We start from the raw sequence: 144,179 nt of genomic DNA on the forward strand, positions 1-144,179 counted from the left end.
AAATATATAGATGAATTATCTGGTGTTTATGAAAAGAACTCAGGACCTGGTGGCCTCTCACCTGATCGGGTTGTGACTCCGTTCACAACTCCGTTTTCAGCAATATTAGGCTTCGTCAGAGTGAGAGTGGCAGCACGTCTCTATAACACTGGTCAAAAACCAGGAGGATGCACCAATGGAAGAACAAAAGGATGGCGCTCTCAGGTCCAAAGGAATTTATTCAAAAAGAAGATTGCACAACGCAAAAACAGTTGCCGCGTTTCGGGTCGGAACCCTTTATCAAGTGCGTAACTAGTTAAAAATACATCACCTGAGCTTAATTCAGAATTCATATAATATACCTTGGATTTGTTTATAGGTTCTGGGTTTATAGGTAAATGATTTTCTTGCCTAATAACGTCGTGGTCTGTTGTTTTTTTTTTTTTTTTCTTTGACAAGCTAATCTGTTTTTTAAATTATGTCTTTGTATATTCATGTTTTTTATACATATACTATATTTATTGTTTTTAACTAGTTACGCACTTGATAAAGGGTTCCGACCCGAAACGCGGCAACTGTTTTTGCGTTGTGCAATCTTCTTTTTGAATAAATTCCTTTGGACCTGAGAGCGCCGTCCTTTTGTTCTTCCATTTGTAAAAATTAAAAGGGCTCCTAAAGTTTGATGCCGACATAAAGCAGAGATCTGGTACATTAGATTTATGATATAATTTTGGCGGTCTGACTATCTGTATGTAATGCACATCATTTAAAACTTTATAAAATGCATATTTTTCAAAATTTCCACCAAATTTCCAATTTTTTCATAATTAAACACAAAACATATCAACCAAAATTTACCACTAACATGAAGTACAATGTGTTACGAAAAAACAATCTTAAAATTACTTTGGTAAGTTAAAGCGTTCCAAAGTTATTGCCACATAAAGTGACACATGTCAGTTTTGAAAAATCGAGCTTGGTCAGGAAGTCAAAAAGTGCCATCGGCGGGAAGGGGTTAAACCACTGGGCCTCAATGATGCAATATCATGTACTTCTTTTTTATTAAATATTGTTTTGGTCTGCTGCCGATGGCTCTCACTATGGCACAGTGGGGAGGAATAAAGGGTTAATCCCCTATTTCCCATTGCCTATATATCAACTATTTGGACATATTATATATATTTGTGGTATAGATGGGGGGTTTCATGATATGCGAGGATTTATCTAGTAAACAACCACATATTTAACTATCTGCTACTGTTGCCATATTAATCATCAACAAGACTCAGGGAGTGGACATCCTGTAACAATGTGTTGTTAGTAAGAAATGATCTGAGTCTTTGACCTAGAAAGCACAGGGTACTTTGGTAGGCGAATAAGGTGCTCTTATTTATTGCTCTGTTTGGGCATAACATTGTTTAAATATCAGGCCAATGTGCCCAGGTTTCCCCTCCCCCCGTCTTTGGTACGGTGTGACTTTTTTGAGCGAGACGGCTTTTGTCAGTGATAATATTACAACCCGTTCTGTGCATTAACACACACCACAACTTGGTCAAAACCAATCACTGGTCTCATCTGGATCGTGATTGAGGCAGAATAGCTGTGCCTGTTCCAGGTATGCGTAGCATATTCTGCTCTCCAGTGAATGTTCAGGGCATTTCGCCTATAGGACACTTCTTCGCTCGGTTTTGATCTGCGGCAACATTTAAGCCATCTTAGTAAACTAAGCTTCGTAGCCTCTATACACACCTTCCGTTGATGATTGGAGGACGCGCCACCTATCAATCAGCGACCTCCGTGTGGGTGTGTTCAATAGGGGCGGAGTGTACTTCTGCTCACACTCTATAAAAGAGCACAGACTCCAGACCGCGGTGTCGGCCTTTATGAAAGTTACGGGATCCACCATCAGGGTCCGGGGAACTGGTTTTGACCGCAATTCACTAGGAATTAGGGTGAATTGCCAGTATCCTGCCAGTAACTGTCTCCTGAGGATCTAGCAACTAACTAGTAAAACGCGTTGAGACAAGACTATACATGAGACACCATAGCACGATTATTTGACTCTTTGACTCTGCGATTTTACTAGCAGGCTGGATGTGTAGATTGCCATATTGACTCTGTCCGGGTCTCATTTATACAACTATGAGATCTGTGCTCACTAACATGCTTTGAGTAACATTGAGTCTTATCAGATCATATGTAGTGCCAGTGCAGTGATTGTTGTCAATTGCTAGACCTATTCTAAACATACTACCACTGCACCAATTAGCAGCAATTGGATGTATGGCGCCCCTGTAACATACGGGAGCCACACTCCACCACCTGCCATCATTAGGACGGTAGCTGTTGGGGTGTATGCAATCTGAATAGGGGAGTAGAGCACAATACTTACCTTATGATACTTACCTTGGCAGAGTAGAATACTCACCTTACTACACTTGCCATACTTACTCACTCACGCAACCCTTTTTGCTGGCGGTAGACACCAAACCTGCTTTTTACACGTCCTATTGGCATGATTATACCAGGGGCAGGTTACACTTGTCCGTTTATCACCCGCTGTTCTTCATTAGGTGGAGAGGAATGAGTCTGTAGAGTGTAAACCCAGGCGTCAACACGGTACAAATACAACTAACAATTAGATGTCGCAATACTATATCTTGCAACTAGTGGGGTAACCAACCATATATTGTTACTTACCTACTCCTCTTCTCCACTGTTTCACACTACACTCAGAGTCAGAATTGACAACAGGGTTAGTGTTATTTTAGAACACTGGGTTTTTGGAGTAATTTCTGTTCTTTTACTAGTATTATTAAAAGTTATGTTTTAGACATTTGTCTTAGTTTGGGGCACCGCTTGAGTATACCCATTATTTGTTGGTAGTCCTTTATCCATTGGATGTGTTAGTTAGTGTAATAAATGTGCCCCATTTAGTTTTATGGTTGTTACATACAGGTGAGCTGCATCGTAACTTGTGCTACTCTTTACTGCAATTAAAAAAACGCAGTTCTTCATCAAAAAAAGCGCCATGTGAACCCAGCCTCCGTGTGAATACTGATGAATAACTGTGATGTAAATCATTTTTGGCACAAGTTACACCGAAAAATGAATGACGTTGATTTCAGTAACTTAGAATGAATATTTTAGACTTTTTATTTTTAATCCTTGAACTACAATTTTCTGCAACCTCAGAATTTCATCCTAATGTTACAGACGTCTTTGGTAGCATTAATCATGACATATAAGACATAACACATGTTTTAGTCCTTTCACATGAAACGATGTCAGTGTGATTCAACATAGCTATGTTTTGTTTTAAAGTAAAATGTAATTAGTAAAACATTGGATGGGCTCCGCAGTTCTGGCTCCCTGCCCAGCTCTTCTAGCCAGAAAGGTTAATATTAGTTGGAGAATAAACCGCAGTTGGGGCAGACATGACTTTTCTGCTACAAATGAATGGAATAGGATTTTTTTTTTAATTGCTCTTTTCTGTTTTGCTACATTTTCTTAAATGGGTTATTCCATGAATCATTTTCATAGAAAAAGTCCTTAAAAACTGTTAACCCTCTAGTGCAAGAGTAATCTGTTTTCAGGGTGAGCTGTAGTTTTTATTGGTACCATTTCGGGATACTTACAGATTTTTTCATCACTTATTTTTCAAATCTGCAAGGCGACCAAATATCAGAAAATTTGGTATTACTTTTAACATTTTTAAATATAGCTTTTACCATGCCAAATCAGTAATGTATTAATGTTATAGTTTGGGATGTTATGGATGTGGCAATGCGACTTATGTCTGCTTTATTATTCAGTATTTTTAGTCCTAATAGGAGACTTAAATGTGAAATCCACTGATTCATATAATACACTGCAGAGGTCACTGCACATCTGGGGACAACACATTGCAGATTGTATTCAATGTGACTATACACCTGTCCGTTTCTTTGTTGGTACATTTTTCATGACAATGAAAAAAAAATGACATAGATAGTGGCATGTGAAGAGACCCATGGAAAATCATGGGTTCTATAATGGTCATTTGATGGCTGTTTCAAAAACAGCTGTTACATAGCCGCTATTCACTTCATGGAAATAATGGCTGTCCGTGCACTTGCATGAACACACACAGACATTTTTCACAGGCATTACATAATTTTCACACCACTGTCTTCTTAGAGCCTAGAGTAGTAGAGATCGGAGGATGGGTGAGGTGGTTAAACATAAAAAACTGTGTTATTCACCTCTCCTGGGCTCTACCGTAACTCCCTGCTGTCTATGTCGCTCTTTTTAAACATCACAGACGTGGATTATGCTGGCGACATTATACATTGTGATCTAGGTCGTGCCATTGTGATGTCACTGAAGAGACCAAAAGACAGCAGGGACTCGTACCAGAGCCCAGGAGAGGTGAATTATATTTTTTTATGTTTGATCACCTTCCCTGGGTCTCTGATCATTATACTCTGGGGTCCGGAGTATAATAATAGCCTTTTCAGTTCTGACATATTTGGTCTGAATGAAACCACCAGGTGAACAGCGCGAGATGAATCTCACAAGGTTGGCCCAACAAATACTCATGCTGTGGCCCGGTGCCCTTACTTACCGATACACACTCCTGCCCACGGCTGCCTCTGCTTCCCCTTCAGTCCTCCAGGGTGCTCCGTACATTCCATTTCACGTCCCAGTCATCGACGTGCTGACATGGTGAACAGCGAAGTGATATAGGATCTGGGGCTGAGTGGGCACCCTTAAGATTCTGATGCCTCGGCACTTGCCCAATTGAATGGGATTAAGTTTCAATACCAATCAAATCATCATGTAATGTATGGGGCTTGGAGTTGGATGCTGACATCTGAAATTGATGTTCTGTTCTGCATATAGGTCATCATTATAACTGTAATTGTCAGCACTGAACACGTATTATCATATAGTATGCAAATGTGTTCCCCGATGTCAATGAGAATACCTGGTAACAATTTATTATTTAAATTTCCAGGAGGGATAAAAATTAATGGAACAATGCAGTTTTCTGAGAATGTAAATACAGTATTTCCTACAACAAACATATCAGGAGATCTGTCAGATCCTCTTTATACAAGATCTACTATAAGATCTATAGTAATGTCTATTTACTGCCTTTTAAGATGTGAAAAATATAATCCAGTATATTATTCCTGTTTCAAATCATCAAGGATTACATTATGGGCATCATATGAGAATTGTTTGTTCTCATGATTTGACTTCCAAAATTCCCACAGAGCTTGCTCTAGTAATTTTCATTTTGGAAAATATTACACCAGGCGCTGTAAAATAATCTGATACAGGGAAAGCTGGCTGTCTCGCTGGATTATAGGAGCTCAGCTAAAGTGTTAAAGGGAACGCCTCATATGTTTTCTTCATAAAATAGATGTAATTCCGTAAAAAAGAGATAATGGGCAGATTTATTAAGACTGGAGTATCATACGCCAGTCTTGAAGGAGTTGCCCAGGATAAACTAATAACCCCTAAACTAAACTCCCTCCCCCCACCTAACTTCTAATTTACTTCAATTAAAAAAAATCTTTAATTACCCATATCCCTGTAGAGGTCATGTGACTGCCCCAGGGACACTTTCTTTTTTTAATTCCAAAGTTTATTGAGCAGAATATCAAACAAACAAACAGGTGAGCAGTAATCGACATAAGAGCATACATATGGTCACAAAGCAAAAACAGAACAGAACAATATATCTTGTGAATACGTAGTCAAATATCATAGACTTCGATAAAGCAAATCCTTAACTCAGGTAGGAAGGGAGGGAGGGGGGAGGTAGGGGAAAAAGGGGGGAAGGAAAAGCAGAAGAAAGGGTATTACAGGTGTGGGGGGGGGCATTCAGGGAGGGGGGTATGAGACACATAAAGGACATAAAGCAAAAAACAGGAGGAAGAATAGAGATAATAGGTGAAAGAGAAAGGACAGAAACCAGACAAAAAGAGCTGGACAGAAAAGCAGAGAAGAGACACATGGAAGAGAAAGACGAGAAAAGAGGAGAAGCAAAACCACAGACTCCACATAGTACAGCGGCGAGCACAATCTAAGGCGTCAAGTGTAAATGTCAGAGCAACCATGGAGACCAGATACGTCTATAGGCATCAGTAGACCTTTGCGCACAAGCCAAGAGTTCCTCGAACCGAGCAATTTGTGACACCTTGTCTTCCCAAACTGAGACTGGGGGGCAACTTTCTGTAGCCATTATAGAGGTATGATTAATTTCGCTGCTGACAGTAGGTGGTTAGCTAGTTTGTCTTTTTTAGGGTTATATCCCGGTGACGGCAAGTTCAAGAACACCATTTGTGGAGTAATCATGAAGGAGTTGTAATAAATGGATCTAAGACGTGTCTGTATAGCATCCCAAAATGGCCTGATCAAAGCCCCAGGGACACTTTCTGATAATCCAGTGAAGTTCAGTTTCATTGCTTCCAAAACGGAACGTCACCATTGCTCTACCCCCTCCCCTATCCCCATCAATACTTACCAAGTGTCAGCGCTCTTTTCCCAGAATGGGGGTTGGGGGTTTTGTCCTTACAATATGCATTTATCCTGGACAACCCCTTTAAGTTCATATTTTTTAGTAAAAAATTTTGTTATTACTATTTCATCTTTCAAAGGAGACTTTTTTTTATTTTGTTAAATGTTACTGCTCTTGATGTATTATTTTTCAATCTATTTCAAGAGATGAATACCTATAGCAGGCCTAAGAGCTTGTCCCCAGATGCCACAGAAATTCATTATATCGCATAAAGCCAATAGTTCCAAGCTCCTTTGAAGCCACTGACGTGATTCATCACAACATCTAGCCAAGATCAGAATTAGCAGGTTTGCAGTCTGTATGTTACTGCTGGTACTGGTTGCTGATGCTGCATTACAACTCTTTTGCTAGTGCCATCCACTGGACATACTATTGCGCTGCATCCTATTAGAACACTGCAATTGGAACATAACACTATACGCTCCTGCAGTTTATCAAGTCAAAGCATGTCCACTATTTCCAATAATGAGAGCAAAATGTAAATTCAGCTCTGGATTATAATGCAAGCTCTACTCCACCATCAGTACAAGGTAATAAAATATATTTACACATATTCTGACGTTTTTATAGGTCTCTTTTTAACAAACCGAGTCATAAACTATCAAGTTCAGCTCTATACAAGGCATTATCATTTTGATGACTCTTACTTTAATATATTTTAGTATAATAAAACTAGTCATTTTATTTAGTCTCACTATCAAACTCTATTTTCAACCATGTTCACCTTAAACCTCAAAGAGATATATTTCAAGCTCTGGAATCAGTTCCATCTGTTCTACCATTATACCGCAGGAACCTATTTCCCAGCCAACTCCTCATTGTATAGCCACAACTATAAACACTGTGAGCCTGTACATGTTAATAACACCTCTTACTTCGCTAGCAAAATAGAAGAAAAATAAATGTATGTTACAAATGAAACAAAGTTCTCACTTTGCTGGAACTCTGTGCTGCTCTATCAACATCTGTAGTGGTAAACTGTGTGCTGATCAAGCCAAGTTTCCCCCATTCGCTTATTATCTAGAGGACTAACCTTTGGCAAAACAACTTACTATGGTCTGGATCAAAAATGAAGTCCAAGCTACACAGCATAAATTGAAAATAATGACAAGTTAGAACTGAGGAGGTCTGTGTCCTTTCTGGGTGGTCCGTGAAAAAGAATAAAAGTTGTCTTGTTTAGACAAAATATTCTGAATCTGTTACATGTCCATGTGCAGAAACTTTAGGATATTTACAAAGAAAAAGTAATTGCTATTTAACGTATTAAACATATAGTTCATGTATAAGCTGTTTACATAAAACTTGTAGTATATGTAAAGTGGGTTTCAGGGAATATAAATTGACGGTCTATTCTTAGGTGAAGCTATTGGTGTGTGGGCAACACAACAGCAAGGAGAGAATGAGAGTAGTGGTCTTTTGGTACGGTTTGATCACAATGACTGTTGTATCTACCAGTACCGCTCTCACTCTTTAGGACTGGCGCAGTGAAGAAAAGGCCGGCAATGTGGTTATTGGTTGTGATGGTTCTTCCCTGGCCACACCTTGTGTTGAAGTCTCCAATCTGATGGTGGCTTGTGTAACCTTGATCATGGGGAGCACATTTAATAAGTTAAGTGACATTGGCAACTTTGCAAATAAGAGATGGTTTTCTGAGGGTCAACAGGTCTTTGCTGCTGTCTTTCAGAGTCTTTTCCAAATTGTACTTGTTTTACAAAGTCTCACAAACTATCTACAATGCCCAAGCTACAGGGTGCACACCAGGTGTAAACACGAGTGCCAAGTCCAGCCAGAAGTTCAGAAAGACCTAGCTGTAACTATTAGGTTCTGTAAAAATTAAAGGGGTTATTTGGACTGGTCCACTGGGGTACCAGTGAATCCTCTAGTGGGACCCGTGCCTTTTGGAGGTACAACTTAACCCCCAGTGCAATCTTAATAGGCAATGGAGGTTCGGTAACAGCCCCTATTAACTTTCTTATACCCGCACCTGCTCACTACAGTCCTTTAATTTTCACTTACCTATCCCTACTCTTGCTTGCGGCCTTTTTCCTTCTTCAGCCTCCAGGGGGGCCCTGTGCACTGCATATTATGTCACGCACATTATGTCAGGCTGAAAGTCGAAAGTTCAACACATTGTTACCATTTTGCTCTTCAGTGTAGGCCATAAAAAATAAGCTTGGGCAACCCCTTTAATACTCCCCCTTAATGCCTCATACACTTTAATATCCCCTTCCCACAGGATATTAGCCCCAAACACAATATCATGGCCAATCGCTGGTCCCCACACAGTATGGGAGAAAAGTGAAGAGGTCACTGTTTGGAGGGGACCAGTAAAATGGCCATAAAAATATTAAGCCCAGACAACCATTTAAAAAAAATTGTCCATAAATTGGTGCAACCCCTGTGGCAACCAGGGATATGTAAAAAAAATTTTTTTAAAAAAAAGTATACTCACCTGTGCCCAGAATCCCATCATCCCCCTTCAGTGACTGTTCAGTGTCATGGCGGCACCTCATTTCTGGAAATTCTGTACCTCCTTACCTAATTGGTCTCAGCGGTCTCATGAGGCACAGGACTCTCAGCAAGAAGGTACCGACACAAGTCTGAATGGACTCTGACAGCAGACAACTGAGCACTGGGAACAGATGGGTATACTTTTTAATTTTTTTTTTTTATTTGACACCTCCCCACCCCCACATCGGTTGCTCCAATTCTTGGACAACCCCTTTAAAGGGTTTAGCCATCTTTCTAATATTGATGTCCTGTCTGTAGAATAAACCATTAGCTTAACATCTACAGGGGTCCAACAACTGCAAATCAGCTTTTCCAGGACAATACAGCTATAGATAATCCCAGGAGCCACGCTGCATGCATGCTATACAGGGTGTAGCAGTGGGTTTAGGTAGTGCAGTGGTGTACATTGTATGGCAGGTGAGCAATATGGTTTCTGACATGTTATTACCTGTAGCCATGCTGTCTTGGTACAGCTAATCTGCAGGAGTCCTGGCCCCTAGAAACAATTCTACTGGTGGGCCCTAGACATCCCATTCCAACACTGTGTCCAGGAATTTTAGGTTTCAGCAAAAAGGCTGGGGAAGGTGAAAAATAATAATAAAAAAACATAATCACCTGTCCCTGGTGCTCTGCTGTATCCCACCGCTGTCTGTCTGGACAGCGGAAGTCCTTGCCGCATGTGGCCTAAGGAAAGGAGCCGGGACATCATAGGTGACGTATGTGAGTGAACTAGTTCCTTATTCACCTTCCCTGTCCTCCTTGCAGAAACCTGTAATTCTTAGACAACCCCTTTAACCATGCACACATATGAACTGAGTACATTTCCTGCCTCATTGACTTTAGCTCACACTCCAGCAGTCAAACTAGCTTATCCTTGCTTCTGGCTGGAATGTGCTAAAGTTGGGAGGGGGAGGCTTTCTTCCCTGCTCTAGCCACTGTGATGCTGGCACAGAATAAATTCTATTCTACTAATATTATCTACTAATATTATAAATGTGAAAGTTTTTATGTGTGTATGTTTGTTACTCAATCACGCAAAAACAGCTGAACAGATATGGATGAAATTTACAGTGTTTTTTTCCCATGCAAGTTAAATAATGTCTCCATTTTATTGTATGAAGAAGGCACAAATATCTACACTAGAAGTCTGCTCGGTGTCTTCTCTTTTTTGTTTTGAGTACCATTTTATTGTATGGATTGTTATGAATGCGGCAATAACAAATATGTATTGTTTTTTATTCATTTTTAGAGGTTTCTTTTATATAACAAAGGGGCATTTTGGGTCTTTTTCAGATTTTTTTTTTCACACACTTTTTTTTATTTTTTCCACAATTTTTACTTGTCCCACTAAGGGACCTGAACCACCAGTGATGCAGTGATTACTGACTCAGTACTATACACTGCAATACACGTATATACATATGTATTGCAGTCTATAGAGGAAGTCAGCCAATGTAGACGCATTTGGCTGACTTCCTGACATCACAACAGGATCAACCAGGTATTGGGCGCTTCTAACAACCTGGGGTCACTGTCCAAACCCCGGGCTGCAGGAAATAAGTAAAGTCACCCCCTGAGCTCTGCTCCAACAGTGGGTTATGGAGCAGAGTGTTAGCTGTCATTAACAGCTAACACCCGCTTTTTATCCCACTCACAGTCCGATGAATTGTAAATTTACGACTTTGGGACTTTGGAGACCAAGACCGGAGGCCATAAATTTACAGCCTCCAATCCTTATCCGGTTAAAGAGATAACATGCTCGGCATTAAGAATGAGGGGAACCATACTGAGGACTATGATTAAAAGGCATATTGTGCTGGGGACTAGGAATTATAGGGGAAACTTTCTAGAGACCACAACTGAAAAGGATACAATGCTGATAAAAATTATTTAAAGGAATACCACACTGTGGACCTAGAATGAGAGGAGGAGATATGTTGGTAACTAGTTTGGGACATATCTAACTTGCTAGATATGTCTTGTGAATATTTGAAAGGTTCACCCATTTTGCTATGAAGAAAGGAATCCCGGTTACATCCGGCTAATGTATAAAATTGATTTTTTTTTTGTCCCCAATTCCACAATATGCATAGGGCATAATGTTTCTTTCTTGTAGTCTGTGACCATAGAGACTCATAGACATGTACAGCACACTACAGACACACACTAAAAGGACATTTTTTTAACAAAGTATCTTACAATATAGCTCCATTTTTACTTTAGGTGCTGTGAAGTGATAAAAAGAATTGTACTGTAAGTGCCTATTTATATTCTTTCTAGATTGTATTTTCATTGACATATGTGGCAGTGTCCCTTCACCCAATGTCATCCTCCACGTGGCACATTTTATTTTAGCTGTACCGCAGGTTTATAAATGAAATAGTGTTTTTAAAAACACAGCTGGTTGAGTCGTCCCTCTAAAAAAAGCTTGTTTATATTGTTTCAAAGTACAACTATAGCGTCTCCACTGTGACTTGCTGTGTGGGCCCTGTAACTCTTGAAGTGAGAGATTACATAACTGCAGCTGTACAAGACATAACAGCAGCCACTAAAATACTAACATTTCCTATTATTCATCAGATCTCTTCATGGTAAGTGTTTCGGTAAGTGACTTGCTCAGACAAAGCAGTTCATGAGGGTTATACAATAAGGCTGTATACAATAGAATTGTATTGTATTTCTAGTTTCAAAGGTATCGATAGAAGCTGAAGGAATGGATGGACTTTATAAAAGGATATGTTATGGGAGAAATAAAATTAATTATCCTTATTGCTACCTTTCTTTTTGCGCGCGGCTTTTTGCGCAAAAAGACGTGCAAAAAGTCGCGCCTTATACGAACATGCCATTGAACTCAATGGATAACTACATTTTACACGTGTATTTTTACATGTGTAAAATGTACAGAATATATGGAGCGTAACTCCGTGTGAAGTGGCCCTAAGCAAGAATAACACAATTCTGCCTGCTGGTTGCTGCTAATAGGGGGAACTTCAGCTTCCTGAAGACTGTTTTATTACTGAGTTTAGTAGAGCTCTGTAAGCTATTGAAGCTATTCCCAGCTTTCATATGCTGCCAAGTTCATACCGCATATAAAATGACATTCCCGACTGTGTTAACTAGTGATAGCTGAATACTGTTATAGCTGAGAATCTCAGCTTTCTTTGATATCAGAACAATTTTTCTAGGTGGTATAAAACCGGAGATACAGCCATTTGAAGTTAATATTCCTCATTTGATAAATGCTTCAGCTCTACATGCTGCAATGAATACATGTGTAAGGATACATTTTCCCTGGAATTATTTAGTTACAGCATTGCTAATAAGAGTTTTACAGGCTGCCCTTTATTAGAAGAAAGTGGGGTAGGATAATAAAGAATATTACAAAAAAAAAAATAAAAAATTACCACCCTCCCCTTGACACAATAGCAAAAAAAAAAAAAAGGGAGATACACTTTAGTCACCTGATACCTGATTGATACTGTAGTCACTTATATCACATGCATGTAGTGGGAGGTAGCGCTGAAAGGGGTTGTCCAGGATAAAGCTAATCCACTGGTGAACCTAGCCTATTTGCTGCCTGAGGCGGATGGTCAAAAGACTGAATACCATGGGTGTGTATGGTTCGTCATTTGATCGTCTGCATCAGGCAACCGGGGAAGGGGGGGGGGAGGTTTACTGGGGTGCTTGTGGTAGCATTAAAGTGAATATAGTGCAGATCTTGTTACTTACAGGAAACAACTTCTAGCTGTGAATTCATTCTGTAAAGTTTGCAACACAGATATCTTTGACTCCTCACTTCTCCACGCACCCGACCCCCATATATATATTATATCCCACAACAGCCCCTGCAACCTCTATTATGCCCCAGAGCAGTCCCTGCAGCCTGTATTATGCCTCACAGTGGCACAATAGACTGTGAAGCTTAATAGAGGTTGCTGGGGGGCCACTGTGGGGCATAATGGAGGTTGCAAGGGGCCGCTATTACGCCACACCTCTATTATGCCACACAGATACCCACCCAACTATTATACTCCACAGTTGCCCACCCAACTCTATTATGCCACATAGTGGCTCATCCCTTAACTATTATTATTAGAGATGAGCGAACAGTAAAATGTTCGATATTCGTTTCGAGTAGCCCCTCAATATTCGAATACTCGAATCGAATATCGAATCCTATTATACTCTATGGGGGGAAAATGCTCGTTTCAGGGGTAGGCAACATTCGATCAAATTGAACTTACCAAGTCCACGGGTGAGGGTCGGGCTGGATTCTCTTACAGTCAAAGCGGCCATTTTCTTGTAGCGTGGGCATGCGCAGTCGGCTCTGCCCAGGCCCGATGCCTGGCAGAGTGAATTCAGAGCCGGAAGACGCCGCGGGGACGCTGTGCGGAGAAGACTTCTAAAGGTAGGAGAAGAACCAGCATTGATTGGCCGACTGTATAGCATTCGGCCAATCAATGCTGGTTCTGCATCAAATTTTTCCATTCGAATAGCGAGTAGTATTTGATCGAGTATGAGTATTTCAAATACCGTAGTATTCGATTGAATACCTACTTGATCGAATACTACTCGCTCATCTCTGATTATTATACTCTGGGGTCTTATCAGACCCCAGAGTATAATAATCAGAGACCCAGGAGAGGTGAAGAAACATAATAAACACTGTTACTTATCTCTCTGGGATCTGATGTTACTCCTAGCAGGCTTTGGGGCTGTATGGTAATGTCTCAGATGTCATGTGGTCTGGGACGTTACCATACCAGACCTGAAGCCTGCTAGGATTAACACCGGATCCCGGCGAGGTGAGTGACAGTGTTTATTATATTTCTTCACCTCCTCTGGGTCTCTTATTATTATACTCCAGGGTCTGATAAGACCCCAGAGTATAATAATAGTTCAGGGGTGGGCCTACGATTATTATACATGGGAGTCTGAAAAGACCCCCCCCGAGTATAATTATAGCGGTAGTGGGTTCGTGGCCTGGGCCCAGGCCTGCTCACGGCCACCCCCGCGTCCAATAACAGAAGGAGAAGCGGGGACGGCTATAAGCAGGCCCGAAGAGGTAGGTAAATAGGCCACGACCTGCTGGGGATACTCTAGTAGGTAGCGGCCTATTAAAATAAAAAAAAGTACTTACCTACCTTGTCACTGCTGCTTCTACTGCCGCCTTTCACCTAGACATCTGCAACTCAGCACAGGCAGCGTGATGATACCTCCTGCGCTCAGATGGAGAGGGATTAGCAGCCCTGAGCTAATACCTAAACTAAACATGACCCTCTCCCCCCCCCCCCCCGCTTACTTTCTAGATTATATAATTTATCAAAAACATATCACATGACCACCCCAGATACATTTTCTGGTTATCCAGTGACGATCCTTTTCCCCGTTTACGGTTACGGAACGTCACTACTACTTCCCCCCTCTATCCACTCCATTATACTTACCTCTCTTCCTTCCAGGCTTTTTCCGGCTGGACGGCTCCTCCCTCTGTTTTGACTGCTGGTGCTCAATAGTCCCTGCGCGACTCTGCTCTGCAGCCGATAATCCACCTCTACTGTGCAGGTGTGTGAGGAACTCCCACGATTTAGCTCTTACTACCATACAAAGTTAAAGGGGTTGTCCAGATTCAGCACATAAATGTTATTATTTGCATGATAAAAGTTATACAACTTTTCAATATACTTTGCGTATCAATTCCTCATGGTTTTCTAGATCTATTTGCTGTCATTCCTCGTTTTCTTCCAGTAAATCATTCCATAGTCATATGAGGGACAGTCCATGGTCATGTGATGGACACACAAATGCACAACTTATTACAACACAGAGCTCTGTTTGCTGTGTTATTGTGTGTATAACTATTCATTATGTAAACAATAACATGTATGTGCTGAAACTGGACAACCCCTTCAAATGTACAAAAGGTTGGGGACCTCTGCTTGCAGCTGTATGAACACAAACAGTGGGTTTAGTTCTCTGATGAATAGCAGACCTTCTGCACTAACAATAACATACTGGGCGGAATTTACTACACAATCTATGCTACTTACCTGGTTTAGTTGGGTGATAATGCGATGCATCCTTGGCACAAGGCATTTGTATGACACAGTATTCTCATCCACTGTTCTGCAGTGAATGGAAAATAGAGGAATAAGCTGAGTATACTTTGTAGTGCACAGAGGGCCCCAATAACGTGACATTGGAAACATGGGGTGTCCTGGAGGGAAGAAGGGGAAGTGGAGATGGCCGGTAATGTGGATCATTAAGTAAATAGGGCCCATTGCCTGCTCGGGTTACTCCAGTAGGTAACGGCCTATTAAAAAAAAAGCAGCATGGGATCATCGGGCCCCCTAAGGTCACAGGCCCCATTGCAGCCACTACTTATGCCACTGGTCCCAATGTATCTGACCAAGGACCAAACAGACTCCAGTGTGAAGCACCACAGGAACAAGCAAAAAAATGGGCCAAAGGCCTTTGGCAATCAGCAGGAGATTAAGGTCAGAAACAAGAAAAAAGGGTCAGAGCTGATCAGGTTCACAAGTCAAGGACAGGAAAATGTCATAGATAGATAGATAGATAGATAGATAGATAGATAGATAGATAGATAGATAGATAGGCATTAAAACAGAATCAGGATCAATAAAATAAAAATTAATAAAGGTCGAAAATCAATAAAAAAAAAAAGAATCTAACAGTAGCATAGTTATTCAAAACCCTTGCAGAATCTCTAGCACAAGATGCAATATTGCTTGGGTACTGAGCAGAGGACAAAGCAGACTAAGGCTAAGGCACTACGGGATGCTTTAACGCTGCGGGAAAAACCGCGGCGGGATTGCATCCGCCCCACAAGGCCCCGGCCTAAAATAGGTGCAAGCTGTTTCTGAATGGCTGAGGATAGCTCACAGGTGTCTTTGTTAGGCCTCTGGTGGCATGTAAAACTGCTTTCATGGCCCCACACTCATGCTTTTCCATGGAAGCTATTTGTGAACATTTAGTAGAGCTAGATTCTGCATATACTACACAATGAATATAGTCTAACTAGTCTATGGGAATCTAGGCATTTCTATTGCATCAAATGTAAAGTCTTTGTTAGGAACGTTGCGCCATTCATCACTATGAGTATTTTAAATATTTTTTGGCATGTTTACCCTTCTAGATTAGCCTGGTCTTCACATCATCCATGCTCTTCACTCAGGTTTACTTCTGTAATACTCATTACTGTCTTTTACTTCTGAAGACGTATTACTATACCCACAAGAGCTAAGCCCACTCTATAATGACTTTTCCAGGGTGAAAGGATAACATATCATTTTTTACACTATAAAGAGGTAAGAAGGTAGGAACAGTCTAATTATGTGCATATTAATGACCTGTCCTATTCACCGCTGCAGATTTATCACACAAGTTCATTTTAAGGTTTTATGTTAATAAGTGTTTGGAATTTTTTTTTTTGAGAATTTTTTTTTAAGGAATTAAAAATCAATAAACAAAAGACCATAAACTTGCGAAAAAAAGTAATAAAAATTTTCTGTTCTGTTTTTATGTGGCCTGAACTATGAGTAGCTTGTTATTTAGTCAGGATTAGGGTTGAGTGATCGTGTTTGGAAAAGATCGGATTCCGATTGGCGATCGAGAAAATTTCACGATCGCGATCAGAATTCTGAACACGATCTTTTTAGGTGGGATCGAGATCGGTACTATTTCCCACAATGCTTTGCTTAGCTTTCACACTGAGAATATGCTCCGCTCATTCTGAGTGGAGTGTATACTCAGTGTGAAGGCTCCGCTGCGGTTCCATAGGAATGAATGGAAGCAGCCGGCACACAGCCTTAACCCCCTGCGCGCCGCCTGCCTCCATTCATTCTAATGGGAGACTAAACTAACATCTCTAGTAGCTACTTACCTGCAGAGATGGCTGCTCCGGTGTTCTCCTTCTTCGCCTCGCTGCCGCTCCACACTGCTCTTCTCGCCTCGCTGCCACCGCCTCCCAGGTTAGTGATTAAAGAGTTAGGAAGGCGGGGCTTGTGGCTTAGGAGAGTGTGGGCGGGTACAGTGTGGGGAGATGTGACGTCTCCCCTCCCAGTACCCGCCCACACTCTCCTAACCCACCCACACTCTCCTAATCAGGGAGGCAGGGGGCAGCGAGGCAAGAAGAGCAGCGTGGAGCGGCAGCGAGGCGAAGAAGAAGGAGAACACCAGAGCAGCCATCTCTGCAGGTAAGTGGACACCAGGGGGGACTAAGTAGCCAGAGGATTAAAAAAAATCCTCTGGCTACTTAGTGATTCACTACACAGCGTGGATTCTAACAATTAAAGAGTTCAATTGTTAGATTCCATGCTGTATAGTGAATAGGATTGCTTTTAAAATCCGATCTCCGATTAATAAAAAAATCACATTGACTTGCATTGGGATCGAGATCGGGTTCGAATGAAAAATGATCGGAAATCGGATTTTAAAATCGATCCTGAAAAGTCAAGATCAGCTCAACCTTAGTTAGGATCCCTCACTACAAAGGGTTATGTTTCAGTTTGCAAAGCTGTTTTAGGTAAAACATAGAGGGAAGAGGAGGTATCTCAAACTCGGTATACCAGTGTTCTTCCATAAAAAGGTGTCATTTTTTGTGCCAAATATTACTTCATTTTGCCATAGCTGTTTTTCTCTTCCCTTCAGACTCAGTCTTTTAGCTCTAATTACACCCATATCCTTATCATACACCTTCATACCTAGAAGTCTATGGAGAGGGGAGGAGGAGGCTACTGCTAGAGAGTGATTTATTGTTTCATTCTTTATGGTGGTAGAGCATTATCTCACTAGATACAGTAGAATTAAGAGACCTAGCTCACTCAGTAAGTGATGCAGAGCTTGTCAGATGCAGTATGTATTAGTTTTTCCAGCACCTATAGACTCTATTGGGAGGCTTTTTTTTGGAGGCTGATTTTGAGGCAGATTCAGGGTCCAAATAAGCACCGAAAAACTCTGTGGGCACTGACCCTAAAGGTTCATTCACACGGAGGAAAAGGGTGAGGAATTTGATGTGGAATTTCAGCGCTGAAGAAAAAGCCTCCTATTGACTTCAATGGGTTCCTTTTTCTGCTAGGAGAAAAAGGAACCCATTGAAGTCAATGAGAGGCTTTTTTCCAGTGCTGAAATTCATCACCAAATTCCTCACCATTTTTCTCTGTGTGAATGGTCCCTAAAGGTGCACTAGATTTATCACCCAGCACTGGCCACTGTGATAAATTGGGGCATTTTAAGACTGTCTAACTTAAGTATGCACTGTCTAAAAGTCAAGATTAGTAAATCTGCCAGATACTCTTCTATTCAGAAATAGAAATTCTCAGGTTGTAAAATGTGACGGAGCTGCAGTTCTGATTCAGAACTTTGCTACTTTTTCTTGGACAGGGCTTGTTCCCACTAGGTTGAGTAGATAATTGCAGCCTTCGCCATTTACTTCAATAGAACTATGCTTCAGTTTACCTACAGATCAGGTGACCCCTGGCCAGGGCTCCACTTTACAGGGCAAACCAGCATCCCTTTCCTTATCCTATAATTGAATATTTCCTATAATTGTCCCATGAGATCAACCATATCTGCCATCCTGTGTCTATGCGTCCTGGTCGCACAATGAACCCTCACCCACTACTGTCTATAAAAGAGCATTGTTGAATCGCACTTCTTTGACTAAGCCTCACCCATCTATTGTTTTCAGCTTAAGGCTAAGGCGGGAAAAACTACAGCGGCAATGCATTACGTTTTTTCCCGCAGCGCTTTTCACAGACAGTCTGCAGAGGTTTCCTCTGTGGATTTTCTGCTTCCATTATACCTATAGGGAAACCACTAGAGTTTCCGTAGGTAGATTTGACATACTGAGATTTGCAAAACTGCAACGGTTTTGGAAATTACCATGTGTCTGCAAAGCATATTTTTTTGCAATGTGTGGATGGGATTTGGTGGCATTCCATCCACTTTGAAGGGACTGTAAAGAGCAGTGTGTTTTTTTCTGCTGCAGTCACACCACAGCGTTTACACCACATGGGGCCCTTTCCTAAAATGGAAAACATCTGCTTAGTCTTCTGTTCTGTGCAAAATTTTACTAGGCTGTTTGTATTAGCACTATGCAGAAAACACTGCACATTGGCTTAAGGGTAGGTTCACACAGGGTTTTTTGGTCAGGATTTTGAGGCCGTATCCTCCTCAAAATCCTGACCAAAAAGACGGCTCCCATTGAAATCAAGTGAGATGCTCATTCTTCAGGTCAATTCGCCTCGCGATTCGGCCTGAAGACACTCCCTCCTCCTGACTAGGCCCATTCATTGGGCCTAATCCAGAGCGGAGTGCGCGACTGGATGCCGGTGCAGTGCATTGGCATTCAGTCGCTGCTACAGTGGGGGTGACTTTATCTCCTATAAACTGTAACTTTTTCCTAGGTTAAATGTCAATTTAATCTCAACCAAATAATCTTGCTTCTAAACTAATTTTCACATAGATGGAAAAATCTTAAATTTTGTGCCAGGGCTGGAATGAGATGGATGGAATTCAACACTGAGTAATCACTTAAATATTAGTTGCTACTACAAGAAAACTGAACATAATAGTAAGACTATATACAGTAGGATGCTACAAAAAATACGAAACAAAGTTACAGTTTTCTCTGTAGGTTCCCATGCTTCATACATAAAAAATGCACAATTTTAAAATAAATAAATATAAAAACATCACTGAACACTTTGCCAAATCCCAGCTGTATAAATGTGTTGGCGTCTGCCCACGTTCTGTCATTAGACAAATCATTTAGAGCAGGTCAGCACTCCTGATAATTCACCTTGTGGAACTGTATAACAAAAGCCTTTTCAGTATAGCTGCGCTTACACTCACTGAATTACTTGCAGCTGGTTTAAATCAAATACTCCCCCTCTTTCCTTTTTGTCTTCCCTTTCCTGAAAAGTTGGAATGCTGGTGCTTTACTTTATAGAACTCGTTGTGTCCTTTGCTGGGTTATTACTTCTCCTATATATTTGACAAGCAGATTTTTACTTTTTTTTTACTTGAACGTTTCAGAAATTGCTGAGCGGGCAGTAATATAGGGTATGCCATTTTATTCTACTTTCAATGTATGGATGGAAGGAAGCATATGGACAAATAGAACACACCCTGACTTCCTGTCTCGCCTAGTATAATGCAAGAGCCTTGGAACTTGACCAGCACTTTAAAGTAAATGAGGGGTTTTAAGGGGTTTGTAAAATGGTTCTTCACTAGAGATGAGTGAACAGCGTTCAATAGAGTACATGTTCGATCGGATATCAGGCTGTTCGAGATGTTCGATTCCAGTCAAACACCAGGTGGCAAACTCACTAAAAATTGGATTCCCCTCCCACCTTCCCTGGCGCTTTTTTTGCACCAATAACTGCGCAGGGGAGGTCGGACAGGAACTACAACAACGGAGGCATCGAAAAAAAATTGGAAAAAGTAATTGGCTGGCTAATTCAGGTGACCTCCAATTTATACGAATAGTGGATTTAATATCCGGTTCATATGAGACTGTGAACTATGTACTGTGAGACAAGGATAGATGTACTGGCAGGATTATCTAGGGATTACCTTTATTTAGGTGGGAATGTCACTCACCTGGCTCTTTGGGCTTCTATCTGGTCTGGATCCCTGTCAGCTTGAGATATGCAGGAGCTGACTTTTTCCCATAGGAATGCATTGACCAGCGTTGATTGGCCGAATGCCATACAGACTACAGCAATGGTTCTGCCAGAGGCTCGTGTGTGAGGAGGCGGACTCTAAGATTGGACCAGAATGGAGACTGGTGTGGACCGATCTTAGACTCCACCTCCTCCGGCAGAACTAGCGTTCATTGGCTGAATGCTGTACTCTGTATGGCATTCGGCCAATCAACGCTGGTCAATGCATTCCTATGCCGAGATGTAGCAGTGCTGGCCGTGCGCTCAGCACTGCTACACCGGAGATGAAGCAGAGCTGAGTGTGCGCTGAACCCTGCTGCACACTCAACCCTGCTGCACACTCAGCTCTGCTGAGATGCAGCAGAGCTGAGTGTGCAGCAGGGTTCAGTGCATCTCTGATGCAGCAGAGCTGAGTGTGCAGCAGTGTTCAGCGCATCTCTGATGCAGCAGAGCTGAGTGTGCAGCAGGGTTCAGCGCACACTCAGTTCTGCTACATCTCTGATGCAGCAGAGCTGAGTGTGCAGCAGGCTTCAGCGCATCTCTGATGCAGGAGAGCTGAGTATGCAGCAGGATTCAGCGCATCTCTGATGCAGCAGAGCTGAGTGTGCAGCAGGGTTCAGTGCACACTCAGCTCTGCTACATCTCTGATGCAGCAGAGCTGAGTGTGCAGCAGGATTCACATCTCCAGTATAGCAGTGCTGGCCATGCGCTCAGCTCAGCTGCATCAGAGATGTAGCCGAGCTGAGCGCATGGCCAGCACTGCTACATCTTGGCATAGGAATGCATTGACCAGCGTTGATTGGTTGAATGCCATACAGAGTACAGCATTCAGCCAATCAATGCTGGTTCTACTGCAGGAGGTGGAGTCTAAGATCGATCCAGAGCAGTCTCCAGTCTCCATTCTGGTCCAATCTTAGACTCTGCCTCCTCACAGACGAGCCTCCGGCAGAACCAGCATTGATTGGCCGAATGCTGTTCTTTGTATGGCATTCGGCCAATCAACGCTGGTCAATGCATTCCTATGGGAAAAAGTCAGCTCCCACATATTGCAAGCTGACAGTGATCCCGACATAATACAGTCACTTGGGCATGTTAGATGCCCCCAGATATGCTTCCCCTGCTGTCCCAGTTGCATTCCAGGGTGTTGGCCTCATTTTGGGGTGTCATAGTGGACTTGGTGACTCTCCTGAGTCGAATAGTGGTTTCCCCCTAAACGAGTATTTATTCCCCATAGTCTATAATGGGGTTTGATGTTCGATCGAACAGTCGAGTATTGAGCGGCTACTCGAATCGAACTTCGAACATTTCACTGTTCGCTAATCTCTATTCTTCACATCTGCTACTAAATTCAACCTTGCACCTCCATGCGAATGTCTGTTCTGGTGCCTATTCTTTAGATGAGTAGAAAGTGAGCAATACAAATCAACGCTATCCTCTTCCCCTCCCAAAAAAAAATAAAAAAAAAATAAAAAATTGAATACAGATGGCATATATGAGATTACTGATGCAACTAAAGTAAATGTGGATATACATAACATGTAAGATCATGGTAATATTGTACACATACATCATTGCTAATCATGACATATTGCATACAAGTCATCAGAGAGCAAGTTTTCAATTCAAGCCATTCCAAGTTACAACTTTTTTTTAATTTTAGGGGGCATTCACACTACCACTGCTGTCCGCCCAGGGGTTTCCGTCCTAAACCCCAGAGAAGTTGGGAAAATGTAATTAGGAGAAGGCAGCATACAGAGGCACTCTTCTCCTAATTACATCCTGGAGAATAGATTTGCATATTTTTTACCCAGAATCCCTAGCGGAGCAGGAATGACTTGTAAGTCTCCGTACGCCTATGTTGGCACCCACTCTCCCTAATGTGTATGATTATCCCCTGACCCTGGTCTATAGTCTCTCACTCTGCCAAATCAGTATCCCTGCGCTATGCTGAGGAGGTCCAAAAGACCGAAACAGCGCTGCCCATAGCTGGGAATTTGTTCCTTTTGGAATAGAAATACTAATTTGTATCCACTTCATGCGCTCTGCTTTCTGTGCATGAGGTGGATACCGCCCTGGTTGAGTGGGCATGCAGAAAGGACGGCGGAGACAGCCCATGGGAGGTGTATGCGACCTTAATGGTCTTGGTGACCCACCGTGATATTGTAGCCTTAGAGACCTTAGAGCCCTTGTTTTTCCCCCATATAAATAATCAGTAAGTTTTCTGATTTCCTAAAAGGGCAGGTGCGAAGCAGGTAAACTCGCAAGCATTGGACCACATCCAGGATATGAAACTTTTCTTCCTCCGGTGAGAAAGGGAAAGGGAAAAAAACTGGAAGGGACATAAGCTGGTTGATATTTGCAGTCGACGGAACCTTGGGGCGAAACCCAGGGAGGAACCGGAGTTGCACGGGAAAAAAGAAATATATGGCTACTCTGAGGACAGGGCTTGTAGCTCACTGACCCTCTTGGCAGTAGTTATTGCTAATAACAAAGCCACCTTGCCAGTTAGAGACTTTAGAGAGGCTTCTTCCAGGGGCTCAAATGGCTCTTCACATAAGGTGGTAAGGACCAAAGTAAGGTCTCATTGGTGGACAGGGGTGGTTACCACCGGTCTCAGCCTAGTTGTCCCTTTGATAAAGGTCCTTACTACGGAATCCTGAGAAAAACGCCTCCCCAGATAGGCGGAGAGGGCGGCTACGTGTACTTTCAATTTGGCCGCAGCCAGACCTCTGTCTAATCCGTCTTGAAGAAAGTCAAGGATCGCCCCGGTAGGGGGAACGGTGGAGTCCACTTTGTGTTGGAGACACCAGGCATTGAAGATGTTGCTGATTCGACGATAGTTCTTATTAGTCGATTCTGCCCTGGCGCTAGAAAGGGTCTTCAAGACGGCTTGCGACAGTCCTCTATTCCTCAATAGGCACTGGTCAACCTCCAGTCCGTCAGGTTGAGGCTCCGCAGATCCTGGCATCTCAGCTCTCCTTGGGTTACCAGGTCTGGGAGGGGGTGAAGCCTCCAATATGTGTCCCCACTTATTTGTATGAGCTGGGAAAACCAAGCCCTTTTTGGCCAGAATGGGATTATGGCTTTTCCCAAGGCTTGGTCCTGTGTTATCTTTATCAATACCTTCGGTATGATTGGAATTGGAGGGAATATGTAAAACATGTAAAACGGCCTGAACCTCCATGGGATAGACAGGGCATCCACTGCCAAGGGATTGTCCTCCTGGTACAGAGAGCAGAAGGTCCCTACCTTGGCATTGAGTCGGGTAGCCATAAGATCGACCTCCGGGAGACCCCATCTCTGGACGATCTGTTGGAATATGTCTGGATTGAGAAACCATTCTCCTGATATGGTAATACCCTGACTCAGCTGATCCGCTGCTATGTTCAGGGAGCCCTTAATGTGAACCGCGGATAACTGGGCTAGATTTTTCTCTGCCCAAGAAAAGATTCGCCTCTCTTAGTAGGGCTGGTGACCTGGTGCCCCATTGTTTATTCATATACACTACCACAGTCATGTTGTGTGACCGGACCTTGACTGACTTGCCTTTCAAATCTGGGAGGTGGATGGTGAAATTCTATGTGATAACTTTGATGAATAATCTTCAGCTCCCACGGATCTTGAATATAGGTGATCCATGCCCTTGCGAAAGATGAAAGACGCCCTCCTACAGGAATAGGGGCCATAGGGAGCTGCCCCATGTCAAAACTCAGGCTTCTTCTTTGGATCCTCCCTGGAAGCGCTTTGTCCAGATCCCTAGGGCGGTATGTATCTTGAGCGCCGTTGCTGCGGCGGGCGCCTGTAACTAGAGGAAGAACCTCTGCCTCTAGGGGTAGTCCGTCTGCCCTGGACGCCTGGGGTAAGGAATTCCCCCTACCCTCGGACAGGCCCTCCATAAGGACATCAAGTCCCTGTCCAAATACTCTCCCCGGTTCAAAAGGGAGAGCACAGAGGGCAGCCTTGGAGGCAAAATCCGTCCGCCAGGGCTTCAACCAAAGAGGCGTTCTAGCTTCCGTGGACAGTGCCATTGCCTTGGAGGCAATCTTCAGTTGGTGACAAGACGACTCTGCCAAATAGTCCAACGCTCTGTGGAGTATGCTCATAGAAGACAAAATGTTGTCCCTATTGACCCCGGAGTCAATATCGCGTTCAAGCGAGGATATATGGTTGCGAACTAAATCAGCAACCGTGGTGGAGGCTATGGCCACGGAAGCATGGGCAGAGGAGGCGGAGTAGACCTTACATAAGTCAGAGTCAGCCCTGCGATCCAAGGGGTCCTGCAGGTTTGATCGGTGTTCAAGGGGCACCAGGGTTCTACGTGACAGCTTTGCCACGGCAAGGTCCACCTTCAGGGGAGGCCCCAGGAATCCCACTGAGCAGGGTCCACTGGAAACAATGTCTTGAAGATCCTGGAAAAGGAGTGACTTTTCTCCGGTTGTTTCCATTGTTGACTCATTTGATCGGCCAATGTAGCGTCCGCAATATGACCCCCAGAGGCAGACGTTGAGGCTTCCCCGTCAACATCCTGGCCCACTGTAGACCGGATGGACTTCAGCAGCCTGGCATTTTGATCGTAGTGAAACACAGGTCTGCTGGAAACAACTGAGTCGTCCTCGGAGGAGTCCTCATCCACCACCCGAAGATGTTCCAAGGGGGGGAGGGACGAGGAGTGATTCTCAGGGCATGGTCTTTTCGAGAGCTGAGACAAGGTGGAACGAATGTCCTTGAGGGAATCGTCCTGAAAGACAAAATGGAGAGTACGTAGCAGGGGGGCTTATACTTAACCCCTGCTAACACCCTGTACTCACCATATAATCCTTGACCCAGGCCATCAACTCTCTGGAAGAGGGTTCCTCCGGTGGAGGGCCTCTGCACCCGTGACAACGGGCTCATTCGGAGCCTGAAATAACAGGGCTATGAAAATCGTGACCACAAAAAAGGGGGGGGGAGGACCACCCCCACAGTATGCTACCTACCATTAGGGAGCAGTGTGTCACAATCAAAACAAGAAAGGTGCTTCCTTTTAGAGGAAATTTTCCTCCTTCAATCCCCCGGAGGGGTAGTGGAGGATGACATCTTCTTAAATAGAGAGAGACAATAAGGACCAGAACCATGCATAGCTTCTAAACCCAATAAGGGTGGATCTTACCAGGTCCTGCAGAGGATGACTCTGGAAGCTGGGCACAGCAGCCACAGCACTTACAGGGTGCCACAGCTTGCAACTCCAGGAGAAGCTATCTCAAGGGGCACACAACCTTCAAGCCAAGCAGGAAGGTAAACTGGCTGGGGCCGGCCTGATCTTTACCCTCAGGCCGGCCGGAAGGGGAGGGGCCAATAGCTCAGCCAAAATCCTGCTCTCCTTAAATAAAGGGAGCTTCGGAATAATGCACCCCCCAAAGCCTCTATTCTCCCCCTTCAAGCCCTCCCAGCAAAACCTTAACAAATGTTCCTCCCCCGGCACAGAGACCTTACCATGCGGCAAGTTACCGGCGGCGCCATGGGTAGCCGGGGCCGCAATCAGCAATCAACCCCAACGTATAGGGAAGGAGGTAAGCCAGCCAGACTTGTGCGCTGCAGGTTGGAAGAGAGAGAGACACCCGGGCACGGCGAAGGAGGAGGGAAGGGAAGGGAAGGGGAGGGGAGGGGAGGGGAGGGGAGGGGAGGAGGGGAGGGGAGGGGGGGGGGGTGACGCCATGCAGGCTAAAAAAACATCTTCTTCCTCTGCAGGGTGAAAATGGTTCTCCTGCTGGACTGAAAAGAAGATGACCAGAGGAACAAAGAAGAAGAGAAGAAAGCCCAGGAGGTAAGTACATCACTGAGCCTCTAAGAGGACAGAAGTCCTCCCATCTGTCCCTTGTCACACAGGACAGAAAAAAACACTCAGGGTGGAGGTTCCTGTGCCCTCTTATAGGGCAAGCCATGCGTTTATTGGCTAATTAAATATCCACCTGTCCTACCAGCACACAGGGGCAGAAATACCCCACATTGTGCCGCTGGTACGGATGACAGGGAACAACATTTATCAATATATTTTCCATTTATTAAAAAGAGATAGGAAATTTGACAGAAATTTGAAAAAAAATTGCATCTTTTTAAAATGTCAAATGCCCTGTTTTTCAGTCAGATAGTCATACCACCCAAATACGTTAATAAATATCATCTACTATATAATTGCTTTATATCGGCATCATCTGTTAATTGTCCTTCAATCTCAGAATCCAGTATGTAGGGGAGACATGGAACATATATAATACATGGCCCTAAACGATCCTTTTTCCAAGACCTAGGTTTACAATTACATCAAACTACCCCTTTCATGCTAGTGGGGGAGACCTTAATACTTTTTCTGCAGTTTGGGTGGAAATGGAATATTCAGACTTTGGAAAAGATTAGGGCAAGTAGCAGAGTTCTCCAAGATTTCCTGAACCTTACAAGACTATGGGACATATGGAAGTACTTGAATCCAGAGGGTAGATAATACACTTACTTTTCTAATGCTCACCAGACCTTCTGCAGATTGCATGCTAATAAGGTGGTTAGAGGCAAATAGAGTATTAATTATTCAGATAGACAATATGGCAGTATCGGACAATGCGCCATTAGCAGTCACATTAACAGAGAAATTGGTGTTGTGGTGGTTTCCTTCCATTCTTAGGTAGGCTGATGCATTTGTATCACTTTTACAAGGATGTAGCTTAGAACATACAGATAATAATCAATTACATAAGGACCTAGCATTATATTGAGCAACGTGTAAAAGCCATGCTAAAAGGCAAAGTAGTTGTAATAGTAAAAAAAAACCCAAAAAAACTGCTAGATAGGCTGAGGAGTACCTACTTGTGGGACGCTTGGGTGTCAATCTAGTCAGAACATAAAATAAAGCTTTCTAGCCCAATTGGCAAAAGGGTGCGCCTGGTTAAATACTGTATATTACAACTCTAAGGGATCATTCGGGTTTGTTTCTGACTGAACCAGAAAGGATTGTGTCTATCCTCAGTGGTTTCAATCAATCCCTGTACTAGATTCCAGGGATCGGTAATGTGAGTGGTCTACCTTAATGCTAGGGTCACAGACAGTGGCGTAACTACCACCATAGCAGCAGAGGCAGCTTCCACAGGGCCCGGGACATTAGGGGCCCGGTGACAGCTGCTACCGCTGCTATCATTATTCTCGGAGATCTTTTCGGACCCCCGAGTATAATGATCGGGGCCCCCTGTTGGTGGAATACTTTCCACCACAGGGGGCCCCGAAGCTGCAGCAACGGCTGACACACAGGAGCTGCAGGTCTGGCTTCTCTCAGTGCTTCAGGACGTTCCCCCTCTCCCCCTCCCCTCCCTTTCTCTGCCTATCCTCTGCCCACCAATGAGAGGGCTGAGGAGAGCCCAGGAGGCGGGGCTTATCCCTGCCGAGCTCCTGCCGTCCTGCACTCAAGAGGAGAAGAGGAAGAAAGGAAGAAGGAAAATGAAACTGAAGAAAGAAAACAGGTATACAGGTACATACTGGGGTTACTATACTTAATATCAGGCATTTGGGGTGATTACTTTTGTTTTAGTAACTCCATGTGCCTCATATTAATAGCAGTTAACCCTATCATGTCCCTCACATTAAAGGGGTTGTCCCATCACAAGGATCCTATCTATACTGCTTGTTAATGTGGATGTAAGACTTTTCCTAAATACATTGCTTCAGCAAAACTGCTTTGTTTGTCCACTATCTTACTTTATTCAATTCTTTGTGGCCACAGCCCTGACTTAGCTGCTCATGAGTCAAGTGATGTATCTGCCTGCTCTCAGGGGGGAGGGAGGAGGTGCTAAGTGCAGGGAGCCAGCCTGTGTATCTAGCTATTCCTGTGTCTACACCACGTGACCTAGGTCCTGTTAGCAGATAGGGGAGAAGAGCTGCTTTCATTTCTTCTGTTCTCCCAGTTATCAGGCTAGCTAATTCAGTTGTGTTCATTATGGCAGAGACAGGCAGTCTCTGTATGTAACACAGAATGGAGTTGCTGCTGCCTGTACTTCATAGTCCAATATGGGTGGGCGGAGCTATGCACAAATGTGGGGGTGGAGCTAAACGGCAGGTTGCATGTGAAACCCCGCCCACCAAATGATGCAAGAAACCAGGAAGAAAGAAGATTTCACAGCAGTAAAGACTGATGAGTATGTGAGGTGGGAATACCCCTTTAACCCCTGTGTGCTTCACCCTAAGAGTTACTGATATGTGAGACATATGGGGGTAATAGTAATGAAGATACTTTATTATTACCTCCGTGTCTCTCACATATCAGTAACTCTTATGTGAGGTACACAAGGGTTAATGTGAGGGACATGATGGGGTTAACTGCTATTAATATGAGGCACATGGAGTTAATAAATTTTAATGCACATGACCAGATTTTTTATCCACAATTGTCCTGGTATAGCGGTCAGCAGGTGACGTGACAGTATTTAGTCCTGTAGTCCACTATGGGACATAATACTGTGTGCAGGGGCCACCATAGAACATAATACTGTGTGCAGGGGCCACTATTGGGGATAATACTGTGTGCAGGGGCCACTATTGGGTATAATACGGTGTGCAGGGGCCACTATGGGGCATAATACTGTGTGCAAGGGCCACTATGGGGCATAATACTGTGTGCAGGGGCCACTATGGGACATAATACTGTGTGCAGTGGCCACTATTGGGTATAATACGGTGTGCAGGGGCCTCTAAGGGACATAATACTGTGTGCAGGGGCCACTATTGGTCATAATAGAGTGCGCAGGAATGCGTAGGAGGGACTCGGTCGAGATCTTCGGTGTCGGGGGGGCCCCATGTCAAAAGTTCGCCACGGGGCCCCACCATTCCTAGTTACGCCACTGGTCACAGAGGAGGAAGTGAGTATGACAATTCCACAATTAGTGTTCAGGAAGACACTTGGCTCAGATGGTTACCCCAAAGAGTTCTTTAATGTCATTAGAGAACAGGTAGTTCCAGTATTAATGGACTACTTTAACAATTATCTTTAACTTTATACTTACCACTGGCCACATTTAACCTACTATGCCTACATCAGAGTTTTGCTAAAAACAGGAAAGAAATCTTTGCAATTGAGCTTATATTGACGCATACCCTTGATAGACGTAGACATGAAGGTCCTTTCAAACAATCGCTTGGAAACTTTAATGTTTAATTGTCATATCCCAGGTAGGTTTTACATGGGGAGAGAATCAGTAGCTAATATCTGCCAGATATGGACAGGATCTGTCACCAGCCTCACCCAGGAGGAAAAAATGATCTTACTGGCACTTAAAGCTGAAAATGTTAGCTGGGGCTCGCAATAGACAAAATGGGGATACTCGAAGATATCAGAACATTATTCTGTGCTTATATACACACCCTTTAAGCCAAATAAGATCCCATTCATTTCAATGGGAGCCGGCATACGAGCGCTCCCCATTGAAATGAATGGGCTGCTTTTCTCTCTATGGGCCCCTTCACACGGTGTAAGTGGTCGGCTCATTCCGAGCCGTACACGCGAGCGCTTCTAAAAACTTCCCATTCACTTCAATGGGAGCGCTCGAAGAGAAAAAAGCAGCCCCTTCATTTCAATGGGGAGCGCTCGTATGCCGGCTCCCATTGAAATGAATGGGATCTGCTTTATACGCGCTGATTCTGAACGTGTTTTAACGTTCAGAATAAGTCAGCGTATCCGAAGTGTGAATGCACCATACGGCAGTCCCTGCAAATTCAGCCATGTCCCAGAATGAAATGAGGTGTACTTTATGAAACTCCACACAGGGGTGAGCCTGGGTGGTTTAGGGGCAACTCCAGGGGTGGTGTGGAAGCAGCACCTGAAACAACAGGTAAGCTTTATTACAATTTTTGTGGCCACTTCAAAGTGAATAATCTTCATTTTAAATGTACTGTCTGGGCATGAATGTATGAAAAAGACCAAATAAAATTAAGCAAGCAAATAACTTAATCGGGGCTCGTTCACATCTGCGCCCGGTCTTCGTTATGCAGGTTTCCGTTTCCTGCCCGAAACTGGACAGGAAACGGAAACCTGCAGTCATTTTTCAAACCCATTCATTTGAATGGGTTTGAAAAGTGTCCGATCGTGAGCGCCGGTGAGCGTTTTGTGCCCTCCGCGGTGAAATCGTTTTTTTTTTTAACCGGACAAAAAGTCGGACATGCAGGACTTTGTGTCCGGTTTAAAAAAAACGGTTTCGCCGTGGAGGGCACAAAACACTCACCAGCGCTCACGGACGGATACTGTCTGCCAGGTTTCCAACTTCTGTTGGCAGAAAACGGAAACCTGGAAACTGAATATCAGACGCTGGTGTGAACCCAGCGTGAGGCACATAATGATTTACTATGCATGACTTTTTATTAAATTTAACTAAAACTTTGACGATTGGAATTTCTTTGTGTAATTATAGCACCATCTTGTGGTAAAGAGTATCAGTTGCAGTGGAATACTCTAAAGCAGTGGTTTTCAATCCACAGTTTGCTTATTTCCAGAGTGTACACAGCAGGGGGAAAAGCACTGCCCCCCTTCCCTCCCTGCCAAGGAGGAACATCCACGCACTGCCATTGGTGCAATCCTTACTTTACAAGTGCAATGAATGCTTCCACTAGTGCTGATGAAGGCGCTCATTGCAATTTCTGGCACCCGAGGGAGCAAGTGGTGAACTGCATCGATTACTTTATATTATGTTATATTACATGTGGGTATACTGAAGAGACCAGTTTTATATGTTAAAATTTATACAATATCACCACTATGGGGGTACTTGGTGGGAATGTTGTCTAGCAAGGGGGGTACTTTGCTTGAGAAGGTTGAAAAACATTGGGTTAAACAGAGGATGAAAAACATTGGGCTAAAGGAAGGATTTACAGCATTCTTAAATTCTACATATAAACTTTGTTCAAAAAGTCTTTTCCAAAAATTTCTTCTCTTCTCCCTAAGACTCCCATGAAGCTACATGTAAGCATTGCTGCAGTATTTGCATGTTTGTCGGCCATTTTCCCGTGGCCTCTTACATGAGTGCCCATTCACCCACAGGAAAATGGCTGACGGACATGCGCAGTCAGCACTTTTGGATGAAGATGCGGCCGGTGACATGACGAAGAGACAGCTGGCAGAGGGAGACAGAGGCATTGCTGGAGAGTTTTCAGGCAGCACAGGGGACGCTCAAAATAAGAAATTTCTCAGGAACGGCGGCACGGATCACGAAGCGATAGATAAGAGAAGAATAGCCTTTCTTAAGGCAATTCCAACATGTACTTAGTTAAAAAAAAAAAAGGGATTCTAATGATAGAATCCCTTTAAGTGTCTCCAAATATTTGTTATGCTATTAGATATGTGATCCAAATTTACAAAAGTTTACTAAACTACTAAATGAAATAATAATCCAAAATATGTTATAATAGACATTTGCTCATGAATATGTTTAATTTTTGCAGTCATGAGTATAAATGGGAATTTTGTTTTTGACTTTTCTGATTCACTGTCATGAATCATGTCACTGTCACAATGTACATCATATTTCTTAAAAAATTGTTCTAGTACATACATTTACACAGATAAAGTATACATTTGAGACATTTTATTGATATTGTTTGAAATGTGTTCAAAATAAAATCGATGCATAAATTAATATTATTATTTATTATATTATTATGTGATGAGTTGATCATATCATTTAATCAGAGTCTACTGCCTTCCCCAAGCATATTCAATTGCCACCACCATGAAACATAGCACAGTATAGTTATAAATAACATACCTTTGTTATGTATGCCCCTTTTGTAGATTTGGGGAAAAAAAACAAGTTTAAAGAGATTCTACGATTAAAACCCTTTTTTTTGTAGGCTATTCGTCTCTTACCTTTAGATGTGATCTACGCCGCACCGTTCCTTAGAAATACCGTTTTTTACCGGTATGCAAATTAGTTCTCTCACAGCGATGGGGGCGGGCCCCAGCGCTGGAAATGCGATGGGGGCGTCCCCACTGCTGCTCGAAAACAGGCTCCAACGACGCCTCTATCTTCTGCTGGATCCTCCCTTTCTTCGTCTTTCTTCGGCGTCATCTCCGAAGCCTGCGATTGCGCGCATGCGCAGTACGTTCCTCAAAGTCTTTGCTGAACAGAGCGTACTGCATATGCTCAGTAAGATCTGTACGGCCCTCCGAAGCCTGAATGACTTCACTTGCACGTTGGAGGGCCGTACAGATCTTACTGAGCATACGCAGTACGCTCTGTTCGGCGAAGACCTCGAGGAACGTACTGCGCATGCACGCAATTGCGGCGTCGGAACTATGGCCACGGGCATGCGCAGTCGGCTCTACTAGTGTCTCACTGGCAGAGCCAACTGCGCAGGCGTCGGAGGTGATGCCGAAGAAAGACAAAGAAAGGGAGGATCCAGCAGAAGATAGAGACGTCGCTGGAGCCTGTTTTCGAGCAGCAGTGGGGACGCCCCCATCGCATTCCCAGCGCTGGAGCCCGCCCCCATTGCTGCAAAAGAACTAATTTGCATACTGGTAAAAAACGGTATTCCAAAGGAACGGCGCGGCGGAGATCACATCTAAAGGTAAGAGACAAATAGCCTTTCTAAAGGCTATTCTGACATCTTATCTACAAAAAAAAGGGTTTTAATGGTAGAATCCCTTTAAGGTCTCATGCAAATAGTGCAGTGGGGTCAGGCCACAGCTCCTTGCCACTCACATCCTATTACATTCTGCTTGCACCACCCCAGGCTGTGGGAGTTGATTCTCAGAGGTGAAGGCCCACCCAAAGTGCATCAACTGCCTCATGTGCATAAGACTCCAAAGTAGTTTTTTTTCCCCAAAACTACAAAAGGATTGTACATAATGATGTATATTATTTAATCACTATAATGTGCTTTGTCATGCAGTGGTGGCAGTAGACTATGTTTGGGAGAGGTGATAAACTCCCTTTAAACAATTCAAGTTGATGCATTAAAGGTTTTCCCACAAAACACAGCCATGATTTCCTAACTGTGTACAGGCTATCAGACACAGACATTACATGTATAAGAAGATAACATGGTACAATAAGGAAATAACTGGATTTCCGATTACAAAAAGTTCTTGCATTCTAAGTCAAAGCTATTGGCAACTGATCAAGACAAGAGACTGTCACCGCTAAGATCATTAGAGAAAACCTGTAAACCTAATCGTAAATTTAAAACTGGTTATGTTTGTGGAAACCCCCCTTTAAGTAGAGACACTCCTACTATTGACATGTTATTTGGTCAGTAATGCCAGCTGTATATGGGTTTTTTATCCTGAAAAATACAGTCCAGATATAGGCCACATTTCCCAGACTGCACTCGGTTCAGAGGCTTGGATTTACATAATTTAATCATGATGGGACAATCCCATGGTATGGCAATGACACTCATCATCACAGATAACTGATACTATGAGTCTGGGTCATGTACATGTGACATATAAACAATATATATATAAAACTACTTTAATTTAAGAAAAACTTAATTTTTGTATAAAGCTACAGTTTTACAATGACTCATATTGGGTGTAGAATCAGATCTGATCATCTTAGTTATGAGGTTTTAACGTTTTCAATTCTTCTTACAGTCATCCTCTACTGGCTGGCTGTATGAGGTTCATATTCAGGCACTGTACACGATTGCTAATGGTTTTCAAACTCCAACCCTGAAAAAAAAGTTATAACTAAGAACAATTTCTGATGACTGCATATTTATGTACAATAGGACACATATGGATAGGATTTCAGGAGGGAGGGGGATGAGGAGAAGAGGCTTATTAGTATAAACATGTAAACAATTCATAGGTCCCAGGTTCTTATCTTTATGGCTGTCTTAGTTCAGTGATTTCTATAGCATGACATGAACCCATGTGAGACATTTATTCCAGTCTCCAGAGTGTTAAATAAGGTCATGCTCTTGTATTCATCAATCAGTCGCTGTTTCCTTGATTTAAAATTCCCTCTTAAAATCAAAATTTTCATGTCATTGGTGATATTATGATCTTCATTGCAGAAATGTTTTGGCACGGGAAGGTCCATTCTCTGTTCTCTAATTGTATGGCGATGTGCGTTCATTCTCATTCTGAGCTTCTGACCAGTCTCTCCAACATACAGATTTTCAGTGGAACATTTGGTGCACATTATTAAATACGCTAAAATAGGAATAGGAGGCTAGTTCTTCCAACCAATAGGTCAGGAGTTATGGAACCAGCTGAACGCTGCTGTTCTGTACTGTTCCACAACTCACATAGAGGTAAAAAAAAGGAGATACGGAAACAGCTTAGCACAGTAAGTTGTTTCAATAGCTTCAAGAGTTGTGGAAATAGCTTAGTTTCTGTGTATAGCAACATATGAGCCATGTTCATCTGTTTCAGCAATTCCTGACAACCGAAGGGATATGGAGACACGCATATTCTTGTTGTAGTAATAGAAGTAAAGAGAATAATCTTTTAAATGATAAACAAATCACTGTATGAGCATAGGAATATCTACAACAATATACCAAGATGTCTCTTTAATTCCTTAGCTTAGACATAAGTGATTGGAAAAGTAACGTTTTATGATATTTGGTCATCAAGGCCAGCCATGGTCCTGCTGTACATGTGCAGCTATGGTCATCAATGTGTGAGGAGGTATGTGTTTTCACATAATGTTGGCGTTCTGTGGCTCTCAATGTATTTGCGTGGTGTCATTAATGTGGATAGCGGGGCCCCTCTCACTGTACTTAGACCACCAGCTGTCGCTATATATTGACGCATCCAGCAACTGCAATACCAGGGCTGATGGTGAGATTATAAGGCAGTTCTGTCCCTTTGTTGTCAGGATTTTAAAGTGCTATGTGGGAAGAATTTATTATCAAGGAAGTTTGTTTGACAAATTTGAAACGTAACTAAACTTTAAGACAACTTTTGATTTTCTGGCAGCATTTTTGTCATTAATACATTTTGTAATATTAACACATTTTGGCTCCTTTCTATGAAAAACAGGATTTTTTTTTTTTTACTCTTTTCCTTGCTCCTCTATTGAGAGCTGTCCCTTGTTTCTCATTGTTTGTGGTGTAAGAGCTGTTGAAATGAAGAGAAAATGTGGATCACTTCAAACGACTTCTAGAGAATCCCATCCACAACTTGAGGAAAAATACACGCAACAGATACGCTGCAAGTCCCAAAACCACTGTGGCTTTGGAAATCGCAGCATATCACTTATACCTACAGAAACACCGGCAGCTTCCCTATAGGTATAATGGAAGCAGAGAGTCCGCAGAGGAAATTTTAACAAAAAAAAAAAAAAGAAAAAAGAGGTTATGGAAATAGTTACCCTGGAAATATTCTATATCATGACAAACATCCTTCTCCATGGCAAGAAAAACACTGAGAAGGTCCAGGTCCCCAGCAGCCATTATCGCCACATGAAGGATCACAAATTTTTCCTTCAGCAACTAGAAAAAAAAAAATTATTAATCTTAAAACTAACTTCAGGCCATTATATGTAATCCATAAATAGAATATAGTACTATAGTACAAAACAAGCTCGGTGGCTAAGGGTTGGTTCACACTAGCATTTGTATTCCGTCTGGAATGAGTCCGCATGGACACCCCCCGGATGGAATACAATTGCAATTGTGGGCGATGTGCTGGCACAGAACACGGACCCCATAGACTATAATGGGCTCTGTGTGCTTGTCACGCACTGCCTGCACAAATGATTCATGCAGGCAGTGCACGGGAAGCACACGGAGCCCATTATAGTCTATGGGGTCCGTGTGCTTTAACAGCACATCGCTTCCAATTGCAATTGTATTCCATCCGGGGGGGTGTCCATTCGGACTGCTTCCAGACAGAATACAAGCGCTAATGTGAACCAAGCCTCAGTGGTTAACATTGTTGCCTTACAGTTATGGAGTCCTGGATTCAAATCCAGCCAAGCACAGCAACTGCAAGAAGTTTGTATGTTCTCCCCATCTTTGTGTGGGTTTCCTCAAACACTCCATAGACATACTGATAGGGAGCTTAGATTGTGAGCCCTATTTGGGACAGTGTTGACAATAACTGTAAAGTGCTTATGGTGTTCTATCACATGATATAGCATGATAAACACCTTTGAATTTATAAATATAGGAACAAAATAGATGATGATTATTTCAATTTATTTTACACTTTTATTTAGTCATTGCATGGGACTTAATCATGGTGCAATGACTTGCATAATATATTGCAATGCTTCTTTATTTAAACGTGTTATACTATTAATCCTAAAACTGACAGCCTCTTAGGGTCCATTCACATGGAGTAACGTGCCGCGTGATCTGGCACGTATACGGCGTGTGGGTCTTTGCACGCCGTAAAAGCTCCCATTGATTTCAATGGGAGCCTGGATCGCATACGCCGCGTTATTTTGCGGACGTGAATTTGCGGCTGCAAAATAACGTGGCATATATGATCCAGGCTCCCATTGAAATCAATGGGAGCTTTTACGGCACGCAAAGACTCACACGCCGTATACGTGCCAGATCATACGGCACGTTACTCCGTGTGAATGAATCCTTATAGGCTAATCTGTTTTCAATAGGTCCTCTGGCACAATGACAATCATAATTGTAATGATTCTGATATAGGGGTGCAGCTATACACACAAGCCTGTTATTTGTTGTATTAATTATTGCAATCAGTGTTTATACGGCTTATGGCAATTGTATCATAGTGACGACTAGAGATGAGCGAACACCGTTCGATTGAATACATATTCGATCGAATATCAGGCCGCTCGAGGTATTCGATTCCAATCGTATACCACGAGGCAAATGCAGTAAAAATTCGTATCCCCTCCAACCTTCCCTGGCGTGTTTTTTGCACCAATAACTGCGCAGGTCAGGTGGGACGGGAACTACGACAACGGAGGCATCGAAAAAAAATCGGCCAATGTAGCAGTGCAGAGCGCACGTCCAATACTGCTTCATCGGAGATGAAGCAGAGCTGGCCGTTAGCTGAGCTTGGCTACTCTGGAGTAGCCAAGATGAGCACACGGCCCGATGTAGCAGTCCTGGCCGATGTAGCAGTGTCCGATGTAGCAGAGCTGAGTGTGCAGCAGGGTTCAGCTGAACCTGCTGCACACTCAGCTCTGCTGCATCGGACTGCTACATCGGACACTGCTACATCTGCCAATGCTGCTACATCAGGCCGTGCGCTCAGCTTGACTACTCCGGAGTAGCCGAGCTCAGCCAACGGCCAGCTCTGCTTCATCTCCGATGTAGCAGTGCTGGGCATGCGCTCTGCTCGGCTGCATCTCTGGAGTAGCCCAGCTGAGCGCATGGCCCGATGTAGCAGTGCTGGCCGATGCAGTAGTGTCCGATGTAGCAGAGCTGAGTGTGCAGCAGGGTTCAGCTGTACCTGCTGCACACTCAGCTCTGCTGCATCGGACTGCTACATCGTACACTGCTACATTGGCCAGCACTGGTACATCGGGCCGTGCGCTCAGCTTGACTACTCCGGAGTAGCCAAGCTCAGCCAACGGCCAGCTCTGCTTCATTTCTGATGTAGCAGTGCTGGGCGTGCACTCTGCTCGGCTGCATCTCCAGAGTAGCCCAGCTGAGCGCACGGCCCGATGTAGCAGTGCTGGCTGATGTAGTAGTGTCCGATGTAGCAGTCCGATACAGCAGAGCTGAGTGTGCAGCAGGGTTCAGCATATCGCAAGCTGACAGGGATCCCGACATAATACAGTGACTTGAGCATGTTAGATGCCCCAATACATGCTTCCCCTGCTGTCCCAGTTGCATTCCAGGGTGTTGGCATCATTTCTTGGGGTGTCATAGTGGACTTGGTGACTCTCCTGAGTCGAATGGTGGGATCCCCTGAAACGAAGCATTTTTCCCCAGAAACTATAATGCGGTTCGATATTCGTTTGAATAGTTGAATATTGAGCGGCTATTCGAAACGAATATCGAAAATCTAATATTTTACTGTTCGCTCATCTCTAGTGACGACTGTTAGATACGGCCAATACACACGGATGATGCTGCTGGCTAGAACCTAATTTGGCACTATCATCATGTCATACAGCATTTAATGGCAACCAGTAAATCTTAGGATAGGAAGTGGTTATGTAATTTAAAGGGGCTCTATCAGCAAAATTATGCTGTATGAGCCCCACATATGCGTGAATAGCCTTCAAAAAGGCTATTCAGTCACCGCAAATCTTATTTTAAACACCACTTCTGTTTTAAAATAAAACTATAAAAACATATATGTAAATCCTACCTTTGCATGCATAGGGGGCGGTCGTGCACGATCCGACGTCATCTTCGGTCCCGCCTTCCTCTTCTTTCTTCTTCCAGCGATGTCCTGGCTCTTCTCCGCCTTCATCTTCTGTTCTTCCAGCGGGTTGCATTCAAATCCCGCGCATGCACAGTAGCGCTCCCTCGCGAACGTCTTCACTCTGGAAGAACAGAAGATGAAGGCGGAGAAGAGCCAGTACAGGAGGACGTTGCTGAAAGAAGAGGAAGGCGGGACCGAAGATGACGTCGGATCGTGCACGACCGCCCCCTGTGCATGCAAAGGTAGGATTTACATATATGTTTTTATAGTTTTATTTTAAAACGGGAGCGGGGTTTAAAATAAGATTAGTGGTGCCTAAATAGCCTTTTTAAAGGCTATTTACGCATATGTGGGGCTCATACAGCATAATTTTGCTGATAGAGCCCCTTTAATCAACATTGTTCTCTATAGAAAAAAAATACACATACGTTATCACCCATTGATTAAAGATAATTCGGTAATTTTTTTAAATATCTCCTCTCCCATAAAATATAATACTAGTAATAATTAACATATATATGTACGTCAGAATGATGCTAATAAAAGCTGAAGTTTTTCCTACAAAAATAAGCTAATCCTACTGCTATGTTAACGCACAAATTAAAAGTAATGGCTTTCGGAATGTTGTGATAAACTAAATTTTTTCATAAAACATTAACTAAGCAAAAGTATCCAGTGATAATATAAATTATACACATTTTTTACTGACCACAGTTCTGTACATTTATCTGAAACACATTAGGTCCAATTTAAAGAAAGTCAGTTAACATCAATACAGTCCTATGAAAAAGTTTGGGCACCCCTATTAATTTTAATCATTTTTAGTTCTAAATATTTTGATGTTTATAACAGCCATTTCAGTTTGATATATCTAATAACTGATGGACACAGTAATATTTCAGGATTGAAATGAGGTTTATTGTACTAACAGAAAATGTGCAATATGCATTAAACCAAAATTTGACCAGTGCAAAAGTATGGGCACCTCAACAGAAAAGTGACAATAATATTTAGTAGATCCTCCTTTTGCAAAGATAACAGCCTCTAGTCGCTTCCTGTAGCTTTTAATCAGTTCCTGGATCCTGGATAAAGGTATTTTGGACAAACAATTCAAGCTCAGTTAAGTTAGATGGTCGCCGAGCATGGACAGCCCGCTCTCAAATCATCCCACAGATGTTCAATGATATTCAGGTCTGGGGACTGGGATGGCCATTCCAGAACATTGTAATTGTTCCTCTGCATGAATGCCTGAGGATTTGGAGCGGTGTTTTGGATCATTGTCTTGCTGAAATATCCATCCCCGGCGTAACTTCAACTTCGTCACTGATTCTTGAACATTATTCTCAAGAATCTGCTGATACTGAGTGGAATCCATGCGACTCTCAACTTTAACAAGATTCCCGATGCCGGCATTGGCCACACAGCCCCAAAGCATGATGGAACCTCCACCAAATTTTACAGTGGGTAGCATGTGTTTTTCTTGGAATGCTGTTTCTTTTTGGACGCCATGCATAACGCCTTTTTTTATAACCAAACAACTCAATTTTTGTTTCCAAAATGAAGCTGCCTTGTCCAAATGTGCTTTTTCATACCTCAGGCAACTCTATTTGTGGCGTACGTGCAGAAACGGCTTCTTTCTCATCACTCTCCCATACAGCTTCTATTTGTGCAAAGTGCGCTGTATAGTTGACCGATGCACAGTGACACCATCTGCAGCAAGATGATGCTGCAGCTCTTTGGAGGTGGTCTGTGGATTGTCCTTGACTGTTCTCACCATTCTTCTTCTCTGCCTTTCTGATATTTTTCTTGGCCTGCCACTTCTGGGCTTAACAAGAACTGTCCCTGTGGTCTTCCATTTCCTTACTATGTTCCTCACAGTGGAAACTGACAGGTTAAATCTCTGAGACAACTTTTTGTATCCTTCCCCTGAACAACTATGTTGAACAATCTTTGTTTTCAGATCATTTGAGAGTTGTTTTGAGTAGCCCATGATGCCACTCTTCAGAGGAGATTCAAATAGGAGATCAACTTGCAATTGGCCACCTTAAATACCTTTTCTTATGATTGGATACATCTGGCTATGAAGTTCAAAGCTCACTGAGGTTACAAAACCAATTTTGTGCTTCAGTAAGTCAGTAAAAAGTAGTTAGGGGAATTCAAATCAATAAAATGATAAGGGTGCCCATACTTTTGCACCGGTCAAATTTTGGTTTAATGCATATTGCATATTTTCTGTTAGTACAATAAACCTCATTTCAATCCTGAAATATTACTGTGTCCATCAGTTATTAGATATATCAAACTGAAATGGCTGTTGCAAACACCAAAATATTTAGAACAAAAAATGATTAAGATTAATAGGGGTGCCCAAACTTTTTCATAGGACTGTATATAGTACCGTATTTGCAAAAAATGAGCAAACAAGATGACCGGTATTTTATACACAGGTCTTAATCTATGTTGGCGTCAGATGTGCCACAATTACAAGATGGAGATCTCTTAATAATCATGTCGCATCTTGGAAGGAAAGTACACCAGAACCTGTAACCTACACCTGCTGGAGTACTGGTAGTAGTCAAGAGCCAACCCCACCCATGTTATACACACCAGCTAAGAAAGTGATGTGAATGGAGGAAAGAGGTGAGAAAAAAAATGCACAATGTTTGGCTCAGATCTACCATGCTCCAAGAACTGCATTGTTTCCCTCACAGATTTAGTTTAATGAATGGACCCCATAATGTATAAACTCCATGGAGATGTTCTCCATGGATGGATTTGAATCAAGGATCCCAGAACTGCAACACAACAGTAATAAGCAGTGAGCCACCATGTTTTGTCATTTGATCCTCTCAAATATTGTCAAGGTTCTGTAGAAATTTTTGTTTTAGATACCTGTAGTATACTTGACAAGGGCACCTGTAACTTATTGAAAAGGGTAGTGTTTTGTGGAAGGGGACATGACTTAAATGGGTTGTCTATGATTTATTTTCCTATAGTCTATCCTTATGGTAGTCCATAAATATCTGATCAATGGGGGGGGGGAGGGGGCAATAGGCGGCCCACATACAGGCAGTACTCGGCACTGGCAACATGAAGCCAAGTGTATAGTACGGGCATCAGCAGTGGACCTGCACATTTGATCTCTTCAGTGGCTGTCTGAAAGCCCCCTCTGATGAGTCATTTATGACCTATCCTAAGGATAGGCCAAAATAATAATTTCTGGACAACGTCTTTAATATGCAACAGCATATACCAAAAATACAGCAAAATAATGTCCTGTTTCAAAAGAAAGATCTATGCTCTCTCTTTATAACTTCAAAAGAACACTTACCACATTCTTCCAGATCTTTGTTCAATATTCTAAATTTTTGTTGTTTGTTTCTAATGATTCTTGTCCAGTTAATGGTGTCAGAATAACAGAGATCTTTACTCTTTATAATAATAATATCGCCGTCACTCACTTCTTTAAGAGAGTTTAGACCCAGTGATGATATGCCTATATTATGTACCATAAGTGCATATCTCCAACTAGAATACAAAAAAAAAAAAAAAACATTTTAAAGCACATGCTTTTCATTTATGGAATTGTGAAAACTTTATAACATGACGTTTTGAATTACAACCGTAGTCCAGGAGAAACCTAATAATATAAGTATTACTTACATTTTTTAAAATGGTTATGATTATGGGAAGTAATTTTAAAGGAGCAGTGTGTATTGTGTATTGGAACAACACGGAAAACAGAGAAAAAAAGCAAAAATTATATAATTTTAAAAAATCCAAAAATGGGCCAGACAAAATTACTGGCACCCTTAATGTAAAGGGAGTCAATAATTTGATTTAGGCAAATTGCACAAATAACACATTGGAATAGCCCTTAGAAAGGCTATTCTAGTCCTACCTTTCTTAATCTTTACTTCAATTGTGTTTTTGAATAAAACTTTTTTCTTATATGCAGATGCTCCGAGCACAGCACCGTTATTCCCAGTATTCCGCCTTTTCCTGCTTTGTTACACTCCCCTTCCTTGCTAAGGCATCATGCTCATCTTATTCTTTGCTGCATCACCAGTAGCAATCCTCCGATGCTTAATGCAAATCCTAAACATGCGTTGTACGCTAGGCCCGGATTTGCATCACGCATCGGAGCATTGCTGCTGGTGACACAGCGAAGACTAAGAATAGGAGGATACTAGGGATGACGGTGGTGTGCTCGGAGCACAGGGGGGGAACGCCCCCTGTGCTCCATGCACAGCATTTGCATATAAGAAAAAAAGTTTTTTTTCAAAAACACAGTTGACGAAGAGCTGAAGAAAGGTAGGGCTAGAACAGCATGCCATTAGTGAAATTTAGCTAAATGAAATGATAGACTCCTTTTAATCTTATCCATACATTGTGAAAGCAAAAGACTGTCCACTGTATAGCAGCAGCGCCGCACCTCCCATGAGGCGACCTGAAGCGACCGCTTCAGGCGGCGCTATGCCAGGGCCCCGAGGAGGGCGGCATTTTTGCTGACCTAAGCCAGTCCAGGACAAGCTGTCCTGGACTGGCTTAGGGTCACCGTCACTGAGCGGTGGATTGGGGAGGCCGCTGGAGCAGCGCTGCTCACGCTCAGGCAGAGAGCAGGTCCTCCCCCTGCCTGCTCTCTGCCTGCTAAAGACACTCGCTCCGCTAGGCCCCGCCCCCTCCACGCGGCCCCACCCCCTTCCCTCTGGGGGGGGCGGCTTTCTGACATCCGCCTCAGGCGGCAGAAACCCATGGTTCACCCCTGTATAGCAGTGGTGCTGGAATACCACAGTCATGCTCCTATTCACTTGAATGGGCTGTATTCTAACCTTTAAGCATTTCACCAATTCAAATTTCAAATTACAGTATATGTAATATATACATGATTCATCTGTATATAACATGGCACAAATGTGATAGAAAAATTATTGCAAGTAAATTTACATGATACAAATTATTAATATGTCACATACAAAAATTACTTACTTAAATTTTGGTCTGCCTCGGATAACTTCGAGATTTTCAAAAATGCTTAGATCAGTGTAGTTTTCTGGCCACCAACTAATATATAAATAGCCTGTAACAATGAAGTTGAGAAAAGACAACTGGCTTTTCACTGTGATTTCTGTGGTATAATGTCCTATTACAGCCCATCAAACAGTGTAATGCCCCATTAGTGACTCCATTAATGCCCATCAAACAGTATAACGCTACATTAGTGCCCACCATACAATATAATGCTCCTTAGTAGAGATGAGCAAACACTAAAATGTTCGGGGTTCGAAATCCGATACGAACAGCCGCACACTGTTCGACTGTTCAAACGGGTTTCGAACCCCATTATAGTCTATGGGGGGAAATGCTCGTTTCAAGGGTATGCAACATTCGATCAAATTCTACTTACCAAGTCCATGAGTGAGGGTCGGGCTGGACTCTTCTCCCTGCGCAGCGTCCCTGCGTCCTCTTCCGGCCTTGAATTCACTGTGCTAGGCATCGGGCCTGGGCAGAGCCGACTGCACATGCCCGCACTACAAGCAGACATGCGCAGTCGGCTCTGCTCAGGCCCGATGCCTGGCAGAGTGAATGCAGAGCCAGAAGAGGATGCGGGAGCGCTGCGCAGGGAGAAGACTTCTAAAGGTAAGAGAAGAACCAGCGTTGATTGGCAATGTATAGCATTCTGCCAATCAATGCTGGGTCTGCATTGAATCTTAACTTCGAACAGCGAGTGGTACTCGATCAAGTACGAGTTTCAAATACTGTAGTATTCGATCGAACACCTACTCGATCGAGTACTACTCGCTCATCTCTACTCCTTAGTATACTCATACACTATAACACCATGTTAGTGTCCAACACACAATATAATGCTCCTTAGTACCGCCCCCCACCCCACATATACACAGTATAATTCTTTATTAGTGCACCACAGACCGTATAATGCCCCAGTCTCATATGTGTCTTATAATCAGACACATATTATCATCTGGAAAATACATTAAGGGTTAGTTCACACGTTGGCCGTCCGTGCAGGTTTTGACACAGAGAGAGACGCAGCGAGCCGAGTCTCTCTCTGGTCAAAACCCGCCTGCCGCGACCACTGCGGTCGAATGAATGAGCCAACATAGGAGGGTGCTGCCGCTAGGCGGAAGCCGCGGCCCAGCGCGCCGCGGTTTCCACCTGAAGATAGGACATGTCGCTTCTTTTCTCCGCTAGCAGCAGCCCGCCGCTAGCGGAAAAAAGAAGTCCGGCGGTCTGCATAGACCACCATTGTAAAGGGGCGGAATTTGAAGCGAAATCCGCTGTCAAAATCCGCCTTTATTTTGTACTTTTTATTCTTTTGTTGTCACTATGGGGCTGTGGAATTCTCTGATCACAATAATGTACGGCAATACATATTGCTGTGTATTATCTATCAGTAATAGGTAAATACACACAGCACAAATAGGAGCCTCTGTTACACCCCGCCAGCTACACTAACAACCCAAACCTCATCCAGAAAGCAGATCAAGGGTCAATGAGATAACAGAGCCACCACCCTCTGTTGAAACTACTTAGATGTCACAGTGGTTATTGATTACAAGACCTAAGGGGTTAAACATCTAGCATTTGAGTTAGTCATGGCCCTTTGAGCAGGCTGTATGTTTCAGTTGAATTATAATATACTGTATAGTAGCTATATGTCAAGGTGTGAGAAGTTGCTTCGAAACTCAACATTCGGTTAGGTCAAGGTACTTGAAAGGGTTAATTAGTTTTCAGCAACATGGATTTACCACTGGCAGGTCTTTCATTGGTGGCATTTTTGACATCTGAAAGAATTTAGTTTAAGGCTAATGAAGCCCCAAGTGGCGAAACGCTGCAAAGAAACACTGCAGAAAAAACATAGCAGAAATGCGTCATGTTTTTGTCTGCACTGCTTCATTACATTTGTGCTGAGTTTTTCTCAGCAGATTTTCTGTCTACATTATAATTATATGGAAAATGCCAGCGTTTCTGCAGGTATAATTGATAGGTTATGATTTTTTTTCTGCAATGAGTGGATGGGATTAGTCAGAATCCCATTCACTTTGCAGGTGCTGTAAAATGCAGCGTTTTTGCAATGTGAGGCTACAGCTTAAGGCGTTTTTCGTTACAGATTGTGTTGCAGTTATTAGAGCCAAAGCCAAGAATGGCTTTAAAGGAATGGAAAATATATAAAAAATTCTTATGCTTCTACCTTCTGCTCAATCAACTCCTGTCTTTGGCTAAAAAAAACTGCAACAAAATCTGCAACAAAAAAGCTGAATTTCTGCAATGTGGAGTCTCAGCCTAAAATATGTTTGTCTGGAATACATGTTCCGGGTTCAGAACAAAGAATCAAACCTGCAGGGGTCTGACTCCGAAAAGTGAATAGGGCTATTCTACTGCTTGATAGTTGTCTTTGTTAAGAAATAATGTAAATGGTTATTTCATGTCATGACTGATAATTGTATATTTTCCTAGTTCATATACTGTAATATGTGTACTATACTATATCTGCCACATAGTACATATACTAGAAATAATCACAATCTAGACTAAAAGTAGCCATTTTATAACAAAAGTACATGTATTAGTATTTTCATGTATCCACATAGTTACAGTATTTAATTGTACATAAAACTGGTCATCTTCTGTAACTGACCTGTTATTTCTCTAATACTTTTTAACTTCTTCAGTTTTGCAGGATCCATTGCAGATGTGTTGGTATATCTGTCACTAAAAACATGTAAATGTGAATTAAAGTTGCATATAACCAAATATCACACATTCTATAAGAATTATGTATTAATAATATGAGCCAAAACGGAACAAACATCAGCAAGTCAAATGGTTTGTTCCATCTGGACAGCTGATTGTTGTAGAAAGGGAACCTCTGGCCTGGAGGCCTTCAGCATAACCTAAAAACATGAACCTGTGAAAGCTCTCCACAGAGTGTTTTGTGAATTGAATTTCCCATCTAAAGTAGTAGGATCAATTTTATGATTGCCTATGACTAAAGATGAGCGAACACTATTCGAAACAGCGGTTTCGAATAGCACGCTCCCATAGAAATAAATGGATGTAGCCGGCACGCGGACTTTGCCGGCTGCCGGCCGCTTAAGCCCCCGTGTGCCGGCTGCTTCCATTCATTTCTATGGGAGCGTGCTATTCGAAACCGCTGTTTCGAATAGTGTTCGCTCATCTCTACCTATGACAAGTAAACCCATATTTCCATTAATTCTGGCACAGTTGAAATTTTTTTCTCTGGCCCCACCATTCCCAAGCAACCAAATGCTGTTAGCTTTGATGCTTGATATGGGATTTAGACTCTGTGCTGTCAGGAGGGTGGTGTCAGGAAGGAGCAAACAAAGGGTGTGATTCGGATTGGACCTTTGAATCACACCCCTTTGCCAGACACTGCTTACTTAACAGAGTTTAATTAGCAGATCCAGCACCATAACTTACTGCACTTGTTGTTTGAGAACCCGGGGGGGGTAGAGCGAAAAAATTCCAACTGTGCTGAAATCAGTGGAGCCAGATGCTAAGAACTTAAATTGGTCAAGATGGTGAAAGCTCTTTAATAAAATGTATTATTAAATTAATTATTAAAATGAGTTTATATAATATAATTATAAATAAGAGATAATCCTTTAATAGTCCCACAGTGGGGAAATTTCAGTATGTTACAGCTGCATAGTAATACAGATACATGATAATACACAGTAACATATTACAGAAGTAGTAAACACACAAATGCTGAGAAAGATATACTAGGAGTCCATAGCAGCTAGGGAACAGAGAAAAAAGAAGAAGGACATTCATAGTCATTTAGTTTCCTGTGTGGAGTGTCTACGCTTGGACTGATGTAGATTATACAGCCTGATCGCGGTTGGAAGGAAGGACTTGCGATAGCGCTCCTTCTCACACTTGGGGTGAAGTAGACGGTCACTTACAGTGCTGCCAAGTCCCATCAAGGTCTCATACATGGGGTGGGATTTGTTCTCCCACATGGAGGTCACCACGGACAGTATCCTTCTGTTACCCACCACCTGTACTGGCTCCCCAGGACAGAGCTGGCCCTCCTGATCAGCCTGTCAAGTCTATTTCTGTCCCTGGTTGATATACTGCTCCCCCAGCAGGCCACACCAAAAAAGATGGCTGAAGCAACCACAGAGTTGAAGAAGGCCCTAAGAAGTGTCCCCTGGACAAAAATAGTAAACAATGTCTATTTAAAGTTTTATTCTATATATTTTTTAATTATGTGAGATTGTACCTAATGTGCCACTCTACTGCATTCTTAGTGGCATTTTTACACACCTACCTAAACTGTATTTTATTTTATATACATGGAATTTGCACATTGCATTTTAATAAAGTTTTTAGCCTACAATGGAGTCAGTTGAGTTCCGTTGCGGCCACCATAATTTTTATTAAACTTAATGGAATCTGTGAGTGAAACTTTGAACTGTGCATCTGATAGAGACGTGAACATAGTTTTATCGTGGCATAAGTCATGTACTAGATCAATTCTCATGATATGTAGTTCTGGAAGGTTCAGAATGAACTAATGTAAATCTGAACATCCCACTACACTTTAGGTTTCTGCATCAGGTTATGTACTGTACTACTGCTATAATTTAGCCAAATTTCCAAAATATAGTGTTGTGGAATTTGTTGTCACTATATAAATAGTAATAAGAATACTAAACTAAATACTAAACTTTGTAGGGTGATCAATAATGAGGAGGATAATAGAATATTACAGGGGGATCTAAGGAAACTGGAAGCATGGGCGGAGACTTGGCAAATGCAGTTTAATGTTGACAAATGTAAAGTAATGCACTTTGGGCGACGTAATAAAATGCATGACTATGTACTTAATAGTAAATTACTGGGTAAGACTGTCAATGAAAAAGACTTAGGGATTTTGGTGGACAGCATGCTTACCTTTAATGACCAGTGTCAGGCATCTGCTGCCAAGGCAAATAAAATTATGGGATGCATCAAAAGAGATCTGGATTCTCATGACAAGGACATAGTTATGCCTCTATACAAATCACTGGTACGGCAACACTTAGAATATTGTGCGCAATTTACAAGAAAGACATAAGTGAACTTGAAAGAGTGCAAAGACGGGCAACCAAAATGATTAGGGGAATGGGTGGACTGGAGGACAACGATAGATTAACAAACTTGGGGTTATTTAGTTTAGAGAAAAGACGTCTACGGGGAGATCTAATAACAATGTACAAATACATAAAGGGACAATACAAAGAACTTTCTAAGGATATTTTTACTCCTAGGCCAGTGACAGTGACAAGAGGACATCCACTACGTATGGAGGAGAGAGGGTTTCACCAGAAACATAGAAGGGGATTCTTCACAGTAAGAACTGAGAGGCTATGGAACTCTCTGCCCCAGGAAGTGGTGATGGCGGATTCACTGAACAAGTTCAAAGTGGGCCTGGATGCCTTTCTTGAAGAGAAAAATATAACAGGTTATGGTCTCTAGATTTTAAGGACACGTTGATCCAGGGTTTTTATACTGACTGCCAGATTTGGAGTCGGGAAGGAATTTTTTCCCCTGAAATAGGGCAATTGGCACGAGCCTCATGGGGTTTTTTGCCTTCCCCTGGATCAACACTGTAGTGATTGTAGGGTTATAGGTTGGACTTGATGGACTAATGTCTTTATCCAACCTCATCAACTATGTAACTATGTAAGAATAATAGTAGGAGTAATAATAAAAATGATAATATTTTATTATTTATTAACATAATATAATAACTTACCCAAATATAGAAAATTTCATGATGACTATACTTCCTAATACTATGGTACAGTTTTCAAAATCATCAATATTTGACGCATTAATTGACAAAACTCCTTCTAAATTTCCATATCCAATTCCATTACATATTTTTCCTAAAAGAGAAAAATTACAACAAAATAAAAATACGGTGGTGTAACCAGGGGAATAACTAGAAAAGACTAAGCTCCATAATAGGCTTTTGTCTTCTACCCCTCTCCTCCATGGAATAGTACACCCTATTCTGGCACATTATAATGCTTCCCTTTGATGGCCCCCACACATTAAAATGACCCATTTACCGACCTACATGCCATATAACCTCTCCTTTTTTAGATCCACTGCAAAATATCCAGATTGAAGAAACCTAAGTATGAGCTTCTCTGATGATGTAAGCTAATGAGATATTGACTAATATTTCTGTTATTCTGGAAGTTTTCCTTGTAACTATTTTTCCTTGAAGACTTTAAAGGGGTTGTCCCATCACAAGGATCCTATCTATACTGCTTGTTAATGTGGATGTAAGACTTTTCCTAAATACACTGCTTTGTTTGTCCACTATCTTACTTTATTCAATTCATTGTGGCCACAGCCCTGACTTAGCTGCTCATGAGTCAAGTGATGTATCTGCTGCTCTCAGGGAGGAGGGGCTAAGTGCACGGGAGCGAGCCTGTGTATCTAGCTATTCCTGTGTCTACACCACGTGACCTAGCTCCCTGCACTCAGATAGGGGAGAGGAGCTGCTTTCATTTCTTTTGTTCTCCCAGTTCATCAGGCTAGCTAATTCAATTGTGTTGATTATGGCAGAAACAGGCAGTGTCTGTATGTAACACAGAATGGAGTTGCTGCTGCCTGTACTTCATAGTCCAATATGGGTGGGCAGAGCTACACGCGAATTTGGGGGCAGAGCTAAACGGCAGGTTGCATGTGAAACCCCGCCCACCAAATGATGCAAGAAACCAGGAAGAAAGAAGATTTTACAGCAGTAAAGACTGGGGAGTATGCGACGTGGGAATACCCCTTTAATAAATCTCCATGTTTTTATAAGAAGATGCGTCCTCCAATCATGTAATCTTATGGGTCAACAAGTGAGTAAGGATTTCACCAAATATTGTACAAAATTAGCCTTTTATTTGATAGATGCCTCATTAATATAAGGTTTTTCAAAGGATGCCACAAACTGTCCATCACATACACATCAGGTATGTCTTCTGGCCAGTTGACTAGTTGCATGCCTTCTGCTATCAACCTCTGTTTGCACATATTTCAGCATGACTGGGATCTAAATTCTGCTGAAAAGAAATGGTGCATTGTTTGGAAAGAGATCACTGACGAAAGGTAGCAGTTATTTTTCCATGAAGTTGTCAATGAATTTTGCTGTGTTAAAGGGGCTCTATCATTGGGAAAAGTCATTTTTAACTAAGCACATCTTCGCATAGCCTTTAGAAAGGCTATTCCGCACATACCTTTTGTATGTAAATTGCCTCAGTGGTTTTGAATGAGCCCGTTTTTATTCATATGCTAATTAGCCTCTTGGTGCACCCTCTGCCTATTCTTTTCTATGTATGTGTACAGCACAGGCTGCTGCTGACTTCCCACTTGCACACACAGATAGGAGACAATAGTAGAGATGAGTGCTGCTGGGAACTTCCAGTGCTGGCTGGAAGCTAATTAGCATATGAATAAAAATGGCTCATTCAAAAGCCACTGAGGCAATTTACATACAAAAGGTAGGCGTGGAATAGCCTTTCTAAAGGCTATGCATGTATGCGCTTAGTTAAAAATGACTTTTCCCAATGATAGAGCCCCCTTAAGTATGTTGTAAATTACATGAAGGTGGCCAATACCACTTGCTGACATACATCACTTCCATCAGTAGACCACCCCTCTCTGGAAAATTCAGCATATGCCCATAATGTTTTTTATGGATTAATTCTGTTTATAATATTTGCAGCATAATGTTTGTACTATAGGTAATTGTGTGTTTTAATACTGCAGGATCAGGGCATAGTGCCCAAAAATATGCCAAGATATTTATTTACCTTTTGGACATGGCCCATCACATTCTATACATCGAAGTACACCATGTTCAGGTACCATATATGAATTTTCACTGCATTTCTGAACACAAGTCCCAAAATCTGTCACCATATAGTTGTCTGTGAAATATAAAAAGTATTTTGTAGTTGAACATATATATATTACATTTCAGTGCATTATGACATGTATTAATATTTCACACTTACACTTTTACACATTGTAATAGATTAAAAATCAGTCAGGGCTCGTTCACATCTGCGCCCAGGTGTCCGTTCTGCAGGTTTCCGTTTCCTGCATAAAACAGAGCAGGAGACGGAAACCTGCAGGAGTCTTTCTCACCCATTCATTTGAATGGGTGAGAAAGATGTCCGGCCGTGAGCGGCGGTGAGCGTTTTATGCTCTCCGCCACGAAACCCGGTTTTTTTTTTAATCCGGACACAGAGTTGGACATGCAGTACTCTGTTCACAACTGTACCAAGGAAAAATGCGGGGGAAAGGGAGGGAAAAAAATGATTAAGTATGGCTTTGACAAAAAATCAGTTAGGTGGATTCACAACTGGCTTAATGATCGGGCACAACGAGTAATACTAAATGGCTACACATCGAACTGGAAGAAAGTCAAAAGCGGGGTGCCGCAGGGCTCTGTTCTGGGCCCAGTACTTTTTAATATCTTTATAAATGATCTGGACGATGGAATTATTGGGGAACTCATAAAATTTGCAGATGATACGAAGATAGGAGGAATAGCCAACACTAGAGAGGAGAGAGAGTGTATTCAAAAGGACTTAGACACACTGGAACAATGGGCGGAGGCGAACAAAATGGTATTTAACAGGGACAAATGCAAAGTTCTACATCTGGGTAACAGAAATGTAAAAAACATATATAGTATGGGAGGAATAGAACTAAGTGATAGCATAGGGGAAAAGGACTTGGGCATAATAGTAGATCACAAATTCAACATGAGCCAACAGTGCGGTGCTGCTGCAAAAAAGGCTAATAAAATTCTGGGATGTATTAAGACAAGCATTGAATCTAGATCAAGAGAGGTCATTATTCCGCTGTACTCTTCCCTGGTCAGACCACACCTGGAATACTGTGTACAGTTCTGGGTGCCTCAATTCAAGAAAGACATCGATATATTGGAGCAAGTCCAGAGAAGAGCAACCAAAATGGTGGAAGGTCTGCAAACCATGTCCTATGAGGAGTGGCTAAAAGAATTGGGATTGTTTAGTTTGCAGAAGAGAAGGCTGAGGGGAGATTTAATAGCAGTCTACAAATATCTGAAAGGTAGTCACAGTGCAGAGGGATCTACCCTATTCTCATTAGCACAAGGAAGTACAAGAAGCAATGGGATGAAACTAAAGGGAAAGAGATACAGATTAGACATTAGGAAAAACTTTCTGACAGTGAGGGTAGTGAGAGAGTGGAATAGGCTGCCACGGGAGGTGGTGGGCGCTCCATCAATGGAAATCTTCAAGCGGAATCTGGATAAACATATAGCTGGGATGATTTAGGAAAACCTGCACTCGCAGGGGGTTGGACCCGATGGCCCTTGAGGTCCATTCCAACTCTACCATAACATAACAACATAACAAGGAAAATATATACAGCCCACTAGCAGAAAAATACCATGATATTGGAGAAAAAACGGCTTTAGTAACACTCACGTTCCTATATGTAAGCAGCGGTGCACGGAATGAGCCCCTCGGTCCGGGGCGCTCCTGGGCGAGACAGTCCTTAGAAAGTGAATCCAGAAACCAGCCACTTATTTAAAAATATTTCATTTTATTGGCATACTTCCATTAAAATCGCATAATGCTTGACATCTAGGTGACACTCCTTCGCTGGACAGAAAGACAGCTAACGCGTTTCGGAAAGTATTTCCTTATTCGTAGCTGAGTATCAAACTAGAGGCTCCATACTTATAACACACAAACCCCCTGAGTGGTAAATTGGATTAACCTGAATCCAGGTCCATTAACTCCTAAAATGCCAAAACATAAGGAGCTTGATAACATGTTTAAAGACACAGTGTGAATAACGACATACCATATACTATCAACTCTGAGAACCCACTATGAAAAATGGAAGAACATATTATCCAATCCCACATTTTTCATATCAGAATAATACACAATAAGTTCAGGAAGACAGAAACAATAATAATATTTAAAAAATTCTCCTATGAAATCTAATAATTTCAAAATATCAAAAACACTCACCCACTATGAATAATAGATCTGAACAATGACCAGAAAGTCAAAGATACGCATGCATCCAATGATACGGTGTGGAAAATCCATATCTGTCTGTATAAGTAAAGATCGAAGAATACAAAATAATATTGCTGCGCGTGCGCAACAATGTTAAACAAAGGCCAAATATAGGCCAGTTGAATTTAGTGCGTCTGCGCAAATGTACGTTTGTTCAAAGGAGATTCCCTTGCTTAAGATGGCCGACCATGAACCCATGATATCTTCCGCGCCTGTGCACAACGAAGAAAATAAGACACCACAACCATGCATGCGCAGATCACAAATGCATGTGTATCTCCGATACACCACAGAAAACAAGCACAAATGGGCCAGGGGCAACTGCAAAGCAATACAGAAAAAAGAAAAGAAAAACAAAAAAGAAAAAAGAGAAGAGAAATGCCAAAGCCGCACAATGGAGGAGACAGATAAAGAGCAACACATGGAGAACAGGCAAGAAACCCCAGAGGCAGAAGACCAGCAGGAAAACCCACGGTAGGTGTTTAATAGATGTAAGATAAATCATGTCTTTTATTTAAACCTTTCGGAAACCTGGTGTCTAATTTAAGTATCCATTCTGCCTCCTTGATCTTTAAACTCCGTGCCCGATCTCCCCCCCTAATAGGGTTGGGTACCTGACAAATGGCCTTAAATGTGAAATATGAAGTATCTCCCGCATGTTCGGACACAAAATGTTGGGATGCCCCCGTGGATTTAGAGGAATTGCTATTATGTATACCATATAAATGTTCAGCAATCCGAACTTTAAGGGATCTAGTGGTACACCCCACGTAATGCTTGTCACAGAGTTTGCAAGTAATTATGTAGATTACAAATTTTGAAGCACAATTCAAAAAGCTCTTAATATAAAAATGTTGTGATCCACTTGAGTTGGAAAATGAAGAACTCTTGTGTGCGAGTTTGCATACATTACAACGTGGCTGACCACATCTGAAAAAACCTTTTAATGTCAGCCAAGTTTCAGACATTTGGGAAACAGAGGAACTATCTATAAACAAACTTGGTGACAAAGCATTTCCCAAGGTCATGCCGCGTTTAGCCACAAATTTACAACCCATGGAGATGATGTTTCCCAGAATGGGGTCCTGATTAAGAATTGATAGATTATGTTTAATCACGTTCACAACTTGCTGGTAGTGGTTGCTATATTTGGTGGAAAAATAAATTTTTGACTTATCCTCCATATTCTGTTTACTTTTGTTTGAATCCCGTAGTAATGTCTGCCTAGATTTGCCTGCCACAATCTTAGAAGCCCTGTCTAAGGTCCACTCCGGATAGCCCCTAGCTCTAAACCTGGATTTAGTTTCCATAATACATTTAGACAAAACCTTTTCTTCCGTGCAGGCTCTCTTCACCCGAATAAACTCTCCTATTGGGAGGGAGTTGATGGTATGTTTTGGGTGAAGAGAGCCCGCATGCAACAGGGAATTCCCTGCCTGCTGCTTACGGTACATGCTAGTAAGAACAGTACCAGCATGTGCATCGCCTCTGAGTGTTACATCCAAAAAATTAATTTTTTCTGTTTCCACTTGGTAAGTAAATTTTAAATTAAACTGGTTCTGATTGATGTAATCGACAAATTTGATGATGTTTTCTGACTGGCCTTGCCAAACTAGTAACAAATCGTCGATATACCTACCGTACCAGTATATCGACTCTTTGAATTGGTTTTGTTAAATATAAAGTGTTCTTCCCAAAGGGCCATTACCAAATTGGCAATGGATGGTGAGAATCTCGCCCCCATGGGAGCCCCCAATATCTGAAGGAAGAAATCCCCATTAAAGTAAAAGAAGTTTGACCTCTCCACCTTTAAGGACAGACTCTGGCCTTGCTGCCTGCCTCTGGGTGCCTGCCTGCTGGACGTTTCTCCCTCCTTTATTGACTGTTTGTGGCTGCCCTGAGGCATTCCCCTGCGTGTTTTACACTGATGGCTACCATGTATACATAGACTCTATACCCTGTCCCTCCCTGCCTGTGCCTACATTATTGTGAAACCGGACAAACCCTATGGGGAGGAAACTCGTCATTAAGAAGCCCTCTGCTACTGTGGGGAGCAGTAAATCCCCCTCCTCAATTGATTCTTTCCTGCAGCGCCGGTCCCAAACTCCTGCGCTGACCCCAACAACCAGAGGATCCGTTCGCTCTCTTTCCCACCCCTCCCCGGGTGAGGACAGTAACTCCTCTCTCAACAGTTCCTTACTGGACGCTTCTTCCTCTGAATGCCCTATGTACTCTGGCGATATCCGGGCTACTGCCCCCTCCTGTTGGAATGCTCCTTCCGCCTCCTCTCAGCAGAATGCTCCTCCGCTGACACAGTCGCCTTTGCCTTCGACCTCTGGGGTGGTGGGGGTTCTGGCAGAGGTGGAGAACCCCAGGGATACGCAACCATCAGGTCCCGTGCCAGGCCCCCACTCCCCTCCCCGATCCTCCCAGGACCCCCCTATAGATTGGCGCTCTCTTCTTCAACAGCTTCCTACCAGGCAAGATTTCCAACAGGAATTCAAGCTCCTAATTGATGAAGTTAAAACAACTTTCAAACAGGAACTGGCGGGGGTCCGCGCTGACTTGCGTCAATTATCTGTTCGTGTGGACTCTCTGGAATCATCGCATGATGACACCCGTACTTATGTTTCCCAGGTCCAGGAAGTGGTCTCGACCCACTCTGAGATCCTCAAAACTACGACTAGACACCTCGAGGACCTGGACAACCGTGGTCGGCAGCATAATATTAGAGTTCGTGGCCTCCCCGAGGCCACTGGTGAGGAGGATTTAAAAATTACTCTGGAGGCCATCTTCAACGTGCTATTGGGCAAGCCGCCTGAACACCATATTAAGCTTGATAGGGCACACAGGGCCCTCCGCCCTAAAGGCGCTACTGCCACCCCGAGAGATGTCATCTGCTGCGTACAGGACTTTGAATTAAAGGAGGCCATCATGCAGCAAGCTCGCACTCAACGGGACTTTGATTTTGATGGTGCCAAAATTCAACTGTTCCCTGATCTGTCCTGGATAACCTTACAGAAGCGGCGTATGCTTCGACCCCTCCTTTCAGTCCTGAGGGATCATCAGCTCCAGTATAGATGGGGGTTCCCTTTCGCCTTGATAGTTCGGAAGAATGGCCGCACTGCGACCCTGAAATCCCATGCAGATTTGGAGGTTTTTTGTTCATCCTTGGACATTCCTGCCCCCCATATCGAGGACTGGGACTCTGCCACTCTCCCTCCTCCACCTCCTCCAGTGTGGACTGTGGTGCAGTCTAAACGACGTCGCCTACCGTCCTTGGGTTCGGGTTCCGGCTCTCCCCATCTTCAACAGCGGGGTTCCCCGCGCTGAACTGACCTGATATGTTATCTTCGGTTTTGTTTTCTGCCTTTTTTCTCTCCTGTTTTACTGTGTTTGTTATTGCTTAAGGGTTTGTGATGGTTTCACTTTTTTTTTTTTTTGTTGTTGCTTTATAGTTGCTCTTTATAGGTGCATGGCGGGGAGGGTCGGGTAGACATAGCCCTTTCCTCAGTGACTGGCTTGTCCTGTCTGCCTTCCTTCCTGCACTCGCCCTCGGTCCCCTCGGGGGCTTCTTGCCGTGGCTATTGTTTTCCTGCACGGCTTTTTGTTTTGGTTGGACCTATGGCGGTTTTGTGCCTCCATAGGCCCTCCATGCCCCTTGTGGGAGTTTTCTCCCTTGTTCTAATGATAGTGTTGAGAATTTTGTTTTTTTTTCATGTGTTGTTCTTGTTGTCTTGTCTCCCCCCCCCTTGGTGTTCTTTCCTTTTGTGTTCCAGATCTCCTTTTTGTTTCCATCATCGTGGTCTGCACCTCCCTTTCATTGTTTCCTTCTGCTTTGCCAGCCCTGCGATTCCTGGATCCTGTGGTGAGTCCTTCCTCAATAGCGCATGCCTTCCCCCTATTGCCCCATGGCTAAGATAGTATCCCTCAATGTTAAGGGCCTTAATTCTAATGTCAAGCGTAAACTGGCCTTGACGGAACTACGTGCCCTTAGGGCGGATGTGGCTTTTTTACAGGAGACTCATTTTGATAATTCTTGCAACTTTAACTTTGCTCGTCGCTATTATCCTACTGTATATTCTGCCACCCACTCTAAGAAACGGGGGGGGGGACGGCTATTCTTATCTCCTCCTCCTGTCCCCTTGAGGTTCTTACTTCTGTTTTGGATCCAAAGGGTAGATTTGTAATTTTGCATGGGAGGCTTGCGGGCCAGCCAATTACTCTGTGCAATCTCTATGCCCCTAACTCTTCCCAGTCCGATTTTTTGGTTAGGGTTCTCAACAAGCTAGATTCGCTTCCCCCTGCGGCTCTTTTTGTCGGAGGAGACTTTAACATGTCCTTTTCGGATTGTATGGATCATCATTCCTTATCCGGATCTTCTCGTCGTCTTACCCGGCGGAGACTTTCGGCCCAATTTCGCCGTATTATCCGGCGGTATACCTTGTACGATCTCTGGAGGATTAATTACCCGTCTGCTCGTTCGTTCACTTTTTATTCGGCCCCACATAAGTCTCACTCCAGGATTGACTATTTTTTTGGCAATGCCTTGGCTCTGCGCCTCCTTAGGGACGCTTCGATTGGCTCTATTACCTGGTCGGACCACACGCCAGTCTCCATAGAGCTACGCACAGGTCCTGTCCCCACCCGGATTTGCCATTGGCGGCTTAATGAGAGTCTCCTTCAGAAGGCACAGATCCGTGAAGAGCTTCGCCAACACCTTAAAACTTTTTTTGATCTTAATGTGGGTTCGGTTTCTTCGATTGCGACGTTGTGGGAGGCTCATAAAGCCGTGATGAGAGGACATTGCATTGCTGTAGGTACCCGACTTAAGAGAGATGCTAATGCCCGCCTCGAGGACTTACGATCCCAGTTGCGTCGAGTGGAAGCTGACCTAGTGTCTCACCCTTCTAGGGCTCTCCTTAGAACTTTGATTGATTTGCGGGCTCAAATTCGGGAAGCACTGTTGCAAAAAACTTCTAAATTGCTACTGTACACTAGGCAGCGTTACTATGACCGAGCTAATAAACCCCATACCCTTCTAGCTCGCCAACTGCGTGATCAGCGGGAGGGGGGTTCGGCTTGTGCTTTGCGACGCTCTGATGGCGCGGTGGCTTACGACCCGGAGGAGATAGCCCGTCTCTTTCACGCTTATTATTCTGAACTATATTCTCTCCCTTCGGATCTTCCTGCAGACCCCTCGGAACGCTCTGCACTCCTCCAAGATTTTCTGTCCTCCTGTTGTCTCCCCACACTTTCTTCTGATGACCTGGCCTGCCTTAATATGCCTATCTCGACTGAGGAAGTCTCTCAGGTTCTCCAGGAGCTTCCTAATGGGAAATCTCCTGGCCCTGACGGGCTCACTTACCTGTATTACAAAGTGTTTGGGGCAGAGCTCCTCCCCCATCTTGTCTCGCTATTTTCAGCTTTTATGGCAGGTGAGGCCATCCCGGATTCTCTCTCCCATTCTTTCCTCACACTCATCCCGAAACCCAGTAAAGACCATCTTGATTGTCGTAATTAGAGGCCTATCTCGCTTTTGAACGCGGATCTTAAACTGTTTACCAAGCTCCTAGCCTCTAGACTGAACATGTGTCTTTCCTCCTTGGTCCATAAGGATCAAGTTGGGTTTGTCCCCTGTCGTCAGGGTGGTGACAATACTAGGAGGGCTATTGATCTAATCGACGTTGCGTCGCGCTCTGAGTCGGAGCTGTTGGTACTCAGTTTAGACGCGGAAAAGGCGTTTGATCGCCTGGGCTGGCCCTTTCTCTTTGAGACTCTTTCATCTTATGGCTTTCGGGGACCCTTTTTGTCGGCCATTCGGAGCCTCTACTCATCCCCCTCTGCTACGATTAAGCTTCCTCATGCTTCCTCCCCTCCGTTTCGCCTGTATAACGGTACTAGACAGGGTTGCCCACTATCACCTCTCCTCTTTGTCCTCTGCATTGAGCCCTTGGCGGCAGCCATTCGGCTGTGCCCTGATGTTTCTGGGGTTCGAGTCCGTGACAGAGAGTGTAAGCTTTCTTTGTTTGCAGATGATATTCTCCTTACCCTTACTAATCTTCACGTTTCCCTTCCCAATCTTCATGCTATTCTTACCAAATTTGGTCGTTTATCTGGTTACAGGGTTAATACTTCTAAGACTGAGGCGCTCCCCGTCCGCGTTCACCCCTCTACCTTGGCTGGCCTTCAGGCCTCCTTTCCGTATACGTGGAGGTCCTCCTCCTTAAAATATTTAGGCATACATCTGACTGGGTCTTTCTCTCAATTGTATCAGGCGAATTTCCCTCCACTTTATAGGCATGTTCAGGCCCTTCTTACCAGGTGGCAGGGTCTGCCTTTGTCCCTCTTTGGTCGCATAGCTGCGGTTAAGATGACCGTGCTGCCTAAATTGCTATATTTGTTTGAGACCCTACCGATTCCTGTTCCTCTTAAGGATCTTCGGGCACTACAGGGCTCGCTTCTTCGGTTTGTGTGGGCCGGAGGGAGACATAGGCTTTCGCGACATCTGATGATGACTCCGAAGTCGAGGGGAGGGCTTTCTTTTCCTGACCTGGTGTTATATTATTGGGCTGCTCAGCTACGTAGGATTCCGGCCTGGTCTGCTCTTCATGCCTATTCTAAGTGGATGGAGATTGAGAAGCTGTGGTTGGCTCCGCATCATCCTGCTTCATTGATATGGTCTAATCCATATTCGCCCCCTAGAGCTAGCTTGTTGGGTCCCATGGCACTTACCAGGGATGTCTGGCGCTCCTGTTTGTCCCGTTTCCCTATTTCTTCCCCCAGCTCGTCTATGACGCCCTTCCTTCTACACTCCCACTTTCCGCCTGGACTCACTGGGCCTGTGGCGGGCCCTTGGTTGAAGGCGGGCCTCTTTCGGCTCGCTGATATTATTGATCATAGGACTCGTTCTTTGCTGTCTTTTGCCGAATTGCGATCCCGCTTTGGCCTTCCTGGGTCCAGTGAGTTCACATATATTCAGATTTCCCACCTTGCTTCTTTTATCTTTCGGGGTCCTGTGGCACCTGTCCCTACGTTGTTTGAGAGAATTTGTAAAGCTAACACTGGAACTAGAGGACTGGTTTCCGATATATATCGCTTTTTATCTGACCCCTCACCTGATATTCCGCCTGCACACTCGTATATGACACGATGGGAGGTCTATCTGGATCAACCTATCTCGACAGAAGAATGGTCCCTTATCTGGAGCAGGGGTTTCAGGACCTCGAATTGTGTGACTCATAAAGAAAACTTCTTTAAAATGTTGATGCATTGGTACCACACGCCGGCTCTCCTCCATTCCTTTGATAGCTCTATTCCGGATTGCTGTTGGAGATGTGGTGCACGCCCTGCACACATCTTTCATCTGTTTTGGTCTTGTCCCTCCCTGCTCCCTTACTGGACTCAGGTTCAGGACCTTTTGTGCCGGGTTCTCGGCATTTGCCTCCCTCTATCCCCTAAAACCTATCTCCTTAATCTCCCTCCACTGAAACTGCGCAAGTCGGCCCTGCGACTTTTTCTGTTTCTTCTCACTTCTGCCCGGTGTTTGATTGCTAAATATTGGCGTCAGTCAGCACCCCCATCCCTGGAGGAGTTATACTGCAGGATCAGGAATGCGCGCTCCCTGGAATACCTAACAGCCGTGCTTAACGATGAGGAGGAGCGGTTTCACGCCGTTTGGGACCTGTGGGACTCGTTCTGGGCCACCCAGCCTCTGTAATTCCACCGCCTTCTGGAACTTCTGTTTTTTTCTCCCTCCCTTTCCCCAGCCTTGTCTTGTCTGGTTTGTGTTTGTCTTCCCTGTCTCCCCTTTTCTTTTTGTTTCTACCTAGTTTACCATTTGTAATTTCGTCATTTTCTATTGTACTGTTCTTTGTGATCTCCTCTGGCTTGGTAGACATGTTGTGTTTCTTTATTGTTACAAATTTTCATAAATAAACAATTTAAAAAAAAAAAAAAAGTAAAAGAAGTTATGTTTAAGCAGGTAATCAACAACTGATATTAAATATTCACAGAAATCATTGGTGAAATCCGAATATGGATTGGTGGTTGTTTTAAATACTGTGGATTATGTCAAGTCAGTGTATGACATTCTAAATGATGATAAAACTTACAGACGACTCACCATTGACCCCACACCTGTTTTTTTTGGCATTCTTGATAAACTCCTAGAAGAAGGAAGATCCCTAGGCATTTTTTCAGATAGAGAGGTGAAATTTTTGAAGCCGGAAAATCCTGTGGTTCCGGTTTTTCACGGACTTCCAAAAGTCCATAAGAGTGCCTTCCCCCCCCCGCCCCCCGCTGAGACCCATCATTTCGGGCATTGGCTCGTTAAACGAAAAGCTCTGTCAATGGGTAGACAAGATATTACAACCTTTTGTTGGTTGATTGCCCGGTTTCATCAAAGATACCAAAGAGCTACTCAACATCTTTGATGGGTCTCATTGGGGGGGGGAATTTCATGTGGGTGTCTTGCGACGTTATTGCGTTGTATTCCTCCATCCCACATGAGGTGGCTATTCAGGCTCTAACTTCTCACCTAAGTAAATATTCAGATTTCACCAATGATTTCTGTGAATATTTAATATCAGTTGTTGATTACCTGCTTAAACATAACTTCTTTTACTTTAATGGGGATTTCTTCCTTCAGATATTGGGGGCTCCCATGGGGGCGAGATTCTCACCATCCATTGCCAATTTGGTAATGGCCCTTTGGGAAGAACACTTTATATTTAACAACAACCCATTCAAAGAGTCGATATACTGGTACGGTAGGTATATCGACGATTTGTTACTAGTTTGGCAAGGCCAGTCAGAAAACATCATCAAATTTGTCGATTACATCAATCAGAACCAGTTTAATTTAAAATTTACTTACCAAGTGGAAACAGAAAAAAATTAATTTTTTGGATGTAACACTCAGAGGCGATGCACATGCTGGTACTGTTCTTACTAGCATGTACCGTAAGCCGCAGGCAGGGAATTCCCTGTTGCATGCGGGCTCTCTTCACCCAAAACATACCATCAACTCCCTCCCAATAGGAGAGTTTATTCGGGTGAAGAGAGCCTGCACGGAAGAAAAGGTTTTGTCTAAATGTATTATGGAAACTAAATCCAGGTTTAGAGCTAGGGGCTATCCGGAGTGGACCTTAGACAGGGCTTCTAAGATTGTGGCAGGCAAATCTAGGCAGACATTACTACGGGATTCAAACAAAAGTAAACAGAATATGGAGGATAAGTCAAAAATTTATTTTTCCACCAAATATAGCAACCACTACCAGCAAGTTGTGAACGTGATTAAACATAATCTATCAATTCTTAATCAGGACCCTATTCTGGGAAACATCATCTCCATGGGTTGTAAATTTGTGGCTAAACGCGGCATGACCTTGGGAAATGCTTTGTCACCAAGTTTGTTTATAGATAGTTCCTCTGTTTCCCAAATGTCTGAAACTTGGCTGACATTAAAAGGTTTTTTCAGATGTGGTCAGCCACGTTGTAATGTATGCAAACTCGCACACAAGAGTTCTTCATTTTCCAACTCAAGTGGATCACAACATTTTTATATTAAGAGCTTTTTGAATTGTGCTTCAAAATTTGTAATCTACATAATTACTTGCAAACTCTGTGACAAGCATTACGTGGGGTGTACCACTAGATCCCTTAAAGTTCGGATTGCTGAACATTTATATGATATACATAATAGCAATTCCTCTAAATCCACGGGGGCATCCCAACATTTTGTGTCCGAACATGCGGGAGATACTTCATATTTCACATTTAAGGCCATTTGTCAGGTACCCAACCCTATTAGGGGGGGGGAGATCGGGCACGGAGTTTAAAGATCAAGGAGGCAGAATGGATACTTAAATTAGACACCAGGTTTCCGAAAGGTTTAAATAAAAGACATGATTTATCTTACATCTATTAAACACCTACCGTGGGTTTTCCTGCTGGTCTTCTGCCTCTGGGGTTTCTTGCCTGTTCTCCATGTGTTGCTCTTTATCTGTCTCCTCCATTGTGCGGCTTTGGCATTTCTCTTCTCTTTTTTTCTTTTTTGTTTTTCTTTTCTTTTTTCTGTATTGCTTTGCAGTTGCCCCTGGCCCATTTGTGCTTGTTTTCTGTGGTGTATCGGAGATACGCATGCATTTGTGATCTGCGCATGCGTGGTTGTGGTGTCTTATTTTCTTCGTTGTGCACAGGCGCGGAAGATATCATGGGTTCATGGTCGGCCATCTTAAGCAAGGGAATCTCCTTTGAACAAACGTACATTTGCGCAGACGCACTAAATTCAACTGGCCTATATTTGGCCTTTGTTTAACATTGTTGCGCACGCGCAGCAATATTATTTTGTATTCTTCGATCTTTACTTATACAGACAGATATGGATTTTCCACACCGTATCATTGGATGCATGCGTATCTTTGACTTTCTGGTCATTGTTCAGATCTATTATTCATAGTGGGTGAGTGTTTTTGATATTTTGAAATTATTAGATTTCATAGGAGAATTTTTTAAATATTATTATTGTTTCTGTCTTCCTGAACTTATTGTGCATTATTCTGATATGAAAAATGTGGGATTGGATAATATGTTCTTCCATTTTTCATAGTGGGTTCTCAGAGTTGATAGTATATGGTATGTCGTTATTCACACTGTGTCTTTAAACATGTTATCAAGCTCCTTATGTTTTGGCATTTTAGGAGTTAATGGACCTGGATTCAGGTTAATCCAATTTGCCACTCAGGGGGTTTGTGTGTTATAAGTATGGAGCCTCTAGTTTGATACTCAGCTACGAATAAGGAAATACTTTCCGAAACGCGTTAGCTGTCTTTCTGTCCATCGAAGGAGTGTCACCTAGATGTCAAGCATTATGCGATTTTAATGGAAGTATGCCAATAAAATGAAATATTTTTAAATAAGTGGCTGGTTTCTGGATTCACTTTCTAAGGACTGTCTCATGCAGTACTCTGTGTCCGGATTAAAAAACCCGGTTTCACGGCGGAGAGCATAAAACGCTCACCGCCGCTCACGGCCGGACCCGGTCTGTGGTTTCCGTCTTCTTGCATCTACATCTTTTATTAATTTTATTTATGTACACACATACGCTTTTCAACATTGGCTTTGCCTGTATGAATATAGTTATCCATGTATTTCTTTTAATTCCATTTATTTATCCACTTATTCATTCATCTATTCATTCACTTATTTATTTACTAACTTATTTATTTATTCATCTATGTCCTTGATTTGTCGGAGCGGAGGAGGTCCGTACTGCGCAAGCGTGTGGCCTGTAAGCCGGTGCGTGCGCGGAGGACTTTTCTGGACACGACTTCTGACTTGCACATGCGAGCTGGATGCCGCGTTGGGCGCGAACAGCTGCCCCCTCCCACTGATCACTAAAGGGCTTTATAATACACTACCCACCACGGTGAGGCCATATGTCTGGCCCACTGTGGAAGGGTAAGTGTAAGAAACTGCTGGGGAGCACATTAAAGAGGTACCAATTTATAAAAATATTTATTTGCTGTTGAATATCTATCTATTTATTTACCTATGTATTCCACTCATTACAAATGGCAACATATGTTTAATATATGTCCATGACTGTTTATGGGCCCTACCTTTGGCATATATATTTTGAGTTATTACAATCCATTATATGGTTGGTCTTTTTAGTTATATGCATTTACCCTATAATCTGGTTACATCATACCATTTTATACTATGTTGTTCATATTACCCTTACCACCATCAACCACTTATAAGATTACAACACATGTTTCATGATATGTTTATCATTGCCTATGGGCTGATTCATAGTCCACATTAAAGCCATCTTCTAATTATAGACATACATACTATACCGGGGGTCTTATGTTTAGGTATACCTACCCTATATGTTGGTCCTACCATTACCATTTTTTATTATCATCATTTTCATTGTCTTGTGTAATTTTGAATTGGCCATTTTATTGTGCCATTCTTTGGCCAAGACTCAGACTTTAAGTTATGTGAATTTTTGTATTTGTATGTTTTGTTCAAGAAATCCATGCACTTGAGAAAGGGCTTCCATCCAGAAACGCGTTGTGTGTGTGTTTTCAATAAAGAAGGTTTCAATCATCTCTAAGGGCGAGCGCTGTCTATCTTTGGCCTAATCCTGTTAGGAGGCTGGTCCGTGGTTTCCCAGTATCTCCACGTGTCTGAGACGTCCACAGCTGCTGCCCTGGCCTGTATCTCCAGGTTATTATACGCATTTAGGGTGTTGTGTCATCACACAACCCCACCAGGTGAGAAGGCATTTGTCTTATACTTTATTGGCCTGGTACTTTGGTTAATGCATGAGGATCTGCTCGGTGTGGCTCTCTTTTTTCTTTTCAAAGGAAGATCTCCTTTGCTGTTCATATAGCAAAACCTTCTAGTGTGCTAGTGTTTGCTATAAACATATTAATTCTTATTTTTAATACTATAAAGAAAAGGACTAAAGAGTTTGACTTACCTGGACATTTGACCACACATGAATTTCCCTCTGTAATAGGTTTAACTGGATGCGTCTCATTAAATGTATGTACAGGAGGGCAGAATTCCAGGCACTTGTCATATGTATCACGGACTATTTGGCAAGCCTTTATTTAAAAAAAAAAAAAAATGGCTTAGTTATACAATACTAAAATATTGTGGCGTGACCACGTTTACTAAAAAATATTCAAGTATTTCCAGCCTTTAGTTTTACCAGGCAATCTGTGTCTTTAGGACCATTACAGCCTGCTGCACACTTCTTATCACAGCAATCACTTGGCTTTGGTCCCCTACAACGTCCAGGGCATGATTGGTCGCATATAAGCTTGGTAACTGAAAAAAATGTAAATTAATTTACAATATAAAATGTAGGTATAAGGGAGTTTTGGCAATGATTGTTTAGTTGTCCTCAAACCCTTAATTTAAATATCACATCGGATTTAATGATTCATTTGGAGATGTTGGGTCATCATAGATATTGACCATAATGGGCAGTTACGTGGCTGCATGGAAAAAGTAGGGAGAAGTTTTCTAGAGAAAAAGTGGCAAAGTAATTTTGTTCTACTACTTGGAAGACATCAATGACAAGATTATATCATATAAAAAACAAAAAAAAACTTTGCAAGTCTTCAGTAGGTGATACCTTTTTTAATGGCTAACTCATAATGATGACAGAATATGACGTTTCGAAGCTTTCCTCTGAGTTTCTTCTTCAGATATAACTAAAAGACACTTTCTAGAGGCTGCATATTTATGTACAACAGGACACAGGGCTAGAATTACAGGAGGGAGGGGGGAAGAGACTTATTACTATATACTTATAACAACAAACAATCAATTGCCAGATCCCTCAGTTCTTATCTTAATGGCTGTCTTAATGATGTGTATAAAAAGACATAAACCCACGTGAGATGTTCATCCCATTGTCCAACGTCTGGAATAGGGTCATGGCCTTGTACTCATAAATCAGTCGCTGTTTCCTTGATTTAAAGTTCCCTTTTAAGATCAAGATTTTCATGTCATTGGTGATATTATGATCTTCCTGGCAAAAATGACTTGGCACGGGAAGATCAGTTCTCTGTTGTTTGATTGTATGGCGATGTGAATTAATTCTCATTCGGAGTTTCTGACCAGTCTCTCCAACATACAGATTTTCAGTGGAACATTTGGTGCAAATGATCAAATACACCACATTAGGTGTGTTACAGGTGAACGTACCTGGGATTTGATATTCCCTGTTAGAGTTTGGTATCTCTATCTTGTCAGTGGTCAGTATGTGCGGGCAGGTTTTGCACCTCTTCTGTCCACATGGAAATGTTCCTTTGTTAGTTGGAGGTGACAGTGAGCTGCTAATAATCATATTCCTGAGGTTTGGTGGCTGTCTGTAGCATAGGAGAGGGGGGTCAGAAAATATGGATTTTAGACGATTGTCTTTTTGCAGTAGTGGATGTAATTTGCGTGTGATTCCTCTCAGCGTCTCCAGGTGGGGGTTGTATGTGACAACCAGGGGTACCCGAGTGTTCTCCTGTTTGGTATTGTATTTTAATAACTCCGATCTTGGTATCCTGGTGGCTCTGGTGATTTGGTTATCAACTGTTCTTGGATGGTAACCCTGCTTCAAGAATGTGTTTTTGAGGCCCCCAAGGTGTTCGTCCCTATCTGCAGGGTTTGAACATATGCGATGGTATCTGATGGCCTGGCTGTATACAATGGAGTTCTTTATGTGTTTAGGATGAAAACTATCCCATCTTAGGTACGTAGGGCGGTCAATTGGTTTCCGATACAGTGATGTCTCAATTTTGTTGTCCTGTATCTTGATGACTGCATCCAGGAAGTTTATTTCGGAGAAGGAGTGATTGAGCGTCAGGTTGATGGTGGGATGGAACTGGTTGAACTGTTCATGGAAGGTTTTCAGCTGTTCCTCAGACCCGGTCCAAATGATTATCATTAGGCCTCGGGCCTACTATCGCTTCATTGATGATATCCTAATCATTTGGACCGGGTCTGAGGAACAGCTGAAAACCTTCCATGAACAGTTCAACCAGTTCCATCCCACCATCAACCTGACGCTCAATCACTCCTTCTCCGAAATAAACTTCCTGGATGCAGTCATCAAGATACAGGACAACAAAATTGAGACATCACTGTATCGGAAACCAATTGACCGCCCTACGTACCTAAGATGGGATAGTTTTCATCCTAAACACATAAAGAACTCCATTGTATACAGCCAGGCCATCAGATACCATCGCATATGTTCAAACCCTGCAGATAGGGACGAACACCTTGGGGGCCTCAAAAACACATTCTTGAAGCAGGGTTACCATCCAAGAACAGTTGATAACCAAATCACCAGAGCCACCAGGATACCAAGATCGGAGTTATTAAAATACAATACCAAACAGGAGAACACTCGGGTACCCCTGGTTGTCACATACAACCCCCACCTGGAGATGCTGAGAGGAATCACACGCAAATTACATCCACTACTGCAAAAAGACAATCGTCTAAAATCCATATTTTCTGACCCCCCTCTCCTATGCTACAGACAGCCACCAAACCTCAGGAATATGATTATTAGCAGCTCACTGTCACCTCCAACTAACAAAGGAACATTTCCATGTGGACAGAAGAGGTGCAAAACCTGCCCGCACATACTGACCACTGACAAGATAGAGATACCAAACTCTAACAGGGAATATCAAATCCCAGGTACGTTCACCTGTAACACACCTAATGTGGTGTATTTGATCATTTGCACCAAATGTTCCACTGAAAATCTGTATGTTGGAGAGACTGGTCAGAAACTCCGAATGAGAATTAATTCACATCGCCATACAATCAAACAACAGAGAACTGATCTTCCCGTGCCAAGTCATTTTTGCCAGGAAGATCATAATATCACCAATGACATGAAAATCTTGATCTTAAAAGGGAACTTTAAATCAAGGAAACAGCGACTGATTTATGAGTACAAGGCCATGACCCTATTCCAGACGTTGGACAATGGGATGAACATCTCACGTGGGTTTATGTCTTTTTATACACATCATTAAGACAGCCATTAAGATAAGAACTGAGGGATCTGGCAATTGATTGTTTGTTGTTATAAGTATATAGTAATAAGCCTCTTCCCCCCTCCCTCCTGTAATCCTATCCCTATGTGTCCTGTTGTACATAAATATGCAGCCTCTAGAAAGTGTCTTTTAGTTATATCTGAAGAAGAAGCTCAGAGGAAAGCTTCGAAACGTCATATTCTGTCATCATTATGAGTTAGCCATTAAAAAAGGTATCACCTACTGAAGACTTGCAAAGTTTTTTTTTGTTTTTTATATTTTATAACCACTGGCTAACACGGTACCAAAACAAACATTTTCCTTTTACCAAGATTATATCAGGGACTCAATTGGTTTCTTATATGATTAACACTTGCCCCTAAACCTGCCAAGTACTAAAGTCTATTAGTCACTGTATGGAAGTGAATTCAATAAGCAATCAGAATATTAGATGATCAAGATTCCTAGCAGGACTAAAATAAAAAGTGAAAGTTTCATAAAATTGAAAAATTAAAAAAATAATAATAATTATAATTTAAATGTACTGTATTTTGTGGAATATCAAAGATAAAAAAATACATACATTAATGGGCATCTTATTCATCGAACAATATGTTAAATATGTTAAAATGATCACAATATTTTACCCACTTAGTAAACACAAAAAACAATACATGGCAAAATTTATGTTTTCTCCCAACTCACCAAACAAACTAAAAACAATAAGCGCTACATCAACCAGTATACTGGAATACAAAAAGTCAGAATTTTTGCAACTCCATTGTTGCTTTTATGACTTTTGGATATGGGATGTCCCTCACTCCTTCCTAAAACCACCCAAACTACAATAAATAATGACTTTGGAATACATGTACAAAACACTTTATTTGGGGTGTCAAAATGGCAACAGCTTTCTTAAACTCACAGAAGTAAAATAATCACAGAAGGAGTCAGTTGAAGTGCTAGACCACTGAGATTCCTGAATACTGCGAGATCCCCAGCTATCTTACATACAGCACCCGGCCAGACAGCAATAAATAAATAAAGGGGGCAGCTTACACACCAAAATATTTTGGATTAAGGGGTTAATAGCTATAAAATAAGTTTAATCACTTTAAATGGTACCTGAGATTTCATCAAAAGTTTAAATATGTGCCGGGGCTTGACGGGTGGTCTCTTCTAAGAGCCAGTATGAGCCTTTATACATGATGTTCTATCACTTTTTCTGTGCCTCAATTTGTATTTGTTTTTGAGGTTACCTCTTCCCCTCTTCATTACAACTAGTTTGGTTTATTTATATGCAATTCTGCCAGGAGTGAGTATACAAGAGCAAACAAATAGCTAAGAAAAGCCCAATTGACAATAATATAGGAGATCCAAGAACACTGAACTGCAAATATAGGGCAGATACATGCAGGTACCCACCTGTGGGGGCCCACTGTGGAGCATATTGTACTGTGTTTGGGGTCATTGAGGGGAGCACATAATACTGTGTGGAGCTACTATGGAGCATATTATATTCTGTTGGGTCACTGTGGAGCATATAATACTGTGCGGGTCACTGTGGAACATATTATACTATGTGGGGGCCACTGTGAAGCATATTATACTATCTGGGGCCCTTTGACTATAAAATAATAAATAATGTGTAGCAACTAGGTTTCTCCATACTCACATGAAATGCAGTGCACTGAATTCAGCGCACAGTCAGCTTTCTAGCTGGTATATAAAACCCCATTTTCATGAGGACATGAAAGGTCCTCTTTAAAAATCTGATCTATTTTTAGACAATGTAGTCTAAAGTTCACATTAAGTTAGTTGGGCTAGTTGTCAACAAAAAAAAAATCCAAAAATGTTGGAGCATAGTATCACATTTTAAAACCCATCCTTTTATGTAAGAACAATCCCAGGTTTAGCAAGGTGCATAAAGTCTCAGAAAGTGTCTAAAACCGTTAATAAACCTGGTGTAACGGTAATATCAGATTTTTTTTAGTACAAATAGCACCAGCATTCTTTTCAATAGTAGATATGCTGACATATATCAAACTGCTCAGCATTTCTTGGTCTATAACATGCTGCCTGCAGAAAGCACTGCATTTTCCATATGATGTCTTCCCTATAGCATTTATAGCTATTGTTAAACTTAAATTGCAAGGAGAACTTACAAATTTGACAGTTCTCTGGACCAGGTCCCCAACATGAGCCACTGCAAGCCTCTGTGTCACATTCCGTACCTGCAAATTTGAGGACAATAGTTGGTGTTTTTGTATTCTTTAATATAAGGACTATACAGAGGTATACAGAGGTTTATGAACACTTTCAAAACAACACTCTAATTTATCTAGAATCTAGAAGTTGGCCACTTTCAGACCAATATTAAGAGACAACAGTTAATGTTTTAATAAAAAGTTATACAATTTTCCATTATACTTTTGATAGGGACATATGGATCCCTCCGTATGTTGTAGAGGTCCTAATTAGATAATTAATTAACAGGCCTAGATGGACTGCAGCCATCTTTCTTTTAGGCCTGGAGAACTGATTAAAGACACAAGATGGTAGTGTATCAAAAGAGTTCTAATTTTTATTGTAAGAAAAGGTAGTTTAAATACATTACAGACAAAGAGCTGGCTTGGCTATTCTAATCAGTGCAACATGATTGGTCATAGAGATATAAGACAAGCCTGGCACATGGCTATTGGCTGAGGCTCATTATAATCTGCATCTCATTATAGTTTTCCACACTGGGATGGACTTTCCCATGAAACAAAGAAGGATTCAAAATACTTATGTGTGAGCTAACATCCCAGACTATGTCTATATGTATATATCATGGCAAAAGAGATAAGATGACACGTTTCATAGACCCTGTGTCTATACACACTCTAAGTGACCTTCATATACCATAAAATATGACAGAGTGCCCAGATACCATAAGATTAATACTTTTGTTGGTTATGTGTCCATACATCATGTAAAGGAGGTAAGAGATATACAAAGTCAGCTGCATCTTCTCAAAATGAGGCCCTTGAGAGATAAGGATTAGCAACCTATGCATTAACGTTCATTATCACATTCCTTAAAGTCTAACAAGGGGCCTCCTTGACTTAAGCAGAAAAATACATACTTATACAGTTTATATGTGAAAGAGTACAAGATGGCTGCCAAAATACAAAGATGGAGGACTTAACTCTAACATTTTCTGTATCAATTCCTCATGGATTTCCTTAAAATCCGGTCCAAAAAATCCTGTGTGAACCCAGCCTTAGACCAGAGTTTCCTAAATGATACATGATACACGCTTCTTTTTTCTGCTTGCTAGTAGCGGAAAAAAGAAGCGACAAACCCTGTGTTGCCACAGATTCCACAGCTGACTCAGCCGCGGCGTCCGCAGTGCAGGTCTCCTTCCCGATTAGGTCCTATTCTTCAGGCCTAATTCGGAGTGGAGTGCCGCGACTGGATACCGGTGCAATGCACCGGCATCCCGTCTTGGCTAGCTACGCGGAAGTGTTCACACGCAAAATGCAAATTCCGCCGTGTGAACATAACCTTATGAAGACAAAGTAGAAAATCTCATCTTAATAGGAATACTTTAGGAGCTTTTTTTGAATACTTTTTTTTTAATTGTAGTTTTTATTACATTTTTTCACAAAGGGAAATAGATACAGACAAATAAACATGTAGAACATCGAACAATAAACAGATCAGTAGTTCAATAAAACAAATGAAAGAGGGAAGGAGGGGAGGAGGGAGGGGAAGAGAGGTGGAGTCATAGACCGCGGAGAGCACAATAAGAGTCCCAAGGTGATCACACCACCTGGAAGGCATCCAAGGTGTGGTTAAGAGAGGCCGTCAAATATTCCATAGCACAGACATCTTTTACCCTAGCAACAAGATCTGCTCCTGTGGGAGGGGGGGCCCTTTTCCAATTGAGGGCTATAAGCGTTTTGGCTGCTGTGCATATATACAGAGGTCTGCTTGCCTAGATGGGGAGGAGGAAGATTGGGCAAATAAGTAAAGGGATCAAGCAGAACACCTTGAATAAAAAGAGGGTCAGGAGAGAGATTGGACCCCAATACAGAAGGGACAAACGCTCCTTTCCTTTTTTATACATCTACATGGGTATTTCTCATTTTATTTATTTCTCTTTTATTTCCATAAGGATATATCTCTTACAATGAAATGTTAAGATGCTTAATATTTACTGTGGTTGGCCAAAGATAGAAAACAGTGCCACAAGTAATTGCAAGTTGTGTATGGTATTGCTGCCCATCCTATTTGACTTCCAAAGTAAAATGTTTTGATAAAAGATTTTATAGGAATACGTACAGTTTGCCAGAGAACCGTTTTCCATAAAAACACTAGCGTTTGAGGGTATAATATCTTTCCATTTAATTGTATGTAAATTGCAAAGTCTTGGATTGTTTCTGATATTAACATCACCATGAATGATTTCTGTAAAAAGAAGGAAGTGCAGTTATGTAAAGTTTATGAACACTCTCAAAATAACACTGTATTTTACGAAATAGAATTTGGCCACTTTCAGACCAATATTAAGAGACAAAAGTTATAGTTTGTATAATAAAAACGTATACAATTTTTCAATATACGTTCTACATCAATTCCTCATTGTTTTCTAGATCTCTGCCTGCTGTCATTCATTCTGATTAACTCTAGTGGATGAAATGCTGACCATGGTCATGTAATGTACAGTCCATAGTCATGTGATACCCACACAGAGTATCTGTGCTCATCACATGACCATGGACAGTAGTTCACATGACCATGGTCAGAATTTTATCCTCTATAAGTAACAAAATTAATAGCAGCGAGCAGAGATCTAGAAAACCATGAGGAATTGATACAGAAAGTATATTGAATATATATTCTATTTCACTGAAGAAAAAAAAAAAAAAAAAAAATTGTTTAGCAACCAACAGATACTCACAATTACGAGTTCCTTGCTACATAAATCTGAAGGATCCGATGACCTGAACATATACGTCCTAAAATTTTGGTCTCCATTAGCTTCATTGTACCACAATCTAAGCTATGTATTAATAATATATATCACAAGTTCTGAACATGACTGGTGGAGGTAAATAGATAATAGATTACCTTGTAATTGTCTCATTGGAAGGTCCCGCAAACCATCAGTTGAATTTAGTTTATAATTTGAAAATATGAACAGTGCAGTATTCTTATACAATGTTTCCCCTCTTATGATCCTAAGATTCACTAGTGGGATTGACTTTACGTTATTAATAGCAATGAGAACATATCCGTTTACTTCTTGTATATCCTAAAAGGAAAAAAAATGCATAAAACTTCATATGCTTGACTAAACTCTCTAGAAATGGTATTTGGGGTTTAAGGCTAAGGCCACATGTAGCATTGTGTTTCTTTCTGCAGCGCTTTTCAGACCTTCTATTACACCTACACAGAAAATACTAGTATTTTTGTTGGTATAATTCACATGCTGCGTTTTCCAAAAATGCAATTGCTTTTGAAATTGCAGCATTTTTGCTGCGGATAATTTTCTGCAATGCATTTTTCTTCACACAATTTGCAGTGTTTCTGCCAAACTGCAGTGTTTTCACTATATGAGGCCTCAGCCTTAGGCAGAGGCCCTACTTTGTGGCAACACAGTTTTTTTTGTTGCAGATTTTGAAGCGGTTTAATGAGCCAAAATCAAGAATGTCTACAAAAGGAATGGGAAATATGTAAGAAGATATTATTCTTCTCCCTTCTGCTCAAACCACTCCTGACATTGGCTCAAGAAACTACAACAAAATCTGCAACAAAAAAAGCTGCATTTCCGCAATGTGGGTCTTTCACCCTTAAAGAGTTTTAAAATTAAAATTAATTGACTAGAAAACAATGTCAATTTGTGATGTAAGCAGTGGCGTAACTACCGGGGAAGCAGCGGAGGCAGCTGCCACAAGGCCCGGGACATTAGGGGGCCCGGCGACAGCCGCTACCGCTGCATTGTTTTTTTGTTTTTTTTAAATAGGCCTTTACCGGCTGGAGTTACTCCAGCCGGTAACGGGCCCTACTTACTTACCGATCCTGGCAGGGGCGGGAATCGGTAAGTGACACCGCGGGCCCCACAAAAATCATTATTATACTCGGGGGTCTTTTCAGACCCCAGAGTATAATGATCAGAGGCCCGGGAGAGGTAAGCGAACATAACAGTGTTACTTACCTCTCCACACTCCGCGAAGGCTTCGGGGGCTACTTGTGTGACGTCTCAGACATCACATGACTGCCTGCTAATGGCCTGCCTGCTTATGCATCGCAACGCAGGCCCCCGGTCACATGACGTCCCTGACGTAATTGAAGATAGCCGACAGCAGGGAGAGCAAGGATAGGTAAGTAACAGTGTTTATGTTTGAAAAGACCCCAGAGTAAAATAATTGTTAATGCAGCATAATACTGGGTGATGGGGCCACTATGGGGCATAATACTGGGTGATGGGGCCACTATGGGGCATAATACTGGGTGATGGGGCCACTATGGGGCATAATACTGAGTGAAGGGGCTACTATGGGGTATAATGCTGTGTGCAGAGGCAACTATGGGGCATAATAATGCGTGCAGGAATGCGGGTTGGGGTTGGTCGGGGTCTTCGGCGTTGGTTGTGGAGGGGGGGCCATGTCAAAGGTTCACCATGGGGCCCCGCCATTCCTAGTTACGCCACTGGATATAAGCATTGTACTCACTGAGCAGCTCCCTGATAGAGTTGCTTTGAGGCATAGACCTTACCATATCAAGAATAAATAGTGAACCTTTTGAAATTACCTGGATTTTTGTTAGTGTAGCCAGTGTATAACTTCACTGACCCTGGGAGTTTTTCTTGATTGTATGCAACTAATGTTTATAAATTTTAAAAAAACTGGTAAATTTTTAATAAATGAATGAATGTGTCTTATGCATAAAAACTCATTTCATTCAAACAAGAATACTAACCATACTTGTGAGAGTGCAGCTAGTACATAAATTCACTATTCGTTATTGTAACGTGGATGTAACTATGAGGCTGGGTTCACACAGGGTATTTCTGACCGGAATTTGACGCGGAGGCCGCCTCAGGTTCCGGACCAAAATATGGGTAGCTGCGACTGGATGCCAGTGCAGTGCACTCCTGTTCACATTGTTAATTAGTTGTGCCAGCCATCTTGATGAAGAGATGGCAATCCTGTGAGATAAAATGGAGGTATGCTTTCACAAGAAAATAGCGCAAGAAGCCTACTTTGTGAGAGAGTGCTGTGATGATATTTAACATTGTAAAACCACACAGGCTTACACAGCCACTAGGTCAGGGGTGCTCACACTTTGTCAGCATGTGAGCTACTTCTTATCATGACCAAGCCCTAAGAACTACTACCCACTTCTTGTGGGTGGGGCCGGGGCAGGCCTGTGGGCAGGGCTGGGTCGGGCCCATGGGCATGGCAGGGCGTGTCTATGGGCGTGGCTGGGTATGAGGGCGTGGCCGGGCGGATCGTGAGAGGCGGCCACCCAGGGATCCCCGGTGTCTGCTTTTTGACAGCGCAGGCTGAGAGTTATCTCTGGACACTGACAGGCTGGGGCTGCGGAAGCCCCACCTTCCAGTGTCCGTAGATGACTCAGCCTGCGCTGTGAAGAAGCAGCACTAAGTGCTTGTGCAAGTGCTTGTTCACAGCGCAGGCTGAGAGTCATCTACTGACACTGGCAGGCGGGGCTGCCGCAGCCCCAGTCTGTCAGTGTCCAGAGATAACTCTCAGCTTGCGCTGTGGAGAAGCAGACAGCGGGGATGCCTGGCTGCATCCCGCGATCGACCCATACGTCCATCGCGATCGCTCAGTAGATCGTGATCGACGTATTGGGCACCCCTGCACTAGGTCTACAGGCACCATTATTTTGCTCACCTTTATCTTAAATGTACAAAAACATGTATCTTATTTTAGAAACGTTCAAAGTTCTCTATAAAATGTTGCACAAGGTCACTGGAGGTCCTACATAAAATAATGTCACTTATTTTATGTACTACTACCGTAATTCTAACTCCTAAATCTGCACTGTGAAAAAAGTGACCCTGAATAGTATATAGATATATTTGCAACAAATAAAGAAAAAGGATAAACATAAAATTATGGTTTAACCCTTTCACTGCCAAGCACGTAGCTCTACGTCCTGCCAAGGTGGCACCTCAGTAGCGGAGGACGTAGGACGTCCTCCCTACTAATGCCGATATCTCTGGACTTCATAAACATATCTTGATGCTTTAAAAAAAAAAACCTGTAAGTTCTATCATCAAGTTCTTGGAATAATATTAAAGATGAGATTCTCCTCTTTAAAATGCATTTTAAAGCATCAAGATATGTTGATGCAGTCCAGCGATATAGGGCCCTAAAATGTCCATCCCCTCCTATCTACGCAAGCAATTTACAAACGGTAACAGGAAAGGGAGAGGGGCTCGAGCAGCCCAGCAGCATTCACAGAGACAGAGAAACAATCTGACTCTGTGCATGATGCTGAGTTCACACAAGCATTCGGCAATCTGTTCTCAGGTTTCTGTCTTCTGCATGCAGAAGACGGAAACCTGTCATGCCGAGTCTGGCTGTGAGCGCCGGTGAGCGTTTTATGTTTTCCGCGGCGAAATTGGTTTTTTTTTTTTAACCTGAAACAGAGTACTGCATGTCCGACTCTTTGTCCGTTTAAAAAAAACGGTTTCGCCACGAAGAGCATAAACCGCTCACCGACACACACGGCCGGACACTTTTCAAACCCATTCAAATGAATGGGTTTGAAAGATGCCGACAGGTTTCTGTCTCCTGCCCTGTTCTGGCCAGGAAACGGAAACCTGCAGAACGGACTCCCGGGCGCAGATGTGATCGAGCCCTAACTTGTGTGTTACACTAGGAGATGGGTGGCAGGGACTCTTCTGTCCCTAGTAACCCTTCTCCTGCCAATCAGAGAGCATACTATACATTTGACCTCTGATTGTTACATACAAGTATAATGTAATTTCCCCCTGAGCCTTACTAGTGGGGTATTCTTATGTAATACCCTCTAAACATAACCAGGAAGTTTATTGACGCTGTGACCCAGACGTTTACCATTGTCCAGCTCGCAGCGCCCAAAGAAAAGTTGCACCATACACTTACACAACATATACACAAAGTCATGAATAAAGTTTATACTGTATTTCACCCAATCCCTGTCCTGTCCATACCTGAGCTTTCTACAGTAAAACACGTCTCTAGTGATATCCGTTACACGCTAAAATAATAGTAATAACATTTATCACTAGAGATGAACGTATACATTTCTAAAATTTTTAATGGTGGGATGGAAAATAACATTTTTATGTAAAGTCCTATTAAATTTGCATGCACAAAATAAGTTGGTGCATTTCTGCCATTTTGGCGATTCTTTAACACCCGCCCCTGTAAATATATACATGTGTGGTATGTATGAACTCTTCATATCTTGCAGTTTTATGGACAGTACATTATGTCTGCAGAAAGGGATTGCTTGAGCCGCACTTTAGTGGCAAATTTGAATTTTTTTGTAATTTTTGCTTGCAATCTCTGTTTGCTGAAGGTGGTTGTATATATGAACTATTAAATTGTGTTTTTATATACGGTATACAGTATATATGGTATGCTGTGTAATCTGAAAAAAGTTAGATTTTGGTATCACAGTCACAGTTTGGTAGGTGCAGTATAGATTTTTAACATATTAGTGAATAACAGCTAAATCCTGCTTGTCTTCTGTATTCGTGTTTTTGGGAGTCGGAGCTCTTGTTGTAGTTGATGTTTGCGGTACATATAGTATATACACATTGTATACACCTTAAGCTATTATTTTAAATATATTTTGTACATGAATCTGAGATTGAACATGAGTTTTAGGTGCAAATATGTGTTTTAGCGCATTTTTTCTAAAAATTATTTGTGTTTGTCAGAAAGTTGCATGAAGGTACATGTGGCTATTGATGACCCATTAAGACATTTGTAATCTTCAGGTTGTCTACTTTCAAAAAATATATAGGGTTTAGGGGTTCACTTACTTTTCATGGTGTGTAATCCCAACATTTTATAGGATGATACTTTTTTAACATTTCCAGCTTCAAAGCAGATTTTTGTTCCTTCCAGTTCTGGTGATTTTCTGAAGACTCGTGCATGCGGGTGCAGGCCTTAGTGATATGAATGCACTCTGCACATGTTGAACTCTTATTTTTAGGAGGTTTGATGCATTTAATTTTTTGTTTGGTTTCCGCTTTTAGTAACTAATGTACATTTATTAGCATTTTTTCATAAAACATTCAATTTAAATCAAAATTGCATTAAGGTGCCTGTTCATATACAGTACCAAGTGGCATTCTGCCAATGCTGCAGGTGTCTACTTTAAGAAAATATATAGGTATGGGGGGGTTGGATGCTTTTTTAATGTAATGTTGCAATTTAGGTTTGATTGGTCCATCTCAAAACTGTGAAAATTGCTCTGGCTACTGGAGGTGCAAAATTTCTAGAGACCCTTGGCAGTGTACTGTAGAAAGGGTTAATTTCAGTAACATACCTTAAAGATAGAAGTGTTGTGATGTGCTTCTAAAAAGGTAATTTCCAAATTTCCAAGTACAATCTCACATCCCTGGTATATCTTCTTTAAATTGTCGTAATGGTATTCTCCAGAAATTGCAGTGAGCCGATTTTCAGTCCCTGTGCAAACTTTTGACGAAGATTAAGACATAAATAGTAAAAATACACAGCAGTCAAAGTAACAGTCATATCAATGTTTTGTTATTTCTTTATTGCAGTGTTCGGAGCTTATTTATGACAGCTTATTGTTAGTATAGGTCATTAATATCTGATTGGAGAGGACCAGCACCAAGCCAACCCATCAGAACTGCTACTGGGAATGATACTATACTATGGAGTCCTGCCCCCGACAGTACTGTCAGAAGGGGCATTCCTTACCGCCCACTACAAGTCTATGGACTAGCACTGTTGGAGGAGGTGTTAATGGAACTGATATCGCCAACTTTGGGGCACATAGTGGGAAACCCAACAGCGCCCTGAATTCAACGCACTGTCATTTTTCTAGCGGCATAAAAAACACATATGCATGAGGACATGACCCCATGTTGTTGAGAAGTTGCTTTTTCTATTGCTGATTTATTTTTATTTTTTTTTGCACCAAACCCAGGAATAACTACAGAATGATTAGTAACGATAAAGAAAGAAAAAACAACAAAAAAAGCAGTTTTTCCGCAATGTAGGGCCTTAGTCTGTGTTTCAACATTCATGGTGTTTTGCATGCAGTTTTTGAAGCCTCATCCAAGTATAGACCACAGAGGAGAAAGTATAAAGGACGTGCTACTTTTTTTTTTTTAATTCCTTTTAGACCGGGGCCTCGTTGCGAAAACGCAGCAATACACCGCAGCAAAAAACACTGGGTTTTACATTACCTGCAAATTGGATGATGGGTAATCCCATGCACACATTGCTGAAAATGATCTGCCTTGGAAATGCAGTGATTTCATAAACTCTGCAGACTCTCTGTAGAGGGTGTTAAGGTCTAAGCAATTTTTTTATCAGTGAATTTTATGAGCTACAACTCATATTGGGGGCTTGTTTTTGGTTAATGGGTTAAAAAGAGTAACTCTGCCTTTGTCTTCTGAAGTTATTTAAGCCATGAACAGTGTAATATATAAGTTATTTTTTTTTTCTTCACAGTAAAATCATCAATTAATATAACTACCACAATGGATAGACAATTCCCCAATTTGTGCTTTACACTGTGCTTTGAATTAAAAAAGCAGCCCTTTCCATCCCAGTGTACTCCAGTCTGTGCACCAGCGCCAACATCCAGCCACTGATTTGCTTCTGTGGAACAGATTGGCTTGATGACTTCATAGTGTTGTCTTCACTACATAGAAGGCACCAAATGGTGGTGCAGGGAATCTAGTCATGTTCCATCACACCTCATAGCGCCACAGAGCCAACGGTGGAGTTGCACCGGGCCCTATGGTAGTGGGAGCCCCTTTGGACAGCGCGACAGTCCTACATTTGCTGTCCAGGGCTGTCGGTCCGAGCTACTCCAACTCATTGGCGTCCTCTGGATGCCATTGAGTTGAAGCCAGTGAAGAAGTAGGGAGCTGCCCGTTCCCTGCTTCACCACACAGCTGCTGTCTTTGCTCCTGGTGCCCTGGGAGCTGGAGGTGCGATGTAGTGACATCACTTACATCATGCCTGTTGCTCCTAGGAGACTCCGGAACAAGAGAGGAGTGAATGGGGGAACAGGGAAAGATGAGTAAAAAGGTTTTTTTTTCCTTTGATGGCCCCTTGTTTTTTTCAGTGGGGGACATGAAACTGTGAGAGCAACCTGGGCGGAGATGGAACTGTGGGGCAATTGAGGGGGGTAGGGGGAAATAAAACTGTGGGGGCAAACTGGGGGAGATGTCAGTGTGTGGGAACATAATATTGTGGGGGCAACTTGGAGTGAGGACATGATACTGTGCGGGCAACCTGAGTGGGACATGTCAGTGTGGAGGGACATGATACTATGGGGGCAACCTGAGGAGGAAATGACACAGTTGGGGCAAGTTTGGGGGTGGCACGGTGGGGGCAACCAAGGGGGACATGAATCTGTGGGGGGCAACCTGAAGGGGGACATTGTAAGAGTCATATTGTATAGTGCCACTAGGGAGTCATTATACTGCATGAGACCCACTAAGGAGCATTATACTACGTGAGGGCCATTCAGGGAGCATTACAATTTGTGCAGGTCAATTATTTCTAGGTGGTGGTAATGGGGGGGGGGGGGCACTTATGAATTCTTTGCACAGGGCGCACCAATGTGTTAAAATGTCCCTGGCTGCAATTATATTCCACATGTTAAGGACACAGACACAATTGAATTCAAAGAATGGGAATCAGCTTAGAGGGGCCCCTTTACAGTGCACCTTGAAATGTCTTTCAATGGGAGCCGGCATACGAGCGCTCCCCATTGAAATGAATGGGCTGCTTTTTTCACTACGAGCGCTCCCACTGAAGTGAATGGGAAGTGCTCGCGTGTATGGCTTGGAATGAGCTGAGCTAGCCGTACACGTGATCACTTCCCATTCACTTCAATGGGAGGGCTCGTAGTGAAAAAAGCAGCCCATTTATTTCAATGGGGAGCGCTCGTATGCCGGCTCCCATAGAAATGAATGGGATCTGCTTTATACGCGCTTATTCTCAACGTGTTTTAACGTTCAGAATCAGGCAGCGTATTAGTAGTGTGAATGCACCCTACACGTGTAAAAATACACGTGTAAAAATAAGACTCCCATTGACTTCAATGACATTTTACAGGCGTATTTTTAAAGGCGTATTTTTACACGTGTAAAAAATATCATTGAAGTCAATGGGAGTCTTATTTTTACATGTGTATTTTGCAAAAATACACGCACTTTTACTCCGTGTGAAGGCTCCCTTACACTTCTCCCAACTGCTCAATCCACTCTTGGCTTTGGCTCAAAAAACTGTAGTAAAATTTGCAAAAAAAAAAGCAGCTTTTTTGCAAAGTGGGCAAGGGCCCCATGTTACGAAAATGCAGTGTTTTACAATGCCTGAAAAGTGGATGGAATTCTGGCTAATCCCATTCAGACAGAAAAAACTCTAGATATGTCAATTATACCTACGGAAATGCCGGCGTTTTCTCTATAGATATAATAGTGGCAGAAAGTCCACAGAGGAAAACTGTGAACTTTCTTTGAAAAACGCATTTTTTGGCTGCTGTTCACTATGTGGGGCCCTGGCCTCATTGGATGATGGAATGAAAACCTAGTGCTGGTGTGAATCTAGTCTTACACTTTGCCGCATCCGTACAGTTCATTGCAGGCAATGACCAGAAAGCAAGCAAAGGTGACAGAGGCAAATAATGATGCTCACGGCAGGGGCAGTATATGGATTCCTATAGCAGTAGCAGGTCCAGAAGTAGGGCTAGTACCAGGGTGGTGGAGGATCAGAGAGAGACCTAAACCAGGTAAAAGGCTAGTGTTCCAGCACAAAATAAAGGCAAATCTATCAGTAACTCATGAGGAAAATCCTGCACCTTAAGCACTTACCTTTTTTATCTCCTACATTACTTAAAACATTCAGTTTAGGTTTGTCCACTTTGGATGTGATGTTATGACTGTTATAAGAAATGGAAATTGTTTTCAGGTTAACAATGCATAACAAAACAGAATACTGTTATATCTCCCTTTCTTTTAAAAGATATTGAGACCTCTTTCAGGATATCATGCAAAAATGCACTGCCAGGTCAGGCGTTCTCCAGCCCCTGTAAAGTGACTGGAAATAATGCGGTATAATGGAAGTAGAAAGTCCACAAAGAAGACCTCTGCAGACTTTCTGTGAAAAGCATTGCAAGAAAAACCTTCTCCTTAGAGTAAGTTGACATGGAGATTTTTGAGCTGGAACCTGAGGTGGAAGCCGCCTCAGGTTCTGGTCCAAAAACCGGGTAGGCTGCGATTGAAAGCCGGTGTACTGCTCCGGCATCCAGCCACGCTCTCTGCTCCAGATTATGCCCAATGAATGGGCCTAATTGGGAGGAGGGAGTGTCTTCAAGCCGAATCGCAAGGCCCTGAAGAATGAGCATCTTACATCTTTTTGTAAGAAAAAAAAATCCTGAGTGGCTCCCATTGAGGATACTGTCTCAAAATCCTGACCAAAAAACTCTGTGTGAACTTACCCTGAGTGCCTGTACGAGTCATGTAGAGAGAAAAGTAGTTCTTGAAGTACTTTTCTCTCGGCATGACTCGTGCGGACAGCGCAGAGAAAAAACACAGACTTAATTATCGTCTATGGGGTCTGTGTGCTTTCACTGCTCACAGCTTTTTAATGAGCTTGGTATTCCATTCGGGGGTCCCCAAGCGGACTCCTCGAACGGAATACCGAAAGCAGATGTGAACCGATGTCCTGATCAGTTACAAGTATAACCATGGAAGGAGTCTCGGGGCTCCAGATGGTGGTCAAAATGGTAGTCATACACCCTAAAATTAGCAAATTACATAGTCTTAGTCATAGTTATAGTTTTGTTACCATTTGTAACCAGACCTGCTGACACTTCTACTTTTCTCTAATAGCAAATAGCATACAGGCTGCACACTAATCTGTCTCTTATGCACAAGGCCTCTAGGAAGTCCAGATATCTCTACAAAGCCAAAAGCAGCAGCTATTATAGTCCAAGCCAGAAGTGTTATACTTTAGGACTGGACATCTATTTTCACCACTTAGGAAAGACAGAAAGAGATAGTGGGCTCTGTGTGTTTGTCTATTAAATGGACTGCACAGACTGGAAGAAAATATTGGAACATAGTTGTAAAAAAAACTACAAGAAAACATACTCACCTCACCGATTCCGCACATAATCCCATGCTACAACTTCCAGTCTCCCCACCAGATCCAGTACTACCTAAACCAGGGTACCCTGATACAGACATATGACTACTGAAGACAGTGATTGGGTTTAGTGAGGCCCGGTTCACATATGTGTTCGGTATTTCATTCACGGAGTCCCGAACAGAATACCGAACGCATTAAAGAGTGATTAGCAAAGAAACCACATGGACCCCATAGACTATACTTTTACTATCCATATAGTATGGATACTACTTTTCTCTCGACATTATTCGCGCAAATACTGCGTGGAAAACACAATGGCCACATGCCTATGTCAGGACATAATCACTGGACCAGGAAGTATATAAATTTGGCATTGCCATGATCACGTCATTTTTGCTAAACAGTGAACACTATAAAAAAATACCATAAGATAAACACACAAATTCCATTTTATTCTAATTCCATCCCATTCTAAATTCTGCACAGAAATAAGACCACATAAGGCTTTTGGAGATCAAAAAAATTAAAATGTGACAAATGAAAAATGACTTAAAGAATAAATACCAAGGAAGTACTTAGGTCTCTTGAACACAACCTGTCTCTTGCACAAAAACAGACCTGTGATGGCCATTTTTGCAACGTATGACACACGTACATTTTGAGAACACGTTGTATTATGTCCATTCACATGTCAGGTTTTTTTCATTGTCTGTTTGTAATGGCCGTGAAAAAAAGTGAGCTGCATTATCTTTGTCTGTTTTCACAGACACACAGACCAATTGTCTGTGGATTGTCACCTGTTTTACGTCTATTAAAAACTGATCAGTGGATTGGGTAAAAAAAAAAGACCAATGAAATTCATCAGTTAAAAACTGATGCAAAACGAAAACCAGCTATTTTGAAAGGCTCCTTGAACTCTCCACCCACGTTTTCACTAAATAATGAATCCTATTTAATATTATAAATGTGAAATGTTTGTGAGTTTGTGACTTTGGATGTTCGGATGTTTGGCGGTCAATCACACAAAAAACAGCTCCACCGATTTGGCTGAAATTTTCCACAAACATAGTCACTACACTCGATTGCGCAATAGGCTACTTTTCGTCACAATAGCGCACATACATATTTCCCAGGACCCCCACAAAACCCAAACTCACATCACTATCTCTGCAATCTCACACACTTTGGACCATAGCAAGCCACAAAATTCATATTACCCTCTACAGGAGAGGTCAGCAACCCCTGGCACACGTGCCAAGAGTGGCACTCCTGCCATATTTCACTGGCACACCAGCAGCACAGGACCTGCAAGAGTTAAATGAAGTCCATGCTCTGCTAGAGCTGAGGCATAAGGACACTCCCCTTTGAGAGGGGTGGAGGAAACCCAGGGGGTGGAGCTTAACCACTCAAGTCTCTGCCTGCCTGCTATAGTGATAGCTCCTGCCATCTGCATCCTGCAAATGTTCCCCGAGGAGAAGATATAGCTGCTAGCAAACTGAAAGTAAGAAACACACAGCTACCTTCCTTTAGTTCCTATTCTCATTAATGTCAGCCATTTGGGGTTATTAGTTTAGTGTTAGTAACTCCATGTGCCTCACATTAATAGGAATAACCCCCATCATGTCCCTCATATTAACCCCTGTGTGCCCCATATAAAGGTTACTAATATGTGAGACATATGGAGGTACTAATAAAAGACCTCAATAATGAAGATACTTAATTATTACCTCCAAGTATCTCACATATCAGTAACTAGAGATGAGCGAGTACTGTTCGGATCAGCCGATCCGAACAGCACGCTCCATAGAAATGAATGGATGCACCTGGTACTTCCGCTTGGATGTAGCCGGCGCGCTTAACCCCCCGCGTGCCGGCTACGTCCATTCATTTCTATGCGAGCGTGCTGTTCGGATCGGCTGATCCGAACAGTACTCGCTCATCTCTATCAGTAACTCTTACACAGGGGTTAATGTGAGGGACATGATGGGGTTAATTGCTATTAATAAGAGGCGCATGGCGTTACTAAACTGTCATGCACAGGGCCAGACTGTATGTGGCTGCTCAAGAGTATCCTGTGCCCAAAACTTACATGTACTGGCGCAAAATAACAAATCATACAATGGCGTATATCGAAGTATATTAACCTGAAATACTTCTGTCCCAAAGACACTATGTACAGTTTATACCAACACCGTATAGCAGCTGAAATACAAATTACGTTCAACACAAAAGTCTCATGTGCTCTCAGAATTACAGCAAAAACAAGATACACAGTTACATTTCATATCCCATACCTTATACACAGTACGAAAACCTTACTCGCGCCTGTATTTACCCACTTCTACAATCACCGCAGACAAAGTCGCGGGTACCAGCTAGTATCTTAATATTTCCACCTAAGGCGGTGGCTGTTACCGGCGCAGATTTTCCTGCCATGCTTTTTTGCCGCAGGACACCACGTGGGACCTTAGCCTAAGGCTCCACATAACGTAAATGCTACGGTTTGGTCGTGGCAGAAATGTTTTACAGTCACCATATAGTGGATGGGATTCTAATTCCATCTCCACTCTGTGGGAAAAAAACGTGCATTGGGCATGCTGTGATTACCAAAACCATTTCGGTTTTGGAAATTGCAGCATGTCAATCATACGTACAGAAATGCTGGACATTTCCCTGTAGGTGTAATGGAAGCAGAAAGTCTGCAGTCTGTGGACTTTCTGTGAAAAGTGCTGCAAAAAAAACCCACAATGTCTTGCCACTGCAGTATTTCCCAGAGCGCTTTTTAGCCCCAGGTTGCAGAAAAGCTGCTTTTTTTTGTTGTTGCAGATTTTACTTGAAAATGAATGAAACATGTAAAGAAAGAGCTTATACTTCTACGTTCTGTTAAAAGATTCATTTCTGACTTTGCCTTAAAAAATTGCAGTAAAATCTGCCACAAAAAAGCTTTTCTGCATAGAGATGAGCGAACAGTGTTCTATCGAACACATGTTCGATCGGATATCAGGGTGTTCGCCATGTTCGAATCGAATCGAACACCACGTGGTAAAGTGCGCCAAAATTCGATTCCCCTCCCACCTTCCCTGGCGCCTTTTTTGCACCAATAACAGCGCAGGGGAGGTGGGACAGGAACTACGACACCGGGGGCATTGAAAAAAATTGGAAAAAGTCATTGGCTGCCGAAATCAGGTGACCTCCATTTTAGACGAATAGTGGATTTCAAATCCGGGTCATATGAGAATGTGAACTTTGTGACTATGAGACAGGGATAGCTGTACAGGCAGGGATAGCTAGGGATAACCTTTATTTAGGGGGGAATGTTATTAAAAATAACTTTTTGGGGCTCTATCGGGTGTGTAATTGTGATTTTTGTGAGATAAACTTTTTCCCATAGGGATGCATTGGCCAGCGCTGATTGGCCGAATTCCGTACTCTGGCCAATCAGTGCTGGCCAATGCATTCTATTAGCTTGATGAAGCAGAGTGTGCACAAGGGTTCAAGCGCACCCTCGGCTCTGATGTAGCAGAGCCGAGGGTGCACAAGGGTTCAAGTGCACCCTCGGCTCTCCTACATCAGAGCCGAGGGTGCGCTTGAACCCTTGTGCAGCCTCGGCTCTGCTACATCAGAGCCGAGGGTGCGCTTGAACCCTTGTGCACACTCTGCTTCATCAAGCTAATAGAATGCATTGGCCAGCGCTGATTGGCCAATGTATTCTATTAGCCTGATGAAGTAGAGCTGAATGTGTGTGCTAAGCACACACATTCAGCTCTACTTCATCGGGCTAATAGAATGCATTGGCCAGCGCTGATTGGCCAGAATACGGAACTCGACCAATCAGCGCTGGCTCTGCTGGAGGAGGCGGAGTCTAAGATCGCTCCACACCAGTCTCCATTCAGGTCCGACCTTAGACTCCGCCTCCTCCGGCAGAGCCAGCGCTGATTGGCCGAAGGCTGGCCAATGCATTCCTATGCGAATGCAGAGACTTAGCAGTGCTGAGTCAGTTTTGCTCAACTACACATCTGATGCACACTCGGCACTGCTACATCAGATGTAGCAATCTGATGTAGCAGAGCCGAGGGTGCACTAGAACCCCTGTGCAAACTCAGTTCACGCTAATAGAATGCATTGGCCAGCGCTGATTGGCCAATGCATTCTATTAGCCCGATGAAGTAGAGCTGAATGTGTGTGCTAAGCACACTCATTCAGCACTGCTTCATCACGCCAATACAATGCATTAGCCAGTGCTGATTGGCCAGAGTACGGAATTCGGCCAATCAGCGCTGGCCAATGCATTCTATTAGCCCGATGAAGTAGAGCTGAATGTGTGTGCTAAGCACACACATTCAGCACTGCTTCATCACGCCAATACAATGCATTAGCCAGTGCTGATTGGCCAGAGTACGGAATTCGGCCAATCAGCGCTGGCCAATGCATTCTATTAGCCCGATGAAGTAGAGCTGAATGTGTGTGCTAAGCACACACATTCAGCACTGCTTCATCACGCCAATACAATGCATTAGCCAGTGCTGATTGGCCAGAGTACGGAATTCGGCCAATCAGCGCTGGCTCTGCTGGAGGAGGCGGAGTCTAAGGTCGGACCTGAATGGAGACTGGTGTGGAGCGATCTTAGACTCCGCCTCCTCCAGCAGAGCCAGCGCTGATTGGTCGAGTTCCGTACTCTGGCCAATCAGCGCTGGCCAATGCATTCTATTAGCCCGATGAAGTAGAGCTGAATGTGTGTGCTTAGCACACACATTCAGCTCTACTTCATCAGGCTAATAGAATACATTGGCCAATCAGCGCTGGCCAATGCATTCTATTAGCTTGATGAAGCAGAGTGTGCACAAGGGTTCAAGCGCACCCTCGGCTCTGATGTAGCAGAGCCGAGGCTGCACAAGGGTTCAAGCGCACCCTCGGCTCTGATGTAGGAGAGCCGAGGGTGCACTTGAACCCTTGTGCACCCTCGGCTCTGCTACATCAGAGCCGAGGGTGCGCTTGAACCCTTGTGCACACTCTGCTTCATCAAGCTAATAGAATGCATTGGCCAGCACTGATTGGCCAGAGTACGGAATTCGGCCAATCAGCGCTGGCCAATGCATTCTATTAGCCCGATGAAGTAGAGCTGAATGTGTGTGCTAAGCACACACATTCAGCACTGCTTCATCACGCCAATACAATGCATTAGCCAGTGCTGATTGGCCAGAGTACGGAATTCGGCCAATCAGCGCTGGCCAATGCATTCTATTAGCCCGATGAAGTAGAGCTGAATGTGTGTGCTAAGCACACACATTCAGCACTGCTTCATCACGCCAATACAATGCATTAGCCAGTGCTGATTGGCCAGAGTACGGAATTCGGCCAATCAGCGCTGGCTCTGCTGGAGGAGGCGGAGTCTAAGATCGCTCCACACCAGTCTCCATTCAGGTCTGACCTTAGACTCCGCCTCCTCCAGCAGAGCCAGCGCTGATTGGCCGAATTCCGTACTCTGGCCAATCAGCACTGGCTAATGCATTGTATTGGCGTGATGAAGCAGTGCTGAATGTGTGTGCTTAGCACATACATTCAGCTCTACTTCATCGGGCTAATAGAATGCATTGGCCAATCAGCGCTGGCCAATGCATTCTATTAGCGTGAACTGAGTTTGCACAGGGGTTCTAGTGCACCCTCGGCTCTGCTACATCAGATTGCTACATCTGATGTAGCAGTGCCGAGTGTGCATCAGATGTGTAGTTGAGCAAAACTGACTCAGCACTGCTAAGTCTGCATTCGCATAGGAATGCATTGGCCAGCGTTCGGCCAATCAGCGCTGGCTCTGCCGGAGGAGGCGGAGTCTAAGGTCGGACCTGAATGGAGACTGGTGTGGAGCGATCTTAGACTCCGCCTCCTCCAGCAGAGCCAGCGCTGATTGGTCGAGTTCCGTACTCTGGCCAATCAGCACTGGCCAATGCATTTCTATGGGGAAAAGTTAGCTTGCGAAAATCGCAAACTGACAGGGATTTCCATGAAATAAAGTGACTTTTATGCCCCCAGACATGCTTCCCCTGCTGTCCCAGTGTCATTCCAGGGTGTTGGTATCATTTCCTGGGGTGTCATAGTGGACTTGGTGACCCTCCAGACACGGATTTGGGTTTCCCCCTTAACGAGTTTATGTTCCCCATAGACTATAATGGGGTTCGAAACCCATTCGAACACTCGAACAGTGAGCGGCTGTTCGAATCGAATTTCGAACCTCGAACATTTTAGTGTTCGCTCATCTCTATTTCTGCAACATGGAACCTTAGCCTCAGGCTGAAAACCAACGTTTAATGGATTAATTTATGACGTTAGTTTTTGCAAATATTAATATTATTCATACCATATTATATTGGAAGAGGCCAATATATATTACTTACGTTTCTTTTTCCGCGGTCAGGATGTAGACATTTTGCTTTCGAGATGTTTGCTTAGATTTAGCCCAAATACTTTTTAAAGCTGAAAACACAGAAAGTGTTCTTGGATCAAACATTGAATGAGCAATTTTTTCATCAGTTAAAAGTGTCTAAAAAATAAATAATCTTCCAATTATTGTCTCATTCTTAAAATTATTGTATATGCACCATTGTAAGATGAAGCCCCAAGTTGCGTAAACGCTGCGTTTTACAGTACATGTAAAGTGAATGGGATTCTGACTAATCCCATCCACACATTGCAGAAAATCTTTGCAGTGGAAAAGCTGCCTATTCAAAAATGCTTGTGTTTTATAACATCGCAACATGTCAATTATACTTATGGAAATGCTGGCATTTTCCATATAGTTATAATAAGGGCAAAAATTCTGCAAAAGCGCAATAAAACACACTGCAGAAAAAATGTGATGCATTTCCACCGCATATTTCTCTGCAGTATTTTTTTGCTGCACTATTTTAATTAACAATTAATGATATTTTTTTCATTTCTCATTAATCATTTTGTGACTTTATCATTGGACAGCTATTATTTCTTGAGATTGTAAGAGCAGTAACTATAATTCATATGTGGAAATGGCCCTTAGAACTGTGACCATTACATGTTTGCTTGATCACGCCTTCAATCTGGGCCTTAAGCCCCTTGCACACGACCGTGTGCTAGTTCAGTGTGCTATCCAGGTTTTTTCTAGATAGCACACTGATCCATTTATTTCTGTGGGCCTGTGCACATGACTGAGAATTATATGGTCCTGAGAGCGGACCGACAGGCTGTGGCTCAAAATATGGAGCAAGTCCTATTCCTGTCCAGTTTTGTGGCTGCACTTCTGTGGCTCCTATTCATTCATTGCACAGAAGTAAATGGATACCATTTTATTCCTAATTTTGGTGGGCTGAACAAAAAACAGATGCTCTGACATTTTTAAAAAATTTTATGACATTCACCATGTAGGATGGTACATTGATCCCATTAATGTGTTGCTTTTTTCTATTTATGTTACAAGCATTGTTAAAAGGAACAATGAATGTGGTTTTTCACCGTAAACTAACCCCATGATGTGCAGGATCAAGTAAATCTCTTTCCATTGGTGTCCTTCTATAATTTTTCTGTGGTAGTAAAGTGAAGCTATAAATGTCTGAAAGCCTAAAAAAGTCACATGCAAATTGAGCTAAGTAGTAACGGTGGGCAACAGAAAGAATACAGGGGCACTAATGGAAAAGCAAACATTATCCTGCACATGATGAGGCCAGTTTATGGTGGAAAAAACATCCAACAGCCTTTCGTAAAAATTTTAAAAAGTGATCAAAGCAATAGACATTCCCAAAAATGGTATAACTAAAAAGTACACCTGTCCCTCTATAAAAAAAAAACAAACAAAAAAAAAAACATCCTATCCATATAAAATGATGACTTTTAGAATTTTTTATTTTTATTTTATTTTTTTTTACAAAATTTTACATTTTTACTAAGGGGTTCAAATGTAAATAAAACCATATAAATTTGGTATCCCCAGAAATTTGGTATCCCCAGAATCACATCAAAATATAAAATACAGGTGACATGTCATTTTGGCTGCAGAATGAAGGCTGCAAAAACGAAGCCTGTAGGAAAGCCGCACAAATGTACTTTTTTTTTCAAATCCACCCCGTTCTGATTTTTTTTTCCAGCTTCCAAGTACATTGTACAGAAAAATAAATGGTAGAATCATGAAGAACAATTTGTATCGCAAACATTAAGCCCTTTCATGAGAACATGAAAAAAAAAAGAAGTTATGGGGTTTGAAAGGCGGAAAGTCAAAAACAAAAATTGAAAAATCTCACTGGGGGAAGGAATTAATATAGAGAAGGTCGCCTGTTAAACTGGCCAAATCCTTTAGGTATGAAGCTAATATTAAAACACGCCTCTGAAGGTGTACATCAGTACATTGGGATAGATTTCTAGTGACTAAATGGACACCAGAGATAAATGGCTTTTAGGATCCTTATGGATCTTTGGAAGATGATAGAAAAGTGCCAATGTGGGATTTTTGAGCTAGAGGAAGTCTCTTTTATTGTGAAAACTCCTCTCTTGTAGACCCCATGTTTCATTGAGATGTTTAGATATGAGTGGGGTTTTGTGTCTGATTACGGTAGGTGTAATGGGCTTTACCAGAAAGGATGTTATACGCTCACATGTCTTTGTCTTTGACCTTGGGATCTTTGTTAGGCCTCCAGCTGCCATGATAACCCAACAGATGTGCCATTTTGAGTGTATGAATGGATTGGCCATGGCAACAAGATGCTATATGTTATATGAGATGATGGAAAAGGCTTCTGAACAAGAGGAAGTTTTCATTCAGTTTTCATTGATTCATTGCTAATCACAAACCTGGCAAACAAATTTTAACATCATCTACTAGTCCAGAATAATACAATATATTTTGAATCCATTAGTTTGACTAAAGAAGGTACATTTACCATTTTCACATGATCCTTTTTCACAGTTTTGATTTAATTTGCGATCCCCCTAAAAATAAGTCAATGGGAAAACACTGTTTGGTCATCTGTATAACGTTCTACTTGTCACGCCTGAGGGATGAACCTAGCGCATCAGCCGGCGGGTCGTCCATCAACTGACACATGCATGTGGATCAATTTGGTTTCGTTCTGTTGCGCATGCGCGCCTCTATCCGAGGTGGCGCATGCGCGCACATTCCATTTCCCCATGGGGCTAACATAGACGTAAGCGTATATGTGCCGAGAGGCACATGTGCACATGGACTATTCCCTTTGTCCCCCTACTACGCATGCGCACCCTTCGACTTGGGTGACGCATGCGCACTTATCTCGTTTTCCTCCAGGGTTGCGACGTGCTTGTGCGTGTGTACGCCGTGACCGGCGCAGGCGCTGTCTAGTGCCCACACGCCATGACATGCACGGGGAACGGTTAAAAGAGCTGAGTATCAGTCGGGCAAGCATACATCCAGCCCGGCTGACTCAGGTAAGACACCACGCTCTCTATGGAGGCTCTAGTTACAATGTTTCTTTATGTAATCGCTCAGTGTATACATGAGGCTTACAATGACTCTCCAAGTGAGAGAGTATCCATACACTAGTCATTTGCCTCTGAGGAACCCTCAGGGGGACAGGTGTTTGTGATAGCAGACATTCACTGCAACATATCAAAGGGGCATTAGACAAGTGTTTCTCAACTATGTTTACACTGTGATCAACAGTCACTGTTTTATTCTCTGCTGCAATTGGGTTGTTGTACTTACCTGCATACATATTTACCTTTTAAAGAGACCCGCACTTTCACTCTTTGAGGTGTATATCACTCCCTGTAAATTGTAAATTGTAATAACCCAAGAGACCTGTGTACCATTACTTCTATTTTAGTGATGCAAGTGTTATTTACAATGGGTCTTTTGTGTACCTGTGGGCTTGGTGCCTTTATTTTATTTCATTTATTTTTTGCACTATTTGTACATTTTATACTTACATTTTATTACTCTTTGTATGTGTATTTCTTTTAGCAAAATCTGCACTTGAGAAAGGACCCGTGGAGGTCCGAAACGCGTTGTGCTTTTTATTTTTTCAATAAATTCATCTTTTACTACTTCGACTTTTGGCTGTTTTATAAGATCTACCAGTGAGCGCAGACCTCTGCCTTTTCAGTATTTCATTGAGATGTTTAGATATGAGTGGGGTTTTGTGTCTGATTACGCTAGGTGTAATGGGCTTTACCAGAAAGGATGTTATACGCTCACATGTCTTTGTCTTTGACCTTGGGATCTTTGTTAGGCCTCCAGCTGCCATGATAACCCAACAGATGTGCCATTTTGAGTGTATGAATGGATTGGCCATAGCAACAAGATGCTATATGTTATATGAGATGATGGAAAAGGCTTCTGAACAAGAGGAAGTTTTCATTCAGTTTTCATTGATTCATTGCTAATCACAAACCTGGCAAACAGATTTTAACATCATCTACTAGTCCAGAATAATACAACATATTTTGAATCCATTAGTTTGACTAAAGAAGGTACATTTACCATTTTCACATGATCCTTTTTCACAGTTTTGAACTTCATTTTCTCCTGTTTCAAAAATGCCACATATATGTTCACAAGTTCCAGAGTCTGATACGATGTAATTATCTGAAGAATAAAGTGAATTAGTTTGAGAATTTTTGATACCAGTATCAGTAGTAGTAAAAAAAAAGCACCATGAAGTATACTTTTAGTGTAGAGAGACTAGTGCATTCTTATAGACTATGATCAGTAAAATCCAGTCTTTATCTGCCTCTAGCTCACTATTTAAGGAAATAGAATTTCAGTAAATGAAGTTTGATGCATAGAATAGAAAAAGCTGTATGGTAAATATCAAAATGGCATCCCATTTTGGTGCTGGACCAGAAATGGATGAACCTCTTCGGAGCAAGTTGGGTTCAACCCAAATTGTTTGGTTTTTAACAAGACTGAAATTTTTATGATTCATCTCAGACAAGCTAAAATGGCTGCCGCAACATATTTTCTGGTAAATTATTCTAATCAAGTCTCTTCAGATCCCAGAGTATAATAGATGCAGGCCCAGGGGAGGTAAAAAAAAATTTACATTTATACTCCCCTTTCCTCACCTCTCTTTGGCCTACTCTAGTTCTCTCTTTTGGTGTCTTCAATGACGTCATGTCCCCGGGGTTACCGCTGTCACATGGGAATGCCTAGAGTCTTAATGTTTCAGTATGTACCAAACTTTTTCAATCCAAAACTAATCAGGGACCTGAACCACCTGAACATGAAACAAATCTTGGGAGGTCTGCTCATCTCTACGCTGTAAAGGGCAAATCACCCCTTGTTCAACTTATCATCTAAGGCTGTACTGCTTAAGCTGTAAGGAGGGCCTCACCATTGAGATGTCCCTCAGATGTTAGTGAGGTGCAGCTGGGGAAGCAACACCTTTTTGAAATGAAGAAGGTCTAACTGATCACTGTGGGTTCAGCTTCTGAAACCCCACAAATCAACTGTTATTAGCATGGGAAATTGCAGCCAGCCATACATTTCCCCCTGTACTGTAGTATCATGTAGCGACTTGTCAACTGACTGTCCAGATCCAGAGCTGCTGATGCTTAAGAACTATCCACTGTGGCTAAGACAGGATGGGCCTCAGTAAAATAACCTCTTTATGATGTTTATATGCCTGGAAAGCTATGAGAAAACCCACCAAATATCAATAACCAACCTGAAAACACTTAAAGGGCTTGTCCAGGAATAGAGAAACACAGCTACTTTCTTCCAAAAACATCTCCACACCTGTTCATATGTTGTGAATGGGATTACATTTCAGCTCCATTGACGTGAATGACCTGCAATACCCCATACAACCTTGACAGATGTGGTGCTGTTTTGTAGAAAAACAGCCATGTTGTTCTGATCCTAGACAATGTAGATTTGGTCAGTATTTTGCTTCGGTATTTTAAAGCCAAAATTCAAGGCAAAGAGAAAATATAACAGGGGATACTTAGTGATTATCCACTCCGGATCTGTGGAAAGGTGTTGTTTTAATGGCACACTCCTTTTTATTTCAATAACCAAACTTCTTGGACCTTATTAAAAGATGATCAGGATTTTGAAGCCAAAGCCAAGACAAAGAGTAAACATTACATAAAGATCTTCTTTGTATCCATTACTGATTTTAGATTCAGAATACTTGTGCAAAATAATGACTACTGTCAAATTGCAAGATGTGGAGAAGTTCTAAATATTACATGAGTTGTGCGCAAGTGTAGACAACAGCTGTTTACTTACATGGACATTTGTTAACACATGTGGACCCACAAGCATACTTTTTGTAGCCAACCTCCACTAAGTTCGTCCTTAAGTTGTAAGTATTTGTCCAGGAACAGCTTTCCAAGCATGTGTCACCATCACGAAATTTGAGGCAGGCCTTAACAAAAGAATTGGTAGGTAAGTTATACAATATTGAATGTTATCAGAAGAAAGTTGTAAACTGTTTACGTTGACGTTTAGTTTTTATTAGAGATGAGCGAACACTAAAATGTTCGAGGTTCGAAATCCAATTCAAACAGCCGCACACTGTTCGGCTGTTCGAACGGATTTTGAACCCCATTACAGTCTATGGGGGGAAATGCTCGTTTCAGGGGTACTCAAAATTCAATTAAATTATACTTACCAAGTCCACGAGTGACGGTCGGGCTGGATTCCCCTTGAAGTCTTCTCCCGGCGCAGCGCCCCCACGGCGTCTTCCGGCTGGAATTCACTCTGCCTAGGCATCGGGGCCTAGGCAGAGCTGACTGCGCATGCGCGGTCGGCTCTGCCTGGCCCGACGCCTGAGCAGAGCCGACTGCGCATGCGAAGGCATGCCCGTGCATGCGCAGTTGGCTCTGCCTAGGCCGGATGCCTAGGCAGAGTGAATTCCAGCCGGAAGTCGCTGCGGGGACGCTGCACAGAGAAGACTTCTAAAGATAAGAGAAGAACCAGCGTTGATTGGCAGAATGTATAGCATTCTGCCAATCAACGCTGGTTCTGCATCGAACCTTAAACTTCGAACAGCTAGTAGTGTTCGATCGAGTACGAGTATTTCGAATATCGTAGTATTCGATCGAACACCTACTCGATCGAACACTACTCACTCATCTCTAGATTTTATATTTATAAAACTACATTATCACATATAAATTAGCAAACTCTTTTTCTAAGCAGTGAAAGTATAAATGTAAAAACTTGTCCACTGACTTGCCAAGAAGCTAGGCTAACCCGTTCTCATTGGACCTCACATACAGAGGCATGAACTCTACCATAAGACCACCTATGGAGTAGCTGCCAAAATTTTTACTTTAACAGTATACAACAAATTTACTAATACTTAGTATTATAATTGTGCAGCATCCTGGTGGACACTGATAAAATGTATTGTTTGTTTTATGTTGTGCCATGTGCCACTGTGTTTGTATATGTTTTGCATCTTTCCAGTGTTATAGAGTAATCCACAGGTGCCCATTTTTAGACCGGAAAACCTTTGAACGGAGCAGGGGGGGGGGGGGGGAGATTAAGGCTAGATGTGCATGAAAGTGGTCAAAATGTCTGTGAAAAACATCAATTTTTCGCAATCATCTTGCACCCGAGGGGCACTCATTTTAATGGATCTCCTGTACTTTTCAGTATACGGAGGGATCTGTGAAAAGGGAAAAAATAAGACATGTTAATGGACCGGTGAAATAACGGTCATGTGAATAGCCCTCATTCAGTGAAATTGATGCTGTGTGACCTCGTGTAAAATATCATCACACAGCCAGTATTCACTGTCATGCGAATGTAGCTTTAGTTGTTTTAGAACTTGCCATCAGGACCCTTCCAACCATCATCTCCAGGTCCAGGAGTGAAGAGGATTCTTCTCCAGTTGTTAGGGCAGGTGATAGCCGCAGGTGCACTTAGGTCATCTGTGCCTGCCAACATCTTTTTACACTGATGTTGCTAAATCATCACCAAAGGTGTATCTAACAAACCCTGCAGGGCACCTGTCTAGTTCTGTCTGCTGTTTTCCATCATCAGAACTGCTGACAGACTATTGCCCAGAAATGGCTGTATCAGAATAGACATAGGAAATTGTGTTGTATTTTGTTCCACCAGTTACACTGAAAGCACTGAGAATCTATACATCTTGATAGCCTTACAGACAAGTCATTCATGTAACTTATTGCAAGTTATGTGTATTACCAGACAGTCTGTTTCTCTAGGACCTGTGCAACCTGCTGCACACTGGCTATGACAGCAATCACTAGGGCTCGGCCCCCTACACCGTCCGGGACACTGCTGGGCACAAATGAGCTTTGTGACTGAAAGAAATAAGATATAACAAGAGAGAACAAGATATGAGCAACATGTCACAGCCAGCTTCATGTGTATGCTATACTCATATCTGTGTTGGAGGCTATTTTAGTTCTGTCTAATTTTACAGACTAAATAGTCCTGCATGTAGAAGTTTATCGTCGGGCAAAATGACTGATAACTGACAGACCACATTATAATCAATGGGGAACATCGGCATCCATTTATTTTTGTCACGTGATGGATCTGACTGAGATTTCTGTTTGGAGTGAGGTGCGGATCAAGGAGGCCCAGGGAGGTGATGCCTGAGAAAACTGGTACAAGTTATAGCTGTAGTAGCCAGCTCTGACTGGCATAGGATTCAGTTCTGGAACACGGGGTATCTTAAGATGTGCCAGAATTAAGAGCCCATTGTTTCTTAGTAATTCTGGTGCATCGCATGTCAGCAGAGGAATTTAATAAGACTGACATAGTAAATTCCAGTCTTTATAGGTCCCACCCTCCATTGTACTGTAGATTTTCTTAGATATTTGATCAGCTAAAGAAAAATGAAATAACTAATAAACATTGTACATACGTGTCTGACAGTTTGCTGAACCAGAACCCCAACATGAGCCTTTACAATCTTCTGCACATGTAGGACCTGCAATTTTAAGGTTATTTTTAGGTTTCTAGATAAGACTACAAGCAGATACAATAAAACACACAGTTACTATAATACAATTGTCTGTATTTTGTTGAGATAGATAGTACAAGAAACAGGCAGCACTCCAAAAATGTGAAAAACACACATTTAGTAGTACTTATTCCATGTATAATGTTTCAGCTCCAGGCTCAGGAGCCTTTCTCAAGTTTGAGCATGGAACTGCAATGCTGCACATGGAATAAATACCAGTAAGTGTGGGGTTTTTCATATTTTGGAGTGTTGATTTTTACATGTATTATCCTTGGTGGATCTATTTGGTCGGAGATCTGTGGCTTAGCACACACCCATGGTTGCGCCCACAAACTTTCTATTGATTGATATATATAGATCGATCCCTGGAACATCTGATACGTGTGGGGTTGGGGTATCAGACCCTTAGGGTGCATTCACACTAAGTATACACTGAGCTGATTCTGAACGTAAAACACGTTCATAATCAGCGCGTACATAGCACGTCCCATTCATTTCAATGGGTGCCGGCATACCTGAGCTCCCCATTGAAATGAATCTGCTGCTTTATTCCCTATTGGTTTCAATGTGATGCGCGTGTATCACATTGAAACCAATAGGAAAAAAAGCAGCCCATTCATTTCTATGGGAGCGCACGTATGCCGGCTCCCATCGAAATGAATGGGATCTACTTTGTACCCGCTGATTCTGAATGTGTTTTACATTCAGAATCAGCTCAGCGTATACTTAGTGTGAATGCACCCTTTCAGTGCGAATACTGATGATCTACCATATGATCATCAATCCTGTTCTCTGAAATGATGAATCATGATTCACTATCTGTAAGTCTCATGCTCGAATCTGGGCTCGGCAGATGTTTCATTTTGTAATACAAGTCAGGACAAATGTTTGTGGCTTTTCTACAAATCTAATCTTATCCCTGGAGAAATGACACCAAATAATGGTAAAGTGGATGGACATAAAATAATGTTATAAGAGCTATATAATTCATGAATATGACCACATACAGTGTGAGGGGGAACTCTGCTTGACGTCAATATCATTGCCTGAGTGAACAATGTCTTTCCACTTGATCGTGTCCAAGTTGCACAGTCTAGGATTGCGTGTAATAGTGACTTCTCCTTGAAGGATTTCTGTCAATAAGAGCCAATAAATCTTCAGAAATAAATCACTTGTGCTCTAATTGTATATAATACATAATGCTTTATTTCATACCTTTCAGTTGTCTCATTGGCAGCTCTTCCAGACCAAGCGTATTATTGCTTTCATTAAAATTGAACGTAATGTGGAGTGCAGAGTCCTTATACAGATTGTTCCCTCTGATAACCCTAAGATTGATTAGGGGAATGGCTTTAACCGAGTTAAAAGCAATGAGAACATATCCTGCTACTTCTTGTATTTCCTGCAAAGAAATTACCATTATGTGGATTATTATGCCAGCGGTGTAGTGTTTCTGAACCATATTCATTTATACTGTACGCTGAAAATGTATTTGGGATTACATACTAAAGCTGAGTTCACAAAGAGATATTTGGTCAGGATTTTGAGGCGGAATCTCCTTCAAAATCCTGAACAAAAAAAACAAAACAGCTCCCACTGAATTCAATGGGAGTCGGGCATTTCCTTTTTCCACAAGCAGATTTTTCCACTCACGGATAAAAGAAGCGACATGCCCTATCTTCCGTGGCTGAATCAGCCGTGGAAGACCACGGTGCGTCACTCCCTCTGGACTAGGCCTATTCATTTGGGCCTAATCCGGAGCGTAATTCCGCGACTGGATGCCAGTGCACTGTATGCACTGCACCGGTATCCAGTCGTGAATAGTTGTTTTTTGGTCCGGAATCTGAGGTGGCATCCCGCCTCAAATTCCGAACCAAAATACTCCATGTGAATCTGGCCTAAGGGTATGTTCACACTGAGTTTTTTGGAGAGGAAAAAATCTGCTTTAGGAATTAGAAAATGGTTTTTTGACATGGTTTTTTACATGAGGCATTTTTTGAGGCGGTTTTTTTTTGTTTGTTTGTTTGTTTTTTGGCTCCTGTGCAGTGTATAGACCTTGAAAAAACTTCTAGCGGTTTGCGTTGCGTTTTTTTTTGCCTCCCATTGACTTCAATGGGTTTTTTTAGGTGGAATCTGCCTGAAGACAGGTCAGTTCGCCTCTTTTTTCCACTAGCAGAAAAAAGAAGCTAGCGGCTCTAATTGAAATCAATGGGAGGAATTTTATGGAGGCGGATTCTGCGTCAGAATCCACTACAAAAAACTCCATGTTAACTGATCTTAAAGTTTACCACAACCAGTAAGGCTTGGATCAGGTGAACATTAATCCATATTAAAGCACTGCAAGATGGTAACACACTGAGGGAGCCCTCATTTAAGACAGGAGGAATATTATTTGCCATGTCTCAAGCACATACACACAATTCAAAGGACCCCATAGGAGCTATTTTTTTCTGTCACTTTTCTATAGCGACAAGATTATTAACACTCTTTGTCACAAAGATGTATGTTACAGAAAAGAGTCCAACCCAAACAATTCTAAGGTATTCCACTCAAACAATATTGTACAAACTAGCAAAAATACACTGATAAATGTCCCAGTCCCCTCTGCTGCTTCCTTTCACTTAGTAAATTGCAGGAAAATGTTTATGTGGGAAAACAGCAGAGACATTTCAGTAACAGGACCTTCTTGTGCCCCATAGCTGTCACATGTTCTGCCACCATGAAAGGTAAGTCACCATCAGCTATAGTAAACAAGAGGCCGACTATTTCATGTGAAGCAGATTATGCAGACTGAAAGACGGAATTAGAAGCAGAATACAACGGAATAAGAGGCACAATACAAAGCTATTGTAACATTCTTAAAAGATAACACAGACAACAAAAGAGACCATATCAAATATCATACTTACCAACATTTTGCCTGAGAATGGCAAACATTTCTGGGCAAAGCCACATCTCTATGGGCATGACCACACCAGTTCTGGGCATTGCCACATCTCCATTTGCCTGCCGCAATACCCCTTTTGTGTGATGTACGTACTGAGAGTGCTCCTCCCACAACTGGCACTGCTAAAATCACATATGAAGTGACAGCCTGGCAGCCAACGAGATTTGGCAGATCCTCAGGAAATCTGGTAGGTCACCCCCTTTTTTTATATAAATCTTCTGAGAGTTGGTAGGTAATATGTAACAAAGCTTATAAGTGTCTGAGTGGTTGGTGGGATCTGGATATCCCATAATGCTGGAAAAATCTGTTTCGGGGTATCAATAAAACCGAAAGGATTACTATGTACATATGTTTGCATGCTATTTCAGCTCTACAGACAAGATCTGAGGAAGGGGTGGTGCTAGTTTGTGGCACTGATACCCTGAAACGCGCCATCAGTACAAATAAAAATATCTTTCCTTTGCCAACCCGGCTTCAGTGGTCATTGTCGAGCTTGTGTGCACCCACCGGATTTTTCCAGCGTTGTGGGATATCCAGATCTCACCAACCACTCAGACATTGTAACAGCCTGTCCTCCAGGTAGTGGCAACCCCGCAATAGGCTATGTAGCCTTACAACCCTATTGTCACACATACAAAAGTAAAGTGGAAGGTACGTGTTCCCCAGAGGAGGAATCACACAACCAACCATACGAATATTAGTGTCACTTACCAGTAAAGGAGACGCGGAATCTTCTTTTGTTTCTTCCTCATAACATAATAAAGCTTATAAGTGAAGATAAAATTTGAATATGGCCTAGGAGCAGGGCAACTATCAGGGGGCATTCACACGGAGTAATGCAGCGCTGATTCCGGAACTTAATGGGATTCTGTTTTGCAGCACTCATTCTCACACATGTTATCGTGCCAGAATCAGCGCCGCGTTACTCCATGTGAATGCCCCCTCAGGGCAGTACTAGTGCTACTAGCTGATTCGGAGGAAGGCAAAAAATCCTACAAGTCTGATATCAGTTGCCTCAGAGGAAAAATCCCTACTCCAAATATGGTAATTGGACTAAATCCCTGGACCCACATTCTTTCCTAAAAATTTCTTGCTCCCGTTACTTCTGTTATTCCTACTTTCAATAAAGTCCCTCTCTTGAGCTTCTCCAAGTTGTAAGTGATCACCACATTTTATGGCTGAGTGCCATAGTCTCACTGGTCTTACTGTAAAGAAGCACCAAATGTGACTTTGGGAAACCTTTTTTCCTTCTTTACAGAGATTAAACCATTGTCATAGTTACACACATATGTGCAATGAGGGGTTTGGTTTCTTGGAGAACCAGACTGACTGTTGATTACAGGCCTTAAATGGAAACTGTGTGAACTGCTTGTTTTATGTTTGTTATTTTTTAATGCTTTTTAACTTTATAGAACATAGAGAAGGGGACTGTACTTATAGCATTGTGCATTATTTCACTATCTATGGGAGCTGGTGTTGTAACTTGCAAGTAATATTTGGCAGAGGAAGGACCAAACCGGCCACATTTTAATGAATGAAAGGTTTGGATTTGTTTATAACTAGAGATGAGCGAGTACTGTTCGGATCAGCCGATCCGAACAGCACGCTCCATAGAAATGAATGGAAGCACCTGGTACTTCCGCTTTGACGTCGGCCGGCCGCTTAACCCCCCGCGTGCCGGCTACGTCCATTCATTTCTATGCGAGCGTGCTGTTCGGATCGGCTGATCCCAACAGTACTCGCTCATCTCTATTTATAACCAAGCTGTAATATTCAGTCTGAATCTAGTTCAACGAGAACCAGTTGGATAATCTCTAAGGCTGTGGAAATGCAGTTTTTTTTGTTGCAGATTTTGCTGCTTCTTTTTTGAGCCAAACCCAAGCTACAAAAGGCTACAAAATGAATGGGAAATATCTAGGAAGTTCTTATACTTTTATCTTTTGCTCAATTCCCTCCTGGCTTTGGCTCAAAAAAATGCAGCAAAATCTGCAACAAAAAAGCTGCGTTTCTGCAACAAGAGGCCTTAGCCTAAAAAGAAGAATAGACTTTGTGGTTACACCCAAGCCCTGGATTATAGTATACTCCTGCCTATATGAACAGATCAGAACAATAGGGAGTCCTGTTACAGATTTTTATGAAATATTCTATTGGAACTAGGAATAAATGGCACCAGGTTTTAACTGATATTGATCTGAAATTAGTCATGTTCAGTACCTTTAGGAATGAAGCATCATGATACGATTCTAAATAGGTGATTTCCAGATTTCCCAGCACAATTTCACACCCACTATACATTTCTTTAAGCAGTTTGTAGTGCTCTTCTGTAGTTCCAAGTTTAGTCAACTTGTTATTTGTTCCCAAACACACTGTAAAAGAGTAGTGTAATATAAGCATACAGTATAACGTAACAGAAGCAAAGAGACTAAAAACATCATATATTTTTTTACTACAACATGAAACAAATCAATACTGAAGTAATTATTAACATATCTCAGAATGGGTTGACATTATAGGGAGGAACTAGTGAAGACTGATTGTGAGGCACATTGGCAATGACAATAGATTTGGCAGGTTGAAGTACGTTAGGTCCAGGCCCCACGGGACGCATCCTACATGCCTTGTATTCACACTATAGATCAGTTCAGATGAAGGTCTACACGACCGAAACGTCAACTATTGTGATCTATCAGTCTTTTTCATATTACTGCGATCCCTATGTCCAAAGGCACAACAAATGATGTACACGGTGTTGTAAATAAATTTATTTCCCTTTTTGGCAACAAAACCTGTGTGTGCGACAACATTTTTTGATTAATCTGATTGTGGGGTCGAAGGACCCTTTGATGTCTGCACCACACTTTCTAAATTTGTGAGTGTGCGGCATCATTGCCTTTTTTTCATTCAAGGCCCCACGGGACGTCCCGCAGCAATAAAGCACTGTGGGAATAACTGTGGCATGTCTGCACCACGCTTTTTACTGCAAAGTGAGCATGGGATTCTCAAGAATCCCATCCACTTTACCCTGACTGTAAAACGCAATTTTTTCCATGGCATTTCCACCGTGGCCAAACTACAGTATTTATGTCCAGTGGGGCCCTGACCTTAAAGAGGATTCTGAAGCCATTGAAATTATATAGTTTGGTTTACTCTCAGCACCCCGTAGGTCAAGTTCTTGAAGGTGCCATAACATTTATATGTAAAAGTAATCATTTTCTGGGAGAAATACTTTATTTTCTGGAAAAGTTACAGGGGTGCCAACACTTATGGTCATTACTGTATATTTCATGTTGGGCTGTCATGGAGGGATGCACCCTTGGGTAATTATTATACAGGATGTTATTTATTCCTGTATGGCTGACAGTATAGGCTCAGCAAGATATGCAGTTTATTATAGACATGCTTGCTGCTGCCTTAGTGAATACTTTGAATCTGTGCTAATGCTGCAACTGAGTATCTGGATAGTAATTTATGGTACCCAATACTATGTTGCACTACTGTATAGTACCTGATACTTATCCATTGGCAGCATGTGATTGACAATGGATCATCCTACATTCCTTCCATCTTTTGTAAAGCTTTGAGCATTGCAGCATAGGACAACTTCTTGGAGCACCTCTGGTGGTTTTAGAGTATGCCAGGGGATTTGGAGAACCTAGTACCCTATTTAGTTGCATCAGCTACTATGATTCCCATGACAACATTATGTCATGGATCAGAGTGATACCCCCTTACTGGGAGCATTGGAAACTGGAGATCCAGTTTGAGTGTCACTGAACACTGCAATGATGTTCATTGGCCCCAGCCGAGCAGCCCGCCTACCACAGGGAGGGACATGCGCTTTATGGATCGGGTTTTGGGCGGCATAGAACTATGGCGATCTTGTCACTACGCTGTCATAATGCCAATTAATCTTGAGGCCAAATAAGTGCCATGTCAGTGAATTAATTGCCCTGGTATTTGGGCCCCAGCCCCAAATTTAAAATTGATGACATGTCTTACGGATAGGATATCAATTTTAAATACAATCAATGGGGGAAGAAAAGGGAGGAATACTCAGCCACCAGTAGCGGTGTCAAATGTTCCACGATATCCTTTCACCACCTTCACTTTCTTGTATAAACAGCCGCTCGGCTATTCACTTGCAAGAGATTTAACTTGCAATTTTAAGACTAGACTAGATAGATGAACTTTATGGCACAGCAAATTGTTGTCCCTTTACTGAGATGATATATAGTGCCAGATCTTCATCACTGCTATGTTCACACACCTTTGTACAAACTAGTGCTCTTACATGCATGGAAGCACACAACCCTACAAATCCTCTTTTCAATCAAACCAATAAAACCACTGTCTTCAAAACAAAGTGTAACACTCAGGAGGGGCCAGGGCTGGTATCACGGGTACTATATCCGATGTGGCCAGCTTTCAGGGGGTCCCTGGGTCCCCAATGTGCACAAAATCTCCTTTTTGATGTCCCCGACTACCCACCCCCACTCTGATATCTGGCAATGACAACAGACAACCAGGCTTCGGGGGTAATCATTGCTCTTTTTACTAGCAGGACGAGTTGATACAAATATACAGATGACGGAGTGATTCTTCACATACAATACAGCAATCTTTATAGACAGTGTCCACTTAATCAGAAGAAGAATACATTATAAGAATTTTGTTGAGGAATAACAATGATCAGATATCCTTTACTATTATCATGATGGTATTTTTACTATACTATATTCAGTATCTCACATTTTTGTATGCTGGTTTTCTGACCGTTTATGTATCATCCCTGTTTGGAGTCTTAAGATTTTAGTGTTAATGCACTGTAAACTATATGTTTAGTTCTATATTAACAACTGCAAATTATATACTATTATTGAGTGACGTTGGCAATTTTACACCACATCATTGTTATCTATAGTTATATTGCTATTAGGTGGTGCTGTAGTTATGACATATGTTACCGCAATCTACATTTCTATATTCTGCTAAATCCACTCCTGTCTTTGTCTAAAGAATGCATTAAAATGTACTGTCCAATCAGTACTGACTGCAGTGGCGTAACTAGGAATGGTGGGGACCCGTGGCAAACTTTTGACATGAGCCCCCCCCCCCCCATCCAACCGACGCCAAAGACTTTGACCAACCGACCCCTTCCCCTCGCCCATTTCTGCACACACTATTGTGCCCCATAGTGGCCCCTGCACATAGTATTATGCCCCATAGTGGCCCCTGCACACAATATTATACCCTATAGTGGCCCCTGCGCACGGTATTCTGCCCCATATTAGTTGGTACCGTTTAGTGTGCATGACTACTTAACAATGCCAACATATGTTTTTTAAAGGATATTCAAGTTTCGGGAAATAAATTATTCATTGTATCATGTAAAGTTATTACCCACCAAATAGTGCTTTGCCAATGCCCTCCTCATGTTTATTAATCTGTACCTGCATCTTCCTTATAACTCTAAAGCTAGAAACAAACATACATCCCAATGTGTGAACCAACAAAGCTGTACTAACAGTAGTAGGGGTAGAAATGTATTTCCTAACTTTGGTCATTATTTGGGTCACAAAGACTTGGATCCAAGGTAGAGACAACTGGAATACCAGTGTTGCTAAGGTGGTATGGTTTAACCTCATACCCACCTTTACTTTTTTTTGTTTCCTTTTGATATTGTGTCATGTCACAATCACTCATACTTTTCAACATTCACAAAGCTATATCTGCTAATGATTGAATTTAAGTGAAAGTGACCTCAGTAGTTTAATTATTATAAGTTATCAGTATAATTTTGTAAAAGAACACAAACCTGAAACTATATAATTCTGGTAACAAATGTAAAACTAGGATTCTTACCTTTTCTGTCTACTTCAGCATTGCAAGACTGCCTGATAAACAGCAAAAAGATGGTCAAGAATACAGAAAGTCTTCGGGGTTCAAATTTCAGACCAAGTGCCTTCATTCTGATCTGTTATGTTAAGTAAACAAGATGGAAAAACCTTAAACCAAAGGAAATATGTCTTAAATACAAATGCTACAGCAAGAAAATGATTTAGAATCTATATTTTCATCACGGATCTGCTCTAGAGTTTGCAATATGCTCTGTAATAAAGAATAATCTGTTCAGCATATATTTCGAAGTTTGCCCACTATCCAGAATTTAAAGTCACCTCCCACAAATGACAGAAGAGACTTGGTGGAGATACAAACTGATGTGGGCAAAGCAAACAAAGCCAACCTCCACTTGGAATTAAGCAAACAATTTCAATTTCCTGAATACAACTACTTGTTTTGCCACTTGTATATTACATTGTATGAAAGTGATAAGCAAAGACTTTGCAAACTTTAAGGCATGTTTTGCAATAACAAGCTACATTACACCACATCACAATCCTTTCACCTCTTCTGATATTGTAGCAAAAAGAAGTAAGTGATCCCTTTGGAATTACGTGGATTTTGCATACATTACTTATTAAATGTGGATTGATTATTATATTATAGACAGAAAGAATCTGACTAAACAAACAGTATCCTTCATGTCAAAAGTAATATGTACCCCAAAATGGTATCAGTGAAAAGTATATCTTATCACACAAAAACAATTCATGAATAGGCCCATCAATAAAACAATAAACTGGTTAGAACGCTCAGAAGATGGAGTGGATGGAGTTACATAGTTACGCTAAGTTTACTCTAGCATTCGCCTCTCCATCCTTCAAGTCAACTTGGGTACCAAAAATATGGAACAAGGAAACCCATGTACCCAATAGACTATAGTGGGGTCCGACCGGTTTACACCAGAAACAGCGGAGAGAAAATTCCTCCCTACAGGATTTTTTCAATCACCTTTTTTAAGTGGAATGGAAGGCGGAGTCTCGTACTGAGTGTAAACCTAGCATTAGTATGGTTCAAAAAATACATCAAATGTCAATCAGGTTCAACCAAGGGAGTTTGTTAAACATAATTTTGAAACTATATAATTTATGTATTTCTGCCTAAATAATTATAATTATTTATACAGCACAGTGAATAAGTTATTGACACTTAAAATGATGCTATTGAAAAAACTATCCCATCCTGAAAAAACAACCCATCAATCAGTTACATCAACAGAAACATAAGATTTTTATATAATTTTATATGTTTGTTCTGTTAGGTGGTGAACAAAAGTATTTGTTTAGAGCTTCTACAATCTGCAATTTTCTAGGGCCCAGTTTACATGACATATCAGGTTTTTCTATACAGTACCTCTTTTTAGTGCAAAATATGATCATAGCCTGGCCTCTATATCTCTATGTGCCTAGTAGTGTCACACAACCAGTGGTCCTGGAGCCACGTGTGGCTTTAAGGCATTCTTCCTGTAGGTCCATAGCTTCTAGGATTTGCAGAATTATCGTTCAGTAAAGGCTGAAGGGAAAATAAAAAAAATAATCGCGAAGTGTACATTTTCTGCTCCAGAATATGTTATGGAACATCTAATGATTTACTGCAAATTTCACTCTTTGTATTGCAAAGGATGAAATCTGCAATGAAAATCTGCAGCATAAATCATACCTCAGGTAAAATTCCTGGAATTCTCTGCAGCATAACAATGAAATGGAGGAAAATCTCATTCAGTTTACTGGTACTGTAAAAAGCTGCAGATTTCCCACATACAATTCGGCAATAAAATCTTTAGAATATCTGCAATATGTGAATGTATTTAGTGGCGTAACTAGGAATGGCGGGGCCCCGTGGCGAACTTTTGACATGGGCCCCCCCCCCATCCCAACTGATGCCGAAGACCTCGACCGACCCCCTCCTCCGCACTCTATTATGTCCCTTACTGGCCCCTGCACACAGTATTAACCCCAATAGTGTCCCCTGCACACAGTATTAACCCCAATAGTGTCCCCTACACACAGTATTAACCCCAATAGTGTCCCCTGCACACAGTATTAACCCCAATAGTGTCCCTCTGTGGACACCCATAAACAATTATACTCTGGGGTCTTTTCAGACCCCAGAGTATAATAATCGGAGACCCGGGGAATAAAAACATTTTAAAAAAAACCCCACTGTTGCTTCTTACCTGTTCCCCAGCTCCTGTGCTGTGCTGTCCTCCTGTGCTGACCATCGCTCGCGTCCTTCGTTAATGACGTCGGACGTCACATGACCCGGGAAGCATGCCGGGTTCATGTGATGTCAGAGACGTCAGACAACAGTAGGACGGAGGCCTGGCAGGAGAGGTAAGTAACAGTTTTTTATGTTTATTACCTCTCCCGATCCGCCGGTCATTATACTCAGGGGTCTGCAAAGACCCCCGAGTATAATGATAGCCCCTGTGGGGCCCGCGGTGTCACTTGCCGATCCCGGCCCAGCCAGGATCGGCAAGTGAATAGGGCCCGTAACAGCCTATTTTTTTTTAAAAAAAAACGCAGCGGTAGTGGCTGTCACCGGGCCCCCTAATGGCCTGGGCCCTGTGGCAGCTGCTACTGCTGCTACCACGGTAGTTACGCCACTGAATGTATTCCTAGGCTACATGCATATGAAGGTTGAAAAGAACATCTGTGAAAACTGATGAATCGTTCCATTATTAACAGCCAATTTGCAATCGAGCAAAACGGACTATCAAAAAAACAGACACGTGAATAGCCCCACTGAGATCAATTTGATTACAAAAATGTCACACTGCATTTTTTCACTGTCATGTGCATGTAGCCTTAAAGGGATTCTATCATTCAGAAGTAATTTTTTGTCCCTAACACGTCGGAATAGCCTTAAGAAAGGCTATTCGTCTCCTACCTATAGATGTATTCTCCACACCGCTGTTCCATAGAAATACCGGTTTTCGCCAGTATGCAAATGTGTTCTCTCGTAGCACTGGGGGAGGGCCCCAGCGCTCAAACAGCACTGGAGGCGTCCCTAATGCTGCCAGAGAACTCTCCAGCGCCATCTCCATCTTCTTCAGGATTGTCCTCTTCCTGTGTCTTCTTCCGGCGGAGGCTTTGAAACTTGTAGGCCTCGGGCAGAGCTGACTGCGCATGCCCACAGGTCACAAGAAAATGGCCGCTTACTTACTTAATGGCCCCTCCACACAGTATTATGTCCCATCATGGCCACTACGGTGTTTGTTGCAAATATTGCAAGAAAACTGACATTTTTGGGGTACACCCCCCACAAACTATTTTATACTCTTACTCTATACTCTTTTTAGAGGCTGAGGTTACCCCAGTATTTAACAGCCTATTAAAAGAAAAATAAACAGCAGGGCGCCATTGGCCCCCCTAAGGTTGTGAGCCACATAGCAGCCGTTACAGTTGCTACAGCGGTACTTACACCACTGAGCAGCACCTATTATAGGATGCAAAGAGCTGGACTGTCATATTTGAAAGTGGACTAAAGGCCTCCAATATACAGTAATGTGTTAGACTCCAAACAAAAAAATATATTACATACATTTTATATTTTAAGTTTTACAATATCATTACTAGTCATCATCACTATGACCATGACCTTTCCACCACAATTTTCTCATGTCCTCTTTCATGCGCTCCGCATTTGCTAAATATTAACTGAGTAAATATTTAGACAAAGATAAGGTTAGAGTGCAAATAAAAATATGTACAAACGGGGCACAAGCAAGGAGTAGTATTTTTATTTGCATAAATATATCAAACATAATTTCTTTCACTTGAACAATCCTGGAAAATTTCAGTGATCAAGGAACAGAACTAACAAGTCTAATGCTCTATATATGCTATATTTTGCCATTTGACACATAAAATATTCTGTCCAATAAAAAAAAAAAAAAAACATAGAACTTTGACTTAGAACTTTGTCACATATAAGTCAATACAATAGGTCGGGATCTGTTTAAAAAAGAATCATACCTCCTGTAAAATCGAAAATTATGACACTATTGCGGAAAAAATCTGTTATTACTTTTCTGGAAGAGCATGCAGTATGTGTTTTTAGTTTCATGACAATGTAAGATATTTGTCTCTCACAGACAAAAGGCTAAGGGCTCGTTCACACGGGGCCAGGGGGGCGGAATTTGGAAGCGGAATCCGCCTCCATACAATAGTGGTCTATGTAGACTGCTAGTGTTCGTTTTTCTGCTAGCGTTATTTTGCCGCTAGCGGAAAAAAGAAGCGACATGACCTTTCTTGACGCGCATTCCATCTCAGGAAATCAATGCAAGTGAATGGGGGTGGAAAACCGTGTATAAGGCCAGGCACTAGTTTGCAAGAACGCAGTAGAAAACGCTGCGTTTTACAGTACCCGCGAAGTGGATGAGATTCAGGCTAATCCACACGTTTGCAGTAAAAAATCCACAGCAGAAAAGGTGAGTAAAACAACCTTTTTATCTATAAATATATGCATCTAAAGAATACAATTAAAGAGAAACTTCACTTCTCCTGACATGTCTGTTTCTGGTTCCTTATAACTCTGTGTTGTAGTGTTTCTCTGCAATAAACCCTGGAAATGTATTATTAAGTTTAGGGATTGTCCAGTTTATTTTATTGATGACCTATCCTCAGTATAAGACTTATAATAACACCCTGTGACTTCTTTCTGTGAAGTGACATCAAAGACTAAGTTCCCAACCCCAACCACGCCAACTCCTCCCAAACCAAATGATCTGAATGACCAGAGTCGATACAGGTGGGGTCCATATTTCAGGATACAAAGTATCTGTCCAGATCTGGAATACCACCTAAATACCTGCTGTGTCACCAATAGAAATTACATTGAACATTTGAAGTGTAAGGATAAAACAGATATGTATAGATATTGTGTATTTTCTTTTCATGTTAACAAATGTGTTATACTGTGACATGCAAATGTTTGGATGCGCCTAGTCAAAATGATTGTGAACAGCCAAGCAAGTTAAAGATAAAATGCTTTTCAAAAGGCATCACATTAAATAACAGGTATTGCACAAATGTACAATGTACCACAACTCTAGAGTCTCTAAATCTTCCTGAAGGTCTTTTGCAGTGGAGGGTTCTGATTTGCCACTCTGGCAATCCTATAAGCAGCTGTCTTTGAAATTTTTCTTGGTCTTCTAGACCTTATCTTGACCCCCACTGTTCCTTTAACTTCCATTTCTTAATTACATTTCAAACTAAGGAAACGGCAACTTGAAACCGCTTTTCTATCTTCTTATAGACTTCTTCTGCTTTGAGGGCCTCCTCCATTTTCATTTTCAGAGTGCTATATAGCTGCTTCGAAGAACTCACCATTTGTTTTTGTTTTTTTGCACAAGGTTAGAGAAGGCTGGGGATTTATAAAGCTGTGAAATTTGCATCACTTGGTCTTTCTTAACAATGACCCTAACTTTTACCTTGGTAAAAGTTATCTGAGCACATAAATTTACAAGGGTTTCCAAACTTTTGCAAGGTACTCCTTTCCCTTTTTCAGTTGAAAATTGCACTCAAACATAATAATACACTGATATTGCTTAAAATTATAGACAAGTTTGTTTAATCTTTAACTTTGTCTTTTTTCATCTTCAGCTTGCTTAACTTATCACAAAAACAATCATTTTGACCACAGATGTCTAAACTTTTGCATGCCAGTATATTCTCTATGTTGCACCATTGTTTTTGAATCACCCTGCAATATTACCTAGTCATAGAGTACATTTAGTAGTTAAAGGCTTACGCCGACATATACATCTGTAGAAGCAAAGATTGCATTTTGATTTAGTCCAAATCCACGATAAAGCCATTTGTTGTTCTAATAAATGTGTTTAGATGTGACATGGCCACTCAATATTCTAGCACATTGACCTCTTTTGTCATCTAAATTTGCTAAATATTAACTTTTGTTCGCAAAGAGTATATGAAACTAGGTGAACAACACACATGGCCTCACTGGTAATGTCATGTAAGGTGAAAAACTCCATTTATGTGGTTTTATCACGTTAGTGTAGAAAAGGTATATTTCTTTATTATGTGTTATTGAAATCCCCTGATCACAGCTTGTTAAAATAAAAACAATCAGAATGTGGTAAAAACTAGAGATGAGCGAACACTAAAATGTTCGAGGTTCGAAATTCGATTCGAACAGCCGCTCAATGTTCGTGTGTTCGAACGGGTTTCGAACCCCATTATAGTCTATGGGGAACAGATACTCGTTAAGGGGGAAACCCAAATCCGTGTCTGGAGGGTCACCAAGTCCACTATGACACTCCAGGAAATGATGCCAACACCTCTGGAATGACACTGGGAAAGCAGGGGAAGCATGTCTGGGGGCATCTAACACACCAAAGACCTCTATTACCCCAACATCACTGCCTAACAACTACACACTTTCCACATTCAAAAAAACCTCTATCAAAGTGGGAAAATACCTGGAAACCTTCTTTACTCCCCAAATGGATGGACACAAACCCCAATTTAAGCTCAACAAACAGTAACAACCACCCCTTTAAATCACGTTCCCCATGACAACCACAAATGGAATAGGCAATGGGAATTCCAAAAGCCCTCACCCTTAACTGTCATTGTGTGTGTGTGTGTGTGTGTGTGTGTGTGTGTGATGTGGTAAGACCTTCCAAAATTCACTTTTCTAGCCCTTAACATGAGCCCTTCCAAACAAAGTTACAGGACCTTAAGCTGAGCTACCAGCAGAGATTGAGGCCCTTGGCATGAGTAGAGCCTTGCACCAGCAGTGTTTTTGGCACTTAGGGTGAGTTGAGCCTTGTACCAGCGTGTGTCCCTTAACATCAGGCGGGCCCTAAGTTCTGCGCTTTGCACAAAAGTTCCACATTAACTAGGCTGAATGGTACAAAGATTAGTAGGCCCGAGAACCAGGAACAGGTCTTGCAATGGCTGTCGGATAACGCTTAAAGCACATTGTCCACCAGCCAGTCAGCCTCTACCTCCTCTTACCCAACAGTCTTGTCCTCCTTCCACCCAAAATTCCCAATCTTCCCAGAACAATAACCCCAACTGTCCCTGCTCCCCAGAGCTGTTCTCCCTTCCTTTGACTGTACCGCAACCTGCCCCTCCATTTCGCGATTCCACGGACCTAACAGACGAGTATCTGTGTCCAGATGCTCAAACACTAGAGTCTCCTCCATTCCATCTCCGGTCGATTTGGTGGCGGATGACCAGCAACCCACCCTCATCGACGACGATGAGACGCAGTTGCTGTCAGGGCAGTCAGTTGACATGCGCATTGTGCAGGAGGAGGAGGCGAGACAGGAGTTGGAAGAGGAGGTGGTGGATGACGAGGACACCGACCCCACCTGGACAAGGCGGATGTCAAGCTGGGAAAGTAGTGTGGATGTTGAGGCAGGTGCAGCACCAAAAAGGGTAGCTAGAGGCAGAGACATGTCCAGAGGCAGAGGTCAGCTGCTTTGCCGAAGCCAGGCCAGACCCGGAATGTCCGAAGATGTTCCCTTTTGTACCCAGCCCAGAAAAACTCCTCCATCGAGGGCACGTTTCTTGAAGGTGTAGAGTTTTTTCAAGGAATGCGCCGAGGACAGATATAGTGTCGTCTACACAATTTGCCTCTCGAAATCGAGTAGGGGCCCTGAGAAGAGCAACCTGTCCACCACTTCAATGCACCGTCATTTGGAATCCAAGCAATGGAATCAGTGGCAGGCAGCAACGGCAGGACAAACGTCGCCCGCCGTTCATGCCACTGCCTCTGCTCACAGTGCTGGCGATGCACTCCAGAGGACGAGCCAGGACATCACTTCATCTGCCTCCGCCACTTTGTTGACTTCTCCCTCATCCTCCCCTGTTTCTGTCTTATCTCCTTCTCCTGCACCATCAAAGGCACCATCAGGCGCTTCTTTACAACAACCCACCATCTCTCAGACATTGGAGCGCCGGCAGAAATACACCGCTAACCACCCACCCACGCAAGCCTAGAACGCCAACATCGCTAAACTGCTGGCCCAGGAGAGGTTGGCGTTCCGGCTTGTTGAAACTCCCGCCTTCCCGGACCTGATGGCAACTGTGGCACCTCACTATGCCGTCCCTAGCCATCTCAACTTCTCCCGGTGTGGCGTCCCCGCCTTGCACCAGCACGTGTCACTCAACATCAGGTGGGCCCTTAGTTCCGCGCTTTGCTGCAAGGTCCACTTGACCACCGACACTTGGACAAGCGCCTGTGGTCAGGGATGCTGCTTATCTTTAAGGACAGGCAGGGTGAATGTGGTGGAGTCTGGTCCCGGGGTGCAAACTGAGGTACCCTATCTCCTCTCCCAGGCCAAAATTCATGGCAGGAGTAGACTGAAACCCTACGACGCTGCAACCTCCACCACAGCTACTAGCGGCAAACGCTAAAACACTGGTGTGGGGAGACGTCAGCAGGCGGTGCTGAAGCTCATCAGCTTGGGGGACAGACAGCACAGTGCCTCCGAGGTCAGGGATGCCATCCTGGCTGAGATGGCATTTTTTTTTCCCTGCTACACCTGGGGCCTGGCATTTTTACGCCTGTGATAATGGCTGGAATCTGGTAGCGGCTCTGGAGCTTGCCAGCCTCCAACACGTTCCATGTTTGGCCCACGTCTAACCTAGTGGTGCAAAGTTTTTTGAAAACATACCCAAATGTACCGAAGCTACTGTTGAAAATGCGGCGCTTGTGCGCCCACTTTTGCAAGTGCACAGGAGTCACTGCTAGCCTAAAAACACTCTAGCAAGGCCTATATCTGTCCAAACACAGGCTGTTGTCCGTCATTCACACACGCTGAAACCCTACAATACCATATCTTGAGCAGGGTGTGTGAGCTGTACAGACCTTTGATGGAGTTCCATCTACAAAACCCAAGGGTTCCTCAAAGTCAGCTCCCAAAGTTTCTGCACCATGAGTTTCCAGGGGTGGCAGAGTTATGGCTAGGGGCAGAGGCATGGATAGGGATGATGTCTAGGGGCAAAAGCAGTGTGGATGTGGAGGCAAGCTAAGCAGGAAAAACTGGGGGTACAAGCTAAGGCATGGACTGGGGTGATGTCTAGGGGCAAAAGCAGTGTGGATGTGGAGGCAAGCTAAGCAGGAAAAACTGGGGGTACAAGCTAAGGCATGGACTGGGGTGATGTCTAGGGGCAAAAGCAGTGTGGATGTGGAGGCAAGCTAAGCAGGAAAAACTGGGGGTACAAGCTAAGGCATGGACTGGGGTGATGTCTAGGGGCAAAAGCAGTGTGGATGTGGAGGCAAGCAAAGCAGGGAAAATGGTGGCTAGAGGCAAAGGGATGTCCATAGGCAGCAAGGGCAAAGATGCAAAACTCTCCCCTGTTTCAAGAATTTTCCTGACTTGTCTCCCCACAAAACATTCCTGGGAGGAGGGCTGAAACACCACCCTCCTCCTCCTCCGCTGTTAGATTGACCCCAGCTACGAGCTGAAAACGCTGCAACAGTGGTGTGGGGAGACGTCAGCAGGCTGGGCTGAAGCTCATCAGCTTGGGAGACGGACAGCACACTGCCTCTGAGGTCAGGGATGCCATCCTGGATGAGATGGCAATTTGTTTATCCCCGCTGCCCCTGGGGCCAGGCTTTTTTGTCTTGTTGGAGGGCTCTGGAGCTTGCCAGCCTCCAACACGTTCCATGCCTGGCCCACGTGTTCAATGTAGTGGTGCAATGATTTTTAAAAACATACCCCAAATTAGCTGAGCTAAGGGTGAAAGTGCGGCACTTGGACACCCACTTTCCCAAGTCTACAGTACCTGGAGCTAGCCGCAATACACTCCAGCAAGGCCTACATCTGCCTGAAGCACCTACTGTTGTGCGAGGTCACCACACGCTCTAACCCTAGATACCGTATGTTCAGCAGGGTGTGTGAGCAGCAGAGACCTTTGATGGAGTACCAGCTACAAAACCCAAGGGTTCCTCAGAGTCAGCTCCCTCACTTTCTGCACCATGAGTTTCCATGGGTGGCAGACTTATGGCTAGAGGCACAGGCATGGATAGGGGTGATGTGTAGGGGCAAAAGCAGTGTGGATGTGGAGGCAAGCTAAGCAGCAAAAACTGGGGGTACAAGCAGCCAGTGGCATCATCACTGACAAGCACAGCTGTCTGTCAGCTGACAGGCTGACTTTCACCAAAATAAACAGACAATGGATAGACTCATCATATACATGTCAGTTACATGACAAATTTAGTGCAATTTGCAAGTCCAAGATGGGTTGGAGATCTGCGGAGAGGAATCTCACCACCTCTTGCGGGTGCCATCATTTGGAAGGCAAGCCCTGGGCTCAGTGGGTGAGAGCAAGCGCAGGATAATCGTCGTTTGGCCTGGCGGCCACTGCCTCTCCCACTGTTGACAGGGCTGGCGCTGCAGTCCAGACCAGCAGCCAGGACACCTCCACATCTGCCTCTGACACTTTGGGGAGTTCACCCTTATCCTCACCTTTTCCTGCCATTTCTCCTTTTGCCCGCGCCATCATGCGCCTCTTCCCAGCAACTCCCCATCTCCCAAGCCTTTCATTTCATGCTAAAGTACAGCGCAACCCACCCACATGCCCAAGGCTTCAACGGCCTCATCTCAAGAAATCTGGCCCAGGAGATGTTGGAATCCCGGCTGGGGGACACTCTGCCCTTTTTGGGCAGAGTGTCTACTGCGCCACCGCACTGTGCCGTCCACACCAGCACTTTCCCCCAAACATGAGGCGGTCCCTAAATTCAGCGCTTAGCCCTAAAGTTCCATGTGACCAGTTACGAATGGACAAGTGCATGCGGACAGGGACGCTACCTTTCAATTTGGGCACAGTGGTTGAATGTAGTTGAGGCGTGGACCGGGTCGCAAAATGTGGTGGCCTGACTTGTCTCCCCACACAACATTCCTGGGAGGAGGGCTGAAACATCACCCTCCTCCGCTGTTAAATTGACCCCAGCTACGAGCTGGAAACGCTGCAACACTGGTGTGGGGAGACGTCAGCGGGCCGTGCTGAAGCTCATCAGCTTGGGGGCCAGACAGCACACTGCCTACAAAGTGAGTCATGCCATCCTCGATGAGACGGCAATGTGGTTTTTGCCACTGCACCTGGGCCCAGGCATGTTGTCATGTGTGATAATGGCCGTAACCTGGGATTGGCTCTGTAGCTTGGCAGCCTGCAACATATTCCATGCCTGGGCCACGTTTTTAACTCATTGCTGCTAATCATTTTAAAAAGGTACCCCAATGTTCCTGAGCTACTGGTGAAAGTGTGGCGCTTGTGCGGATAGTTTTTAAAGTCTATAGTTGCCGCTGCTAGCCTCTATGCACTCCTACAACGCCTGTACCTGCTGGAACAAAGGCTGTTGTGCGACGTCTCCACACTGCTGGCACTAAACATATCATGTGTTGAGCAGAGTGTGTGAGCAGCACAGACCTTTGATGTAGTTCCAACTCCAAAACCCTCAGGTTCGTCAAAGTCAACTCCCTCAGTTGCTCAACCATGAGTGGCCATGGGTGGCAGACTTATGTGAAATCCCATCCCATCCATTGCACTGGACACGAAACATTAGCATGCGCTCAGCACAACTTCGGATATGGCAGCTGCGTTAAGCAGGGTGCAGGGTACAACACAGACCAGGCCCGAGCACCAGGAACAGGTGTTAGAAATACTGCAGCATCCGCCATTTCCTTCCAATTTTGGGGTTTTGGACCCGCCACCGACTTGTCTGGACCTAAGTGGGGATCATGAGACACAGTTGCCATCAGGGCAAGCTGTGGTCATGTGCGGTTTGCAGTAAGGGGCCAGTGCGCAATTGGAAGAGGAGTTGGTGGATGACGAGGCCACCGACCCCACATGGACAGGGGTGATGTCTAGGGGCTAAAGCAGTGTAGATGTAGAGGGAAGCTAAATCAACAAAAAACCTGGGTAGAAGCAAAGGCATAAACTGGGGTGATGTTTAGGGGCTAAAGCAGTGTAGATGTGGAGGGAAGCTAATTCAACAAAAAAAAACAGGGTAGAAGCAAAGGCATAAACTGGGGTGATGTTTAGGGGCTAAAGCAGTGTAGATGTGGAGGGAAGCTAATTCAACAAAAAAAACAGGGTAGAAACAAAGGCATAAACTGGGGTGATGTTTAGGGGTGAAAGCAGTGTAGATGTGGAGGGAAGCTAAGCAGCAAAAACAGTGGGTAGAAGCAAAGGCATGCAAAACTCTACCCTGTTGGAAGACTTATTCCTAGGTCTGGAACACGTTAATGGCCCCCCTGGACAAATTACTGCCACTCAGGGGCCTAGTGTCACCAGGAGGGACAAGTATAGGCGCATGTTGTGGGAATACCTGGCCGACACCAGCTCTGTCCTCTCCGATCCCTCTGTGCTCTACAGCCTACACTTATTTTCTCATCTTTTTTTCTGCACTGCACATCTCTTGCCTGCTTCCTTTGGGATCTTACAAGTGGTGGTCCACTTCCAAAGATGGTAATTTCACTAGACAGTGTAACGGGAGTAGCTGAGGGATCGCTGTCTTAACCACTTTTTGGCACAAAATTAACTTCCAAAGCCAAATATGGTGCAAGTATATGATGCAAGGACACCTACACACCTATCTCTGACACATTGGGGAGTTCACCCTCATGCGCCCTTTTGGCCTGCACCATCATGCGCCTCTTCCCAGCCACTCCACATTTCCCAAGCTTTTCATTGCAGGCAGAAGTACAACACAACCCACCCCCATGCCCAAGCCTTTAACAGCCTCATCGATAAACTGCTGGCCCTGGAGATGTTGGTGTTTGTTTATGCTTCTGGAGACCCAGGCCTTCCGTCAGCAGATGGCAGCTGGGGCACCTCCCTATGCTGGGCCTAGCCGTTACTACTTCTCTTGGTGTGCTGTCCCTGCCTTGCGCCTGCATGTGTCCCATAACATCAGTCGGGCCCAGAGCTCTGCGCTTTGCTGCAAGGTCCACTTGACCACCGACACATGGACAAGCGCCTGTGGTCAGGGATGCTGCAGTGCTTATCTTTAATGACAGGCAGGGTGAATGTGGTGGAGTCTGTTCCCCGGGTGCAAACTGGGATGGCCTATCTCCTCTCCCAGGCCAAAATTCATGGCAGGAGTAGACTGAAACCCTACGATGCTGCAACCTCCACCCCAGCTACTAACGGAAAACACTGTAACACTGGCATGGGGAGATGTCAGCAGGCCGTGCTAAAACTGATCAGCTTGGGGGACAGACAGCACAGTGCCTCCGAGGTCAGGGATGCCATCCTGGCTGAGATGGCATTTTTTTTTCCCTGCTACACCTGGGGCCTGGCATTTTTGAGCCTGTGATAATGGCTGGAACCTGGTAGCAGATCTGGAGCTTGCCAGACTCAAACCCGGTCCACGCATGGCCCACGTTTTTCAACTTGTTGGTGCCATGTTTCTTTGAAACCTACACCATTGTGCCTGATATACAGGTCAAAGTGGGGCCATTTTCGTAAGTGAGAACTAGCCTCTGCTAGGCAGAAAACATTCAGAGCACACTCCTCTCATCTTCGCACCGTTGGCTGGCGGAGGAAGACGAGGGGGTTGGAGTAGCATCTGATGTCCCTGTCCCACACGAGGCTAGAGGGTGCACTTCAGTGCATCCCATTGCTTCACCACAAATGGTGTGAAGGGGAGTGGAAAATGGAGGAAATGGAGAGTGACCCTTACAGTTGGGGCCAGCAAAGGCATGCCAAGTAACACACTGGCATACATGGCTGACTTCATCTTGGGTTGCTTTTCAACACATATTTCACATCATGAAGAACAAATAATACTGGATTTTTACAAGCCTCGAACCCCGGTCTAGGTCTAATGTCTGTTCCTTTCTTATATTAGGGGAGAGGGAAAAAAAATTACTTCAGTGATACGTTTAGCGTACATAGACTGACTATTAATGTGCATCCCACTTAGTGTTGTTAGGGTTACACACCGTCACAACCTGGGTAAAGCTTCTATAGCTGTTAATAAAGTCAACATAACTTTACGGTATCCAAAAAGACAGCTGGTACCGACAGAGAGCAAGACAAATGTCAACCAAAGCTGTGAGCTCTGAACACCCACAGTGACTTTGGCGTCATCATCATTATAAGGGAGCGGGTGGTAATAAATAACTTGGCAGTGCCTAAAACCCAAAAAGCTTATACAACTATATTTACATTAAGATACACAAATGACACTTTTCAGTAGCATGTCATGAGACAAGCTGATAAGCTCTTCCTTTGTGCAGTGCTATTTGAAAGTTAAACGCTGCCTTTATTTTAATTCTGGAGAAGGTGCAGACATTAGATTTAGAACATGTTGTCTTCATTGTCCAAATCCTCTATATAGGTAACGTGTTTTTCGGGCCGAGCTGTCTGGGAACGAGCTGGTGCAGCACTGACAACCTGGGTGAATATGGCAAGAGCCTGAGATGTAGGGTGAATGAATCCCCAAATTATTTGTGGAATTCCCAGTGAGACAATGGCACTATCTACCAGTAGCAAAAATTGTGGGTGCACGTAACCCCAATATATTCTTTGAATTCCCAGTGAGACAATGGCACTGTATAGCAGTAGCAAAAATTGTGGGTGCACGTAACCCCAATATATTCTTTGAATTCCCAGTGAGACAATGGCACTGTATAGCAGTAGCAAAAATTGTGGGTGCACGTAACCCCCATATATTCTTTGAATTCCCAGTCAGACAATGGCACTATATACCAGTAGCAAAAATTGTGGGTGCACGTAACCCCAATATATTCTTTGAATTACCAGTCAGAAACTGGCACTATACAGCAGTAGTAAAAATTGTGGGTGCACATAACCCCAATTCTATTGCTAGGGGACTTGCAGGGTATTTCTGAGGTGAAGGTGGGGGGGCACACCGTTGGAACGGGGATTTGGGGTGTATATATGGGGTATACGGGAATACACTGTCAGTGTGTTCCATTCAGGATCCTGGGAAAGCTGGGTTGCGGCGATTGAGCCCGTCAGTGCCACGTTACACTGACAAGCTTCTCCCTGGAATTGAAGTTATATGTAACCCCAATATATCCTTTGAATTCCCAGTGAGACAATGGCACTATCTACCAGTAGCAAAAATTGTGGGTGCACGTAACCCCAATATATTCCTTGAATTCCCAGTGAGACAATGGCACTGTATAGCAGTAGCAAAAATTGTGGGTGCACGTAACCCCAATATATTCTTTGAATTCCCAGTGAGACAATGGCACTATATACCAGTAGCAAAAATTGTGGGTGCACGTAACCCCCATATATTCTTTGAATTCCCAGTGAGACAATGGCACTATATAGCAGTAGCAAAAATTGTGGGTGCACGTAACCCCCATATATTTTTTGAATTCCCAGTCAGAAACTGGCACTATATACCAGTAGCAAAAATTGTGGGTGCACGTAACCCCCATATATTCTTTGAATTCCCAGTCAGACAATGGCACTATATACCAGTAGCAAAAATTGTGGGTGCACATAACCCCAATATATTCTTTGAATTCCCAGTGAGACAATGGCACTGTATAGCAGTAGCAAAAATTGTGGGTGCACATAACCCCCATATATTCTTTGAATTCCCAGTCAGACAATGGCACTATATACCAGTAGCAAAAATTGTGGGTGCACGTAACCCCAATATATTCTTTGAATTCCCAGTGAAACAATGGCACTGTATAGCAGTAGCAAAAATTGTGGGTGCACATAACCCCAATATATTCTTTGAATTCCCAGTGAGACAATGGCACTATATACCAGTAGCAAAAATTGTGGGTGCACGTAACCCCAATATATTCTTTGAATTCCCAGTGAGACAATGGCACTGTATAGCAGTAGCAAAAATTGTGGGTGCACGTAACCCCAATATATTCTTTGAATTCCCAGTGAGACAATGGCACTGTATAGCAGTAGCAAAAATTGTGGGTGCACGTAACCCCCATATATTCTTTGAATTCCCAGTCAGACAATGGCACTATATACCAGTAACAAAAATTGTGGGTGCACGTAACCCCAATATATTCTTTGAATTACCAGTCAGAAACTGGCACTATATAGCAGTAGTAAAAATTGTGGGTGCACATAACCCCAATTCTATTGCTAGGGGACTTGCAGGGTATTTCTGAGGTGAAGGTGGGGGGGCACACCGTTGGAACGGGGATTTGGGGTGTATATATGGGGTATACGGGAATACACTGTCAGTGTGTTCCATTCAGGATCCTGGGAAAGCTGGGTTGCGGCGATTGAGCCCGTCAGTGCCACGTTACACTGACAAGCTTCTCCCTGGAATTGAAGTTATATGTAACCCCAATATATCCTTTGAATTCCCAGTGAGACAATGGCACTATCTACCAGTAGCAAAAATTGTGGGTGCACGTAACCCCAATATATTCCTTGAATTCCCAGTGAGACAATGGCACTGTATAGCAGTAGCAAAAATTGTGGGTGCACGTAACCCCCATATATTCTTTGAATTCCCAGTGAGACAATGGCACTATATAGCAGTAGCAAAAATTGTGGGTGCACGTAACCCCCATATATTTTTTGAATTCCCAGTCAGAAACTGGCACTATATACCAGTAGCAAAAAATGTGGGTGCACGTAACCCCCATATATTCTTTGAATTCCCAGTCAGACAATGGCACTATATACCAGTAGCAAAAATTGTGGGTGCACATAACCCCAATATATTCTTTGAATTCCCAGTGAGACAATGGCACTGTATAGCAGTAGCAAAAATTGTGGGTGCACATAACCCCCATATATTCTTTGAATTCCCAGTCAGACAATGGCACTATATACCAGTAGCAAAAATTGTGGGTGCACGTAACCCCAATATATTCTTTGAATTCCCAGTGAAACAATGGCACTGTATAGCAGTAGCAAAAATTGTGGGTGCACATAACCCCAATATATTCTTTGAATTCCCAGTGAGACAATGGCACTATATACCAGTAGCAAAAATTGTGGGTGCACGTAACCCCAATATATTCTTTGAATTCCCAGTCAGACAATGGCACTATATACCAGTAGCAAAAATTGTGGGTGCACATAACCCCCATATATTCTTTGAATTCCCAGTGAGACAATGGCACTATATACCAGTAGCAAAAATTGTGGGTGCACGTAACCCCAATATATTCTTTGAATTCCCAGTGAGACAATGGCACTGTATAGCAGTAGCAAAAATTGTGGGTGCATGTAACCCCCATATATTCTTTGAATTCCCAGTGAGACAATGGCACTATATACCAGTAGCAAAAATTGTGGGTGCACGTAACCCCAATATATTCTTTGAATTCCCAGTCAGACAATGGCACTATATACCAGTAGCAAAAATAGTGGGTGTATATAGCCCCAATTCTATTGCTAGGGGACTTGCAGGGTATTTCTGAGGTGAAGGTGGGGGGGCACACCGTTGGAACGGGGATTTGGGGTGTATATATGGGGTATACGGGAATACACTGTCAGTGTGTTCCATTCAGGATCCTGGGAAAGCTGGGTTGCGGCGATTGAGCCCGTCAGTGCCACGTTACACTGACAAGCTTCTCCCTGGAATTGAAGTTATATGTAAGCCCAATATATTCTTTGAATTCCCAGTGAGACAATGGCACTATATGGCAGTAGCAAAAATAGTGGGTGTATATAGCCCCAATTCTATTGCTAGGGGACTTGCAGGGTATTTCTGGGGTGAAGGTGGGGGGCACACCGTTGGAACGGGTATCGGGGGTATATATCGGGTATACGGGAATACACTGTCAGTGTATTCCATTCAGGATCCGCGGAAAGCTGGGTTGCGGCGATTGAGCCCGTCAGTGCCACGTTACACTGACAAGCTTCTCCCTGGAATTTAGCTCTTATAAGAACTGTTGGTTGTCTTCTCCTTCCTATCCTAGCCTGTCCCTGCCTACCCAGAATCTAAGCCCTAGCTAGCTGGACGGAAACCTCCGTCCTCGGTGAATTGCAAGCTCAGAATGGGCGTCGCTGTTCTTTTAAATTAGAGGTCACATGTTTTCGGCAGCCAATGGGTTTTGCCAACTTTTTTCAACGTCACCGGTGTCGTAGTTCCTGTCCCACCTACCCTGCGCTGTTATTGGAGCAAAAAAGGCGCCAGGGAAGGTGGGAGGGGAATCGAGTAATGGCGCACTTTACCACGCGGTGTTCGATTCGATTCGAACATGACGAACAGCCTAATATCCGATCGAACATGAGTTCGATAGAACACTGTTCGCTCATCTCTAGTAAAAACCATAAATCTAAGCATTTCCTCCAATAAATATTGAAATTTAAGTATTATTTAGCCCCTTCCTACCACTGACAATTTTAAATTTTTGTTTTTTACTCCCTGCCTTTCAAAAGCCAAAACTTTTGAGACTTGTGAAGACTTAATTTTTGCAGAACTAATTGTATTTTGTAATTATACTTTTATTATACTAAAATTATATTTAAGTGAAGATAAGCAAAATATGCAAACAGCCCAACGTAACAGATAAGTAATGTAACACTCGCTGTGTAGATGATTTCAGCCGACAGTCTCTTGCTTGTGTAGATAAACACAATAGCAGGTGCATGGAGATATGGATTTCCTCGGCTGAAACAGTAGTCTTGAAAGTAGCAATAAAATATATATCCAGCACTCTGCTTCTTGTGTATTTCTTATTAAAACGTAACCTTTATTAGATCATCAAAATCTCGATAGAGATTAAAAAATGGAGACAAAATCCATGGTGTACAGGCAGGAGAAAAGCCTACGCGTTTTGGAGAATACTCTCTTTAGTCATGGCTAATAGTTATTGTTGTTACCTGCTGCACTATTTAAATGAAAGTAAAATCACTAGACCTGACCGGTCTACACCCTGACGGATATTGAATCATCAGTTAATTAAACACTATCTGATCTGACAGACACTGGTGTAAGCAAAACAAACAACAATAGCATAGATTCCATATTCAAAGGGTGTTATCAAAACGTATTACCACAACTGTACATATCAAAGTCTTGAGAAATAGCATGTGAATAATATGTTTAAGTTAAGGATTAGTCTTTAGTACAACTTTAATGAGATGTCCATGTTAGATAGATATAGAGACTCATCATTATCGCCTGTCCCTGATTTGAAATGCTCTGATCGAGTGAAGGGTATTCACAAGATCATCAGTGGCTGTAAGAAAATGAACATTGTAAGAAAATAGAATCAAAGTCCAAAATGTGAGTATGTCTCAGGTATCATAATATGAGGTTAAATATGCAACAAACATTGTAATGTTGGCATAAAGGGCATTATATAAGGTACAAATAAAAAATAACAATTGTGATAAAATGCATATAAATTCAAAAAATATGTTAAGTGTGATCCTATAATCAAAATAATATTAGCTAATGACTGTGAATGCAGCTCTAAGATTTATAAAATGAATTAATCAGATTAAATGTATACAAATACATATATATGGCTGTGGGGTAATGTGGGATCTGTAGGATTCATTTTATGGCTTCTAGTTACGGTATAGAAGGGTTTACATTAGGAATTCTGATAGGCCTGTCTGAAAAGATGTGCCTTTAGTTTGTACTTGAAGCTGTAGAAATTGGGAGTTAATCTGATTGTCTGGGGTAGAGCATTCCAGAGAAGTGGTGCAGCTCAGGAGAAGTCTTGTATACGAGGGTGGGGGGTTCTGATAATAGAGGATGTTAGTCTTAGGTCATTGAGTGAACTGAGAACACGGGTTGAGAGGTAGACAGAGATGAGGGAGGAAATGTAGGGAGGTGCAGTATTAGATATAATTATTTATTTACACAAAAAAGGTGAAGGCTACAAGAAAATGAGCAAAGCTTTACTTATCAGTTATAATACTGTAGCAAAAGTGATACAAAAATTTAACAAGGATGGAGCTGCAAACATTTCACAGAGACATCCAAGCCACCAAAACAGGAGTGTCTTGTGATGGGAAAGATTGAAGAAAATTGCCATGCAAATTCACTGCAGTTAGGTAAAGAAGTAGAAAGTCATACTGGGGTGAGTGTTTCCCGTGGAACAATATAGCGTAAACTGCAGGGGACTGACATGTGTGGGTATCGTCCATGAAGGAAGCCTCTGCCAAAGCCCATGAACAAAAAAAACTGTCTACAATTTGCTAGGATCCATACTGATAAAGATGAAGACTACTGGGACTCTGGAGAGATGAAACCAAGATAAATGTAGAACTGATGGCATCAAAACTGTATGGCATTGCACATGTGAGGAGTGGAAAGAAAAATACATGGCGTCTACAGTAAAACATGCTGGTGGCAGTGTCCTTATGTGGAGCTGCATGAAAACTGCTGGTGTTGCATTTGGTATCATAACTTAACATACTGCTCTATATTGTAAGAGAAGACGTTGCCATCATTTTGAGCCCTTGGTTGTTGTGCACTTTTCCAAAGCAGCAAATATGTCTTCTGATCTGAATCCTCATGGATCACTCTCCATCCAGCATCCAGGCTCTAAAACACCTCAGTCTTGAGGAATGGAAGATGATGGATGTTGCAATCCATTCAACCTATTCATTCTATGCCTAGAAAACTTGGTGTTGTTATTAAATCATGGAGGTGATACAAAATAATAAATGTAGTAGTTTTGGATGTGGGGTGTATTCATTTTTGCCCAACTAATTTAAGTAAAACTGAATATTTTGTAATCTGACTTATATTATTAATAGAGATGAGGGAACACTAAAATGTTCGAGGTTCGAAATTCGAATCGAACAGCCGCTCACTGTTCGTGTGTTCGAACGGGTTTCGAACCCCATTATAGTCTATGGGGAACATATACTCGTTAAGGGGGAAACCCAAATCCGTGTCTGGAGGGTCACCAAGTCCACTATGACACCACAGGAAATGATGCCAACACCTCTGGAATGACACTGGGACAGCAGGGGAAGCATGTCTGGGGGCATCTAACACACCAAAGACCCTCTATTACCCCAACATCACAGCCTAACAACTACACACTTTACACACTCAATACCACCTCTCTGACAGTAGGAAAACACCTTGAAACATGTGTATTTGGCACTTGCAGTGAGGAGAGCTTGTCACCAGCAGTGAATTTGGCCCTTGTAGTAAGTTGAGGTTGGCACCAACATTTGTTTTGAAAATCAGGGTGGATTGAGCCTCTAACCAGCAGAGTTTGGGCAAATTCATGGTGGAGGGAGCCTCTAAAAACCCCAGTTTGGACCAATTCATGGTGGAGGGAGCCTCTAAAAACCCCAGTTTGGACCAATTCATGGTGGAGGGAGCCTCTAAACAGCCCAGTTTGGGCAAATTCATGGTGGAGGGAGCCTCTAACCAGCCCAGTTTGGACCAATTCATGGTGGAGGGAGCCTCTAAAAACCCCAGTTTGGACCAATTCATGGTGGAGGGAGCCTCTAAAAACCCCAGTTTGGACTAATTCATGGTGGAGGGAGCCTCTAAAAAACCCAGTTTGGACCAATTCATGGTGGAGGGAGCCTCTAAACAGCCCAGTTTGGACCAATTCATGGTGGAGGGAGCCTCTAAACAGCCCAGTTTGGGCAAATTCATGGTGGAGGGAGCCTCTAACCAGCCCAGTTTGGGCAAATTCATGGTGGAGGGAGCCTCTAAAAACCCCCGTTTGGACCAATTCATGGTGGAGGGAGCCTCTAAACAGCCCAGTTTGGGCAAATTCATGGTGGAGGGAGCCTCTAACCAGCCCAGTTTGGACCAATTCATGGTGGAGGGAGCCTCTAAAAACCCCAGTTTGGACCAATTCATGGTGGAGGGAGCCTCTAAAAACCCCAGTTTGGACCAATTCATGGTGGAGGGAGCCTCTAAAAACCCCAGTTTGGACCAATTCATGGTGGAGGGAGCCTCTAAAAACCCCAGTTTGGACCAATTCATGGTGGAGGGAGCCTCTAAAAACCCCAGTTTGGACCAATTCATGGTGGAGGGAGCCTCTAAAAAACCCAGTTTGGACCAATTCATGGTGGAGGGAGCCTCTAACCAGCCCAGTTTGGACCAATTCATGGTGGAGGGAGCCTCTAAAAACCCCAGTTTGGACCAATTCATGGTGGAGGGAGCCTCTAAAAAACCCAGTTTGGACCAATTCATGGTGGAGGGAGCCTCTAAACAGCCCAGTTTGGACCAATTCATGGTGGAGGGAGCCTCTAAACAGCCCAGTTTGGGCAAATTCATGGTGGAGGGAGCCTCTAACCAGCCCAGTTTGGACCAATTCATGGTGGAGGGAGCCTCTAAAAACCCCAGTTTGGACCAATTCATGGTGGAGGGAGCCTCTAAAAACCCCAGTTTGGACCAATTCATGGTGGAGGGAGCCTCTAAAAACCCCAGTTTGGACCAATTCATGGTGGAGGGAGCCTCTAAAAACCCCAGTTTGGACCAATTCATTTTGGAGGGAGCCTCTAAAAACCCCAGTTTGGACCAATTCATGGTGGAGGGAGCCTCTAAAAACCCCAGTTTGGACCAATTCATGGTGGAGGGAGCCTCTAAAAAACCCAGTTTGGACCAATTCATGGTGGAGGGAGCCTCTAACCAGCCCAGTTTGGACCAATTCATGGTGGAGGGAGCCTCTAAAAACCCCAGTTTGGACCAATTCATGGTGGAGGGAGCCTCTAAAAACCCCAGTTTGGACCAATTCATGGTGGAGGGAGCCTCTAAAAACCCCAGTTTGGACCAATTCATGGTGGAGGGAGCCTCTAAAAACCCCAGTTTGGACCAATTCATGGTGGAGGGAGCCTCTAAAAACCCCAGTTTGGACCAATTCATGGTGGAGGGAGCCTCTAAAAAACCCAGTTTGGACCAATTCATGGTGGAGGGAGCCTCTAACCAGCCCAGTTTGGACCAATTCATGGTGGAGGGAGCCTCTAAAAACCCCAGTTTGGACCAATTCATGGTGGAGGGAGCCTCTAAAAAACCCAGTTTGGACCAATTCATGGTGGAGGGAGCCTCTAAACAGCCCAGTTTGGGCAAATTCATGGTGGAGGGAGCCTCTAACCAGCCCAGTTTGGACCAATTCATGGTGGAGGGAGCCTCTAAAAACCCCAGTTTGGACCAATTCATGGTGGAGGGAGCCTCTAAAAACCCCAGTTTGGACCAATTCATGGTGGAGGGAGCCTCTAAAAACCCCAGTTTGGACCAATTCATGGTGGAGGGAGCCTCTAAAAACCCCAGTTTGGACCAATTCATTTTGGAGGGAGCCTCTAAAAACCCCAGTTTGGACCAATTCATGGTGGAGGGAGCCTCTAAAAACCCCAGTTTGGACCAATTCATGGTGGAGGGAGCCTCTAAAAAACCCAGTTTGGACCAATTCATGGTGGAGGGAGCCTCTAACCAGCCCAGTTTGGACCAATTCATGGTGGAGGGAGCCTCTAAAAACCCCAGTTTGGACCAATTCATGGTGGAGGGAGCCTCTAAACAGCCCAGTTTGGACCAATTCATGGTGGAGGGAGCCTCTAAAAACCCCAATTTGGACCAATTCATGGTGGAGGGAGCCTCTAACCAGCCCAGTTTGGACCAATTCATGGTGGAGGGAGCCTCTAACCAGCCCAGTTTGGGCAAATTCATGGTGGAGGGAGCCTCTAAAAACCCCAATTTGGACCAATTCATGGTGGAGGGAGCCTCTAAACAGCCCAGTTTTGGCAAATTCATGGTGGAGGGAGCCTCTAAAAACCCCAGTTTGGACCAATTCATGGTGGAGGGAGCCTCTAAAAAACCCAGTTTGGACCAATTCATGGTGGAGGGAGCCTCTGACCAGCCCAGTTTGGACCAATTCATGGTGGAGGGAGCCTCTAAAAACCCCAGTTTGGACCAATTCATGGTGGAGGGAGCCTCTAAACAGCCCAGTTTGGACCAATTCATGGTGGAGGGAGCCTCTAAAAACCCCAATTTGGACCAATTCATGGTGGAGGGAGCCTCTAACCAGCCCAGTTTGGACCAATTCATGGTGGAGGGAGCCTCTAACCAGCCCAGTTTGGGCAAATTCATGGTGGAGGGAGCCTCTAACCAGCCCATTTTGGGATAAATATAACAGTCCATGGAGTCTCATCTTCCTCTTGTTTGGTGACAGCTGGACACGTATTGGGCAGCGATCTCCACAGTGGCCTCTTCTTCTCCCAGTAGGATGTAGAGTTTCCTCTTCTCGTCTGCAGATATGAAGTCTGGGATGTGGGCAGAGAGTCTTTGGTAGTAGACGGCCCTCATAGCTGAGTATTTGGTGCAGTGTAGCAGGAAGTGGGTCTCGTCTTCTAGGGCCCCCTGGTCACAGTGCTGGCACAGTCTCTTCTCCCGTGGCTTGTACGTCTGTCTGTATCGCCCCGTCTCTATCTCTAGGTTGTGGGCGCTCAGTCTGTATCGGCTCAGGGTCTGTCTGTGCTTGGGATGGCGTATTCTCTCCAGGTAGGTGGCCATGGTGTAGTCCCTTTGTAGGGATTGGTACACGGTGAGTTTCTTGGAGTTATTTATTTCGTTTCTCCATTCTTCAATGTACCGCTCTCTGTTTGCCTCTGCTAGTATTAGCAGAATTGTGCAACGCTTATGGTGGATGAGTATGAGGATGCGGAGGAATTGGAGAGGTTGAGTACAGACATGGAGTTTCATGTTGGGGTGCTTTACACAGGTGGGCACAAAAATGAAGGCTCTATCCAGTGGTGGTTCATTTTTATCAAAGTGAGCCGGTCGGCACTCTCAGCTGACAGACGGGTGCGCTTGTCAGTGATGATGCCACCGGCTGCACTGAACACCCTCTCAGATAGGACGCTGGCGGCAGGACAGGACAGCACCTCCAAGGCATATAGGGCAAGTTCAAGCCACAGGTCCAACTTCGACACCCAATACGTGTAGGGCGCAGAGGGGTCGGAGAGGACGGGCTGTGGTCGGAAAGGTATTCCCGCAACATGCGCCTATACTTCTCACGCCTGGTGACACTAGGACCCTCTGTGGCGGCACTTTGGCGAGGGGGTGCCATCAAGGTGTCCCAGACCTTAGACAGTGTGCCCCTCGTTTGTGTGGACCGGTGAGAACTTGGTCGCCTACTGGAGGAACTGTCCTCCCTGCCGCCAACGTCACATGCTGGAAACATCTCCATCATATTCTGCACCAATTGCCTGTGGCAAGCATTGATGCGATTGGCCCTCCCCTCTACCGGAATAAAAGACGAGATGTTGTTTTTATACCGGGGGTCAAGGATAGCAAAGATCCAGTACTGGTTGTCCTCCATGATTTTGACAATACGCTTGTCGGTTGTAAAGCACCCCAACATGAACTCAGCCATGTCTGCCACAGTGTTAGTTGGCATGACTCCTCTGGCCCCACCGGAAAGTTCAATCTCCATTTCCTCCTCATCCTCCATGTCTACCCATCCGCGCTGCAACAATGGGACGATTCGAAGTTGCCCGGAAGCCTCCTGTATCACCATCACATCATCGGACAACTCTTCTTCCTCCTCCTCCTCCTCCTCCTCCTCCTCCTCCATTAAACGCGATGAAGCGGACAGATGTGTGGACCTACTCTCCAGCTGTGACGGATCGGATGCTATCCCTGACTCCTCTGTGTGATCTGAGTTATCCCTGATGTCAATCAGGGATTCTCTCAGAACACACAAGAGCGGGATTGTAAGGCTCACCATCGCATCCTCAGAGCTCACCCTCCTTGTGGACTCCTCAAACACCCGTAGGATGTCACAAAGGTCTCTCATCCATGGCCACTCATGAATGAGAAACTGAGGCAGCTGACTTTGTGCACCCTAGGGTTTTGTAGCTGGTATTCCATCAAAGGTCTCTGCTGCTCAACCACTCTATTCAACATCTGAAACGTTGAGTTCCAGCGTGTGGGGACGTCGCACAAAAGCCGGTGTTGTGGCACATGCAGGCGTTGCTGGAGAGATTTTAAGCTAGCAGCGGCTACTGTCGACTTGCGAAAGTGGGCGCACATGCGCCGCACTTTCACCAGTAGCTCTGGAACATTGGGGTAGCTCTTTAGGAAACGTTGCACCACTAGGTTGAAGACGTGGGCCAGGCATGGAACATGTTGGAGTCCGGCAAGCTCCAGAGCTGCTACCAGGTTCCGGCCGTTATCACAAACGACCATGCCTGGGCCCAGGTGCAGCAGCTCAAACCATATTGCCGTCTCATCGAGGAGGGCATCCCTCACCTCGGAGGCAGTGTGCTGTCTGTCCCCCAAGCTGATCAGCTTCAGCACAGCCTGCTGACGTCTACCAACGCCAGTGCTGCAACGTTTCCAACTCGTAGCTGGGGTCAATCTAACAGCGGAGGAGGAGGCGGTGGCGGAGGAGGAGGCGGTGGCGGAGGAGGAGGCGGTAGAGGAGGAGGAGGAGGGGGGTGTTCTTCTCGTGTCCCTGCCAGGAATGTTAGGCGGGGAGACGAGGTACACCGGGCCAGTTTGGGAAGCAGTCCCAGCCTCAACTACATTCACCCAGTGTGCCGTCAGTGAAATGTAGCGTCCCTGTCCGCATGCACTTGTCCACGCGTCGGTGGTCAAGTGGACCTTTGTGCAAAGCGCGGAACTAAGGGCCCGCCTGATGTTGAGTGACACGTGCTGGTGCAAGGCGGGGACGGCACACCGGGAGAAGTAGTGACGGCTAGGGACGGCATAGCGAGGTGCCGCAGTTGCCATCAGGTCCAGGAAGGCGGGAGTTTCAACAAGCCGGAACGCCAACATCTCCTGGGCCAGCAGTTTAGCGATGTTGGCGTTCAAGGCTTGCGCGTGTGGGTGGTTAGCAGTGTATTTCTGCCGCCGCTCCAATGTCTGAGAGATGGTGGGTTGTTGTAAAGAAGCGCCTGATGGTGCCTTTGATGGTGCAGGAGAAGGAGATAAGACAGGAACAGGGGAGGATGAGGGAGAAGTCAACAAAGTGGCGGAGGCAGATGAAGTGGTGTCCTGGCTCGTCCTCTGGAGTGCATCGCCAGCACAGTCAGCAGTGGCAGTGGCAGAGGCAGAGGCAGTGGCAGAGGCAGTGGCAGTGGCGTGAACGGCAGGCGGCCTTTGTCCTGCCGTTGCTGCCTGCCACTGATTCCAGTGCTTGGATTCCAAATGACGGCGCATTGAAGTGGTGGACAGGTTGCTCTTCTCAGAGCCCCTAATCAATTTCGAGAGGCAAATTGTGCAGACAACACTATATCTGTCCTCGGCGCATTCCTTGAAAAAACTCCACACCTTCGAGAAACGTGCCCTCGAGGTGGGAGTTTTTCGGGGCTGGGTACGAACTGGAACATCTTGGGAGATTCCGGGTGTGGCCTGGCTTCGCCTAAGCTGCTGACCTCTGCCTCTGCCTCTAGCTACCCTTTTTGGTGCTGCACTTGCCTCAACATCCACACTACTTTCCCCGCTTGACATCCCCCCTGTCCAGGTCGGGTCAGTGTCCTCATCATCCACCACTTCCTCTTCCAACTCCTGTCTCATCTCCTCCTCCCGCACAATGCGCCGGTCAACTGGATGCCCTGACGGCAACTGCGTCACATCATCGTCGATGAGGGTGGGTTGCTGGTCATCCACCACCAAATCGAACGGAGATGGAGGAGACTCTAGTGTTTGAGCATCTGGACACAGATGCTCCTCTGTTAGGTTCGTGGAATCGTGACGTGGAGAGGCAGGTTGAGGGACACTGAAAGGAGCGGAGAACAGCTCTGGGGAGCAGGGACAGTTGGGGTTATTGTTCTGTGAAGCTTGGGAATTTTGGGAGGAAGGAGGACAAGACTGTTGGGTAATAGGAGGAGAGGAGGCAGAGTCTGACTGGCTGCTGGACAATGTGCTGTAAGCGTTCTCTGACAGCCATTGCAAGACCTGTTCCTGGTTCTCGGGCCTACTAAGGTTTGTACCCTGCAGTTTAGTTAATGTGGCAAGCAACCCTGGCACTGTGGAGTGGCGCAATGCTTGCTGCCCCACAGGAGTAGGCACGGGACGCCCTGTGGCTTCACTGCTACCTTGCTCCCCAGAACCATTCCCCCGACCTCGCCCACGGCCTCGTCCACGTCCCTTTCCGGGAGCCTTGCGCATTTTGAATTCCCAGTTAGAAATTGGCACTATATACCAGTAGCAAAAATTGTGGGTGCACGTAACCCCAATATATTCTTTGAATTCCCAGTCAGACAATGGCACTATATACCAGTAGCAAGAAATGAGGGTATTTATAACCCCAATATATTCTTTGAATTCCCAGTCAGACAATGGCACTGTATACCAGTAGTAAAAATTGTGGGTGCACGTAACCCCAATATATTCTTTGAATTCCCAGTCAGAAACTGGCACTATATGGCAGTAGCAAGAAATGAGGGTATTTGTAACCCCAATATATTCTTTGAATTCCCAGTCAGAAACTGGCACTGTATACCAGTAGTAAAAATTGTGGGTGTACGTAACCCCAATATATTCTTTGAATTCCCAGTCAGACAATGGCACTATATACCAGTAGCAAGAAATGAGGGTATTTATAACCCCAATATATTCTTTGAATTCCCAGTCAGAAACTGGCACTATATGGCAGTAGCAAGAAATGAGGGTATTTATAACCCCAATATATTCTTTGAATTCCCAGTCAGACAATGGCACTGTATACCAGTAGTAAAAATTGTGGGTGCACGTAACCCCAATATATTCTTTGAATTACCAGTCAGAAACTGGCACTATATGGCAGTAGCAAGAAATGAGGGTATTTGTAACCCCAATATATTCTTTGAATTCCCAGTCAGAAACTGGCACTGTATACCAGTAGTAAAAATTGTGGGTGCACGTAACCCCAATATATTCTTTGAATTCCCAGTCAGACAATGGCACTATATACCAGTAGCAAGAAATGAGGGTATTTATAACCCCAATATATTCTTTGAATTCCCAGTCAGACAATGGCACTGTATACCAGTAGTAAAAATTGTGGGTGCACGTAACCCCAATATATTCTTTGAATTCCCAGTCAGAAACTGGCACTATATGGCAGTAGCAAGAAATGAGGGTATTTATAACCCCAATATATTCTTTGAATTCCCAGTCAGACAATGGCACTGTATACCAGTAGTAAAAATTGTGGGTGCACGTAACCCCAATATATTCTTTGAATTACCAGTCAGAAACTGGCACTATATGGCAGTAGCAAGAAATGAGGGTATTTGTAACCCCAATATATTCTTTGAATTCCCAGTCAGAAACTGGCACTGTATACCAGTAGTAAAAATTGTGGGTGCACGTAACCCCAATATATTCTTTGAATTCCCAGTCAGACAATGGCACTATATACCAGTAGCAAGAAATGAGGGTATTTATAACCCCAATATATTCTTTGAATTACCAGTCAGAAACTGGCACTATATGGCAGTAGCAAGAAATGAGGGTATTTGTAACCCCAATATATTCTTTGAATTCCCAGTCAGAAACTGGCACTGTATACCAGTAGTAAAAATTGTGGGTGCACGTAACCCCAATATATTCTTTGAATTACCAGTCAGAAACTGGCACTATATGGCAGTAGCAAGAAATGAGGGTATTTGTAACCCCAATATATTCTTTGAATTCCCAGTCAGAAACTGGCACTGTATACCAGTAGTAAAAATTGTGGGTGCACGTAACCCCAATATATTCTTTGAATTCCCAGTCAGACAATGGCACTATATACCAGTAGCAAGAAATGAGGGTATTTATAACCCCAATATATTCTTTGAATTCCCAGTCAGACAATGGCACTGTATACCAGTAGTAAAAATTGTGGGTGCACGTAACCCCAATATATTCTTTGAATTCCCAGTCAGAAACTGGCACTATATGGCAGTAGCAAGAAATGAGGGTATTTATAACCCCAATATATTCTTTGAATTCCCAGTCAGACAATGGCACTGTATACCAGTAGTAAAAATTGTGGGTGCACGTAACCCCAATATATTCTTTGAATTCCCAGTCAGAAACTGGCACTATATGGCAGTAGCAAGAAATGAGGGTATTTATAACCCCAATATATTCTTTGAATTCCCAGTCAGACAATGGCACTGTATACCAGTAGTAAAAATTGTGGGTGCACGTAACCCCAATATATTCTTTGAATTCCCAGTCAGAAACTGGCACTATATGGCAGTAGCAAGAAATGAGGGTATTTATAACCCCAATATATTCTTTGAATTCCCAGTCAGACAATGGCACTGTATACCAGTAGTAAAAATTGTGGGTGCACGTAACCCCAATATATTCTTTGAATTACCAGTCAGAAACTGGCACTATATGGCAGTAGCAAGAAATGAGGGTATTTGTATTCCCAATATATTCTTTGAATTCCCAGTCAGACAATGGCACTGTATACCAGTAGTAAAAATTGTGGGTGCACGTAACCCCAATATATTCTTTGAATTACCAGTCAGAAACTGGCACTATATGGCAGTAGCAAGAAATGAGGGTATTTGTATTCCCAATATATTCTTTGAATTCCCAGTCAGACAATGGCACTGTATACCAGTAGTAAAAATTGTGGGTGCACGTAACCCCAATATATTCTTTGAATTACCAGTCAGAAACTGGCACTATATGGCAGTAGCAAGAAATGAGGGTATTTATAACCCCAATATATTCTTTGAATTCCCAGTCAGACAATGGCACTGTATACCAGTAGTAAAAATTGTGGGTGTATATAGCCCCAATTCTATTGCTAGGGGACTTGCAGGGTATTTCTGGGGTGAAGGTGGGGGGGCACACCGTTGGAACGGGTATCGGGGGTATATATCGGGTATACGGGAATACACTGACAGTGTATTCCATTCAGGATCCTGGGAAAGCTGGGTTGCGGCGATTGAGCCCGTCAGTGCCACGTTACACTGATAAGCTTCTCCCTGGAATTTAGCTCTTACAAGAGCTGTTGTGGTTGTCTTCTCCTTCCTATCCTAGCCTGTCCCTACCCTACCCTGTCTGACTGGGATCCCTAGCTAGCTGGACGGAAACCTCCGTCCCCGGTGAATTGCAAGCTCAGAATGACGCGAACCTGGGCGGCGCTGTTCTTTTAAATTAGAGGTCACATGTTTTCGGCAGCCAATGGGTTTTGCCTACTTTTCTCAACGTCACCGGTGTCGTAGTTCCTGTCCCACCTACCCTGCGCTGTTATTGGAGCAAAAAAGGCGCCAGGGAAGGTGGGAGGGGAATCGAGTAATGGCGCACTTTACCACGCGGTGTTCGATTCGATTCGAACATGCCGAACAGCCTAATATCCGATCGAACATGAGTTCGATAGAACACTGTTCGCTCATCTCTAATTATTAACCTTACTTTCATGTCATCGGTTAAACAATTAGCCCCCTCCTGACATACGCAGAAATGGTATGGCACAGTCAGGATACTCCCTGCCTTTCAAAAGCTAAAACTTTTTTTAATATTCCATTTACAGAGACTTGTGAAGACTTAATTTTTGCAGCACTAATTGTACTTTGTAATTATACTTTTACTATACTATTATTATATTTAGTATTCTGAATAATAATAATAATAATAAAACAATTTATTTATAGAGCGCCAAATTATTCTGCAGCACTGTACAATTTGTAGAGTTCAAGTAAAGACGAAAAGATACATTACAAAGAAATAATGATTTCACATAATGGGACTGAAGGCCTTGCTCATAAGAGCTTACAATCTATGAGGTAGAGGGGTGATACAAGAGGTAGCAGGGGCAGCATCGGAGGTAGCATTGCTCATATAATGGTCAGACAATTTTGTAATAGAGGTGATTGTCATTGCACAAACAAAACTGTGTGAGTCATCATCAGTCGTGTCCTTTAATGTGCAGATGGTGCCTGGACATATAAAATTAGTCTCGAACGGCACCATATCATGTGAGGTAATGTGACAGCTGGAACAGAGAAGGGTTCATTTAGGGGTTCTAATTATGGTACAGAAGGGTTTACATTAGGAACTCTGATAGGCCTGTCTGAAAAGATGTGTCTTTAGTTTGCATTTGAAGTTGTAGAAATTGGGAGTTAATCTGATTGTCTTCAAAGTAGCCACCTTTTGCATTGATTACTGCTTTGCACACTCTTGGCATTCTCTTGATGAGCTTCAAGAGGTAGTCACAGGAAATGGTCTTCCAACAGTCTTGAAGGAGTTCCCAGAGATGCTTAGCACTTGTTGGTCCTTTTGCTTTCAGTCCAGCTCACCCCAAACCATCTCGATTGGGTTCACGGCTGATGACTGTGGAGGCCAGGTCATCTGGCTTAGTATCCCATCACTCTCCTTCCTGGTCAAATAGCCCTTACACAGCCTGGAGGTGTGTTTGGGGTCATTGTCCTGTCAAAAAATAAATGATGGTCCAACTGTCAGGTTGCCCTGTCAGGTTTAATAAGTTGGATTTCTTGTCTTATAAATGGGGTTAGGACCATCAGTTGTGTTGTGCAGAAGTCAGGTGGATACACAACTGATAGTCCTACTGAATAGACTGTTAGAATTTGTATTATGTCAAGAAAAAAGCAGCTAAGTAAAGAAAAACAAGTGGCCATCATTACTTTATGAAATGAAGGTCAGTCAGTCCGAAAAATTGGGAAAACTTTGAAAGTGTCCCCAAGTGCAGTTGTAAAAACCATCAAGCTCTACAAAGAAACTGGCTCACATGAGGACCGCCCCAGGAAAGGAAGACCAAGAGTCACCTCTGCTGCGGAGGATAAGTTCATCCGCAGCCTCAGAAATAGCAGGTTAACAGCAGCTCAGATTAGAGACCAGGTCAATGCCATACAGAGTTCTAGCAGCAGACACATCTCTACAACAACTGCTAAGAGGAGACTTTGCGCAGCAGGCCTTCATGGTAAAATAGCTGCTAGAAAACCACTGCTAAGGACAGGCAACAAGTAGAAGAGACTTGTTTGGGTTAATGAACATGAGCAATGGACATTAGACCACTGGAAATTTGTGCTTTGGTCTGATGAGTCCAAATTTGAGATCTTTGGTTCCAACCACCATGTCTTTGTGAGATGCAGAAAAGGTGAAAGGATGGACTCTACATGCCTGGTTCTCACCGTGAAGCATGGAGGAGGAGGTGTGATGGTGTGGGGGTGCTATCCTGTTGACACTGTTGGGGATTTATTCAAAATTGAAGGTATACTGAACCAGAATGACTACCACAGCAACTTGAAGCATGCTATTCCATCCGGTTTGCGTTTCGTTGAACCATCATTTATTTTTCAATAGGACAATGACCCCAAACACACCTCCAGGCTGTGTAAGGGCTATATGACCAAGAAGAAGAGTAATGGGCTGCTACGCCAGATGACCTGGCCTCCACAGTCACCAGCCCTGAACGCAATCGAGATGGTTTGGTGTGAGCTGGACTGCAGAGTGGAGGCAAAAGGGCCAACAAGTGCTAAGAATCTCTGGGAACTCCTTCAAGACTGTTGGAAGACCATTTCCGGTGACTACCTCTTGAAGCTCATCAAGAGAATGCCAAGAGTGTGCAAAGCAGTAATCAAAGCATAAGGTGGCTACTTTGAAGAACCTAGAATATTAGACATATTTTCAGTTGCTTCACACTTTTTTGTTAAGTATATGATTCCACATGTGTTAATTCATCGTTTTGATGCCTTCAGTGTGAATCTATAATTTTCATAGTCATGAAAATACAGAAAACTCTTTGAATGAGAAGGTGCGTCCAAACTTTTGGTCTGTACTGTACATATATATATATATATATATATATATATATATATATATATATGTGTGTGTATTGTAAGCCAATGGCTGGTCAGGTAATGGAGGGGGTGTACATGTCACCCAGACTACTAAGGTGGGTGAGATGAGAAAACTCCAGATGGAATGTTTGTTCTCAGTAGACAATTTTCATCTGCTGAGCATTTTGGTAAATGCTCGGTATTGGGCTGGATTTTTAGGAATGGCAGGTAGGTTGGCAGTGGGACCTGTCATTCCACCCCCTCCAGTCCACGCTTTGGGGATGTTCTGGCAGCGACTCAGCTGCAGAGAGTCTGCTCATCAAGGGAGCTTAAGAAGCCAGCTCCAGCAGCAGACTTTGGGGCAGAGCTTGGCTGGAGAGCCAACAGAGAGGTCATATTTTTGGTGCTGTGTCCTGAATGATTCTACTGGCTTTTGATTTCTGTGATTCTAGGTGAGGTAACCTATTGTTATGTCTAGTTAGAGCCTAGCCGGGCAGGGATTTATTTTTGTATTGTTTCCTTTTGTTGCTGCACTACCTTTTTGAGTGAAAGTAAACTCTACCTTCGTTTTGGACTAAAGAAATTGGACTTTTGTGTCTATGCCACCCACCTAGTAACCCCAGACTCTGACTATATATATAAATATATATAAGTATATATATATATATATATATATATATATATATATAATTAGTTATGTAAAAACAAAATTCAAAATGAATAAAAACAATACGTTATGTATTTGCAGTGTGTGTAAAACCTGTACAATGAAGCTGAAACGTTATTTAACCTGCACAGTGAGCGTTGTGAAAAAAAAAAAGGAAAAAAAAAACACAGGAAGTAATGTTTTTTTGACATTTCGCCCAACAAAACATGGTACAGAAAGTGATCAAAACGTCTTATGTGCCGATAAAAAAAAAAATATGATGGCGTTGTTGGTATATCAGCACTTGGAGCCCCGTTTTTAATTTTGCTCAGCTCCACAATTTGTCTAAATCCGGCCCTACCTGGGACATTATGATAACTTGTCTCGGTTTCTACAATAATCGAGTGCGATCTTTATATTTCCTCCTATCTGGGAGATGTAAAGTATTATTGAGGTGTCATATAAATTCCATTACATGTGCCACTACCACCACCTCCTGGTTATTGGAGAAATTTTTCATTGCTATTTTAGGTCTCGTTTAAATATTTCTTGGAATTGCAGGATATTCTATACTTTGCCATAATGCTAACATAAAGGGACCCATCCTCACCTTCCACTTATAATACTAATGCAATATATGACAGATAATCTTTAACCCCTTCCCGCCGATGGCACTTTTTGACTCCTGACCAAGCTCGATTTTTCAAAACGGACACATGTCACTTTATGCAGTAATAACTTTGGAACGCTTTAACTTACCAAAGTGATTTTGAGATTGTTTTTTTCGAAACACGTACTTCATGTTAGTAGTAAATTTTGGTTGATATGTTTTGTGTTTTATGAAAAAATAGGAAATTTGGTGGAAATGTTGAAAAATATGAATTTTATAAAGTTTGAAATGATGTGCATTGCATACAGATAGTCAGACAACCAAAATTATATCATAAATCTCATGTCCCAGATCTCTGCT

At 43.0% G+C, this 144,179-nt stretch overlaps 1 protein-coding gene across 1 annotated transcript; it reads right to left on the bottom strand.

The window, feature by feature from the left end:
- Window positions 1–45,817: 45,817 nt before the first annotated feature.
- On the bottom strand, window positions 45,818–109,004 carry LOC142201096 (epidermal growth factor receptor-like). Its single transcript, XM_075271927.1, has 11 exons — window positions 108,899–109,004; window positions 105,251–105,402; window positions 101,305–101,491; window positions 101,097–101,222; window positions 99,991–100,056; window positions 99,303–99,421; window positions 97,374–97,512; window positions 51,925–52,041; window positions 49,866–49,998; window positions 46,737–46,810; window positions 45,818–45,882 (listed from the first exon to the last, which is right to left on the bottom strand). Exons 1-11 carry the CDS (start codon window positions 109,002–109,004, stop codon window positions 45,818–45,820), a joined length of 1,284 nt encoding a protein of 427 aa, XP_075128028.1.
- Window positions 109,005–144,179: the final 35,175 nt, after the last annotated feature.

This window comes from Leptodactylus fuscus, chromosome 4 (assembly GCF_031893055.1).
Source record: "Leptodactylus fuscus isolate aLepFus1 chromosome 4, aLepFus1.hap2, whole genome shotgun sequence".
In the NCBI taxonomy this organism is placed as follows: domain Eukaryota; kingdom Metazoa; phylum Chordata; class Amphibia; order Anura; family Leptodactylidae; genus Leptodactylus; species Leptodactylus fuscus.

Coding starts and splice junctions, on each gene's coding strand:
- LOC142201096 (XM_075271927.1), bottom strand. CDS start 109,004: ATGAAGGCACTTGGTCTGAAATTTGAACCCCGAAGACTTTCTGTATTC. Junction 105,403..108,898: donor TGCTGAAGTAGACAGAAAAG/GTAAGAATCCTA, acceptor ACTCTTTTACAG/TGTGTTTGGGAACAAATAAC. Junction 101,492..105,250: donor ATGATGCTTCATTCCTAAAG/GTACTGAACATG, acceptor ATTTCTTTGCAG/GAAATACAAGAAGTAGCAGG.